Raw genomic sequence first — 140,667 nt, 5'->3', positions numbered from 1 at the left:
GGTCATGTATGGATGTGAGCGTTGGACCGTGAAGAAGGCTGAGCGCTGAAAGAATGGATGCTTTTGAACTTGGTGGTGTTGGAGAAGACTTCTGAGGGTCCCTTGGACCGCAAGGAGATCCAACCAGTCCATTCTGAAGGCGACCAACCCAGGGATTTCTTCGGAAGGACCGATGCTAAAGCTGAAACTCCAGTCCTTTGGCCACCTCATGCGAAGAGTTGACTCATTGGAAAAGACTCTGATGCTGGGAGGGATTGGGGGCAGGAGGAGAAGGGGACGACAGAGGAGGAGATGGCTGGATGGCATCACTGACTCCATGGATGTTGAGTCTCAGTGAACTCCGGGAGTTGGTGATGGACAGGGAGGCCTGGCGTGCCGCGCTTCATGGGGTCGCCAAGAGTCGGACATGACTGAGCGACTGATCTGATCTGATCTGATCTGATGTGCTGTCCGTGATCTCACGTGCCTTTCGGGCATGGGTGATGGAGACGGACACCAAGCGGCAGGGCGGCCATCTGGCATCTCGGCCTAGAGCGGTTTCACAAGTTCAGTCTAATTGGGAAGTCTGAAATACAGATGGTATATTTCATGTTCTCTAATAACCTCAGATTTACATCCATGAAATGATGAAAATACAGAACCTTCCAAAAATAATGGATAGTATTTTATTTAGCTAATACTACATATGAAAATGATTCACATATCTTTAAAAATAGCACTTTCGTGTTTTTCCATTATGGTCTCTTCCAGATGTTGCAGATGACCTTGATTAAAAATGCAAAGTCATGTGCCTGAAGCATGGTGAACATACCAAAATGTCAGTTTAAATAAAAATTTATTGCAGGGCTAGACAGAGATGATGGGTGGCACATGCCCAAAATACACGGAACTTCTTGCAGCATTTCATCAAAGCATTTTTCTAGGCAATGTGCGAGAGTGGCCTGGTTAGCTGTTGCAAACCTCTTGGTTTGGGAATAATTTATTCTTGAAGTTTCCACATATGTCAGGTCATGGTATTCCTGTAAACCTCCAACAAGATAAATATTGTTCTCTATTCTGCAAATTTCTATTAGCATATGAATGGAAATATATTAGACTCAAAAGTCTGAGCCTTGACAACGGGCGTATCCTGTATATCTCAGGCTATAGGCAATATACATAAATTGAAGAAATCAGGGATAAAGTATAAAGGTTAAACTTAAAGAAACAGACCTAATGCGGGGTCAGATTTATTATTCCTTGCTGCAGCCTCAAGGTAAATGCTGGGGTGCCCAGCCCATTCTTGGGAAGATTCAGTGTTTATTTGAACTGTGTCCAGCAATGCAGCTTCTCCTCTACTGGAGTTGGAACTGAGATTTAGTGTTTGCAGCTACTTAGTTCTATTTCAGAACATCTATCAGGAAGGATCTTAATAGTGTTTTTGTCATGTCCCTGAAAATATACTAGAGAACATTCAGTGCAGTTCTCATAGCCAGAGACTTGGAAAATTAAGGAGGCACTAGAAATTATACCTTTAGTTATATAGTATCTTTCCTGGAAAATAAGATGCTCTTAAACCCGAATTGTGTCAAACAGTAGCATGGATAAGAATTGCATTATCCACAAGTTTCAGTAAAGCTGGCTTTCCCTCTCCTTTATTATATACATTGTTAACAAAATTTTAGAACTGGACACTTGATTGCAACAAAGAGGCATTCTATTTGGAGTTTATTGGACTGCAGCCAGGAGAGGAGCAGAGCTGACTGGTTCAGGCTGCTCCTATGCCTTTCGTCACACTTGATCTTGGATGTAGGGGTAGGTTGTGTCTGCAACAACCACTAGATTTGTCTGGAAACACTGAATCCTCTGGTCATTGACTTTGTTCCCAGGACTGTCTCAGGAGGTGACAATGATTTCCCATGGGGGAATCTGTGTCAGAGGCTTACCAACCATACTTTCTACGTGGTTCATGGAAAGCTCACCTGTCAAGTGTCAACTCACCATCCATATGAGAGTCAGCACCAACATGCCCAGCAGAGCTGAGAGTCAGGAGGGGCTTGCATGGAAAGATATTTGTGTGCTTGGTCCTGGTCCTGGTTATAGACAGAAAGTATCAAGGAGGAATAACTCCCAGAATAAGTAGGCTTGCCCTGAGTGCAAAATAGTGAGAAGAGGTCTCACACTTGGTGGGTGGGTCAGAGCTTTAGCCACAGGAGAGTGAAAAGGAAATGCCTGGGAAAGAGCCGTGGGGCAGGGGACAGTCTGACCCCAGCACCAGCGGTGAAGGACAAGACGCACCTTGAAAGAAAGTGCTGTTTGTGGTAAAAGCACAGTGTGCTGCTAAAGGTGAGGCTTGTGGAACCCAAATAGTAAAGAGGAGCCAGAAACAGTCCAGGAGGGATGAGAATGCTGTGTGCTGAGGACCTGCACTTCACCAAGCCCACAGCAAAGGGTGCTCTAGAGATTAAAACCAAGTCACTTGTGTACTCAGCCACCTGCTCATGTACAAGGCCAACAGGTACATGGTGGGTGAGGTGCATTTACAGCACTAACATTTCCAGCCACCACACAGCTGATACATGCTTTGAAAGAGCCAACAATGAGCTGATCACTTTCCTTCCAAGGAGTAAGCGTCTTTTAAGTTCATGGCTGCAGTCACCATCTGCAGTGATTTTGGAGCCCAGAAAAATAAAGTCTGACACCGTGTCCACTGGTTCCCCATCTATTTCCCATGAAGTGATGGGACCGGATGCCGTGATCTTCGTTTTCTGAATGTTGAGCTTTAAGCCAACTTTTTCACTCTCCACCTTCACCTTCATCAAGAGGCTTTTTAGTTTCTCTTCACTTTCTGCCAAAAGGGTGGTGTCATCTGCGTATTTGAGGTGATTGATATTTCTCCCAGCAATCTTGGTTCCAGCTTGTGCTTCCTCAGCTCTGCCTTTCTCATGATGTACTCTGCATATAAGTTAAATAAGCAGAGTGACAATATACAGCCTTGACGTACTCCTTTTCCTATTTGGAAGCAGTCCATTGTTTCATGTCTGGTTGTAACTGTTGCTTCTTGAGCTGCATACAGATTTCTGGCCATGTCCAGCACAGCAGATGAGAAAGACCTGAAATGGGGGCGGGGGGGTGGGGGGTGGGTAATGAAAAGATAAACACATATAATTTGGTAAGCGGGGAGTCAGGGGGCCCTCCTGCTCTCCATGGCAGGAAGACAAAATGGCTCCTTTTAGCCGCACTTTTATTGGTAGAAGTCACATGAGACAATTAGGGAATAGCTACACTGGTGGGTTTGATTAGCGCAGGCTCTGCTGTTAACCAGGAATATCTTGCTTTGTCTCCCTGGAGATGGACGCAGGGCAGGCAGTGAAGCAGAGCAGGGAGTACACCCCGCCCTAAGGATGTCCATCTGCATGCCTGCTAGGACGGCCCTGGGGCAGGTTCTGGCCTCTGCTCCTCCAGGCCGCAACAGTTTCTCAGCGGGCATGTCAGGGGGTCTGGTTTTCCCATCTCTTGAGGAACGTTGCACAGTTTGCTGTGATCCACACAAAGGCTCTGGTGTAGTCTATAAAGCAGAAGTGGATGTTTTTCTGGAACTCTTGCTTTTTGAGAGAGATACTGGCAATTGGATCTCTGGTTCCTCTGCCTTTTCTAAATCCAGCTTGAACATCTGGTAATTCTAGGTTCATGTACTGCTGAAGCCTGGCTTGGAGAATTTTGAGCATTACTTTGCTATGGTGTGAGATGAGTGCAACTGTGCGGTAGTTTGAACATTCTTGGGTATTACCTTTCTTTAAAGATAACTGTCAACTCAGAATGCTATTTATAATATATGTGGAAGAAATATAATATTCCTAATAAATAGCATCTAAAAATCTGTAATAGAGTGAACATCCTTGCAGAAAAATTGGCAAGATAAACTGGAAAGTTGAAATAAAAAATACAGTAAGTAAAAAGTTAAAAAGATAAAACTATCTATACAAATTAAGACTGGGACATAATTTCCTATTCATATTTAGACACAAAAAATTTTTAATATAATATCACACCAATTAGCAAAGACTGCAGCTTTCATCCATGCAGAGCTATGCACTACGCCTTTTCCATGCTTGCCCCTCCTCCTTACCCAGCTGACACCCCGAGATCTGAAGTTGCACTTCCTGTGGGTGCAGGGTCACTTCCCTGGAGGGTTGCAAGGATGGTGTGGATTCCTCTGAGGACTCGAGCCCTGATTAGCTCTGGGATGGATCTCGGCACCCTGAACAAGCTACCACATGGTGGACAGGAGCTGGAATAACAGCTCTGCACAGGGCTGAGGATTCAAAGGTGGCTTCTCTCCCTCCAGGAGACACGGTAGGTAGTGGTGACTTGGTGATGAACTGTGCTCAACTAGTAATGCTGCTCACAACTAATGGGTGCCCTGCATGTGGCAGGACAGGGGGCATGTGGACAGAGCAGCCTCATGCACTGCTGGCTGCTCAGGACACCAACATGAAGGCACTGTGCATGCATGGAGGCTGGGCATCCTGGGCGGGACCTGATTCCTTCACACCTTGGGCAGCTCTTCATAGTTTGTGTTCTGTGTTGCTTTTGTTTTGAGTTTTCCGATATCTGTCATGTGTCTAGTACAGTTGGTTTTTTAATGTTGGTTTCTAAGAAGGGTCAGTTCCATTATTGCTCTCTAGAACATGTCATGGTTTCCTGCATCCCAAGGGTCAAATTCTGACCACAGCCTGTGTTAAGGGCCTGCAAGCTAGTAAGGGTTTTCATAATTTTAAATTAAAAAAAAATTATTTCATGAGGCGTAAGAATTATATGACAGTCAGATCTCAGTGTCTATAAATAAAATATCTTTGGCTCACAGCCATGCTCCTTGATTTATCTTTTATCTGTGGCTGTTTTTCTCCTACAATAACAAAAATAAGTATATGCAACACAGGTCCTGTGGTAAAATCTTAAATATTTACTATTTGCCTTTTAGAAAATGTTGTCAGCTCTGACTAAAGAACTAGTAGTATTTTCTTAACACTATATGATTAGAGATTTATTAAATAAGCAGCTAATTTTTTAGTGAATTTTACCACTTAATTTATTTGAAATAAACCTTTTTGGGTAAATATAAAGCTGGTTACATTACTCTCAGTAATCTTCGTTAAAATCAAAGCTAAGACACCAGAATTACAATTATTCTTGTGCTGGGGATGGAATCTACCTGTTGCCTTCTTTCATCTAAGAAAACATTGTTACCAAAAGAGTATGTGGGGTCTGGCTGCTCACCACTCAAAAGCCAACAAACAGGCCAGTTTGGTGAAAAGGAAAGTTTGCTCTATTTCAAGATCTGGCAATTGGGGGCGGGGGGCAGACATTTGTCTAAAGGCTGACACACAAGTCCCCCACCCCCAACACACACACACCCCAGCAGGCAGGGGACAACAGCTTTTATAGACAGAGCACAGTCATCTCTGACAGTCATCTTCAAATTGGCCAACAGTGGTCTGAGCAGGAACATCTTAGTTGTTTTAGGGTTAACCTTCAGTCCCTCTATTTCTTTGCATTGATCGCTGAGGAAGGCTTTCTTATGTCTCCTTGCTATTCTTTGGAACTCTGCATTCAAATGGGTATATCTTTCCTTTTCTCCTTTGCTTTTCATTTCTCTTCTTTTCGCAGCTATTTGTAAGGCCTCCTCAGACAGCCATTTTGCTTTTCTGCATTTCTTTTTCTTGGAGACGGTCTTGATTCCTGTCTCCTGTACAATGTCATTAACCTTCATCCATAGTTCATCAGGCACTTTGTCTATCAGATCTCGTCCCTTAAATCTATTTCTCACTTCCACTATATAGTAATAAGGGATTTGATTTAGGTCATACCTGAATGGTCTAGTGGTTTTCCCCACTTCCTTCAATTTAAGTCTGAATTTGGCAATAAGGAGTTCATATTCTGAGCCACGGTCCACTCCCAGTCTTGTTTTTGCTGACGGAGCTTTTCCATCTTTGGCTGCAAAGAATATAATCAATCTGATTTCGGTGTTGACCATCTGGTGATGTCGATGTGTAGAGTCTTCTCTTGTGTTGTTGGAAGAGGGTGTTTGCTATGACCAGTGCATTCTCTTGGCAGAACTCTATGAGTCTTTGCCCTGCTTCAGTCTGTACTCCAAGGCCAAATTTGCCTGTCATTCCAAGTGTTTCCTGAATTCCTACTTTTGCATTCCAGTCCCCTATAATGAAAGGGACATCTTTTGGGGGTGTTAGTTCTAAAAGGTCTTGTAGGTCTTCATAGAACTGTTCAACTTCAGCTTCTTCAGCATTACTGGTCAGGGCATAGACTTGGATTACTGTGATATTTAATGGTTTGCCTTGGAAATGAACAGAGATCATTCTGTCATTTTTGAGATTGCATCCAAGTACTGCATTTCAGACTTTTTTGTTGACCATGATGGCTACTCCATTTCTTCTAAGGGGTTCCTGCCCACAGGAGTAGATATAGTGGTCATCTGAGTTAAATTCACCCAATCCAGTCCATCTTAGTTCGCTGATTCCTAGAATGTTGACGTTCACTCTTGCCATCTCCTGTTTGACCACTTCCAATTTCCTTGATTCATGGACCTACCGTTCCAGGTTCCTATGCGATACTGCTCTTTACAGCATCGGACCTTGCTTCTATCACTAGTCCCATCCACAACTGAGTGTTGTTTTTGCTTTGGCTCCATCCCTTCATTCTTTCTGGAGTTATTTCCCCACTGATCTCCAGTAGCATATTGGGCACCTACCGACCTGGGGAGTTCATCTTTCAGTGTCCTATCTTTTTGCCTTTTCATATGGTTCATGGGGTTCTCAAGGCAAGAATACTGAAGTGATTAATGCAAAGAAATAGAGGAAAACAATAGAATGGGAAAGACTAGAGATCACAAGAAAATTAAAGATACCAAGGGAACATTCATGCAATGATGGGCTCAATAATTGACAGAAATGGTATGGACATAACAGAAGCAGAAGATATTAAGAGGTGGCAAGAATACACAGGGGAACTGTACCAAAAAAAGGTCTTCATGACCCAGATAATCACAATGGTGTGATCACTCACACTCATCTAGAGCCAGACATCCTGAAATGTGAAGTCAAGTGGGCCTTAGAAAGCATCACTATGAACAAAGCTAGTGGAGGTGATGGAATTCCAGTTAAGCTATTTCAAATCCTGAAAGATGATGCTGTGAAAGTGCTGCACTCAATATGCCAGCAAATTTGAAAAATTCAGCAGTGGCCACAGGACTGGAAAAGGTCTGTTTTCATTCCCATCCCAAAGAAAGGCAATGCCAAAGAATCCTCAAACTACTGAACAATTGCACTCATGTCACACACTAGGTAAAGTAATGCTCAACATTCTCCAAGTCAGGCTTCAGCAATACATGAACCATGAACTTCCAGATGTTCAAGCTGGTTTTAGAAAAGGCAGAGGAACCAGAGATCAAATTGCCAAGACCTGCTGGATCATTGAAAAAGCAAGAGAGTTTCAGGAAAACATCTATTTCTGCTTTATTGACTATGCAAAAGCCTTTGACTTTGTGGATCACAATACACCGTGGAAAATTCTGAAGGAGATGGGAATACCAGACCACCTGACCTGCCTCTTGAGAAACCAGTATGCAGGTCAGGAAGCAACAGTTAGAACTGGGCATGGAACAACAGACTGGTTCCAAATAGGAAAAGGAGTACGTCAAGGCTGTATACTGTCACTCTGCTTATTTAACTTATACGCAGAGTACATCATGAGAAATGCTGGGCTCGAGGAAGCACAAGCTGGAACCAAGATTGCCAGGGGGAAACATCAATAACCTCAGATATGCAGATGACACCAGCCTTATGTCAAAAAGTGAAGAGGAACTAAAGAGCCTCTTGATGACAGTGAATGGAGAAGGCAATGGCACCCCACTCCAGTACTGTTGCCTAGAAAATCCCATGGACGGATGAGCCTGGTGGGCTGCAGTCCATGGGGTCGCTAAGAGCCGGACACGACTGAGAAACTTCACTTTCACTTTTCACTTTCATGCATTGGAGAAGGAAATGGCAACCCACTCCAGTGTTCTTGCCTGGAGAATCCCATGGATGGGGGAGCCTGGTGGGCTGCCATCTATGGGGTCGCACAGAGTCGGACACGACTGAAGTGACTTAGCAGTAGCAGCAGCAGATGACAGTGAAGGAGGAGAGTGGAAAAGCTGGCTTAAAGCTCAACATTCACAAATCTGAAATCATGGCATCTTTTCCAATCACTTCATGGCAAATAGATGGGGAAACACAGTGGAAACAGTGGCTGACTTTATTTTGGGGGGGGCTCCAAAATCATTGCAGATGATGATTGCAGCCATGAAATTAAAAGACACACCTTGGAAGGAAAATTATTACCAACGTAGACAGCATATTAAAAAGCAGAGACAGTACTCTGTCAACAAAGATCCATCTAGTCAAGGCTATGATTTTTCCAGTAGTCATGTATGGATGTGAGAGTTAGAACATAAAGAAAGCTGAGCACTGAAGAATTGGTGCTTTTGAAGTGTGGTGTTGGAGAAGACTCTTGAGAGTCCCTTGGACTGCAAGGAGATCCAACCAGTCCATCCTAAAGGAGATCAGTCCTGGGTTTTCATTGGAAGGACTGATGTTGAAGCTGAAACTCCGATACTTTGGCCACCTGATGTGAAGAGCTGACTCATTTGAAAAGACCCTGGTGCTAGGAAAGATTGAGAGCAGGAGGAGAAGGGGACGACAGAGGATGAGATGGTTGGCTGGCATCACTGAGTCAATGGACATGGGTTTGGGTAGACTCTGGCAGTTGGTGATGGATAGTGAGGCCTGGCATGCTGTGGTGCATGGGGTCACAAAGAGTTGGACACGACAGAGTGACAGAACTGAACCTTCAGTTCCAGGGTCCATCTGTTCCCATTTCTTTGCAGCTGATTCTCGGAATTGTGGAATCTCATATCTTGGATATAGTCTGGTCATCATGCAGTTAATTTCTCCACCTGATGGTCTAGTATCTGTAAGACAGCTCACAGGACGTGGCTCAGAATATTTATCTATAGCCCTTGAGAAAGAATTAAAGATCCTTGACTGTGCTTAATGACTACATTATTACTATTTAGTCTCCTTTGGCTGTTTTCCTTTGCTTCAGCGTTTCTCACTTCTCTGGTTAAACTTATTTTTTGATTAAACTTTTTCCATAGACAAAAGGCAGGCAAAGGGCATGGTGGGTGGCAGCAGGGTGGGGCGGGGGTGGGGGGAGAGGCGAGCTGAGGGGCAAGGACCATAGGGCCTGCTCCGTTTGAATCTTCCCTTTGCTTTGATGGCTCAGACGGTAAAGCATCTGTTTGCAATGCAGGAGACCCGGGTTCGATCCCTGGGTTGGGAAGATCCCCTGGAGAAGGAAATGGCAGCCCACTCCAGCATTCTTGCCTTGAAAATCCCATGGACCGCGGAGCCTGGTAGGCTACCGTCCATGGGGTCGAAAAGAGTCGGACATGACTGAGCGACTTCGCTTTCACTTTGCTTTGATACTCCTCAATCTTGAGGAGGGACCAGTACAGAGCAAGAAAGATAATACACTTTCATAGTACCCAAATATTTAAAAATTACTAGATTTATTACAATGAGGATAATAATCAAAATGCCTCTTTGTATTATTGTCTTAGTGATTAAAGCAGATGTCCAGTGAATGTTAAATAGGCCACAAACAGACTGTTTTGGTGAACCTAAAGTTTGTATTAAATGATGTATAGGCCAAAATGACTTCCCCATGCCTCAATATATGAAAATCTCTTCCATCATTTCCCCCTTTTAGTTGTAATTCCTTCCATAGGGAGCACTGATAATCAATGTATTTCCCCAACGTTGCCAGAGCGGCTCTCTGGCCTGCTCTAGTCGATCCATGTCCCTCGGCGCTAGGCCTCTTCTTTGTTTATATATTTGCCCAGTTGTCCAGTGGGAAGAAACTAATCAGACATCACGAACAGGCTCAGAGTTGTTACTGGGGGAATGTTTTATAGGCCATATGTTTTATCGTCTATCCCCAGTCGTCACACAAACCATACACACGTGCTTTAAGCAGCAAACTTAGAGCCAGCAGTGCTGCACACCATGAGTAGCTATACTTTGCGACAACTTCACTGGACAACTTTTCCATCCTGTACATTAGGGTCAAAACTAGAAACCAAACAAGTACTTTCCATTAGAAGTCTCTGTTACCAAAGTCAGATCAATATTCCAGGAGAACTTTGTCTTCTTAACAGAGAAAAAGAACAAATTCAGTCTTGCATCAGTTTACTGTTAATAACAAAATTTATATATCTAATTAAATTCAGTCTAACATTAATCCTGACAACATACAAAAATCTTTTCTCTAAGTTTCTTTTTCACAAACCTTTTATTTTTTAGATCCAAACAAATTTGTCCTGTATTTCTTCGTCAAAAAACAAAGAACTGTAGGAAAAAACTATCATTTTTCTTCAACAAAAATATCTTCTCTTCCACAACAACACATATCCTACTTGTTTTACACACAGAAATCTTCCCCTTATTATTTTTACATATCACAATTTTTACTCCTTGAAGCCTTAATGAAACTAAGTGAGTCAAATATTATACCAGCATTTTTTGATTGGCAAACTCAAGAACATACTCTATAACCCCTAAAAACATACATGCTTTTCATAGCATAATTTTTCTTCAGTAGTACAACATACAGGTTTAATAAACCAAAGCATCTTTAATTTCCCTCTAGTCTTACAAGACAAAAGGAAGTAAATTTAGATTTCTTTGACTTGTAAGTGACCATATTTTTAAGGACAATTAAATAGAGCTTCTTTACAAATTAACCTCAGCAATATAATACAAAGACAAACACACGTGCTGAGACACACAAACATTCAGACAGAGATCTCATTCTTTCATCTTTTTACATTTTATGAATCAGCCATTGCAATTAAACTAATCAGTTTATGGATAATAGAATAGCCGAATTTACATACTTATTCTTGAAAGGCTTCTTTCCTTTTTCTTTTTCTTTTTTTTTTTAGCTTGAAGTTTTACCCAATTAACCAAAGACCAAAGTCACAGGCAAAGTGGACTGTGTTTGTATTTCAAGGACTTGATAAGAGTTAACTTCAAGCTTTCTCCTAGGCATATTTTTGTTTTCTCAGGAGCCAGGAAAACTGTTTTATCAAGCTAGCTTTCCCTAACTGCATATACAAAAAGAACCAGTTTTTGTGACTTTCAAGAGTTTCATCTTAACCAATTTTCCCTGAAGCTTAAAAAATAATGTTGCCATTTTTTTGTTGCTCAGTCATCCAGTTGTGTCCAACTCTTTGTGACCCCACAGACTGCAGCACGCCCGGATTCCCTGTCCTTCACTATCTGCTGCTGCCATACGTTATTCAAAATAATAATAATAATAATAGTCATCTTTCTTTGTCTTAGTTATAATTTTGTAGCTAAAATTTTGCTTAATTGCGCCCTAATGAGTTGTCATTTTGCATAAGGCAGCAAGAATACCAATCACGCAAATGGAATACAGTCTCACACACTGAGTGACAGATGAGTCACAAACCCTCTCCGAGGGTGACCAGTACAGAGTCCCAAAGGAACATTTCCCTGACACAAACAGTCCTCACGGGTAGTTATGTTACTGAATTCACAAGCCCATGTGCCAGGCACACAGTGAGGCCTATCAATTCTAAACATTATAATGAGCTTGGAACAGAGAAAGTCTTACTACACATCCATACAAGGAGATGGGTCGCTCATGCCCTAAGATGAGTCGCTCATGCCCTAAGAACTCCAACATTAATGAAACCTTTCAGCAAGCCCCCTTAAAAGCAAAAATTGAGGGATGGGTGTGGTTAGTTGTTGCAGACTTCTTGGGGTCAGAACGTTTGTTTCTGAGGTCTGGTAATGATGTTCCTGTAAGTCTCTACAGATGAATGTTACTCTCTGTCCTGACAAGAAAGGGCAAGGTCCCAAGGCACGCCTTTCACCGTCCAAGGTCCCAGTCCTGGTTGAGAGGAAGCAGATCTCAGTTGGCAGCTCCTTCAGGTCCAGGTTTCCAAGGCCTGCTCTGCTATCATCCCTGAAGGAGCCAGGCACCCAACTCAACTGACCCTCAGTCTCCTCAGCTGCCCAAATGGGGAGGCCCGGTCCCACAAACTGTGACTCATACGGACGGCCACTGCTATTAGGTCACAGAGACAGGGGTGAGGGAGAGGTTCACCGCTGCCTCAAGGGCTGGACCAAGGCCAGTGGAGGCCTTATGAGGCCTCTGGAGCCCTGCGGGATGGAGCCCCAGTCTGTTCCCTGGGCCCTCCACTCACCCACGGACCGAAGGCTGGGGAATCTGGAGGGCCTCCCGGAGAAGGCCTGAGTCTGCCTCTTACCTCACTCTCCACTGGGTGACCAGGACCCCACTGACCCCTGGCTGAATCGCTTCCCCAGTGGTCCCTCACTGACAGTTACCAGTAGGCAGGGCCCGCTGTGGTGCTGATCAATAGTTGAGCAGGACAACTAACACTCGTCAACAGTTGGTTGCTTCTGGGTGGGGCCGACTGAGACGCCGACCAATGGCTGCGCAACACCTGTTGCCTAGTAACAGGGAGCAGCTTAATGAGACAGCGCAATGGCCACCTGCTGAGGGCTGCAGCCATCCTGCTCTGTTAGCCAGGAGTCAGAACCAACTGGTAAAAATGCCTAAATAGCAGTCCGTGCTCACAAATGATCCTCAACATCAGACACACATCAGAACCAACTGGCAGGAATGCCCACATAGCACTAACACTCACACATGGGAAGGTCGCTGTGTGCACACCAGTGCGCAGTGAACTTACCCACTCGTGGAGCTTGTCATCTCCTCCTAGATGCAAGTTTCCATTCCGCCAATGAAAAGCACAAGTTGGCAGCCAGTGCCAAGAAGGGGAGAAACAGAGAGGATTCTCAAAACAAATGGTTTTGATAGCTGCTAGGAACACGTCCCATATCCCCTACTAGGGGCTAGCTAACCACAAGCAGGCTCATACACTGTCATGGCTATAGATCTCCCCTAGAAAACCCAGGTAAGCCAGGTGCCGTGAAAGCACAGGAGCCAGCAGTAGGCAGCCCCGTCCTGGGGGCCAAAATCTGTTACAAAAGACCGAGTGTGGGGTCTGGTTGCTCGCCCGTCAAAAGCCAATAAACAGGCCAGGTGATTCCGCTCCTGCACTTCCTGCTGCTGTTACATGGGCCACACATGAGCCCCATATCTGGTCATTCACCCTGTCATTCAACCTGTGATTCCACTCCTGCACTTCCTGCTGCTGTGATGTGGGCCGCACATGAGCCCCGTATCTGGTCATTCACCCTGTGATTCCACTCCTGCACTTCCTGCTGCTGTGATGTGGGCCGCACATGAGCCTCGTATCTGGTCATTCACCCTGTGATTCCTCTCCTGCACTTCCTGCTGCTGTTACATGGGCCACACATGAGCCCCGTATCTGGTCATTCACGCTGTGATTCCACTCCTGCACTTCCTGCTGCTGTTATGTGGGCCGCACATGAGCCTCGTATCTGGTCATTCACCCTGTGATTCCACTCCTGCACTTCCTGCTGCTGTGACGTGGGCCACACATGAGCCAGTTCACCTGCTTTAATGTGCACACATGGGAAGGAGGTCACTCTCAGTTCACAGAAACTAGACATTTAATGGTAATTATACCAGAGGTTCCAAATGTCATCTCGGGCACTGAAATAATTGATTTTTTTTTTCTTCAGAAAGTGGCTCTGGGGCCAAGAGTACCTACTCCACTTTCCCTGACTTTCCTTGATTCTTCATATTTTTTTTTAACAGAAAATAAATCTAAGAAGGAGCAGCTACAGTGCAGAACAGTGAAGCAACACCAAAGGACAATGTAACCCCCCAGCGTCGCAGGATTTTGGCATCTCCCCTTGGATGACCGTCACCACTGTCCTCTCTCAGTCAGACAGGCACTGGGGGCTCTTCTTTCAATAACCCAATTCCTCCTGAGTATCAAAGGTCCCCTCACCTGTTTGCACGAACGTTACAAGTGCTCTGCCAGGTTAATAAGGAATTGTTCACAGAGGGCTGTCTACCTATGGCTCAGCAGCATCTCTAGCAGAAATATGGACCCTGCATGACTCATATCTGGATCTCCATCTCAGGCCCATCAACTCAGACTCTTCCATCTAAAATAAATTCTAAAAATAAAAATTGTTCCCATGACATCATCTCCTCAGTAAACTTCTGTGCTTGTCCAAAGGCCTTCTCTCATATTTAGTTGTTAAGACACCCTCTTCATTTTTTTCTGAAAGATAATGATAAAGGAAATGTTGACATGTTAAGATATGGAAAAGTCATTTTGACTTATACATGGAGTGAACTTGACTTTAATGCAACTACTATGTGTGCCTTATAGGCCTATGAGCAAACCATGCTTTCACCCAGCAGTCTTAATTTTACCTCAGTGCTAAAATGGATGTTTTGCTCAACAAAGAACATGCAATTGATCTAAACAGGGAGCCCAACTCTTTCCCTAAGTAAGTGTTTTGCAGGTTTAACTTATAAAATGGATGCGCTCTCTCTGCTCATCTTTCTCTTGGCATCTAAGAAAAGTATCTGGGTAAAGAGTGGATCTTTGGAGGGTAGACTTACAAATGGATCTCTAAGGGCAGTGCTTTTCCATGAATCAATACATTTACCCCTGCTGTTCTAACAGAACCTAGAAATGGGATTTTCCAAGTCTGCAATGATCTTCTAACTTTTTGGTTCCAAGATATCTATCTGTTCTTCTGGGGAAAATCCTTTGGCTACAAAATTCTAACATAGGAGATGAAGTACTGCCTGACTCAGGTCTTGGAATTTTCCTGTCCAGGTACACACAATTCTCCTTGTTTAAAGATGAAATTAATTTATACTTTTTAAAATTTATGAAGGAGATAATAAATGAAAAATTTAAACTAACAAAAGTAACTGAATTAATGTCCACTCTGAGTTCTCTGTGTGTGCTAAGGCTGAAGCTCCCACTGAAGGTTATCCCACCATGATAACAGGGCCAGGGTGTATTTTCACATGACTTTCCTGGTGGTTTAAGAAAAAAAACTTCTGGCTGGAGGATCTACCTCATTGATTGCAGACATAGGGTGTCTCTTCCTGCATTCTCTGTGCATATAAATGTGAGAGGGGCATCTAAAGGCTCTTCTTCATTCATGACTTTTCACATGATGACTAAGGTCATGTCTTCATCTAATGCTTTTGCACAAAGATGACACTCATGTGGTTTCTCTCCAGTGTGAATGAGTCCATGACTTTGAAGGAATGAAGATTCACTGAAAGCTCTTCCATGGTCATTCCAGATAAAGGTCTTCTCTCCTGTGTGGGGGCTTATAGGTGGGAATAAAAGTTGGCCTCTGATGAAGGATCTCACACATTCATTACATTTTCAGGATTTCTCTACAGTGTGATTTTTGGTGTACACACAGCCAAGTCTCCAGCTGAGTTATTTCCCTCCTTCACAACATTTGTAGGGGTCTCTCTAGGGCAAGTTCTCTCATATTGTCTAAGTTTAGAGCATCGACTGAAGCTTTCCCATGTTAACAGTTGAACTCTGTAGTAGAATTCACCTTCTGTTAGTTAAAATATGAATAAAGAATGGCCAAAGGCTCTTCCAACTTGGCAACAAGTATAGGGTTTTTCTCTTATCTGAATTTTTGGTGCACATAAAAGCAAGTGCTCTCCTTGAATTCTTTCCCACATTCATAACATTTATTGGGGTTCTCTTCTGCATGAGTTAATACATGTGGAGTTGACATTGTTATATGTGAAAGCATCCTCATATGCGTTCCATTCATGCCTCTTTTCCAATATGAAGCCTCTGCTAACCTGCACGGAGAGGAGAGGCCGTGAGAGACTGCCCGCGCACATCCAGGTACTGTTTCTCTGCACACTGACAGCGGTCCACTCTCTCTGTGATGGTCTCCTTTGGAAACTCTCCATGTTTGTTTTGTTTTCATGTGGTGTTACTTTGCTGAATGCATAAGCATTTTCTCTTTTGTGGTCTCTCACATGCTTAATGTTCTAAATGAGTTTTAAGTCTTCTTTAGTTTTCAAGCATTATGTATACAAGCTATGCTGAGGCAATTACCCTTCTCTTAAAGCTGAAGTTACAGTTTGACTTCAGGACAATATTATCCCCAACCTTACACTGTTCAAAACTTTCTAATGGATGGCATTTATGCTCAGGCCTATTTTTTCTTCTGAAGATTGTGCTGAATTCCTAACTCATCCCATTACCAGGTCACTAATGTGATGAGCAGATTTCATCCTCAAGAAACTTACCATTGACCTGTAGATAAATGGGCCCTTCCTGAAGGTATCCTGTGTGGGTATCCTTCCATGCTTTCTAGGTCTACCTTCCATGCCTGAAAAAAGAGGGAAGAGAAATAAGTAGAGTGACTTAGGGGAAGGAAAATTTTGGAAATGTTTGCAAAGCTAAGGTACATATGTGTCAAGTATTGGCTTTTAACACAGAAATGGGAGAATGTAATAGTTATTAGATATACAATATGGAACATTGATGGAACATACAATATGGAAATATTGATGTAGAATATTTTTAAGGGTAAAATGAACAAAAAATAAAATGAGGGTTTAATGTCAAGGAAAGTCAATAAAGGTGAGAGCCTGAAATAAACATGGCTACTTGAATGTTTAGCTCCAATAATAATAGAAACAACTCTCTCTGAAGCCAAAGAATATACACTAAGAAAAATCAAAATCAGTGTGTTCAGAGAATTAGGACACTATCCAAGGGCTATTTCTGCACTGGCCTGCCAAGATGTCAGAGCTTTCAGACCTTTTCCTGAAGAGACTCTGTAGCTGATGTGACTGGTCCTGTTTGCTCCCTGAGCAGTCTCCTCTCCACACAGAACCCAGGAGCCTGGATCCACCTGGACCTGGGACTCTGAGAGTCCTTTCTGCCCTCCACCTCTCTTCTCCTGGTCCAGCCAGGAAATCACATCTATGTAGAGTCAAAAACCCTCTGTGGAAAAATGTACATGGATGTGCAGTTCTGTGTTATCTGTGTGTGGTCTTCAAGTTCCCATCAGGAGGAGAGGCAAGGTGAACAGTAAAGAGCAGCTCAGGAAAAGACGTCTTGAGCCCTGGACACACTGCCAGCCCCTTCCCAGAGCAGGGAGGACACTGACGCTGGGCTCAGAAGTCCAGGAACTGTCTACTAATGCTCAAACCCAGGCCCAAGGTGGCTGACAGAATCTCCTTTTCCCCTTTCCTGTGACCACTGTGAATCACCTGTTCTATAGTGGACTGAGCTTTATTTTAAAAAAATATCCAGTAACATAACTCAGTCCCAACTCCAAGAATTGTATTTTAAAGGGATAATGTCTGCTCTATTTAACTTTGTAAGGTTGAATTCCACCATGGTTTGCACAGCAGAAAGTTTCTGTCCATTTAATGCCCCCATGAAATGAGTGCCCAGCACTGCTCTGAGTGTTCTATATGGAGCAATAAGAAAGACATACGATTGTTTTCAGAAAGCCTACAATCGCTTGACATGCTCAAGATGAAATAACCAAATGAACAGAATCTCTTCCTCCATGCCCTAAGTGCTGTAGGAGAGTGTGTGTGTCTGGGTAGAGGGGAGTGAGCTCTGGGGAAGCTCTTCTAGGTGATTCTCTAGTAAGTAAATAAATGCTGACAGTCTCACCCACAATGAACAGGTGAGCAGATGACCGCTGTTCTCTAGCATCGCATCCTTAGGCAGCTTCCTCTGGGAGGGGCCTGGCAGGGCCATCCTTGTCGGATAAAGTTCACAGTCACACTTTAAAGGTCACTGATTCCTAAAAGCATGCTGGGCATTCTGGTCCAGGTCACTCCATGCCCCAAATGTCCAGAGCTGATGGTTGAGGATGACAGTGCTAGGAAAGGGCAGCCGTGTGTGTCAAAATCGCAAGCCTGCTGAATTGAAGTCTGATATTCCTTTGGGCTGACTTGGCATTTGCCTTTCAGATTTATCAGAGATGTGCACACTCTGAATACACAATGACTTTCATGAATGAAGGAACATCACATGAGGGGTGGGGTGAAATAACATGGACATTCTCCAACAACAGATCATAAATTCCCACTTACTGACTGATGATTATAAAATTTTTTACTTGTGAGTTTATAAATATATTCTGCTCCACATCAACATTAATTAAATCTACAGACTAAATACAAGGTAAGCAAGAGCCACGTTCTGCCCTTTACCAGCTTTGACGATGGACAAATTATGTCCCCTTTTGAACCTCACAATTTTCATGTGTGAGTAAGGTTCATTACTTCCTGAGAGAGAAGAGTGATTGAAAGATCTAATAGGTAAGTGCTTAGAACAGAAAAAAAACTCAAATAAAAGCTACATATTATATGTTACTTACTAGTTATCCAGGAATGTTGTCATTAAAAAGTGAGGTCTTGATGCAATATCCACAACTCTGCACTACTGAAGGTTTGTACTAAACGTGGGGTCAGGAGGTGGTGCCTGTATCATCTCCACTGTGACCAGGCATCCTCATCAGATGTGAGGAGAAAGTGCGCACCATGTGTCCAGGAGCCAGAGTTCTGTTGTCCCCTTGGTTGGCACCTGCTGTGGGAGAGAACGTCCTTCCATTGGGAAAACTGCTCAAGGCTCATGGAGAGAAGGCTGCACCCATTGGGGTGGGGCCGGCAGCCCCTGTGGGGAACGATCTGTGGCGGGGAGTGGGGGGGGGTACTGAGTGAATGGCTGGGGTGGGGACACCCAGGACGAGGAAGGAGGCCCTGGGGGGAATGATCGGGGGGACTGAGTGAATGGCTTGGGGTGGGTTGGGGGGGGGTTGTGGCGGGCACCCAGGACGAGGAAGGAGGCCCTGCGGGGAATGATCGGGGGGACTGAGTGAATGGCTTGGGGGGGGGGGGGGTTGTGGCGGGCACCCAGGACAAGGAAGGAGGCCTGAGCCCAGGTCTGTAGGGTCCAGGTTGCCTCCCACCCCACTTGGTGCTGGGTGCAGGAGGAGCACAGACATTGAGGGGCTGGGATGCCAGTTGCCAGTCTGGAGGCTGTAGTTGGAGAGGGCAGAAAAGTAGGAGGTGTGGCCCATCTTTATTTCTAGAGACGTTCACTTTTCTGACTCCAGAGACTAGGTTACAAGGAAGACTTGATTTTTGTGTTTTTTTTTTAAATTGGTTAAGCAATTTTAATTCCTTTGTCTTTCCATCCAAATTTATTTAAATGATAAATGTTCTATTTTTTGAAAAATAACACCATTGGGAGTTCTACAACTTGTTATTTTCGTTGAATAGTTCATTCCCAACTCCCTTCCAAGTACCTGCAGATTTATCTCATTTAAAAAACATTAATAACCAAAATGCAAATTGCCGATTGTCTTGCGTGGTTGTACTAGAATTTACTACCTACTTCCTCTTAATGGCTATAATTTCAAATGCTCTCCTTCTATATTAAGTAACGCTGATCTCAATATTTTTTATTATACATGAATTTGCACACGTGTTCCCCAGATACCCGTTTGTTATCATGGGTCTTTGCGAAATATGTAAAGATCAGTTTGTAGTCAATTTCATGGTTCATTTCTTTGATGAGTTCTAGACTTAAAAAGTACTTTACAAGGCCTCCATTCTGAAATCACAGTATGAATGATACATAAAGATTTCTCCGATTACTTTCATGGTTGCAGTTTTACAGTCCATGCAGTTCAAGTCCGCCTTGTTGCCCCCTCCGCGTCGGGAGTCGCGCGAGGGAGCCCGTCTCCGCGGAAGCGCCCCAGGGAGCTCTTTTCCGCTCCTCGTCCTCCCCTCCCGCTCCAGGGTCCCGGCGCGTCCCCGCGGCGAGTTGTGCGGAGCCGGGAGCCGCTCCAGGGCAGACGGCCCAGGAAAAGCTAGGGCGTTTGCCGGCGCGGCTGTGTCCTCCGCGGCAGGCCGGTGACAGGGATCCGCCCTGGGGCTGTTCCAGCCGGCTGTCCGGAGCCGCCAGACTACCGCTTTGAGATTGTTAGTTCCCTCTGGTGGCGCTCGTGGTTAAGACCCTGCCTGCCAGTGCAGGAGATGGAAGAGACGTGAGTTCGATCCCTGGGTTGGGCAGATCCCCGGGAGGAGGGCATAGCAACCCGCTCCAGGATTCTTGACTGGGAAATCCCACGGACAGAGGAGCCTGGTGGGCTACATAGTCCGTGTGGTCGCAGTCTGACACGTCTGAGCACTCAAGCATCACACTTCCCTTTGGAGCGTCTGCGACCTCTGTAAGGGCTGTGACTTGGCAGCCAGGCGCGAGGAAGCGTTCCAGGAGCCGGCAACACTGGCGGCGAAAGTCCCGGCATTGCTGAGCCCTGGGTGTTTCCTGCTATCGCTGAAGATTGCGCTTGCAGGGCTATTTAGGATGGTGACCGTTGAGGTGCCCTGAAGTTCCCGGTTGCTTGACTGGGTCGATCAGCACTCCTGGGTGCTCTTCTGCTCGCAGACCTGCCTGTGGTTGTACGATGTGATGTCGGCACCTGAGACTGTCCAGTGTGTTCCGTTTACAAGTGGCCTGGAGATGGAACAACCGCGCCGGGTGTCCGCGTCTCTGACCCGTGGATCCAGTTAACCCTAATCCCCAATCTCTGACATCTTTCCCGTGGGAGGGACGGGCCTGAATGCGCAACTAGGACTCGGAAATCGAGCCCGAACCTCCGCGTTCTCCATCCTGTGGGACCGCGATGACCCTGCCCACGGGCGGCCCAGGGTGCGTTCTTCGTCCTTGGGGCCTAGGGCCGCCCCGGCGCGGCTGTTCAAAGGCGGCCACGTTCGCTTCTCAGGTCCGGCGGGAACAGGGCTCCGGACGGTGCCGCCGCGGACCCCTCCGCAGGTCGTGTTGACCCTGACTTGGGAAACACCGCAGGTCTCCTCCCTGCGGTGGCCACGGGGACCCCGCAGGTTGGCGGGGGGCACGCACGTCCCGTCCGCCAATCCCGCTGGGGGGTCGGAAGCGCCTAACGGATGTTTGGAGACAGGGACCTGCCTCCGCCACACAGTGACGGTCAAGAGAACCCCAACTGAACTCCTGGCGGGGCCGATCGTCAGAGGCTTCTCCAGAATCTGGCCTCCGTGCGCGGGGACACTGAGTGCTCTGGGACGGGCAACGCGATGCCTAATGGCCGTGCTTGAAGCTGGGTGCTCGCGCGGACCTTTGCCCGTGTGAGACCCAGGTCCCCCAGGTGAGGTGCGCAAACAGTGGTGCGTCGTGTGGTGGCTGTTGAGCGAGGTCGATCAGAAGGCCGCACGGTGGTGTTTAGCATAATGAAAATGAGTGAATAGTTTTCATTAAGTCACTAGAACAATATAACCAAATTCTAAAATTCACAATAGTGAAAATCGCCTTTGTTCCCACTGTGATCACTTTGCAGTTAATTTTTAAAACGTTGAATACAGTTTCTTTGTCCACACTATTTGAAGATCATGAAAGACGTGTTCCACGATTCAGAATTCTCTAAATCCTTCCTGGGAGCCGCTGATCCTCTCCCTCCAAACAGGCCCACGCCTTATAGCAACCAACCCAGGAAGCCAAATCCCACCCTCTACAGCAATACGCCCCAAGATCAGTGCCTCACACCTTCCTCCTTTCCAGCCTTTCCCTTTACAGTGGAAATGTAATGCCAAATCTGTTCCCCCAAGCAATCACGTGGGAACACGTCTCTGTCAACCTGCCTCCAGCTCATCACAATTTCACGCCTGGAAAGCCTGCCTGTTGTTTCACCAGAAATCGTCCCCACTACCACATGTGCCCAGTGTTTCAGCCTCAGGTGAGTAGTGGTGGCTGACTCCTCTGCTATACGGACAAGTTCTGGATAAACTTGCTTGTTCCTATTCGGAAGCTTTGTGGGTGCCTCAGTGGCAAAGAATTCACCTGTCAATGTGGATGTGAGGTCAATCCCTGGGTTGGGAAGAGTGCCGGGGGAAGAAAACGGCAACGGAATCCAGTATGCTTGCCTGGAGAATTCTGTGGACAGAGGAGCCTGGAGGTTTACAGTCCATAGATTGCAGAATCTAACATGACTGAACATGCACGCACATTCTCCTTTGAGGAGGAGGTCTTTGCTCGTGTCTGCAGAAATTATTAGCGTGAGAACCAAATTTAGGATGTCATGCTTTCATGTTCTTTCTAAAAAATTGCATGCTGATGTTTAAAGAGAAAATGTACATCATAAAATTCACCCTTTCAGAAGCTTACAATGGAATGATTCAGTTTACACAGAAATTTGCTCAACTGTCATCACAATAAATTCAGAACATTTCATTACCTCAGAAAGAAATCAAAAACTCACTGAACAGCCACTTCCCCTTTCCCTAGCCCTCAACAATCACCTGGGTGCTGTTTACCGGTGGGCTTGCCTGTTCTGTGTATTTCAGATAATTGGAGTTGCACAAGTGGACATTTCTGGCTGGCTTCTCACACTTAGTGTCAGGCTTTTGAGGCTCACCCATGTTTTAGCCAAGGGTTGGTTCCTCTCTTTTGCTTAAGAATTGCCCATTCTAAGTGCATTAAGAAGCTTAGAGACACAATCTTTTTTACTGTGAACAATACACAGAATATAACAATTGCCATCATTTTATACATTCCAGTCCAGGGCATTGCATCTTGCTATCCTGCAGATCCTCAACTCGCCCCACCACCCTGGAGCTACCATCAAGCTCAATGGACAGAAGCTCAGCCCTGCTGCCTCTCAAAACCCCACACGCCTGCCACCCTGAGCAGGACTCCACCAATGGATGTCTCCTGATGGCGGCTAAAGAAAAGGGGTCCTGTGCAGGAGGAGTTGAGGTTAGTGTGACAAACGAGAGGGCAGAAGAGAAAGGTGGCAAAATCCTGACCCTCCAGAATTTGAAGTCTCCCAACCAAGTACTGACCAGGCTCCTCAGGGAGGTGTGGCCACTGATGCCCCCAGGCTGGGCACCCCGCCAGCCAGGCTCCAGTCCCCAGTGTGCTCTGAGCCCTGGGCTTCACAGGTTCCTGTGTGTGGGCTGCTCCTGACATGCCCTTCAGCCCTCTTCGGGCCGTGCCCCTCAAGCTGGGACTTTAGCACATGGGAGCTTGTGTTGCTGACTTAAAATTCATAATGTTGAGAGTGGTGAGTTGTCTTATTTGGGGCAGAATGATGGCCTGGGGGACAGAGTCTCAGATCGCATTGAGAAACTGCTGCAGAGGTAGGGGAAGTTCTGTAAATGTGACTTTGGTGGAGATGTAATCAAGCCCGTAGATTTTCCCAGAAAGTTTGTCTCATGAAGATGACTGTTTCGTCAAAGAGCAGAAGTTACCATGAAGGATTTTAGTGCTTTTCTAAATATAAGGAGATACAAGGCTGGGCTCATAAAATCATCTTCTGAAAATGTCTATCTGAAGCCTTGTCGTGCCAGTTTTTCCCACAGCACACGTGACTCCTTTAAGCTCTCCACCCTGAGCTCCTCTAGGGGTGCTGAAAGGCAGCAACTGCAGCAGCTCTTTAATCCTGCAGAGGTAGAGGGCAACTGCTCATGTAGTGGCACGCTCAGGGAATGTGGCCCGTGGCGTTACACCGGGGCCCACTGGAGGTGCCCGAGGTCCAGTTCTCTGTATTTTGGTGCCACCCTGACAGTGTCCACCTTCCCTACTCGCTCCCATGTTCCTCCATAAGACATTCACCTCTATGTTGCAGGCTGGGGGTTTAGGGACAGCAAGAGCTCTAGCCTCTCACAGTCATCAGAAACTCAGCCAAGCCTGACCTATGGAAGGTTGTCTGGCAGAGAAAAGCAGATTTACTTGGCATTAGGAACAGAAAATCCAAGGGGAAGAGTGACTTGTCCTAGGTCACACAGAGAGCTTAGAATTGAGGTCTGCTGCTGCTAGGTCGCTTCAGTCGTGTCCGACCCCATAGACATCAGCCCACCAGGCTTCCGCATCCCTGGGATTCTCCAGGCAAGAACACTGGAGTGGGTTGCCATTTCCTTCAATGCATGAAAGTGAAAAGTGAAAGAAGTTGCTCAGTCATGTCTGACTCCTAGCGACCCCATGGACTGCAGCCTACCAGGCTCCTCCATCCATGGGATTTTCCAGGCAAGAGTACTGGAATGGGATGCCATTGACTTCTCCGAGAATTGAGGTCTGGTGGCCTCTAAATCTGTCTCCAAAAGACATACCATCCAAGGAGAGACCTTGAATTACAGCTGTAGTCAGCTAATTATGAGGCATGTTGGTTAAGTCCAAAGAGGGAGCAAGTGTGTCCTGGTTAAGTCCAAAGAGGGAGCAAGTGTGTCCTGGTGGCAGAGGATGAAGACTGCACCCATCTGTTTGTTTTCCTACTTCCTGCTGCCCAGGGGCCCAGACATCTTATGTCCCAGAATGTCTTATTTTGGCTCGGGTATCTGGAAGGAGTCCTGCCATTTGTTTCTCAAGGAGATACAGTCATGAAATTTCTTTATTCAATTGAAAATAAAAATTCTGCTAACTACTAAAGTGTCAGATGAGGTGAGGGTGAGACACAGCCCCTCAGCTCCTGGTCCCAGAAAGAGGGAAGAGAAGAAAGAGACCTTTGATGAACTCACACGTGGTGTGTTTCTTTTACTATTCATTCAGGCATCATCACAGTTTGAGTTCCTTCATAGTCTGGTCCAGTGTCCTCACAGATCTCACAGGCTGGAGAGGTAATCAAGCATGATCAGAGCCCTGGGGAGTTTCAGATGAGCCCAGATGCACCAAGAAGAAGGGGTGGCCATCAGCAAGTCTTCATGGAGTGGGCACCTTCTGAACTGGGCCTCTAAGGGTGAGTTAGTTATCTAGCCGAAGACTGGCACTGGGTGCAAAGACAAAACACAAGGTGAGTGAATGAACAGGGCATCCCTCAACACAGGAGGCAGCCCACCAAGACGGTAGCCTGAGATCACAGGCCCCCCTGGGGAACTGGGGGAAGGGGCTGCAGTGTGCTGCCTGCCTCAACCCCCGTGTGAACTTTGCTGCCACACTGACCTGTCTCTACCTGCTCAGGGAGACCTTTCTGCTCTCTGCTCTGGCATATCTCCTCTTCATGGGCAATGACCACACATGGTGTTCTGTGTGCGATTGCCCTCCACTTGAGGGGAGTGGCTTGGTGCAGAGGTGAAGGACAGTGTGCAGTCTGAGGCTGGAGACAACGGTGGGGAGTTCTGCAGTGGTGGGATCACGGTGGGAGGTGCTTGGGTGCGACGAGGCAGACGCCACTCCTGGGACTTGAGGGCAGGGCGATTAGTGGCTACCCTTAAAGGATGGACTCGTTTGGGGCCACATTGCCTTTGAGCAGTTTGGTGGATCTTTGGTTAGAAACATTTGGAAGGAATTACAGAGGATGAAGATATGAGAGTATTTGGACCAGAATTCATGACCCAGGTGAGGGCAGGAGAAAGTGGCCTCAGGACATGGTGGAAATTCATGACCAAGGTCATCAAGGGGGAGATTTTCATGTCCATTCCACAGCCTCCTGGTTACTCCCACAGTGCCAGGCCCAGAGAGACCACTCAATAAACAGGTGCTCACTTGATCCAAAATCACTGAAGCTTTCACTTTGATTCATCACAATATAATATGCTGAATTCAAGAGATTGGTGCCCAGGTTTATATTAATGAGCTAGAAAAGAGAAAGGAAAATAGACTCAAGAAAAATCAAAGAATCCACACTATTAAAACTCTGAACATGCTTTCCACTGTGGCCTCAGGGTCTTGGCACTTGCTGCAGTCCCAGCTCAGAACACTCTGCCATCCCCATTGATTACTCTCTAAACACACTCTGAAATTTACCTAAACTTCCTGATTTTATTTTTCTCCAAGATACATATTACCATTGGACTTTGTGTACATTTTATTTTTTCTGTCTCTGAGCCTGTCAGTTTCATGTAAGAATTGGGGTCTGCAGCATCCTGCTTGACATACAGCTGAGCCCATGTCTGGAATGGGCCAGAAGCAAAGTGGGGCCCATGCTCTGGGAAGGGAACCCTGAGCGTGTAGTGGACAGCAGGTGTCATGAAGCACTGTTCCAGGCTGTGAATGAAGAGGTCGGAGGACAACCTGATGAAGGTCTTAACTCTTTTGTTTTGCATCTGTCTTATGTAATCAGGATTGAACATCAGGCCCAGAGAAGGCAGCTGCTCTGACCTGGGGACAGCTGTACACACAGTAACCCGCAGCTCCGGTGCTGAGATCAAGAAGGATGGATGCCAGGTCCAGGCTCTCACCGGGAGCTCTCCTCCTCCACCATCGCCTCATTTCTCTCTGAGAAACCTACACTCAGGACTGGTGAGTCCTGCCCAAGGCCACAGAAGCCGAGCCCAGGACCAACGACACTTCTGAAGGTAACTCAGCCCTTTGTAACCATTGCCAAAACCCCCAATCATCACTAGTAAGCTTCCTGACTCCCAATTAGGCAAAGATGCCCACGCCAGTAAACACCCCCATAGCACCCTAATCAATCACCTGATGCCAGCCCTACAGCAGGAATTTTTTTTCTTGAGCTATAAAAATTGGTTATTAAACCCACAAAAACTGCCAAATCTCCCTGGTCTACAGGAGGTCAGCCCACTGTGCTGGCAATGCCCACATTTATCTCTTTGTTTGTAATCAACCCACTGCCTTCTGAAATGCTGTGCCTGGAGATTCCTTTCCAGCCCACACTCAGACTGCCTCAACAAGGATGCCAACCAATCCCTCCATTTGGTGGGGCAGGTTCTGAGTGGTCCGTAATTCCAGCTCAGAAAAGACTTGGCCTGTGCTTTGCAACTTAGAAAACCCTGCCCTCCACACTGGACCCACTTGAGTCTCACCTGCCCTGCAGCCACCCCACTTCCAGAGGCATTTGCAGTCTTTGTTCAGCGGGTGAGAACCCAGAGGGCAGGCACTGAGGCTCTTCAAGCTGCCAAGATGCCCCTACACCTCTGTGAGGAGTCCCGAGCCTCTGAGGGGATGGGGCCCCCTCCGTGGGTCTCCCTGGGGCTGTGACAGAACCTCCTTCCTCCTGGACCGGCACAAGGATGACTTGTCCATATCCATAAAGGGTCAGGTAGGAGTGCAGAGCGGCCCTGAGGGCCCAACGCCCTGGGATCCTGGGGGTGGAAGCGGCAAGGGAAGGGGCCAGCAGGGTGGCTCACCCGGTGTGGGGGCCGGGACGCCAGGCTGCTTCCAAGTGTTGGCCGCACCAGCCACAGACGCTGATGGGGACAAAGTGCTCCGTGTCTATGTGAGCCAGTCACTCAGTGAGTGCTCTCAGAACCAGCGTTTATGGTAAAACACCTGTGCTGATTGGCAACTGGAGAAGGGATGACTGTGACCTGGGAAACTCTCCCCTAACCTTCAGGAAACACTCTGACAGGGTCTCTGAAGATGCAAAAAAAAAAAAAAAGTCTGCTTTGGTTAAGAAGACATGGGAGGAATTGAACATTGGCTGCAAAAGTACATTTTTGAAGAAGTAGAAAACAGCATTATTTTTAAATTAAAAGCCTATGTTTAGAACAAGATTACTTAGATGACTAATTGTATAATGCAGGCATTGGTGAAAATAAAAGCTATATTATAAGCTGTTTTAACATCAATTTGTATTTTCCTAAATTCCACGTAAGTCTAAAGTTGGGTGTCACTGTTTGGGAGGTGCTAGTTCTGCGCCAGTGTGCTTCAGTCTTTAGGAGAAGTGATAACATCTGTTTACACCTGTGTGCGGCGTGGGGCACAGGTGTCTGGGGCCCCTGGGCTGTGAAGACAGAAGGAAGAGGGTTGGCCAGGGAGGGTGGGTCCTGCCCTCGGGCTTCTGCTTTGCCCACTCAGGGTCCCCTGGTTCACTTTTGACCTACTAATGGGGGAGACAGACAAGAGGAGCCATAGGGGGAGCTGTAGTCCGCGCCTTCCATGTACTCTCCATTTACATCTTGGGCATGGAGCGCTCTCGAAGCTCTTCAAAGGTCTAGGTTCTTCTGATGTCTCTGGTCTTCACTAGTCTTCTTGCCAATGTGTCAGTGTGTGCATACATGCTGTCCCTTCAGTCAGGTCTGACTGCGATGCTATGTACTACAGTCTGCCATGCTCCTCTGTCCACGGGGTTCTCCGGGCAAGAATACTGCAGTGGGAGCCACTCCCCTCTCCAGGACATCTCCACCTGGGGATCGAGCCTGGGTCTCCTGCACTGCAGGCAGACTCAGACTCTTTACCATCTGAACCATCAGGGAAGTAATTACTTAATTGTAGTTATTTTCCTACAACACTATGTGGGGGTTGACCCTAAGTGTATCCCCGTGTTTTCCTTTCCCCTGTGATCTTAAGCCTCTGCTGACACCTTGGTGCTCCCACTGGGTACCTTATTATTGTTCGCCCACACTGCCTGCCCCAGTGCTGCCCCGGGCCAGAGACACTCTGTGAATCAGCAATGGAGTTCAATCAATGACCTACCACCAAATCTAATGAAAACGACCCATGAACTTATGATTTTCAGCCCATTCCTTAAATGTGAATGGATGCAATTTGAAGGACAAACTCTCATACAGCAAGAGCTCTGGGAAGGGTGTGGGTAGAGGGAACATGGCAGAGACGCCCATTTGGCTCCTAGGAGTCTGGTCACTTCTCTCCTGGGGTGATTGCACACTCAGTTTTGAACTGAGCACATGGATGCCCGAGACTACAGACATTCCCAACATCCTCTGAAGCTGGGATGCTTGTGAGACAAGCTGTCCTTCCTGGATTTAGGAAAAACAATTTGTGCAACTTGTTGACTATTTTCTAGGTGAGAGAACCTGGCTCTTCCTTCTCCTGCTGTCTTGCTGCTGGGAACGTCAGCCTAGAAGGGGAAGCTCCATTCTGCTCCATGTCCACCCTGGAGGGGGCAAATGCCCCTGGGATGACAGGACAGTATTCCTAGGACAGGAGTGGAGCTTTCTGGAACAGCCCTGCCAGACCAACCCTGGGCTGCCTCCCTCTGCATCTAAATGGGAGATAGATGCACACTTCTCCTGGCTGTCATTTTGTGGGGACTTTTTTTTTTCCACAACCTTGACTGGCACGTTGGGCTTCGAGGGGGGTTTCTGTGCAGTGGCCTTGTCAGGCTGCTCCAACATGCAGTAGTCTGGTATTTTCAGCTCTCCTTTCTGTGGAAGGACAGCCAAGCTCAGCTCCAATCTGCTGTCCTCACCAGCTGCGTCTCTGAAAACCTATGTGGAAAACAGATGCTCCCGACTCAGTGAATCAGGAGCTGATCCCTCTACCTTCCAGGGAGATGGACTTGTTCCTTCCCCTGCATCATCCCCTGCCCCCACTCTCCCCTAAACACATAGTTTGCTTTGAAATGTGTGCTCTTTCCCTGATAATATGGGCAGTTTCTAACTGCACAGCCTCAAGGCACAGGCATCTTGTGTGTGGAGTAACTGGATTATCACAAGAAAGATGAATTTCACTCTGGTAGGTCCCCTGCTAAACTGATGCATTGAAAACTTTAATTGGAAATAACACTAAAATCCATTTTCAGTATTAAGCTAAAATTTGGGAAGTTGCTAAGTTTTGCCCTAACCTCTCAGTTCAAGGAGACAGATATCTAGGACTTCCCAGGGGTCTGATCTTGTCTATGTAATTTCTTAGATGTCCTTCACCCTTATGGAACCTACTAGTTTATAGAGAAAAAAACCCATATAGTGAAATATTAAACTGCTTGAGAACATGGTAATAAGTTTTATAATTTATTTATTCATTTGTGCTTGTCTTAAAAGTGTCTTCTCTTTCAGGGCTAGTTTAAAATAGAATTTATTAATAGAAAATGTCCTTCAGGTAAATGTGAGCCTTAGAAGAGGCAGGGGGGATGAGAGTTGACTCTGGCCAAGCTGTTCTGGGTGATTCTCTATTAAATAGTGACAGTCTCACCCACAGATGACTGATGTCTCCAGCATCACAAGACAGGGCTGGTCTTTTTGGATGAAGCTCACAACCACATCCTTACAGGTCACTGATTCCTGAAAACAAAGTGAGTGTTCCACATCAGGTGGTACTGTTGCAGGAAGGAAGACCCCTTCCAGGGCCCGAAACTGGGCTCCTGTTGAACACTCAGAAGTGAATTGTCTGAGGAGACACACGTCTGACAAAGCCAGAGATTTTATTGGGAAAGGGCACCTGCATGGAGAGCAGTAGGGTAAGGGAACCCAGAACAGCTCTGCCACACTGCTCACAGTGGTTTTATGGTGATGGGATTAGTTTTCGGGTTGTCTTTAGCCAGTCATTCTGACTCAGAGTCTTTCCTGCTGGTGCACACCTTGTTCAGCCAAGATGGATGTCAGAGAGAAGGATTCTGGGAGGTGGTCGGATATGTGGTGTGTCCTTTTGACCTTTCCTGAACTCTTTTGGTTGGTGGTGGCTTATTAGTTCCGTGTTCCTTACCAGGACCTCCTGTCATAAAACAACTCATGCAAATGGTTACTGTGGTTCCTGGCCAGGGTGGGCAGTTTCAGTCAGCATGCTTCCTCTCACAGTTCCACTGTGGTTTTATAGATCAGGCCATAGCATCCTGCATCCCCTGGGTCAAATTCTACCACAACCTGTGCTGGTTGGACCTACAAGCTGAGAATGGTTTTTATTATTTAAAATGTTATAAAGTTTTTTGAGACCTATGAATTATATGACTGCCAAATTTCAGTGTCTATAAAGATATCTAAGACTGCTTTCCTGCTGCAATAACAGAATTGAGTAGATGCAGCAGAGGTCATATGACAGTCTAAAATATTTACTATCTGCTCTTTAGAAAAACTTGCCAGCTCTCGCTCTGGAAAGTAGTATTTTTTTGAATACTGTATGATGGAGTTTTGCTTGAAGAAAGGTAAAGTTTTATTAAATTTTGCCCCATGAAATAAATATTTTTAAAGTAAATGTAAAACTGGTCACGTTACTCTCAGTAATCTCAGAATAAACACAAGGACAACAAATATTTATTGATAATTGAAAATGTATTAAAGAATCAAGTCATTTAGATGATCTTACTTCTGCAAGACACATTGACATGGTTGATTCCAGAGTTGCATTTTCCCTTAGGATCAGGTGGATTCTATAGCCTCTCCTGTGTGTGTGTCTGTGTGTGTGGCTTGAATGATTGCATGCTGCTTCTTTATTCTTACCACCCTGGTGTTGCTTAGAGACCCTGGATATTTCATGAAATCAATGGCCACACCACACTAAGAGGCCTAACCCTGTCTCTGTCTTGTGTCTTCGGGAGCCGAGTGCATACCAGATGTGCATGAAAGGTCCAGATGTGAAAGCTCGGGCGTCCCATGGACTCACACCTCCTATGTAAAGGGAACGGCCTTCTTCTACCCTCATGGGGATAATTGGGGCCAGATGTGAGGACAAAGTGTGCGATGGGTCCAGGTGCAAAAAGTCAGTTATCCCCTTGCTTCATACCTGCGGTGCAAAGGGAAAATCCTTCCTTTGGGAAAAGAGCTCAGAGCTCATAGAGACAAGGGCTGCCCCCTGCAGAGTGGGGCCAGTAGCCTCTGGTGGGGAAGTCTGGGGTGATGACTGACTGGCTGGGGGCTCCCAGGGTGAGGCAAGAGGCTGAGGAGCCCCAGTCTGCACAGCCAAGGTCATACCAACCCCTCCTTGGATCTGCGTCTGTCTGAGTGGAGCAGTGACTTTAAGGGGCTAGGATGCCAGCTGCCTGCCTGGAGGTTACAGGAGGAGGAGGGGGCAGAAAAGCAGGCGGTGTGGTTCCTTTTGATTTCTGAAGACACTTCTTTCTGGCACCATGTGCCAAGCTATGGGAAAGCTTGTATTCTTTTTATAAAACTGCTTTAGCTGTTCTAATTCATATGCCTTTCCATCTTAGTTCATGGATAAAAGATAAATGTACAAATGTATATATTTTTCTTTTAGCACCAGTGGAAATCCTATAACTTGGCTACTTTTATCCAACAATTCATTATACAGATCTTTCCAGGTCAGTACCGATACAAATTTCCTTCCCAGATCCCTCATAATGGCTGTTTCCTGAATGTTCTGTTTTTATACTGAGTGAAACTAATATCAATAATCTTAGTACACAAGTATTTGCACAAATATTCCTCCCACGCTGAGTTGTTATCATTGGACCTTCCGTGTAGAATATGAAATGTGGGTTTATGACTGTTTATCATTCATTTATTTGATGGCTTCTGAAGAGACTGTTGTTTTTTTTTTTTTAATGTTGTATCATGATTCCAATCTTTCTACTCCACAGAATAAAAATCATTCATATATGTTTTTACCCCGTCCTTTCATGGTTTCAGTTTTACAGTCCACACAATCTAAGTTTCACTAAATTCCTAAGTCCGCCCGGGAGCAGGGACCTGCCCTCTGGGCCGCCTGGGTCCGAGCCTCGGGAATCGCTGAGGAGCGCACCTTCTCCCTCAGCTGCCCGGGGAGGTCTTCCCAGCTCCCGCCCTCCCGTCTGGTGTCCGGGTCTCCGCGCCCTACCGGGCCGGGAGCCGGCTCCCAGGCGGACGCCCGGGACAAGCGGGGCGTCAGGGCGGCCCGGCGGTCGGGGTCCGCCGGGGGCCGTGTGCGCCGCCCGTCGGGAGCCACCCAAAGGACGCCGTGAGCCGGTCCCTTCCCGGGGGACGTTGGCGACTCCCGCGAAGGTTCGGCCGCCGAGCCCGGGGCAGAGCTCCAGAGGCCGGGGGTGACAGCGGCAACGCTCCCGGTGCCATGAGACCCGGGAAGAGCCTGCTGTCGCCGGAGATTCGAGCTGCAGGTCCGCGGCCTGGGCGGGCGGCGGCGGTCGGTGTCGCTGCCCGGCCGGGTGGACCAGAGCGCCGCGAGGCCCCTTCTGCCCGCGGGCACCGCCGGGGCAGCTGAGCGCGAGCAGGAAAGGTCACGGCGCCGGCGTCCGCGGGGTTACACCTTCTCCATGTTTCCCACGCGCCCGGAGGTGCGGACCACACGGACGCACGCAGACATGTCCAGTCTTCCCAGCCTCCCCCATGGACCCCGATAGTCCCGATTCACAAACGTGTGTCCTCTCCCCGGAGACGGCCGGCCCTGGTGTCCAGAACAGGAGGCACCGGAAGGGACCACGGGCCGCCCGTCCTCCTCCCCAAAGGGCGCCTGGAAGCGCTTCCTTGCCACCTTGGGGGAACGGTCGTCCCGCTGCCTTCGCGGCGCTGAGACTGCTCCCAGGCGGCCTCGGTTCCCAGTGAAGTGCTCAGGACTCCGCAGATGGGTTTCCTGCGGGTCCGGCTGCATCTATTCCAGGGGCGCCAGGAGTCCCTTCTGTTCTCCTCGGGCTCGGAAGTAGAAAGGATGGTGTGCGTGTGGAGGCGCTGTGTTTCGTGGGTGTGAGACGCGGATACGTCTGTGTGAGGATCACAAAGCCGACAGATTGGTGGCCGCTGTGACGAGGTCGACCAGATGGCCCGACAGGTTGTTGGGGATTTTTGTTACTATTTGTATTGTAATGTAGGTATTCAATGAGAAATCTTGAAATTAATTATAATGAAAATCACCGTTATCATTGTTACTCAACAATAACGTAATTATTACCTTTGTTTGCAGTTAATTTAAGAAACACTGTTTCAAGTTTATCCACAGAGTATCCAATTGAAGACGACCAGAGAAGGATGTTGAAGTGAAGAACTTTCTTAACACACTGGGAAGTTGGGGAACCTCTCCTTCTAGCCACGAGGCCCTGCCCTGCAGCAACCGACCTGGAAAACCAGACCCCAGCCCCTGCAGCAATGGGCTCCAGGATTCAGTGCGTGGTCAGTGACTGTCACCTTCCTTATTTTTCTTCCTTTCAATTTAGTACCAAATGGGGGAAGCCAAATCTCATCTAAGCAGTCACCTGGGACGGCCCTCTTCCTGCCAGCCTGCCTCCGGCTTCCCCACATTACACGCTCTGAGCAGGACACACTTTCCCTCTTTCCCACCAGAGTGCGTCCCCACTCCTATGTGTGCCCTGAGTCTCAGCCTAGGCGAGTGGTGCTGGCTGACTCCTTGCTCTGGAGACAAATTCTGAAGAAACAGTGAAGGATCGGGAAAATATCCTGGAGTAGGAAATGGCCACCCACTCCAGTATTCTTGCCTGGAAAATTCCATGAACAGAGGAGCATGGCCTTCTGCAGGCCATGGGGTCACAACAAGTCAAACATGACTGAGCACGCACACACAGACACAGGCACCTTTGTTTATGTCTACAGAGCTTAGAGTGAGAACCACATAAAGCACTGAGGATAATGTGTGGGTTTTGTTATTTTTGAAAAAAAAATCAAATTAATCATTTTAAGTTGAGATATATATTGTATACCCAAAAATTCTCCTTTGAGCACTATATTTTAGTGATTGCCTATTTATATAGTTGTGTAGCCATCATCACTATCTGATCCAGAATATTTTATATTTTATCTCCCTACAAAGACACCTAGTGTTCCTTAATCAGTCACTTTAAATTCCACTTTCCTCACTCTTTCATCCTTATGGAATTGCCTATTCTGTGTATTTCAAGCACATGGGTTTGTACAACTGTGGCCATTTAGGTCCGGTTTCTTACACAGTGTCATGTTTTTGAAGCTTATTCATATTTTATCATGTGATCCAATTTTTTGTTTGACTTCAGAATTTTCCTAAGTCTTTAACACACGCACACACACACACAGAGAGACATGCTACAGTTTTTTTAATGTGGAAAATACACAGAGGTCCAATGTCACCATTAGAACCATTTTATGCAGACAGTTCCATGGCATAAAGTACTGCCTTCCTGTAGGCACTCAACCTGCCCACCAACCCAGAGCAGCCAGCAAGCACAGAGGACGCCAGCACAACTGTGCTGCCCATTGTCAGAACCCCGCACAGCACCCACCCAGGCCAAGACTCAACAATAGGTGCACCTCCCAATGGCCAAAGGAGAGCCCATCTGTGCCAGCAGAGGGGGCGGTGGACAAAGGTGAGAGAGATGAAAGAAGAGACAAGCGGGAAAGTCCACAGCACCTGGTCTTTCCAGCTGGTCTTGCAACCAAGTACTAATCAGGCTCAACCTTGCTTTAGCTTCTGAGCTCAGAAATTACCAGGGGCCTTCATGGTGCTATGGCCTTAGATGATGGCAGCTCCAACCAGGCACCCCAATACTCTGTGCTGTGGGGTCCTGCCATGCCAGCCTCACCAGCCCCTGTCAGAGCCCTGGAGTGCCCAGCATCTGTGGGCAACCCGCTCCTGACACATCCTTCAGCCCTGTGGAGGCCCAGCCATCAGGCTGTGACTTGGAGTTCCCAGGAGATGGATATCACTCAGGGTATGTGGCCAGTGGCAATAGGGCCTGACCCTCTGGAAGTGAGTGGAGAAAAGCCCAGTGCTCTAATTCAATGCTGTCCTGGCACCAACTGCGTGTCTCTCGCTGACATCTTGACTGCTTCATCCAGATATTGCACGAACCACTCGTGTTCCAGCTGGGGTTCTAGGGGCAGCCTTCACGGGGCTGCAGCCTTTCCGTGACCAATCCCAAGTGCCGATGCCTCCGCCTCTGGGCCTCACACAGGGAGTGCCGCTGTCAATGCTCAGGGATAAAACAGCGGATCTAAGACGCTGAAGACTTGTCCTAGGTCTGGCAAACAGCTCAGAACTGAGGTCTGGTGGCCTGCAATGCTGTGACCTAAGACCACACCATCTGCCAGCAGACATGTCAATCTCCAGATAATCAGAATCAGATTGATTAAGTACAAAGAGGGACAAATGTGTCATGTTGGGAGGAGGGAGGTGGAAACAGCACCCCTCTGCCTTTGTCTCCCTCCTTCCAGCTGCCCAGGGGACCAAGTCATCCCAATATTCTGTGTTCACATATTGTTCTCTTTTGACTTAGACAACATGGAGGGTCCCTGCCCCTCAAGTAGTAATTTTCTCAGTTTTGAGGGGTACAGTCATGAAATGTCTTCCAGTGTACAAATAGAGAAAAGATAAAACTCACCCAGACCACTGGAGTTCCATATGAGGTGAGGGTGATATAAGGTCCCTTGAACTTCTGTTCTGGAAAGAGGGAGGGAGGAGGAAGAAAAAGCTAATCTTCAGTGAATGTAACCTTCACATGGACTCTGTTTAGTCATTTTATCTGTACAGCTCTTCAGTCATCATAACATTTACTCAAGGTCTTTTATCTTTCTGGCCTGATGTTCTCATGGAGCTCACAGGCTGAAGAGGTGCTCAAAGTGAGAGAGTCAATTCCTAGGCAGGTTGATAAGAAGCCCAGGGGAAGCTGAGGAGAGAGGGTCTGGAGTTCTCAAGGAGGAAAGGACAAACATCTTTTTTTTTTTCTTCTCTACATTCCTTAGTCTTAGTCACTTAAAACATTTGTTTTTGTTTTTGTTTCTTTCTTTCTTTAGGCCCAGAACTGACGATTACACAACTCAGTTTAAACTCTGTGAAAGAAAGTAAAGTTGCTCGGTCATGCCTGACTCTGCAACCCCATGGACTGTAGCCTACCAGGCTCCTCTATCCATGGGATTTTCCAGGCAAGAGTACTGGAGTGGGTTGCTGTTTCCTTCTCCAGGGGATCTTCCCAAGCCAGGGATCCAGCCCGGGTCTCCCACATTGTAGGCAGATGCTTTCCCATCTGAGCCACTTAAACTCTGTACTAGGCATCATATAACAACAATGTATCCTGCTTGAGGACAGTTTCTCCTTCCTGAAAACCTTCTGATTAATCCTGATATCTTAGAATGTATATTATGGGAATGGGTCTGGTAGGATCTTTCTGTTAAATTCTAATCCTGTTATCCTAAAATGCTAATTGTGGGAGTGGGTCTGGTAAACCTTTCACAAACTTGAGACATTCTTTTGATTTAATGTAGAAACTAATTTAAAAAGTATATACATCCCTTGCTAACACTAGCAAGGGGGGCACTCTCCACCCCCTTCTGCTGTCCATGTCAGAAGCTTTCTCTGACCTTTTCCCACTGTCATAAAACTCTGCTACACAAACGCTCTTGAGTGATCAATCCTGGTCCCTGGTCCTGAAGCTAAATCTTCTTTGGAGATCCTGAATCCGACATCGTTCATAGTAAGCTCAATTGAATCTATAACAATCTCTTAAAAGCCAAATATAATCTTAAAATAAGCTATGCTGCTGCTAAGTCACTTCAGTCGGGTCCAACTCTGTGTGACCCCATAGACGGCAGCCCACCAGGCTCCCCCATCCCTGGGACATGCCCTCTTGTGATGCATGTCCCAGGGATATGCGTCACATATGACACTTCCTGCATGTCCCAGGGATATGTGTCTTATGACACTTCCTGCAGTGTTCTCCAGGCAAGAACACTGGGGTGGGTTGCCATTTGAAAAATCAAAGTGAAGTCGCTCAGTCGTGTCCGACTCTTAGCGACCACATGGACTGCAGCCCACCAGGCTCCTCCATCCATGGGATTGTCCAGGCAAGAGTACTGGAGTGGGATGCCATTGCCTTCTCCAAAATAAGCTATAAGCCCTATTAAAATAAAATTCAACTGAGTAAAATTTTAAAATCTTAGTGCCTTTATTTAAATGAATGAGGCAGCATCCAATTTAGCAGTTAGAAACTCTGAGGAGTTGCACAAAATAAAAGACTTTTATAGGCATAAGGGATCAGGAACAAGGAAGTTGTACTGGGCAAAGAATCCAAGTGGTTACTGCGAGGTTACTTTCCAATAGAGGCTGGAAAGCTTTCTCAGGCAGATGACTTAACTAGTGATAATCAGAAGATTCCTGGCTGACTGGTTCAAGATTTCATTTCTGGAAGAGCCAAAACTGCATTTACGTCGTCTATTTTGCTAGCATGGTTCCTAACTAAGCAACTCCTTTGGGGCTGTTGTCTTGTTTTTAACAGTCCCCTGGGGAGCAGCAACAAGGCTTACCACTGCTGGTTCTTCCCAAATGCTGAGAGCACATGTGCTCTGTACCAGGCCTGTGCTGGGGGCAGGGACCCAGCCACGACACCTCACAGTCCTTGACATTCAAGAGGAGAGTAAAACAGAAGACCACCACACTTTAAAAAGAAAGGATTCTGCTGCTCCCACAAAGCTGATGCTGTGGAACCAGACAAGGAATAAACAGAACAGCTTGTAGAAGAATCAGCTCCATGAAGTGAAGGGCGGGAAACGGCACAGCGGGATGGGGGGGCTGGGGCAGAGAGGGGCAGGGAGGAGAAGAGTCCTGGGGCCCGAGGATGGATGGGTGATGAGCCCCAGTGGGTGCAGACAGGGCCGGCCCTGGTGCTGTGAAGGACCGAGGTGGTAAGGGTAGGAGACATGGGGGAGCTGTCACCGCAGATGCACACGGGGACGTGTCTTTGAGGAGGTGACATTTAAGCTGCGCTCTGGGCCACTGTCCCCTTCCCTTGTCACCCAGAGCCAGACACCGAGGATGGCCGCTAACATCACGCGCACCAGCTAGTCCTGAGCCTGCGCACCCAGCCCACTGTTCCCTCCTGAGGAGTCACAGTCAAGGCCCCTGTGCTGAGTTACCCTCCCTCCCTCTCTGGACAAGTCCATTCCTTTCCCATGTGGCCCAATGGCGTGGCCTGTCCCTCCTCTTGGGAACTTTAAGTCATCAACTCTCTTCTTGATGACAGTCATCTCCTGATCTGTTTGCCTTATTATGCCTCCAATTTCCTATTAATACACTATATTTTAAATTAGCCAAGAATGACAGCGCACTCTAGACACAGAGTGTCTTAACTGAGCACACTCAATTAAGTGTGGACAAATGGAGAATGAACTAGGACACTTCCCGCAATGTCCTCAATCAGTTTAATGTTTATTGTGTGTTAAGCGTGTGTTTTGTGTTTTCCCGCCTGGTTAGTTTCCTCTGGGTCAGCTGTGCTTTCTTTCAACAACTCTTTCTCCTGACAAAATTACTTGCAAGCACAACTGAAGTTCAGAATATGTTCAAATTGTTCCCTACAGGGCAGGCATCTTAGAGAAAACTTTACTGCAGTGCTGATAAGGTGTCATGTCTTTCTCCAAGTTGGCTGAGAACGAGCAGAGTAGGACTTGTGTGGTTAGTCCCTCTGTTGTGTCCAGCTCCTTGTGACCCATCCTTTGAGAGGAGCCTGGAAGGCTACAGGCCCTGGAGTCCCAAAGAGCTGGACACGACTGAGCGACTATATATTCTTCTGGATTCTTTCCCGTTACAGGTCGTCACAAGATACTGAGTATAGCTCCCTCACTACACAGCAGCTCCTTATGTCACCTGGTGTACATACAGCAGTGTGTGCGTACTGACCCCAAACTCCTGACTCACCTCTCCCACACGCCCGTGTCCTCTTTGGTAACCATAAGCGTGTTTTCTATGTCTGTGACTCTACCTCTGCTTTGTAAATAAGTTCATCTGTATCATTCTTCAATATTCCACATATGTGATATCATACGATGCTTGTCTCTTTCTGTCTGACTTACTTCACTTAAAGTAAAATCACCATGTTCATCCATGTTGCTACAAACGGCATTATTTCATTTGATTTTATGACTGAGTAATTTTCCATTGTATATATATTCCACATCTTCTGGAGCAAGCACTTCTTAGACTGTACAGCTTGACTTCCTTTAAAGGAACAAAAATTGTGAGGAAACCTAAGTTTTTTTAGAGATGGAGAATTTCTCTGCAATGATTCATATATCATTAATTAGCATTTAATGGATTAGGAGACCAAGAATAGTAGGTAAAATTGGTGTGTCGTTTTGTTTTATGTCACTTATGTCAAGTTCTCATGCTGCTGCTGCTAAGTTGCTTCGACTCTGTGTGACCCCATAGATGGCAGCCCACCAGGCTCCCCCGCCCCTGGGATTCTCCAGGCAGGAACACTGGAGGCGGTTGCCATTTCCTTCTCCAATGCACGCAAGTGAAAAGTGAAAGTGAAGTCACTCAGTTGTGTCCGACTCCTATCAGGGTTAAATTATGTTCACAAAATACAGATTTCTTCTGTTCGTCTATTCTTGATTCTCTAAAATTATGTGGTGCTTTTGTAGTCAGTTGTTCTTTGCTTGCATAGCGTTCACATGATTTTCAGAAGTAATTCTTGAAAAAATTTTATTTTATAGCCTTCCTTGCTTATTTTTCTTTTGTTACAGCTGCTTTAAATATTGGTCTTGAGAATTCATATTTTTCCAGAAAGTAGTCAATTTCTTGAATATTCTCGTATATTTGCAGTGTATATAAAGGGGTTTATATTCATTTTTGTGGGTGGGTATGAGATAATATGAAATATACATTGGACTTGTTATCTGACACAGGACCCCTAAATGTCTTGAAGTTTCCTGGGCGATAGAAATGTCTTTTGGTTTGTTTTCTTTGTATGTTTCCTGAAAGTGTTAATTTTGCTTTTTCCTGATAGGAAATGATTACCTTCATAGCAGACACGTTTGAGGATTATTGCTAAGGTTTGTTAGTACAATTCTATGTGCCCTTTATTTTAAGGCTTGTGATTAGTTTCATCTCTTTCTCTCTCTCTCTCTCTTTTTTTTTTTTTTTTTTTTAGTTTCAGCTCTAATATACATTTTCTGTCTCAGTTGAATGCCCCACATATTCAAGGAGGTTTCTTCACTCTGGCTGGTGAGGATTCTCAGCCCCACGTGAATGTTGCACATTATTCAATGCATTCAGTTCAGTTCAGTTCAGTTCAGTCATTCAGTCATGTCCAACTCTTTGCAACCCCATGAACCACAGCACGCCAGGCTTCCCTGTCCATCACCAACTCCCTGAGTTCACCCAAACTCATGTTCATTGAATCGGTGATGCCATCCAACCATCTCATCCTCTGTTGTCCCCTTCTCCTCCTGCCCCCAATCCCTCCCAGCATCAGAGTCTTTTCCAATGAATCAGCTCTTCACATCAGGTGGCCAAAGTATTGGAGTTTCAGCTTCAGCATCAGTCCTTCCAGTGAACACCCAGGACTGATCTCCTTTAGGATGGACTTGTTGGATCTCCTTGCTGTCCAAGGGACTCTCAAGAGTCTTCTCCAAAAGCATTAATTCTTCTCTGCTAGGTTTTCTTTATAGTCCAACTCTCACATCCATACACGACTACTGGAAAAACTATAGCTTTGACTAGATGGACTTTTGTTGGCAAAGTACTGTCTCTGCTTTTTAATATGCTGTCTAGTTTTGTCATAACTTTCCTTCCAAGGAGTAAGCATCTTTTAATTTCATGGATGCAATCACCATCTGTGGTGATTTGGGAGCCCACCAAAATAAAGTCAGCCACTGTTTCCACTATTACCCCATCTATTTGTTGAGCTATTTCAAATCCTAAAAGATGATTCTGTGAAAGTCCTGCACTCAATATGTCAGCAAATTTGGAAAACTCAGCAGTGGCCACAGGACTGGAAAAGGTCAGTGTTCATTCCAATCCCAAAGAAAGGCAATGCCAAAGAATGCTCAAACTACCACACAATTGCACTCATCTCACACGCTAGTAAAGTAATGTTCAAAATTCTCCAAGCCAGGCTTCAGCAATATGTGAACCGTGAACTTCCTGATGTTCAAGGTGATTTTAGAAAAGGCAGAGGAATCAGAGATCAAATTGCCAACATCCACTGGATCATCAAAAAAAGAAAAGAGTTCCAGAAAAATATCTATTTCTGCTTTATTGACTATGCCAAAGCCTTTGACTGTGTGGATCACAACAAACTGTGGAAAATTCTGAAAGAGATGGGAATACCAGACCACCTGACCTGCCTCTTGAGAAACCTGTAGGAAGAAACAGTTAGAACTGGACATGGAACAACAGACTGGTTCCAAATAGGAAAAGGAGTACATCAAGGCTGTATATTGTTATCCTGCTTATTTAACTTATATGCAGAGTGCAATGGCACCCCACTCCAGTACTCTTGCCTGGAAAATCCCATTGATGGAGGAGCCTGGTGGGCTGCAGTCCCTGGGGTCGCTAAGAGTCAGGCACGACTGAACGACTTCACTTTCACTTTTCACTTTCATGCATTGGAGAAGGAACTGGCCACCCACTCCAGTGTTCTTGCCTGGAGAACCCCAGGGACTGGGGAGCCTGGTGGGCTGCCATCTATGGAGTCACACAGAGTTGGACATGACTGAAGTGACTTAGCAGTAGCAGTAGTAGAGAAGTACATCATGAGAAACGCTGGGCTGGAGGAAGCACAAGCTGGAATCAAGATTGCTGGGAGAAATATCAACAACCTCAGAGATTCAGATGACACCACCCTTATGGCAGAAAGTGAAGAGGAACTAAAGAACCTCTTGATGAAAGTGAAAGAGAGAGTGAAAAAGTTGGCTTAAAGCTCAACATTCAGAAAACTAAGATCATGGCATCCAGTCCCACTCAATGCATAGATCTCCAGTAATAATTCTTTCCTCAAAAGTTGTTCCTGCCCAGCCTTGTGGAATGTCACCTGTGTGTGATCAGATGACAGAGACTCAGCAGGCTCATTAGGCACTTGTAATCATTCTTTCTGTCTGAGTAGCTCTCTCCTTTGGATCCCCTGCCCAACACATATCACCTTCTGAGCCTCCCTGGCTCACCTGTGTTCTAAGATCAGGGCTTTGCTAGGCTGCATGTGGGTTCCCCTCCCTGTACCTGCAACATGGAAATTGCCTGAAGGCAGACAGCCAGGAGTCATCAGATGGATTTGTGTATCCATCTTCACTCTAGGAACTTAGTCCTGTGTGGCCTGCTGTCCAGGATCTGAAAACAGTTGTTCCCAGTATTTTGTTCAGGTTTCTAATTACCAGTGCCAGGTGAGGAAGTTCAGATACTGTTCCTCTTAAAGCTGGAAGTGGAAGTCACATTTTATTTTTACAGACACTCTTTCAATCAGTAATTCTAAGTCAGGTAACCATATATGTTCAAAAGTACCTTTTGCTTCATTTTATGTGTTTTGCTCTTGCAAATGTAAAACAAAACCAAATATCAAGAGACACACTAAAACAGGTTTTGTTTTCTGTTTTTCCTGGTTGAACTTTATGCCAACAAGTCCTAGGTAAGGACTTAGGAAGCTGCAGTAAGTCAAGGCACCAGCAAGATCACAGGATCTGCAATCAACAGGGATCTTAATGGTACCAGAGAGCCTTTTTTTTTTTGCCATGCCATAGGAGGTGGATGCAGTGGTTGAGGGGCTAGAGAGATCCCAGGACCTTAATGACACCAGTGAGCCAACTACAATACAGGAGGCTGAGGCCAGGTACAGCATGTTTGGCCAATGTGAGCTGAAACATATTTCATTCTGAATTTCCAGAACCATAACCTCAAATAAAATGTTCACCTTCTTCTGATATTCACATAGAAAGATTGCACAGAATCTTTTGCCCAGAAATTCTACTTCCATGAAAGAAAGCCACCAGGAAGATTGCTTGGAGAATTTAAGAGATGTGTGGTTTTTAGGTGGAGAAAGAGGAAGTGAGTAAATGGCAAATGTGGTTCAGAAATGGAAAGGGGTCTGTGCAAACCCAGCAGGCTCTCTTTGGTGGAAGGCAGGCCGTGCACTCACTGCTCCTTCCCCCTTTTGCTGAGGTCACTTTTATCATGTTTTAGGTAGCTCCAATGAAAACTTCAAGTACAGGGGCTTCCCTGGTGGTCCAGTGGTTAAGAATCTACCTTGCGGTGCAGGGGACACCGGTTCAATCTCTGGTCCCCAGAAGATCCCACATGCCACAGAGAAATTAAATCTGTACACCGCCAATACTGAGCCCAGGCATCCTAGAGCCCAGCGCTCCACAGCAAGAGGAGCCACCAAAGCAGGAAGCCCAACCACCCAACTAGAGCACAGGCTCTGCTTGCTACAAGTGGAGAGAGCCTGCAGGCAGCAAAGAAGACCCAGGGCAGCCAAAAGGAAATAAAATTATATTTAAACAAAAACCCCTTCAAGTACAGTGACTCTCAATGGCTCAGGTAACTCCTGCTCGATGTTCTCAGCACACCGGCATATGGGGTCTACAGGACCCTCCTCGTCCCGTGAAGGCCCAGCGTCTCCATCGACCATGTGTCTCCACCACTGTGCTGTGCCATCTCCCCGTTCTCCTCTGCACAGAACTGCTTCTGATGGTGTCACTCTTTAGGCAGGGGAGTCATTTTTGTGAATCACCATCTAAGAATTAATATCATCTCACCTGCAATTTTATTTCTATATTCCTTAAAAGGAGTTCCTTAAAATCCCAATTGTATTACTTAAAAGGGCGTTTTAACAAAATCTTGATTTGAACATCTATGTTTTTATTTATCAACTTTTGTGTCTCCTTCATTGTGTCCTGTACTCTGGCTCAGCCTCTCTCTTGGCCTCTGCTCTTGGCCTCTCAGGAAACAGCGTACAGGATGTATTAGTTGCATCCACCCTCCCCTCTCACTGGCTCTTTTCCATCCTCCCTCATCTCCGTGACATGGGTAACTCTGTGCACATCACTATCACCATGACACCCTCCCTCCCTTGGGAAGCCTGTTATCACCTTCCTGCTCCTTTCTCTGCTGCCCCGTGTATGTCCCTGCCCAACACTCACAGCAGCCTCACAGCAGGCGCTCTCCCTCACTCTTCTCTCCAGAGCTCCTGCTGGAATTTCTGGACACCACCTCCCAAGTATTTACCTCTGACTCTGACTTCTCCTTCCCTGGTGGGCCCTGTAGCATCTTCCCCTGAATGAAGACCACAGATAAAACCTAAATTCTCCTTCTTCCCCAGTTACCTTATACTCCCCTGTGGATGTCTCCTTCTTATCCAGGCTCAGTGATTCAATATTATCCATGAACCATTTTTCTATACTCAACCATCTATCTGGCCGTATTGATACCGTCTCTAGGGGAGTGGGTGGAGCAATGATGGGCAATGTTGAGATGGCAGGTAGAGACCAGACCAGGCAATGAGGGCGTGAGAATGAAGGACAGTGCTAAGAAAAGGAGCAGATTATAGAGAAGTCACAAGGGTAGAAGAGGTTGGAGAATTTTTAAAAACAGATCAGGGAGAAATCTGGGAGAGGAGAGGTTGAGTCTTAAGGAAAGAGAAATGATCATTGCATAGCTCCTCGGTGGAGTGGGGGAGGGGGGGAATCCAGCAACGTGCTAGTTTACCAGCAACATCCTATCAGATGCTACATTTCAGTTGGAAATACTTCAGGCTACAAATCCGTTACATTTGTAGAAATTCCTAATGCACTAGAAATTGATACATTTTCCTGCAATGGAATAAATTAGGCTAAGATTATGCATTACATTGCTTATTGTGATGTCAAGATGTCATTTTATATTAGTGTTTATTCCAATGTGGACCAGTAAAGCGTATTATAGTACATCATCTATTCAGTGGACTGATTTGTGGAAAATAGTGTCCCAAGAGAGAATATTCCCCAAGATATTGTCAGCTGAATATAAGCAAGATACCATAGAACACTGTGCACAGTGTGCGACCATGTATGGTTTTAAATGTGGTTGTGCTCAGTCACTCAGTCATGTCCCACACTTTGTGACACTATGGACTGTAGCCCACCGGGCTCCTCTGCCCATGGCGATGCTCCAGGCAGGGATACTAGAGTGGGTTGCCATTTCCTGCTCCAGAGGATCTTCCAGACCCAGGGATTGAATCTGAGTCCCTTATGTCTCCTGCATAGGGAGGTGGGTTCTTTACCACTAGCACCACATGTGGAGTGAAGAAGAAATAGATATTCATAGTTGCTTGTGTATCCATAAAATGACATTCTGGGCCGTCTCTCCTGATCCAGGGGCTAAGACTCTGCACTCTCATTGTAAGGGCCTGAGTTTAATCCCTTGTCAGGAAAGTAGAACCCACAGGCCACAGCTAAGACTTCCCATGGAAAAGGTCCTGCAGGCACAGCCAAATAAATACTTAGAAAAAAACAAACAAACAAACAAACAAAAAAAGTCTGGAAACTATTCCTGAGAAACAAAACACGTGGCTGACTGTGGAAGCAGCAGGGCCTTGACAAGAAGAAAGGGGGTAGGAAGAACGATGTAATATAAAGTATTTTATATTTCTAGGTTCTTGAACCTTGTACATGTATTACAAGTTTCTCAGAAAGGCCAAGACATTACAAAAAAAATTTTAAACCTCTAAAGAATAAAACTCACAGCGTTATTTCTACAAACTGAAAGAAAGTCAAGTTTGTTTTATCAGAAAGATTATCTGGCTTCTCTAACATATCTTCTCAGGCTTTTCCCACGCTACCCAGACAGTGGTCCATACGGCACTGTCTGGATTCTTGTCATAACGTGAAGTGAATCTTTTGCACTATCCTGGGTCCTTGATGTCCGGCAAATGAAGGACGACACCATCACATTCCTTGCAGCAGGGGCCCTCTTAGGTAGCACCGATTTTTACTTCCCAATGGAGCAGTACATCTACAGAAGGAAAAGTGGTGGCGTCTACATTAGGAATCTGAAGAGAACCTGGGAGAAGCTTCTGTAGGCAGCTCATGCCATCGTTGCCACTGAAAACCCAGCTGCTGTCACTGCTGCGTCCTCCAGGAACCTTTGCCAGCGAGCTGAGCTGCAGTTTGCTGCCACCGCTTCTCTGGTCGGGTACTTTGCTCCTGGAGCCTCCACTAACCAGACCCAGGCAGCTTCCAGGAGCCAAGACTCCTAGTGGTTACGATCCCAGGGCTGACCGCCAGCCTCTCCCAGAGGCATGTATGTGAACTTCTTACCATCGGTCTGTGTGACACGGACTCTCCTCTGCACTCTGGAGACCACCCATCCCCGGCAACTAGGGAGTTCAGTTGGTGGGTCTGACTTGGCAGATGCTTACCCAGGAAGTTCTGCCCATTTCCTGTGAACATTCTTGGGAGATCGTGCCTGATCTCTACGTCTGAAGATTCTGAAATGTTGGGAAGTGCAGTACAAAACAGCCGGTTGGAAGAAGTCCTTGGAAAAATGGCGAAGGGCCAGAGATACCCTGGCTTGATGTGCTGCGGGCAAAAAAACATCTCCTGCCTTTGGTTATGCCCGGCAGCAAGATTTAATAATAAATATTAAAGATGTTACTTGAAAAAATGGGTTACAGGATAAACACACAGGTCACTTAGAGAGTGCTGTCCTTAAAATATTTTTACTGATTAGATGTTAACCCCGTACACACTCTGCTGGCTGTATACTCTAAGCTCTTTGTTCCTGCTTCTATAAAAAGACTTGACTACAAAAATAAACTTGTCAGTCCTTACAAGAGACTGTCTGACTATCTTCTTTCAAGTTCGTTGCTTCCAAGTCCTGGAAAAAAAATCCCCAACACTGAAGAGATTAAAAGGGAAGAGCAGGCGGCAGCTGAGCAAGCTCTGACTAAGGAGGACTTCACCGTGAATGGGTCACTTCAGCAGTTCAGTGCAACGCTACTGGATCTGAGGTGCTGGCCTAGTCCACAGGCGGGCAGGCGAGCTCGCTGCCTACTCCGCAGTTTCCCCTGACGGCTGGCCTGCAGCGCCCACTGCTCAGGCCACTGGGTGGGTAGGCACAGCACTGGGTGGGCTTCAGCTGTTCCTTCACAGGCTCTTTTCTTGGGTGGGGGCTGTGCTGGGTCCTTGCTGCTGCACAGGTTTGCTCTGGTTGCGGTGAGTGGGGCGCACTCTCTGGTTGTGGTACCTGGCCTTCTCGTTGCAGCAGCTTCTCTTGTTATGGAGTGTGGGCCCCAGGGCCCCCAGGCTTCAGTGGTGGCAGAGCGTGGGCTCAGTGGCTGTGGCCCCCAGGCTGTGGAGCACAGGCTCAGTGGTTGTGGTTCACAACCTTAGTTCCTCTGAGGCACGTGGGATCTTCTTGGACCAGGGATTGAACTCATGTCTCCTGCATTGTCAGGATTCTTTACCATGAGCCATTATGGAAACCCCACAAACTCTTAAAATGGAAATTGGTTGACAGAAAATAAGCAGTTTCTAAATAAATAAAAATAAATAAATATGTCTACTCATGAGGATGTTCTGTGACTTTTGCTGTTTTCCTTTCACATAAGAGGAAAATTTCCTAATTCATAATTCATTATGTTCTTCCCTTAAACAACATTTGCAACTGCTAATTTTATTAGCTAAGCTTGATCCAATTTTTAAAACACTTTTCTCCCACTTTCCCCTATGCACTGTACATTCATTATCAATTGAAATAATATTTTATCATTGTTCAGTCACTCAGTCATGTCCAACTCTTTGCGACCCCATGGACTGCAGCACACCAGGCTTCCCTGTCCTTCACCATCTCCCAGAGATTATATTTATATACTTCATATGGATAGGAGGATAATCAGTTGACTTCATCCTTGAATTATTTCTCTGAATCCGACATATTAATATTCTAGTAAGATATAAAACACTTGACTGACTTCAGCATAATAAAAAATAATAGAATCAGGTGACCATATCTTAAGACTGATTATAAAAGCAGCAGTCATGTTGATGAGGAGCAGTGACACACAGGGGGACATTTTATGTGGTGAGAGAGAGGGGTGCTGGCCTCAGGGATTTAAAGGGCTGCTTGAAAACAGAATGGAACTCGGCTCAGTGGCTGGACCTCCTGGGAGTCACTTCCCAGGGACACACAGGACAGAGTCCTGAGCATCCTGTGTGCCCACAAGGCAGTCTGAAGCGGTGGCCAGGGCACCCCTCTGGGTATCAGTGGAGATGGTAGCTGTATTGTGTGTCTGTATGAGTCTGTATAAGGTGACCCTGCATGAAGAAAAGTAAATTTGACTAAATGGCAGATGGCCTCAGCTCTAATAGTAAGATCTTTTCTTAAATCAATTTCTTTCTCCTCTCAGCTTTTCCATCTGAACGGATTTACTCTTCATGAGACCCATTCTTTTTTAATTCCCTTCTTCAAAGCCTCAAATTTTGTAGCTTTTTTTCAGTTAGTATCTTTCCATGTTTATTCCTCAGACAAGATAAGCAAGAGTAAAATTTTCTTATTGGACTTAAAAGATACACAAATACTTTTAAAATCAGAAGTTCCAAAAGTTCTAAATTCAGTCATGTTCTCACTTTAGTATCTTCAATCCTAAGCCTATAATTAGCATTTTTACTTGACTCACCGGGAGAAATATCAATAACCTCAGATATGCAGATGACACCACCCTTATGGCAGAAAGTGAAGAGGAACTAAAAAGCCTCTTGATGAAAGTGAAAGTGGAGAGTGGAAAAGTTGGCTAAAAGCTCAACATTCAGAAAATGAAGATCATGGCATCTGGTCCCATCACTTCATGGGAAACAGATGGGGAAACAGTGTCAGACTTTATTTTTGGGGGCTCCAAAATCACTGCAGATGGTGACTGCAGCCATGAAATTAAAAGACGCTTACTCCTTGGAAGGAAAGTTATGACCAATCTAGATAGCATATTGAAAAGCAGAGACATTACTTTGCCAACAAAGGTCCAGCTAGTCAAGGCTATGGTTTTTCCTGTGGTCACGTATGGATGTTAGAGTTGGACTGTGAAGAAAGCTGAGCACCGAAGAACTGATGCTTTTGAAGTGTGGTGTTGGAGAAGACTCTTGAGAGTCCCTTGGACTGCAAGGAGATCCAACCAGTCCCTTCTGAAGGAGATCAGCCCTGGGATTTCTTTGGAAGGAATGATGCTAAAGCTGAAACTCCAGTCCTTTGGCCACCTCATGCGAAGAGTTGACTCACTGGAAAAGACTCTGATGCTGGGAGGGATTGGGGGCAGGAGGAGAAGGGGACAACAGAGGATGAGATGGCTGGATGGCATCAACGACTTGATGGAAGTGAGTTTGAGTGAACTCCTGGAGTTGGTGATGGACAGGGAGGCCTGGCCTGCTGTGATTCATGGGGTCGTGAAGAGTCAGACACGACTGAGCGACTGGACTGAACTGAACTGAACTGAAGTAAATTACTTTGATTTTTTTGTTGCTGCTGTTATTGTTGACTCTGTATCTCTGTAGAGGTTATAGACCTACAACAATCTTAATTTCATTGCTTTGAGTGAACCTTATAACTGGCCTCTCATATTCCATCAGATGATTATACTTAAAGTCTAGATTTTAAGGTGAACTGTTGGCCTCAACATATATAAAACACAAGTCTACACGATTGGAAGAGGTGGTGCTGAATTTAACTATCTCTCATCACTATGAGATTTGAATTGCAGTATCTTTGCCTCTAAACAGGTAAAATAATTTCAGTTCCCTGGGATTTCCATTAAAAATAAGTATTTTTTACTCTTAATATTCTGTAAAATAAAGTGAGATAAGGTAAAGGACTGTGTGCTTTGCAAATTGGTATTCAAATGTGAAGTATTATTATATGATATATAATAAATTCTGTTATTATATGATATTATTATAACTGTTTTATGCAATATGGGTTGATCTAATAGTTTTAGACATGTGTATTATCAAGAAAGCTGAGCACCAAAGAATTGATGCTTTTGAACTGTGATGTTGGAGAAGACTCTTGAGAGTCCCTTCAACTGCAAGGAGATCCAACCAGTCCATCCTAAAAGAAATCAGTCCTGAAAAGTCATTGGAAGGACTGATGCTGAAGCTGAAACTCCAATACTTTGGCCACCTGATGCGAAGAACTGATTCATTTGAAAAGACCCCGATGCTGGGAAAGATTGAACATGGGAGTAGAAGAGGCAACAGAGGATGAGATGGTTGGGTGGCATCACCGACTTGATGGACATGAGTTTGAATAAGCTCCGGGAGTTGGTGATGGACAACGAAGCCTGGCGTGCTGCAGTCCATGGGGTCACAAAGACTCAGACATGACTGAGAGACTGAACTGAACTAATTATCAAGTCACGTTTTATCTCTTTGTGTGTGTGTGTGTTAGTTGCTCAGCCATGTCCGACTTCTTTGTGATCCCATGGACTGTACCTCACCAGGATCCTCTGTCCGTGAAATTCCCCAGGCAAAAACATTGGATTGGATTGCCATTTCCTTATCCAGAGTTCCTGTAGGAGAAATTAGAATTGGACACCTCAAGTCCAAGGGAGCTATGCATATCTATGTATATTTCTTTACATAAACTTTTAGGTAACACTCAACCAATTAATCTTGTTCCCCTCCCAAAAAAAAAAGTCCCAAGGAGGGGAAAAAAAAAAAAGCCAGAGATAAATCACAGGAGAAAAGTGTGATTTGCTGAGGACCATGTCTCTTGTGCTTCAGGCTAAAGAGAGTGTGACATGAATCAGTCATGGGTGTACATGTATCCCCCCCATCCTGAAACCCCCTCCCACCACCCTCCATCTCCCATCCCTCTGGGTTGTCCTAGAGCACTGGCTTTGAGTGCCCTGCTTCATATATTGAACTCACACTGGTCATCAGTTTCACTGATGGTAATGTACAGGTTTCAATGCTATTCTTTCAAACCATCCCACTTTCGCCTTCTCCCACAGAGTGCAAAAGTCTGTTCTTTACATCTGTGTCTTTTGCTATATTGTATATAGGGCTGTTACCATCTTTCTAAACTCCATAAAAATGTGTCAATATACTGTATTGGTGTTTTCCTTTCTGACTTACTTCACTCTGTATAATATACTCAGTTTCATCCACATCATTAGAACTGACTCAAATGTGTTCCTTTTTTATAGCTGAGTAATATTCCATTGTGTATATGTACCACTTTTCTTATCCATTCGTAGGCGGATGGACAGCTAGGCTGCTTCTACTTCTTAGCTATAGGAAATAGTGCTACAGTGAACACTGGGATACACATGTCTGTTTTGGTTCTGGTTTCCCTCCATGTGTGTGTCCAACACTGGGATTGCTCAGGTGCATGAAAGTTCTATTTCCAGATTTTTAAGGAATCTCCACACTGTTCTCCATAGTGGCTTACTAGTTTGCATTTCCCCCAGTCTAAGAGGGTTTACTTTTCTTCACACCGTCTCCAGCATTTCTTCTTTGCAGACTTGTTGATGGCAGCCATTCTGACTGGCAGAGGTGGTACTCGTTGTGGCTTTAATTTGCATTTCTCTGATAATGAGCGATGTTGAGCATTTTTTCTTGTGTTTGTTAGCCATCTGTATGTCTTCTTTGAAGAAATGTCTGTTTAGTTCTTCGGCCCATTTTTTTTTTGATGGGATCATTTATTTTTCAGTTATTGAGCTGCTTGTATGTTTTGGAGATTAATTCTTCATCAGCTGTTTTGTAAGCTCTTATGTTCTCCCATTCTGAAGGCCGCTTATCACCTTGCTTATAGTTTTCTTCATTGTGCAAAAGCGTTTGAGTTTAATCAGGTCCTATTTCTATTTTTTCTTGTATTTCTATTATTTGAGACCTGGGTCATAGAGGATCTTGCTGTGACATACGCCAGAGGGTGTTCTGACTATGTTTTCTGCTAAGAGTTTTATAATTTCTGGTCTTATGTTTAGATCTTTAATCCATTTTGAATTTATGTTTGTATATGGTTAGAAAGTGTCCTAGTTCCATTCTTTTACAGGTGGCTGACCAGTTTTCCGAGCACCACTTGTTAAAGAGATTGCTATTTTCCATTGTATATTTTGCCTCCTTGTCAAAGATAAGGTGTCCATAGGTACATGGGTTTATCTCTGGGCTTTTTATTTTGTTCCATTGATCTATATTTCTGTCTTTGTGCAATTACCATACTGTCTTGATGACTGTAGCTTTGTGGTATAGTCTGAAGTCAGGCAGGTTGATTCCTCCAGTTCCATTTTTCTTTCTTAAGATTACTTGGCTATTGGAGGCTTTTTGGTGTGTTTCCATACAAAGTGTGAAATTATTTGTTCTAGTTCTGTGAAAAATACCATTGGTAGCTTGATTGTGATTGCATTTAATCTATAGGTTGTTTTGTGTATTATACCGATTTTCGCTATATTGATCATTCCGATCAATGAACATGGTATGTTTCTCCATCTATTTGTGTCAATTTTTATTTGTTTTATCAGTGCTTTATAGTTTTCTGTAGGTCTTTTGTTTCTACAGGTAAATTTATTCCTAAGTATTTCATTCTTCTTGTTGCAATGGTGAATGGGATTGTTTCATTAATTTCTCTTTGCTTTCTCATTGTCAGTGTATAGGAATACAAAGGATTTCTGTGTGTTAACTTCATATCTGGCAACTTTACTACATTCATTGATTAGCTCTAGTAATTTTATGGAAGTCTCTTGTGGGTTTTCTACATAGAGGATCTCATCATCTCTAAACAGGGAGAGTTTTACTTCTTCTTTTCCAAACTGGATTCATTTTATTTCTTTTTCTACTCTGATTCCTGTGGCTAAGACTTCCAAAACTATGTTGAATAGTAGTGTTGAGGGTGGGCACCTTTGTCTTACTCCTGACTTTAGAGGAAATGCTTTAAGTTTTTTGCCATTGAGGATAATGTTTGCTGTGGGTTTGTTATAGATGGCTTTTATGTTGAAGTATGTTCCTTTCATGCCTGTTTGCATCTACTGAGATAATCATATTGTTTTTATCTTTCAATTTAATCTAGTGTATTAAGTTAATATGGTGTATCACATTGATTGGGGAATATTGAAGAATCCTTGCATCCTTGGAATAAAACCCACTTGGTCATGATGTATGATCTTTTTAATATGTAGTTGGATACTGTTTTCTAGAATTTTGTTGAGGATAATTGCATCTATGTTCATCACTGATATTGGCCTGTCGTTTTCTTTCTTGTGGCATCTTCATCTGGTTTTGGCTAAGGTGATAGTAACCTCATAGAATTAGTTTGGGAGTTTACCTTTCTCTGCAATTTTCTTGAAGAGTTTGAGTAGGATAGGTGTTGGCTCTTTTCTAAATTTTTCACAGAATTTACCTATTAAGGTATCTGGTCCGGGGCTTTTGTTTGCTGAAAGATTTTTTTTATTACATTTTTGATTTCCATGCTTGTGCTGGGTCTGTTAAGCTTTTCTATTTTTTCCTGGTTCAGTTTTGGAACATTATGCTTTTCTAAGAATTTGTCCATTTTTTCCAAGTTGTTTATTGGTATACATTTGCTGATAGTAGTGTCTAATGATCCTTTGTATTTCTGTGTTATTTGTTGTGATTGCTCCATTTTCATTTCTAGTTTTATTGATTTGGTTCTTCCCTAACCACCTGATGCGAAGAACTGACTCATTAGAAAAGACCCTGATGCTGGGAAAGATTGATGGCAGGAGGAGAAGGGGATGACAGAGGATGAATTGGTTGGATGGCATCACCAACTCTATGGACATGAGTTTGAGCAAGCTCTGGGAGTTGGTGATGGACAGAGAAGCCTGGTGTGCCTGCAGTCCATGGGATGGCAAAGGGTCGGATATGACTGAGTCACTGAACTGAGCCCCAGTGTTCATTGCAGCACTATTTACAATAGCTAGAACATGGAAGCACCTAGATGTCCATCGACAGATGAACAGAAGCTGTGGTACATATACAGAATGCAATATTACTCAGCCATAAAAAGGAATGCATTTTAGTCAGTTCTAATGAGGTGAACGAACCTAGAGCCTATTACACAAAGTAAAGTAAGTCAGAAAGATAAAGATAAATTATCATATACTAATGCATATATACAGAATCTAGAAAGATGGTACCAAAGAATTTATTTTCAGGGCAGCATTGGAGAAACAGATAGAGAACAGACTTATGGACATGGGGAGAGGGGAGGAGAGGGTGAGAGTAAGTAAGTATGGAGAGAGTAGGATGGAAACTTACATTACCATGTGTAAAATAGATGGCCAATGGGAATTTGCTGTATGTCTCAGGAAACTCAAACAGGGGCCTGGTATCAACCTAAAGGGGTGGGATAAGGAGGGAGATAGGAGGGAGGTTCAAGAGGGAGGGGATATATGTATACCTATGGCTGATTAATATTGAGGTTTGACATAAAACAACAGAAGTGTGTAAAGCAATTATCCTTCAATTATAAATAATTGAATTTTTTAAATATTAGAGAAATGGAAACCAAAATGTCAGAAGAGCCATTGTTTAAAACTCCACAGACAGTATGTTGTAAAGAGGGTGTGAGCAAAAGGGAACTCTCCCCCACTGCAGCTGAGGATGTAAATTGGTAACAATCACAATAGATGACATTGTGGAGGTTCCTTAAACAATGAAAATGAGAGTGAGATGGGAAGAGTTCCTAATGCCATACACCAAAAGGAACTACAAGCAATGTAAGCCCCCAGAACCCCTGATACAGGCAGGCCCTCCTTGAGGAAATCCAAGTCCACCGCACAGAAACGAAGTGGAGCCTCTAGGCTGCAAGAGCTTTCAAAAGACCCTGGGCTCCATGTGTCTCTTGGGCTGGGGTTTTCGCCACTGGCCACTGGTCATCTTACTATGACCACTATATGGATGATCACATCCTTCTCAGTGTGGTTTTGCAGAAGCTAGGATGTGTCCCTGGAATCAAAGGTAAAGGGAAAAAGTGAAGAGACACAAGCCTTGGATGTTTCTCCTAGCCCATTCCACTCCAATTGACAATTATCGCACACAGAATTTTCCCTGAGGCTCTGCTTGCCCAAGGAACAAGTCAGGCATGAAGAAACGCTTCCATCTTGTGACCACATCCTGTAACAACAAATGTGAAACCAGCTCCTATGTGCTCTTAGCGTTCAAAGGGCCTTTGCTGTGTTCAGTCGCTCGTCCTGTCTTGAGATCCCATGAACTGCAGCACTCCAGGCTGCCCTTTCCTTCATCATCTCAGTAATGTTTCCAGAAAAGAAAATGGGATCGGAATGGGAAAATGCATTTCCATACAGTTGGGATGGCTGGTGACGTTTGAAGTGGGCCTGTGGATAGGATTATAAGGTGGAACCATAAAATTCCCTTGTTTGAGGGTTATGTGCTGGTTCCCGGGAACAGTGTCCCTGTTTGGGGTAAAACACACTGGAGTATTTTGAGTCAAGTATCAAATGCATGTTGGAAATTACTGAAAAGTGGATTATTTCTCAAAACAATCATGGCAATACCACATCAGAGAAGCAGGGAAGACATCAAGCCTCATTATAGAGGCCAGGCCTTACTGAGGTCCAATTCAACCAAAGTTGCTAAAGACCCTGTTAGGAGTCCACTGCTTATTAAGGAACATTGCGAAGATTATATTAGAAGCCATCATATCTTGGGTGCTGTGGATGATCTGGGATATGGTAGAAACAGTGGGATTTTATAATTAAATTTTTTCACATCACTTCACAAAAAAATTGAGAGAAAAAATTCACTAAATTTACAGAGTACAAAAACAAAGTACAAAAATCAGTTGCCTTTCCAAACACTAATAAACCATTGAGAAGAGAAATTAAGAAAACAATCCCATTTACAATTACATCAAAAAGAACAAAAATCCTAGGAATAAATTTAACCAAGGGCATGAAAAACCTGCACACTGAAATCTATAAGACATTGATAAACAAATTGAAGAAGACAAAAATAAATAATCTCCTGTGTTCATGGAATGGAAGAACTAATATTGCTAAAATGTCCATTCTACCAGTGTATATACATACCCTACCAAAATTCCAATGGCATTTTTCATGGAATTAAAATAAACCATCCTCACATCTGTGGAGAACAACAAAGGACCCTGAATAGCCAAAGGGATTTTGAGGAGGCGGGGCCGGGGGCGGGACAGGCTGGAGGCATCTCGTTCCCTAACTTCATGCTACATCACAACACTGTGATCACCAAAACAGTGTTGAATAGGCACAAAAACAGACATGCAGACCAGAGAGCTCAGAAATAAACCTACGGGCGTGTGGTCAGTTAATTCACAAGACAGGAACCAAGAACACACATCGAGGAAAGCACAGCCCCTCAATAAACGGAGCGGGAAACCGGACACTGCACGTCAAAGAGCAACGCGCCCTGCCGGTACCACGGACACAAGCTGGCTGAGACCCCAGAGTTGTCCGCATCAATTCCTTCCCCTCCTGGATCCTCTAAGGATAGACTCCCAGCAGTCAGGCAGGCACAGAAAGCCTCTCCCCACCTTTTCCTCCAACAGCACCACCTCCTGGCAGGTCCTGGGGAGACCCGGCTCCCATCAGCTACCACTCAGTCACTGCGGGCCTCAGGGAAGCACAGGCCACGCAAGCGCACAGTCCAGTCAGGCCCCACACCGTTAGCAGATCTGCTTCATACAGTACCCTTTGGAAAATCAAGCTGAAATGCAGTCAAGCATCCTGCTGTGTCTTTTGGTTGAAAGACGGTGTTATAATTTAGAACCATTGTTTTCCAGATCCCAAGGAGTAATGAGTAGGGTTGCAATAAAATACCATTTCTTTTATTCATAGCAGTATAGCTGAAGATCTTCCCAGCTTTGCAAAGTATACCCTAGGGGACTACAGGATGGAGCAGAGCTCTGATCACCCACACTCTATTTTTCACTACCAGTGTTGTCAAATATCAAATAAACATCAAACCAGGGCAGAACAGTCTCTTAAGGCAGCAGTTCCTATGGCTTCCCTGATGGCCCAGTGGTAAAGAATCTGCCTGCCAACGCAGGAGACACAGCTTCGATCCCTGATATGGGAAGATCCCATGTGCTGCAGAGCAGCTAAACCTGTGTTAACTATCGAGCCTGTGCTCTAGGCCCGGGAGCAGCAACTCCTGAGCCCGGGCGCTGCAGTGGAGATCATGCTCCATGGCAAGAGAAGCCATGGCAGTGAGAGGTCTGCATGCTGCAACCAGAGAGTAGCCCCTGCTTGCCACAACTAGAGAAAAGCCCGCGCAGTGAAGACCCAACACAACCAAAACTGAATCAATAATTAATAATAATGATAAAAAGGTCACAGTTCCCAGCACCCAGAAAGGGAGATTCCCAACCAACACCCCATCAGTCAGAGATGAATCCAAAAGACCAAGCTTGAGTCCGAAAGCAAGAACACCAACCAACGCCCCATCTGAGACGGGGTCACATGGCCAACCAACGCCCCATCTGAGACGGGGTCACATGACCAACCAACGCCCCATCTGAGACGGGGTCACATGACCAACCAACGCCCCATCTGAGACAGGGTCAGATGAACAAGCCTTAGTCCCAACCAGTGCTCTGCTGTGAGCAAAGCCAATGTGGTGGGAAGAACATCTTGGTGTCATCACCCTCGAGCTCCATTACCAGGGACATGACAGCCAGCCAGAGCAGGCACTGATACACACACGCTACAGACAACAAACACCATGGTTCAGATAAGAGATCAGATGAGGTGTCGTCCGAATATTCCACTCCCACTCCCAGATGGAGGTGGCCAAACAGGTAGGCCCAGCTCCTGAAAGGGAACCCAGAGTGGCTCCTTTCTCATGGAATGAACTCAGATGGAGCAGGTAGAACTCCTAGCGGGCACAAACTAGAGTGACTCGCCCCCAAACAACTCTGAGTATGGACTGTGGCTCAGGATATTTATTGGCCTCAAACAGTCTCATGTCTGGAAGGCCAGTGCCTGTCAGGAAGAATCCCTTCAAGTTCCCTGGAATGAAATGAGTTCCAGTAGCTACTGCGGACTCAGGGAAGGGGCTTCCCTGTCTGGGGTCACCCACCATGGATACGGACTCCTAGTTGACTTGAAAAATTGCTGTTGTATGTCCAACACATAGTGAGGACAAAAAAGTTGAAACATCAGAGTTTGGAGCAGAGAAAAGTTATTGCAAGAGCAGAGCAGAAGAACAGGTGGCTCATGCTCAAAAAACTGGAACTCCCAGATGGTTTGGGGGGAGGCATTTTTAAAGGCAAATTAAAGGGTGAGAGCTGCAGAGTACGTCACTTTCTTCTGGGGTAACACAGTGGTGCTCCAGGAATCTTGCATTCAGCAAGAATTTACCATCCTCCACCTGGGTGGGGGCCTTAGCTCCTGCAGAAGAACTCAAAGATATGTTAAGTCCATCTCTCAAGGAGGAATCAGGACCTGGCTTTATTGCTGCTCTATTGTTACTTGACTGCTCCTCTTTTACTTCTGTATTCCCTCCCTTCCCTAATCAGTAACTGCATCTGTCCTTTGGAATTCAGAGAAGGTCTAGGAGGTTGAAGCCTTTTTCCTACAGAAAAGAAACAGGGGACATGGAAAGGCTTTTGTAGCCAAGAGGGCCCCACAAGGTCCTGCTTGGTTTCATTATTTTTCATTATAACTTGGTGAATACAGTTATTGATAAGATGGCAATTGTTCCAAGATATATGTAGTTTGAATGCTGCTGCTGCTGCTAAGTCGCTTCAGTCGTGTCCGACTCTGTGGGACCCCATAGATGGCAGCCCACTAGGCTCCTCTGTCCCTGGGACTCTCCAGGCAAGAATACTGGAGTGGGCTGCCATTTCCTTCTCCAATGCATGAAAGTGAAAAGTGAAAGTGAAGTCGCTCAGTCGTACCCAGCTCCCAGCGACCCCATGGACTGCAGCCCACCAGGCCTCTCCGTCCACGGGATTTTCCAGGCAAGAGGACTGGAGTGGGGTGCCATCGCCCTTATGATGATGTAAAAAAACATATATTAAGTTTTAGCCTTATTACCAACAAAACTCTTAGCTCTAAGCCATATGAGATCGAAACTATTTTCAGATGTGATGGTTATCCAGGGGAGGATTCCTACTAAGAGAATTTGACTACAGAAAGAACTCTCAGTATTTCTACAAGAAAAACAGCCACTTTCCACCTCTGGCTCATTAACAACATGAATCAGACAGTCTGACTTACCCATGTGATATCTTCAATGCCAGAACTGAATGTCACATACTTTCATGAGGGCACTAAAGTCATAGGGCACAAATAAATGTTCAAAAACTAGAAGAACAGAGACTTTAAAGTTTGAGGAGATGAGTTTCATAACTTAACAAATATGATCTTGTATTTGCACATCTCTGAAAATTCCAACTGAGCAAATTATGGATTGATAGAATCCGGTGGGGTCTTTTTAAAGAACATTTTGACTGTAATTTTCCATCAAAAGAAGATCCATGCCTAAAGTGTTGATGAATGCAGAGTCTACTTTTTGCTCCCCATTAGCCAAACCCAACCTGAAAACAGAAGACTGGGAGCCTCCTGGGGCTCCAAGTGAGATTAAGTTGAGTGGAGAGTGGTCTGAGGAGCCAAGAGGAAGCCCCCCAGCGCCGGTGCTACGGGGCAGCTTTTGTTGTGCTGTATTTGGCTTACAGATGAGTCGTGTTATAGCAGGAGTAAATGTCGATGAGGATGATGCAGTAGAGATAAAGACATGATACTGCAGAAAGAGATGACAAAGCCTTTATTTGGGGAGAAGTGATGGAGGAGGATTGTCTTTGGTGTGTGTGAAGACAGGTCCTCTCTCACAAGGCAAGGTCTTAGCATGAGGTCAGCACATCCTGCTGAGTGGGCAGGAGGAGAGAAAGAGGTGGCACCAGCCAGTGCTGGGGAAGAGGGTGCGAGGGGAAGGGTTTTGGTGTGACTGAAGAAAGGTTCCTAGCCATGGCCCAGAGATCCAGGCCAGGTGGACTGTGAAGGTTCACCAGAGCAGTTTCTAAGTAACTGCTGGGCACCAGACGCAGCAAGCTGAGGGATGGGACATAGCCAGAGGCAGGGGCACTTAAAATGGAAATTGAGAAGGGAGTGCAGTTATCTTATCGGTATTACAGAGACCAGGGAATAACCTTGACAGTGACTGACTGAAGTGTGTGGAGGGCAAGACCACAGGAGGTGAGGCCTGGGGGATGAGGGTCCGGTGAGATGGGTTAGCTATGTGTGTAGCAAAGTCACCAAGAATGGTACCTGGAGGAGTAAGCGGAGCAAGACAGAATCGAGATGCTTGAATCCTCTGCAACTGTGAGAGATTGCTGGGGATCTGTAACTGACAGTGCCTGTGAAGGGCTTCAGGAGCACCACTGAATAGCATGTCACCCCAGAGGGCTGGGTTTGCTGAAAAAGAAAATCAGCAGTCCTAAGGTAGTACAGGGGGCACCTCGTCCTCCACCAGTCTGGGGAGTTATTTTGTTGGGAATGGACAGCAAATTATGCTTGGAGACTGAGATTGTCTTTGCCCATAGTTTATTTAACACAAAATTATAACAATTGCATAAGCCAGTAACATGCAGGATAATGTTTCCTTGTAATAAACCAATAAAGAAATAACATAATCCAAACAAATGATTAATTACACTGCTGTTCCGCAGAAGGGGAGATGACAGGAATAAAGTCCAAATTCAGTTGAAATTATTTATTGCTTGAGGTGTGGCTTCTCTAAGAGGTTCTCCAGAGTCAGGAGCCAGCCAGGAGCCGACATTCCATGGCCTGTTGCTAGGGAATGATCCTGACACTGCTCGCTTCATTCTTAAATCAACTTTACTTCCAAAACAACCTCTTTTGGCCTTTGTCATAAAGAAGTATATTAAAACAACTTCACTTACATCATAAAAAGTGCATTTGAAATCATATCAAACCAACACACAGCACTCTGGAGACTGGGAGGAAGTGGAGGAAGGGGAATGATGCTGGCCCCTCTCTGCTGGGGCCGGAGGGATTCAGAAGGACAGGGATCCAGGCCCCACCCCAGGGACCCTGCTTCCATGGGTCTGCACCGTGTCGAAGCCGTAGGGACAGCACTTTTAAACGTCTCTCCAGGTGACCTGGCAAGCAGCCCGAGGACCACAAAGTTAAAGAAGGTGATGGGTCCATCGGAGCGCAATCAGAGCAAGGGCTGTCCCACTGACTAGATCCTTCGGGCTGTGGGGACAGGACGGGGCTCACATTTGCTGACTGCAGTCTCACCCATACAACCACGTTGTTTTGTTACAGATGACTTCACTACAGGTTGCTTCTCCTCAACTCTTGGAACTATGCGTACAAGTAGGTTATATCATCTATGGGTTTCATTTCACGTTAGCAAGGGGATTACAGACTGCTTGTGATAAACAGATGGCCAAATGGATGAGAAGCTCTAAGTGCTCAGAGGATGCAGGACAAGGGTCTGGGGTCTGTGACAGACTCAGGACCAGTTAGAGGCACGTGAGAGGCAGGGAGAGAAACAGGGCAGGTGGCCAACCCGGACGGAGCCGCCCTGGAGGCCTGGTGACGGCACGAGTCGATTCTGAGCAGGGTCCCCGGGTTCAGGTAGGGCGGAAACCGTGGGTCCTTGCAGAGACCGTGCGGGAGAGTGGGCTGTCCTGCTGGATGCCATGGGCCGCCAGGTGGCAGCATGGGACAGGAGAAGAGGGGCCGGGCCCCGGGCAGGAGGGTCAGGATGGCAGCGCTGCTCCTGGGAGATCAGGTCAGGGGCCCAGGCGGCCCAGCCCATGTCTCCATTACAGCACTGGACTGTCTCCCCCAGACCCTGGACTTCCCCAGGCTGGAGGACCACCGAAGGAAGCTAAGTCAGAGCAGCCCCTCCCTGCTCCCCGCAGTGATATTGGTCATCACACCAGGCCTCAGAGACAGTCCAGCCCCTCGCCGCTTGGTCACTCTCAGGCCCACCCTCTGTTCCCTGGAGGCTGCTGCCCACTTCAGGCCTCCTGTGGCCCTGGGCCCATCTCCCAGCACTCAATCTGTAAGACCCAGGAAGCCCTCAGGAGTGCCCCACCCCTCTGCACCCACCCCCTCCCCAGTGGAGATCTTCAGGCTATCTCAGGGCTCAGAGCTCAGTACTGGTCCACGAAGCACATTGAGTGGAGGGGGTTTTCCACTCCAAAAGAAAGGCCTGGGCCTGGGCCCAGCCCAAGAGCCTGCCACTCTCAGCCACAAGCCAAGCAAGGCTAGAGGCGCTCAGCGTCCCTTCCTTCCTCGCTGACCAGGCTCACCTTGCCCCCCTACGTATGTCCAGGCACCCCAAACGGTTTGCCAACCAGCCCTCACAGAGCACCCTGGGCCCCTTGCTGCTTGGCACCCACTAAGGGCAGGGGGTGAGGACACACCCCCAGCTGCCCTTCTTGTGCTCTCACTGGCCAGGCCTTGACAAGCAGGTTGGACCCACCCCCCAGACTGGCCTGTGAGGCATAAAGCCAGCAAGGCAGCTCATGAGTCACTGCCGCTCTGCGCCATGAAGAGAAGCAGCGCCCTCCTGCTAGCAGCTCTCACCGTGCTCTGCACCTGCGGTGAGTCTGCACTGACAGGGGCTTCCAGCACATTCGGGAGGCTGGGGCCAGAGGAGCAGGTGGGAACCTCGGAAACTAGATCTCCAGGCACTGGCCCTGCAGTGATTGATGCCCTCCTTCTCAGGCACCCCGACCCACTTCCATCACAGAACGTGGACATGGGCAATGACCCTGGTGCCCTTGCTGACCCCAGTCCCCAGGCAACCCTACCCCAACCGTAGACTGATCCCAACTGGCCCCAACCCCAGCCCAGCTTCAACCTCTGTCTCAGCCCCTGTGTCACCACCAAGCCCAATGTCACCAACTCAGCCCAACTCAGGCTGACCCTGACCCCAATCCAAGCTCCAGGTAAGCCAACCTCACAGGAAGGGGAAATTCCCACCGCATCAGAGGCTTGGCTTTCCTTCCTCAGTGATTCCAGGGAGCCCAGAGTGAAAAGAGGCAGCTGAGGTTAGGGTAATGGGAGGGATCTGAGGGCAGGTGGAATTGGGGGATGTTGTGGAGGAAAATCTGGGGCAGGTGGGGTGGGTGTTGATGGGGAGGGTCTGGAGAACCACTGAGGCTGGAGGTGGGAAGTCTGGGGCTGGGGTTGGGAAGAGTCCTGTCCTGGCATCATCTCACCCCCGCAATACAGGGCTGGCCACAGGGGAAGACACCGAAGAGCTTTTCATGGACTTCCTGCAAACGCTGCTGGTGGGGTCCACGGAGGAGCTCTATGAGGGGCCCCTGAGCAGGTACAACATCAATGCAGATGCCAAGGCAGCAATGGAAGAGCTCAAGTCCTGCATAGACGGCCTACAGCCCATGCACAAGGCGGAGCTGGTCAAGCTGCTGGTATTGTGGCCGGGGTGGGGGGCACCCATTCCCTAAAGGCCTGCAACCCTGGCAGGACCCACAGCCCTATTCCTTAGGCCCTTGACTAAATGCCATAGCCCCTCATCGCGCACCCAGTATAGCAACCCCACGCCCCACCATCCCACAGACACCTTCCCCACCTCCGCCAGCAGAGGAGGACATCCCAGACCTCACCGCCCACATCAGCCTTCAGCCTCCCCCTACGTGCACATACGTGCATACGCACATGCTCACCTCTGCACACACATGCAAGCACATGAACACACCCTGCTTCCCCAGTGGCTGGGAGGGGACTGGCTGCAGTGTGCAGAGGCAGGCCTGGGCCTGTTTGCCTGATGGGGCTGTGCTCTCCAGTTACTGATCACTGGGCGTGGAGCCACCAGGCCCTTGGCCCACACGCATCTGCCTTGCAGGTGCAAGTGCTGGGCGGTCAGGACGATGCCTAGTGGACCCCAGATGTGGCTCCAAGCAGCCATGGGACCAGCTACACAAGCAGCCATGATGACAGCACCCCTACCACTTCCATATGCATGAATTTATCCTCAAGTCGTCCAATCAATAAAGCCTCCTGTAGCTCAGGCTCTGGCTCCTCTCTCTCCCCACCCTCAGGGACACTACAGACTCCCATACACAGGGTCATGTGAGTGGAGCACACATGTGTAAGTAACCCCACATAGAGGGCAGACCCACCAACCAAAGTCCAGGCAGACTCCCTTGTAAGGAAGTAGACAAAGCAAGCCAGCGTGTAGGCAGACATGTAGATGCAGGGAGGCATTGGACACAAGAAGCTCTGCAGAGGCAGACGCAGGGGCAGGGACAGGGGCAGGGGCTCAGAGCAAGGAGCGGCAGAGAGCCCCAGAGAGAGGCAGTGGCCAGGGCTGAGGGTACAGGCTGGGTGGGGGCGCTCTACGTCTGAAGGTTACCATTTTGAGACAATAAATGTGCACAATGCATACATGACATGGGTCCGGGGTTGAGAAGTTACTCAAGGAAAGAGACAAAGTCCCAGCTGGAGCCACAGGAGGATTCTGCTGGTGAGGACGCTCAGGGTCCGCGTGGTCGGGGCGAGCAGTGTCAGAGGTAGGCCCCTCAGCAGCTCCCCATGCCAACACCTGCCCCCAAACCAGGGCAGGCCTGCCCTCTCCTGGATCCCTGGACCCTCAACAGCCTTCTTGTGCCTCAGTTTCCCCAGGTCAGTAGTCTCAACTGGGGGCAGGATTGAGCAGCTTCAGCTCTGCCCCTAACAACCTTACTCCTTGCCTCACTGTGCCGGTCCTCTGCACTCTACCCTGAACCCTGCAAAGAAGAGCAAAGAAAAGTCTTGGTCCTGAGCCAGCCATGGTGTGGGTGGAGGTCTCGCGGGCTGAGGCCATTGTCTCCATCACATAGACAGTGATCTAGAATCCACCATCCCACAGAGCCACATTCTAGAGCTCAGAGGCAGGGACACTTCCCCAATTCTTGACGCCCCCAGGGGGAGAGGGGAGGCCTTCCTCTCCATGCTCCTTTTCTGGAACACCCTGGCACCAAGGCTGGTGCGACGGGACCACCTCTGAGAAGGCTCAGTCCATAGGTCGCTCTGAGTGCTGCTCCCAGACCAAAGAGGTGAGGGCCCCTCCAGAGCGGCCCCCTCCCCACTCCAGGGCAAGTCTCATGCAAGAAGTTCCCCATCTTTGTCCACTGCTCCTTACCCAGTCACACTCAGAGTCCTCTGAGCAGGAGGAACCTGCCCAGACCCCCTCAGAGCCGCTGTGGGCAGATCCACAAGCGCTAAGAGAGCTTCATGGGCTTGTCTGTGAGGCTCTGATGCTCCTCCTCTTGGGGGGGTGCAGCAGAGCCAACCCACTGCTCTAAGCAGAGGCTCCCAGTGACCCTCCGTCTGGGCCCCAGGTCGAGACCCCACTGCAGAGGCACAGTGCCTGCAGCTCTGCCCATCAGGCGGGCAAAGGCAGTGACGGGGGTGGAGGTCCCAGGCCTTCCAGCACTCGGTCACCCTCCCATCCACGGACAGAACCAGTCATGGCGGAGGAGGTATGGGTGGGCACCTGGAGGCCCCATCGTCCCCGGGGGCCCATCATGGCCCTCTACAGCAGCCCTGGACCCAAGTACCTGATTCCACCCACCACGGGTAAGCCCTTGGGACTCTGGGAGGGCGGGGCAGGGGAAACAGATGCCAGGTCTGGGGTGGGCCTGGGGTGGGCCTGGGCTCCTCTCTCACTCCCAGCCCATCAACTCCTCTAGGGTCGATGGGGGGTTGGGGGGAAGCGCACGGTCTGGTTCCAGGCCGCTCAGAATCCCTGCCCCACAGGCTTTGTGAAGCACACACCCACCAAGCTGCGTGCACCAGCCTACAGCTTCCGTGGGGCTCCCATGCTCCTGGCAGAGAACTGCTCCCCAGGGCCCCGCTACAGCGTGAACCCCAAGATACTGAGGACTGGCAAGGATCTTGGCCCCGCCTACTCCATCCTGGGGCGCTACCACACAAAGACCACACTGACCCCTGGCCCTGGTGAGGGCCCCTGGCTCAGCCCCAGCCCTGCCCAAGCCTGCTGGTGGCCTCTGCAAACCTAGGGGCATGAGTGCGTGAGGGGTGCAGCTGTCCTCACCCTCCCAACCCACCTTCTCCTCACAACAGGGCAACGTCGGGCCTGGTGGGGAGCTGGGACCCAGTGCAGCCTCTGAAACTCTGGTGCCCAACTCTGATTGAGGGCCTTCCTTGTCTGATTGAGTCACCACACCAGGCCCACATCAGACTCGCTCTCCAGGCCCCTGTCTCTCTAACTCCTGCAACCAGAGTTTTCATACCGGACACCCCTTGCAAAACCACGGTTGTCTCTCACTGGGGCCCAAGGCCCCACACCTGCCACGTTGGGGGTCCTCCTTGAGCTGACCAGCGCCAGGCTGTTTTGATCACCTGTTTTGATCTGTAGGATCGTCCTTACCCTCCAGCACCCACATTTTTCCCCCACCCCATCCCAGGCGACTACTTTCCAGAGAAATCTACCAAGCATGTGTTCGACTCGGCGCCCAGCCACTCTATTTCTGCCCGAACCAAGACCTTCCGAGTGGACAGCACCCCAGGTCCGCAGCAGCCTCGGTGGCCCATGGCTGACTGGGTTGGGGACCCTGGGTAGGGTGGGTGAGGGGGGCCACCCTGATGGCTGGTCTCCTGGAGGTGGAAAGCCCAGGGAAGAAGCCAGTGGAGAATCGGGCACAGGGTTCTGTCCAGCCTGAGACTCGACGCTGGTGCATCTGCAGGCCCTGCAGCCTACATGCTACCCATGGTGATGGGTCCCCACACCGTCGGCAAGGTCTCCCAGCCCTCCTTCTCCATCAAGGGCCGCAGCAAGCTGGGCAGCTTCAGCGACGACCTGCACAAGGCAAGGGTCACCAGGCTGGGGCACAGCACTGCTTACCCCCTAGAGAGATGGCCCATCTGGTCCCTTCCCCTAGACCCCAGGGCCTACCAGCCTGGCCCCCATCCTCCTGAAACTCTGAAGCTCTTCCTCCTCTGGGAGCCTGCCACCTATCTGGCCCCACCCTCACTGGGCTACATTCCAGAGGTGAGGAGGGGCAGACGGGGGACAGGGTGAAAGGTTAAGACTCGGGCAGGAGGCTGACAGTGTTGAGGAGTGACGAAAGCAACGTGGGCGCTGCCTGAAAGGTGAGGAGAGTCTGAGACTGCGCAGCGCGCAGGGAGAAGCTGAGCAGGAGGAGGAAAACGAGCTGTGACGTGTTTGGGGGAGGAGGGCTTGGCTCCAGAAATAACCAGCGCCAAGCCCTGAGGTGCTTGTGTGCCTGGGAGCCTGGCGAGGCTGGCATCACAGCACTGCCAACCTCACCAGCCCAGCCCATGGCCCTTGCGTCCCCAATTGGGAAGAGGCCTCTTTCACACACACTCATGGAAAGGAAAGTCTGGGGCTGGCGCAGACTGGGGTGTCGTTGCCATGGTGAGGCTGAAGAGAGTGACGTCCACACAGAGCAGGGCCCACAGCACTGGAGCGCTGTCCCACAGTATGGCCATTGTTTGGAGACAGAAGAGGCCCCGGACACAGACACACAGTGACCTGGGGCCTGAAACCCAGTGTCTGGTGCCAGCCCCTGCCCTTGGAGGCCCCACGCTCTGGCAGGCCAAGCCTGTCTGAGCCTCTTTCACTTTGCAGACCCCAGGTCCCGCAGCCTACCGCCAGACTGATGTCCAGGTGACTAAGTTCAAGGCTCCACAGTATACCATGGCTGCCCGGGTGGAGCCTCCAGGGGACAAGACCCTAAAGCCAGGACCAGGAGCCCACAGCCCTGAGAAGGTGTGGCAAGAGCACGGCCTAGACGGGTGGGGTGGGAGCAGGTGGGGGTGACGTGGCCCAGAGGGGTGGTGCGGGGAAGGGCCTGCAAGCCTGCAAGGGTCATGGTGGCCGGGTACCCTCAGGACACGCGCGTTCCAGCAGCAGCCTTCTCCCCCGCTGGCGGGCTTTGTGTTCCCAGACCCCCAGACACAGGATGGTGAGCACTGCCGAGCGCTCACCACACCCAGGCTCTGCAGTCAAGCCTGGCAGAGTGGACTTCCTGCTGGCCACCTTGGCCCAGGGTTCCAGGGCTACAGCAAAACCACCGTCGACAGCCCGGCCCGTGAGGGCAGAGCCTGCGGGGTGGGGCGGCGGTGCCAGCTCCTCACAGCCGCTCCTCTCCCAGGTGACGATGACCAGGCCCTGCGCCCCTGTCGTCTCCTTTGGCATCAAACACTCTGACTACATGACGCCCCTGGTCGTGGACGTGGACTAGCCCCGGCCCCGCCCCCACCGCCGGAAGCCTCTGCACGTCGCCCCACCAACGGATTCCCCAAGCTGAGGGCTGTGGGCGCCTCCTCCTCCAGCTGGGCTGCAGCTGGCCTGGCCCTGGAGGGCAGAGCATGCTTCTTTGGACAATTGCAATCAGTTATTTTTTCTACGTGTTCCCATTTGCTAACCTTGTTTCTTGCTGTGCCCAGATATATAATAAAATCATGGATTCTACTAGCAATGGTCTCTCTTGGGGGAGGATCCAGCTTTTCCAGAAAGAGGCCCCCATAGGCGATCACACCATCCCATGTTAGGTTCCAGGGCCTGGGATCTGAGCTGAGAGAAGGGCTCATTCTGCCTCCATCCCTGCCCTCCACGTTGTTGTATCCTCCAGACGGTCCCTCCAGATGGTTTCTCCCTGTGAGACTGACTCTTCGCTGCTGAGATATGGAGTCTGTGCCCCTCCTCTGGATTCTAGAATAGAGCCTGTGACCATCCTGAATAATCATGCTGTTACTTGACTTCTGAAGCCAGGCCACTCAACATACAAAGGGTTTCTGCCTGGACACCCCCCTTCTCTTTGCTCATCCTCCCATCAGCCACCACGTTGTGCGTGAGCTCAGCACACAGCAAGGCAGTGAAGCCAGGTGGGCCCTCAGCTCCCATTCTGCAACCACCTGCAGATGTGTGTTGAGCTTTCAGGGGTGGTAGTGCCAGCCTTGTCTCCAAAAGGCTGTAACTAACATCCTAAAGCAGAGAGAACCGTCTGTCTCAAACACAAGCAGTCCCCATGAGACATAACCCCACTGCGACACCTGCAGGTGGTCTGTTACACAGCACACAGGAAGCACAGGAGGTGTGGACAGGGTGTGGACAGGGAAGGGCTGTCCGAGCGGGGATGAAGAGGGGTGTTTCAGGGGGGTACCCTGGAGTCCAAGGCCAGCGCACCCCAGCCCTGCTGCACCTGTGCCTGCAGCTGCACAAAGCACATGACAACTGCTGACCTCACCGAGCTGTGACCATGGCAGGCTACTCGTTCTAAGTACTCACATACATTCCCTTAATCCTGAAGCAGCAATGCTATCATCTTTCCATCTGAGTCACAGAAACCTGGGCAAAGAAAGGTCCAGGAGCAGGAATTCTCAAGCCCACATCTGCCTGCCCAGGGGAATGAGTGAGGAGCAGAGCAGGGCCCAGAAAAGAGCAGCAGAGTAAAGACCACCAGTGCCTGTGGCCAATTTGTAGACCAGGGTGATTTCCAGACAAAACTTTCTGAAGCTCCCACAGAAATGAAAACACCAAAGGCCATGTTTACTTTGATACTGTTTATTTCAAGTTTTTATTGCTAAATGCCTTGTCTTTGACTTAAAGGACAGAGCCTGGCTGTTTGTCCACACCTGACACCGAAGGTCCTCAAGTCCTTCTGTTTTATGGTCTCAGCAATCAGTGTCAGCAACCCCCACTTATCCACAGTATTAGGTGCTCAGTGTAAAGGGCTGAGGAGGAGGAGGGTGAAGGCCCCACAGGAAACCCTGCTGACACAGCACAGCAGAGCTCCATGCCCGCTTCAGGAATGCATCTAACACAGAGAAACAAATACCCAGACCCCAAATAGCTGGAAAGGCTACCAAGAGTCATAGAGATGGAGAAGCAGGGAGGCACAGATGGCAGCCTGAGCGGAAACACACAGCAGAGACGGCCAAGTCCTCCTCATAGAAGGGACTTCACTGACAGTTCAGTTGGTAAAGAATCCGCCTGCAGTGCAGAAGACCTGGGTTCGTTCCCTGGGATGGGAAGATTCCCTGGAGAAGGGAAAAGCTACCCACTCCAGTATTCTTATTTGGATAATTCCATGAACTACAGTCCATGGGGTGACCAACAGTCAGACACGACTGAGCAACTTTCACTTTCCTCAGAAAAGACCACCCTGAAACACGAACTCCAAATTCCTGGTCTGCTTTGGAGCAGGGCAGCGGGGCAGGGCTGCCCTGGCTGAGCCACTTTCTCAGGAAACAAGGCTAGCAGGCCGAGAAAAGGCAGGGGCCACGGAGTTCAGGTCTGTGGGTATCTGCTGTGCCTGCAGTGATCAGATGGAGACACTATATGGGTACAGCTCTGAGCCTGGTGACCAGTGGACAAGTCCCTATGACTAGGTTCACTGTGAGATGGGCAGAGGATGAAGTCAAAGCCGTGGCACACAGAAGAATGGGGAACAAGGCATGACCACAGGGGCCTGTGGAGGAATGTCAAGGAGGGCAGAGAAACACCCAAGCCCCAGGGACACTGAGGCAAGTGAGCCAACCTTACTGTGTGAGAAGCACACACTGGAGGGATGGTGACAGAAGGCCAAGGGCCCAGCCAAGTGCAGTGGAGAGAAAAGGGCTCCGTGGCAAGGGTCTGAGGAGAGGCCAGGCCTGCTGGGCACGGAGCAAAGGAGAGGAGGAGGAGCAGCAGGAGTGGCAGGGCCAGAAGGCGAGGTCCGCCTGGCCAGAGAAGAGCGCGAGGTGGCGAGAGGAGCCGATACACCACCCGTGGCACGAGCATGCGGGCAGCTGGACAGTGCGCCACCAGTCCTCCGAGTAAGGAGCGTAACCAAGAGATGGGAACGGGAACCGGGAAAGACAGAGCCAGTGACTTGTTTCTTACGAGGGTTTTTAGGGGAAGACAAGGAGACTGGGGACTCACAGTCAGGTACAAAGCAGCCACTGGTTTGGCTGGGCCTGTTAGTTCAGTTCATAGGAGCAGGGGACTGACCAAGTGGACACTGAGGGCCCAGGGCGGGGTGGGCAGACATTGCAGGGCTAGGGTTAGCTTAGTGTAAACCGCCCACAAACCCTCAAAAAGTGACCTATAGGGCCTAAGAAAAGGCATTATCCAGAAACCTCCTGCCTACACCAATAAAAGCCCCGCCTCACACCTTGCCTGACTCTTAAATGTCAGATGGACCTGTCTCTAGAGATCTAGTCTCCTGGCAACAGATCTCTGATGCTGGGTAGATCCTGAATCCCATGAAAACATTAGTTTCTGCTCCTGGATACATAGCTGGGAAATTGCCAGGATCTGGACCCCAAGTCTTCAGCCAAGGCTGCAGTTCCTTCCTCCATCCACATCCCCCTGCCCATCCCTGAGGGTCTGGTTTCAGTCGTGGGATTGGAGGGCAGGAAGAGGCCACTCAGCAGCACCTTTGAATCTCTCTGGCTCATGGATGACCAGCAGCCCTGGCCAGAGAAACTGCAATATCCGGGCTGAGGACACTCAGTTGGAGGTGACAACAATGATTTGAGCTTCACAGCCACACCCCCTTCCTGTGTCAGCTCCAGGCAACTCAAACATCAGACACAGCCTCATCCAGACCAAGACAGCGTAGAGAAGCCTTGAGACGTTCAGAACCTTGAGGGCCGAGGGAAGGACTGCTGCTCACAGGTGGCCGTGTCCAGGATTCCCAGATGCTCTGCTTGGACCCAACACTGCTGGGGCTTCTAGAGCCCAAGGTGGCGAGGGAGCCGGGCCTTGGCTACCCCATAGGGATAGGGCCCTTGCACACACAGAACCAGTTAACATGAGCTCACTGGGTTAGAGGCTCCCAACCACGCAGGAAGAAGATTCCTAAGCCATGATCATCATTTCAAAGGAGTATTTTGCAAACAAGTTCTCTGGAGCCCAAAACACCAGATAGAGGAAGATCCTGGTTGCCCCAGGCACCCACAGAAGCCAGCTCCCACTGGCTCACGTCCTTGCCCTCGACAGGAGGTAGGAGAGGATGAAGAAGGCCACAATCAGGCCCACAGCCACACCACAAAGCAGCTTCCGGTTGTCTCGCCCAGATCGTGCCATTGTGGAAAACCGCTTCACACTCCCCGTGAGTAGGCCCGTCATACTTGTGAAATCTGAGTCCTGGGGGAGAAATTCCAACACTGTCACAAAGGCCAGCGACTCCGCAACAAACACACACAGATGGGGGCTGCAAAGCAGGTGGTGGGGCGCTGAGCTGACCGCGACACTTGCAAACCGCAGGCCCTTACCATGCCATCCAGGTACCGGTTCTGGTCCTCCGCATCCCTATCAATGTCCAGAGCCAGCTGGTCAGGACACAGAGGGGACAGGGTCAGCCCAGGACAAACACAGTGACCAGCACCTGACCCCCAACAAGACCAGCAGGGATCAGGAGATCCAAATGCCACCTGGGCCGCACACAGATAAGTGTGCCACGATGGGACAAGGAGAACGGAACTACCTGAAAGCCATCCAGGTCTTTACCGCCCTCCGACCCCCCTCCAGGGTGCCAGGTGGAGGCAAAAGGAGAGGACCACCACTGACCGATTTGAGCCTGGTGACCTTGGAGGCCAAGCTGTCAGCCATCCGCTTGTTTTCTCGGTCTAGAATCTCCTCCACAGCACCAGGGCTCTGAGCTGCGAGGAGAGAGAGAAGCTGAAAGCATGACTCCGCCCGTGAACATCCCCGTGACCCCGTACCTCAGCCTTTGTGGCCTCGGACTCCAACCCCACCTGGCCCAGTCAGGTGTCTAAGGGAACCGGGCCTTTGTGCGACTGTTGAGCAGGTCCTACACTGGCCCAGGATCCAACACTTCACACGTGAGACAGACTGTACAAACAGCAGTGTGTGCCAGCACAGGCCCTGGGCACGTGGCCAGGCCGGGATGGTGGGCGCGCACCTCCCAAGGGCTCCGTTCAACCAGTGCTCTCAGACATTCTGTGACAGAACCTGTACCATCCCGCCGCAGATGTCACTAGCAAGGTACACAGAACCTGTTCTCAAAATAAGCCCCAACGAGCTCCGGTAAAGACTTTGGAAAGACTAACAGGGCTTGAGACTGATCCCACACAGGGTCTTGTGTGTCACCCAGAGCCTGGTACCTGCTGAGACCTGGCCCGTGACAGGCGCTGGGCCTGGTGATTCAGAATTACCATCCTATAAGGCTGGTGAGAACTATTTATCACAAAGTTCGGAATGCATATCTGCCTCGGGCCAGATGCTTCAAGGAGACTCATCAAAAACGGGCACAGTCTAGGAACCATGGATATTTGCAAACCCCAAAATAAGAGGTGTAAAAGTCCTACCAACCGATTGTACCATTAATTCCTTAAAAGTCACAACAGCCCAGCGAAACAAGAATCAGCATCCCACTTCGCAGGTGAAAAGAGAGACTCCCAGAGGGCAAGTGGGGTACTAGGCATGCTTGGGCCCTCCTATCACGCGCAGCTCTCCGAGGGGACCTAGCCTCCGGGACCCGTCGACCAGGAGACCCGGCCGAGGTCCTGTGCAGAGTCATCTCCCAGGGACGGAACGGGTGGGGACTGCGGGCATCCGGACCCCGCACTTTCACGCAGCAGTTGGGCAGGAGCGCCCACAAGGACCCAGCGACTCATCCACAGCGCGGCGGGCTGCACCCTGGCCGCCCTTCCCAAACTACGCCCGCCCGCAGGGTCTTCCCAACAACGCCACCTAGTGGCGCGGAGAAAGGCGAAGGCAGTTCCTAAGGGCGGCGGAGTCGGCCCCGGCGAGCCCTGTAGCCATCCGCCTCCGCCGTTCCGCGCTCACCCCGAGCCCAGTCCGCCATCGCGTCCAGCTCCGACCCCGGGGTCTGTCACCGCTCGATTACAGCCTCCTCGGACGTGGCGCAGTCGCCGGAAGGGGCTCCCGGCCCCACCCCTTCCGCCTCAGGCCCCCCACTTCCGGCCGAGATCTGGCCGACGGACTCGGCGGTGGGAACCAGAAGGGTCTGACGTTTCTTCCGTCGTTTGACTTGTGGATGGGGCTGGCGTTTACTCTCGGGACTTCCGGATGATTTGTGTTTTTAGAGGCAACTATGGTGCCGACAGACACTCCAGCAGCCATTCCCGCCTAAGGCGGTATCCGGGTCCTAACCGGGAAGAGCACACGGGCCTTTCCCTGGCCAAAGAGGCTCCTCGCCGCGACCCAGCGGGGGTTGAGGCCTGGAGCGAACTCGGTGGGAAGCCCGGTTCCAGTTACTGCCGGCAGGACAAACTGGAGATCAGTGCCTAGAAAGTGCCTGGAACGAGCGAGCGGTGCAGAAGTCGCAGGAGTGAAGCCCTCCGAAGAAAACAAGAAACCAAGAAGAGGGGTGGGAGCGTGAGGGAAGTGGGTAAGGTAGGAGCCAGTGCTTTTTGGCCTTGCACGCGGTGCTGACAAGGGGCCTGACAAAGTAGATGCTTAACAAAGCCTTCTTGCCCGGTGGATGGATTATATTTATAAGTTACCCACCCATCGTAATGGAGCAATTGCTGTGTCATTTACTCGACAATCCACTGAAATGGGAACTTTTATCATCTCCGCTTTTCAAAAGGAACAGTCCAAGCAGACCAGCAGGTGTGCCGGCTCACACAGCAGTGAAGTCACCGCACACAATCAGACGGTCTTCATCCTGACCTCCCTCCCCAGTCTCTCTTTTCTCTCAGCCCCAACAATGATGTTTCTCTCTCCCACCACGGCCATTCCCACCCTTGCACTGGCCACTCCTGCCTTGCATAACCTTCTTTCAGAGCCTTTCCTGGCTCACTCCTTGGGCTCCGGTCTCAGCAAAAACTGGCACTTCTTCAGATCTCCTTGCAGCCCATCAAGCCCCTTTTCTTATTCAATCACAGCACTATAGCTGCCTAACGTTGTCCTGTTTGCCCGTTTTGGTCTTCACGTCTGGCACATAAGCGCCAAGAAGGCAGGGACCTGTGGGTTCTATTCACCCCCATCCCGGCTCCTCGCATGCAGTAGGCACTCAAACATCTGTTTAGAAACCAAGTGGTCCGGAGGTTGTAAAGTCCTTCCCCCCTCGACTTTTCCCTGGACATTTCACTCGTTCTGTGCATCAAGAGGGGTGTTGGTGTGCATGTGATGGAGAGGTGCGCGGCTGAGGCCCTCTCCTGTCAGGAATCCTAGCCCAAGGAGTGAGGCTCACCGCTCGGTTCAGGGCGATTCCGGCCCATAGGTCGGACGATCACCGACCCGGAGCTTAAGGCCAAAGCTGACTCGGCAGCAGAGCCCTCAAGTTCTATCCAGCTGTTCCAGGCCTCGCCCCTTTAAGGCGCCACACACCCCATAGAGCACGGCGCCCGCAGGTTCCGGGTTTCCCCCACGCACACCCAGGCCACACCCTGTGGCGCCGCGCACGCCCCGTCCCGGCCTCCCACGCGCGCAGCCCAGGCCCCGCCCCTTTAAGGCGCCGCGCAGCCCAGAGAGCTCGGTGCCCGCCCCGTCCCGGCTTCCCCTGCGCGCAGTCCAGGCCCCGCCCCGCGGCGCCGCGCACGCCCCGTCCAGACCTCCCCCGCGCGCCGAGCCTGGGCGGGGCGGGCAGGCGCTGGCCCGGAATCGCGAAACCGGGAGCCTCTGGCTTCCCTGGCATCGGGTCCTGGCGGTGCCATGGAGCCCCGGGCAGTTGCAGATGCCTTGGAGACGGGGGAGGAGGACGTAGTTATGGAAGCTTTGCGCGCGTACAGCCGGGAGGTGAGCGGGAGTTGTAGATTTGGGACGTGCAGAGAGGAGGTGGGGCCGGGTGGGGCCCGCGCGCGAGGCCGGCAGGAGGGGCGGCAAGAGTGGTGAGCGTGGCAAGGGGCTGAGGGTGGAAGGGAGAGCGATGGGGAGGAGCACCGACTCTCTGAGGAGTTGCTAGGGTGCTGATGTGTGGGGCTGGGGCGCCATTTGTTCATAGAGGTGCCTTTGGCCTCAGGCCCTCATCCGCGGAACCCGGGTTCTGCCGCGGTAGGCCTGTGCCTTCTGAGCCTCTGGGTTTCTTTGCAGAACTCCCAGAGTTTCACGTTTGATGATGCGCAACAGGAGGATAGGAAGGTGGGTGCTCACCGGAGGTAGAGGGGCATGATTGGGTGGCCCAGGTAGAAGGACCTGGTGGAACGGCTCTTCTCCCTGCCCACAGAGACTGGCGAAGCTGCTTGTCTCGGTCCTGGAGCGGGGCCTGCCACCCTCCCGCCGCGTCATCTGGCTGCAGAGCATCCGCATCTTGTCCAGGGACCGCAGCTGCCTGGACTCCTTCACCAGTCGCCGGAGCCTGCAGGCTCTTGCCTGCTATGCTGGCATCTCCGCCTCCCAGGGGTCGGTCCCTGAGCCGCTGAACATGGATGCTGTACTTGAGTCCCTTAAGTGCCTGTGCAACCTCGTGCTAAGCAGCCCCGTGGCACAGGCGCTGGCGGCAGAGGCGGGGCTAGTGGTGAGGCTTGCAGAGCGTGTAGGACTGTGCCGCCAGAGCAGCTTCCCACACGACGTCCAGTTCTTTGACTTGCGTCTTCTCTTCTTGCTAACTGCACTCCGCACCGACGTGCGCCAGCAGCTGTTTCAGGAGCTGCAGGGAGTGCGCCTGCTGACCAGGGCGCTGGAGCTGACGTTGGGAATGACTGAGGGCGAGAGGCACCCTGAGCTCCTGCCTCCCCAGGAGACTGAGCGAGCCATGGAGATCCTCAAAGTGCTCTTCAACATCACCTTCGACTCCATCAAGAGGGAGGTGGATGAGGTGAGGGCTGACCTCAACCTGTGGGTGGAGTTTAACAACTTGGACATTTCTTGCACATGCTTCTTTGCTGGGTTCCTTCAAATTTCTGGATTAGGTGTGCTTAGCCAGTCGAGAGAAGCAGGGCACACCTATCTTGGACGGGTCTCACGGAAGTTTTCTGAGGGAGTTGGAGAGCATAACTGGCTCTTGCAGCCTGGCTGGACGGCTGTGTGGTGTCCGGGGGAGGCTCTGAGATTCTTCACCGTGAGACTGAGTGTGGGGCTAAAGCACAGAGCAGCTGTGTCCCAAGGGGATCCATTGATATTCTTAACCAAGAGAGTTCTCTTGAGGTCTCCTGGGAGAGGACAAGCAGCAGGGTGTACAGTAGAGATGCAGAGGTAATGCATGTGGTCTTCAGGGGCATCCAGAAGGCAGACTTTAGTTGGCAGCAGTGGGGGCCAGTGGGGCTCTCTCTCACAGGAACTCCTGTCTGTCTGGTCAGGAAGACGCTGCCCTGTACCGGCACCTGGGCACCCTGCTGCGGCACTGCGTGATGCTTGCTGCTGCTGGAGACCACACAGAGGAGCTCCACGGGTGAGGGGTGCCTGCCATGCGGGGTGGCGGGAGGAGTGGCGGTGGTCTGCTCACAGGTCTCTGTGCTGGTTCCCAGCCTTAGAGAGTCTTCATCCTTCTGGGTGGGACCAGACAAAAGTGTGTTTCTGGGGCGCTCCAGCACTTAACGGTCTAGGATCAGAGGTGTGAGTCCAAGGCAGGAAGGTGCCAGGGGGCCTTGGGTAGGGGCAGCGGGCACTGTGGTATCGATAGGGTAGTATGTTTCTTCACTTTCGTTCCTGGTGGCCTGTGCCTAGGCTGGTTCTCAGTTTGAGCTGTGTTGCCTCAACCTAGGTATGTGGTAGGCTGGGCATCTGCAGGAAGTAGTACCCTTGCTCTGGTGCCTGGTTCTGCTGCTTGGGCCCCCAGACACTGGTTCATGGCATTTATGTCCCTGGCAGCTGGCAGCAGGGAGTTGTATTTACCAAGTGCCCCTTTCATCTGCCCCCAGCCACGCAGTGAACCTCCTGGGGAACTTGCCTGTCAAGTGTCTGGATGTTCTTCTCACGCTGGAGCCACACGAAGGTTCCTTGGAGTTCCTAGGAGTGAACATGGATGTGATTCGTGTCCTCCTCAGCTTCATGGAGAAGCGTCTCCATCAGGTGGGCAGGGAGACTACTGTGGCTTTGGCCCAGGCTTTCCTGGCTGCTGTGGTCACTGAGTTTTTGCCGTCCACACTGGTGAGGGGAGATCAGCTCCCCAGTGTGATTCAGGCAGTGCCTCCAACTTCATGGTCAAGCCAACCCTTCCTTCCTGAGAAGCATGTGGAAACAACTTTTCAGAATCTGGCAAAGTACTCATTTTTCAGATCTCTTTGTGCATCCTCTTGAGGGGTCCTGAGAAGCTCCCCACCCCTTCCCCCTTGAAGCGCCACCACGCTCCCCGTCCTTCTCTGCGACCCTAGACACAGAATGTCACTGTGCATGAGCAGCCCTCGAGATGAGCGTCAGCTGTGCCTTGGCTTCCCTCAGAGGACCCACGGGACCTTAAGAGCCAGCGGCTCCCTGATCCCTGCAGCTGCACCGCGGGACGCTGGCTGGCCGGCGCTCTGACCAGCCTCTCTGGGAGTCTGCAGGCGTCGTGCGGGCTCGAGTGTGGCAGACTCAAGACTCAGTGCTCTGTGGGCTGTCCTGTGTGCTGGTGGTTAACGACTTTAAACACGCTGTTTCCACCCCCTCTCATTTAAAGGTGGGGAAAGTAGTTAAATGATTTGCCCCGACGTACGAATGCCTTCTGAGTTAGGATCTGTGCCTGTTCTTTTTGAAGCTCATACAGACACCCACGGCTCGCTCCTGGTCCCTCAGCTGGGCCACTTCCCGAGTGCCTCCCACCAGGATCATCTGGGGCAGGTGCCTGGCCCCCTGGTCTTGAGTAAGGGGGGCCCAGTCCAGTGACCGAGGCCCCTCTGCAGACACACAGGCTGAAGGAGAGCGTGGCCCCCGTGCTGAGCGTGCTGACGGAGTGTGCCCGCATGCACCGCCCCGCCAGGAAGTTCCTGAAGGCCCAGGTATGGGGCAGACGGGCTGTGGCCGGGCCCTGGTTGGAGACCCTGGTCCTTCCAGGCCCAGGCTCAGGGACAGCTGCCTCCTCAGGTGCTGCCCCCGCTGCGGGACGTGAGGACCCGGCCTGAGGTGGGGGAGCTGTTGCGGAACAAACTAGTTCGCCTCATGACTCACCTGGACACTGACGTGAAGAGGGTGGCAGCCGAGTTCCTGTTTGTCCTGTGCTCTGAGAGCGGTGAGTTGGGGGCCTGCCCCCGCCTGCCCCTCCCCAGTCACACTTTCACACTGACTTCTGCCCTGCCCTTCAGTGCCCCGGTTCATCAAGTACACGGGCTATGGAAATGCCGCTGGCCTCCTGGCTGCTAGGGGCCTCATGGCAGGGGGCCGGCCTGAGGGCCAGTACTCGGAGGACGAGGACACAGACACGGACGAGTACAAGGAAGCCAAGGCCAGGTATATGTTGAGACTCTTACTCAACGCCCCCATCCCTGTTCCCGCACCCATTTGAACCTGCAGGGTAGATGGGATAAGGGTGACCGATGGGTAAACCCTTGCAGAATCAGGCCTCTGTTTTTAAGGGCATATTCTAACACCAGGGTGTTCCACTGAGAACACGGTGAAGGGGTCTGACCAATGTGGGGGACCAGGTAGCAGGAGCTGGTGACCTGCTGTTCCTGGAGGAAGGTCCTTCTGCAGTTGCCTTGCCTTCCTGGCACCATTCCAGGCCCAGGCAGGAAGGTGGGAACTCCACCCACCCCACACAGCCCTCCCGCCCTGGAATCACTAATGCGTTCCCCACACCTCTCTCTCGGGAAACAGCATAAACCCAGTGACTGGAAGGGTAGAGGAAAAGCCTCCCAACCCCATGGAGGGCATGACAGAGGAACAGAAGGAGCACGAGGCCATGAAGCTGGTGAACATGTTCGACAAGCTTTCCAGGTGCGTGGCATGGCAAGGAGGGCTGGGGCTGGGGCAGAGGAGGGCGCCCCGTGCCCCGTCGTGCGAGCCGAGGAGGTGGGCTTGGAGTGGGGTTTAGGTTCTGGCAAGACTGCGTTACTAATGTTGGAAATCCTCTGTCTTGGAGAAAGTTCTCTAAAAAAAGGCTAGGGCTGAGGTAAGTATTATGTCCATTTTTCAACTGATGAAAACTGAGGCCCAGAGACAGTAAGAGACTGCCCAAGTCTCAGAGTTGAGGTAGCCGTGAGGATTTGGGCCTGACCGAGACAGCTCCCCTCCAGGTTTCCCCAGGCCACAGGAGCAGCTTGGGGAAGCAGCAGGTCACAGTGGGGGGACCTCTGCTCCACCTCCAGGCCCCCTTTCCCATCCCCACCACGCCTTCTTCCCACAGGCACAGGGTCATCCAGCCCATGGGGATGAGTCCCCGGGGTCAGCTCACATCCCTGCAGGACGCCATGTGTGAGACCATGGAGGGGCAGCTCTCCTCAGACCCTGACTCGGACCCTGACTGAGAATGGCCGCGCTTCTGCTCCCCTTCAGAACCGGTGCTGCTTCCAGAGGTGTCCTTGGGGCCAGGACGTGGGGAAGCTACGCCCCTCCCTCCAGCTTGGAGGTCCCTTTCTCTTTACTTCCAAAGCTCGATTCGTGATTTGCCTTTGGTCCGTTCTCTTCTCTGTAGGACTGTGAGGCTCTTGTCCTGCTGGAACTCTGGGAACCCGGTCTTTGTTTCTGTAAATGAAGTGGTTTCTTTTGTGTGTGCCTGAGGGCAGGGCTTAACTGAAGGCCAAAGTGTACATGCGTTTGGGAGGGTGGGACTGAGCGTGGGAACAGGCATGAGCACAGCCGGCATGCTGGCCCAGAGCTGGTGTTGAGCAGGTACCGCATTTCACAGGGCAAAGAACCTGCTGGAACTTTATATGCTAATGCCAGAAACACACTTCTGATCTGCTGTTTTTGTCCCCACTGAGAGCAGAGCTGTTAGCCTCTTGTATTTTTGTTCCTGGCTCAGTGCCCAAGTATCAGTGGCTCTGAGAATCTCAATCCTTCCTGCTGGCTTGGATCATTAAATATATGAAGGAAAATGTCTCTCCCGAAACCATAAGTCTAGATTTCTGTTGTGCACCACAGAGCTTCATGAAAACATCTTTTTGAAATAGTTCCAGGCAAGAGTGTGTGCGCGCGCATGCGTGTGTGTGAATCTATGTGCAGAATATCAAGTAAAGGCACGTTAAGTAGAAGTAGAATTATGTCTTTCTTAAAATCCAGCACTTTTCCTGGATGACCACTCATGTATTAGGCCACCAGGTCTCCTGAGCAGTTTGTCAGTGAAATCTGCTCCAGGGGGCTCTAGCCCAGGGATCCAATGGGGAGATAAGACTCCAAGAAGGACGGAACACTGAGGGGCAGGAGCTGGGCCTGGGGACAGCCCCAGACAGGGCCTGTGCCAAAGCAGGAAGATCCCAGTAGGTTCTGCCCAGACAGCAGTGTGGCTGTTAACAAGTGAGCGATGCCTTCTGTCTTAGAGGTTAATTCAAGCAGCATTAATGGAAAAAGGCCTGGTTGGGCGGGAAGGCTGCTAGAATGGTCTGAAACAGATGAGTTTCTGGGGTTGACGTGAAAGGCATCAGGGACAAGGGTGTGTGGGGTGCTCTGAAGGGCCTGTGGATGAATTCAGGGACAGATGTTCTCAGTCCTCAGGCAGTAGAGGAGAAACACCCACACCTCGAAGTTTCCACATTCCTGTCCCGTTTAGGTGACAAAAATGAAGGGATGCCCAGTTTCTACATTAAAATTTATTTCATGCCGGAAAAGAAGGACAGACTAAAAATAAGCCTACTAAAGAGGCCAGAAGACTAGCGCGTTACCTGGGACCCAGACCCACTCCCAGAAGGCGGCTGCAGCTGCTCACCCCAGTGGACAGATGTTGATCCTGCCCTTCACATGGATCCCAACTTGGGGTTCTAGGCAGTCTGATTCAAGAGATTCGCCATCAGGAGAAAGCTTCTGACATTGAGAGCTTCAGCAGCATGAAGAGTTAAACAGCAACGTCAGCCCAGGCAGCGCCGTCAATCTGTGGCGAGTGGCCCTGAGTGCACGGGGTTACAACCCGGGAAGACACTCCAGGGGCAGCCTCAGGTGGCGTGTCCTGGTTCAGCCACAATTTGTAAACGTGCCCGAGCTCTTCTTCATCAGCAGAAGTCTTCATCAGAAATGGGCGGTGACTCCCAAGTAACCTCTGGTGTGAGAGGCGTTCCTCACAGTCTGTCCCAGCCATCAAACTGGAACACAAAGAGGAGGTCGGTTACTGAAAACACTGGGCACGTGCGAGGGCCTGGAATCAAAGTTCCGTGAAACGGAAGCTTTTCTGTCTGCAAATGCTATGCAGCCAAGTTAAGATGATGCCAAGCAGGGCTGGGCAAAACTGGGCGGCTAGTAGGGCTTTGCTTAAGTAACCAGTACAGACATACTGAGGCGCACGTGCTCAAGAACATTCACTATTTGGAAGAGATCCACCTTTCACTTCCATTCACCCCTTAGTGTTTACTCTTGGGCAGCAACTCTTTTAAAATAAACCCCTAAAATCATAACAGTACACAAATTTCTCTGGAACTAGAAAATGGCTCAGGTCAAATCCTTTAGGACTAATTCCAAAAGCCCATAGCGACTACTTGACTTGTGACTATATGAAAGGAGGAAGTCAGTCCCTAGGTAAGGAAAGGCTCCTGTGTAAGCTGCCAAGTGGATATGACCGAGGCCTCTACTCCCCTGTGAGTGAGGCATCTGCTACTGTTCCTCTGGAGACAAAGTGAAAGCGTCGTGTTAGCTGGACTTTACTAGGTGATACAGCAGTGTGACAGACACGATGGTCTTTATTTCCTCCAGTGAACTGAGAAGTGACACCACCCTTTAGCTAATCCTTAAGAGCCAGACTCTGGATTGAGGGGCAATGATGTCTAACTCCATGAAAACATATACTGCAAGTTCTCATAGCCTTAGAAAGCCTCATATGCTCACTTTGGTCCAAACTGGTAAGAAAATAGCCTATTATAGCCAGAGGCTGGGGGCTTTTGCCAGTGGAGATGAAAGGGCCGACCCGTGGCGCTGAAGCCCTGAGGCAGGGCACAGCCAAAGGCAGGGAGGTTTCCCGAGACGAAGCCGTGAGCGCTCCGGTGAGGTCCACCTGGGGCAGTGCTACACCCGGCTGTAATCGTGAACAATCCTCTTGAGAGACGGGCTGCAACGTGTAATGCTGCCCCTGTAGAAAATAACCCCTCACGTGAAGGCTATGCGTGCCAACTGATTCTCATGGGAAACTTCACTTGTAGGAGGTTTGATATCTAGAGCAATGAAGGCTCTGGCTTACTACCGCCAGTAGATAAGTCAATGGCTCTCACACTGTCCTAAAAGCATCATCCCATACTGGTTCAGAGAACTTGAGAACCACATCTTAGCCTGAAGCTGTGTGGTGCTCCTTCAGCTTAGGGTACAAAGAGCTGAAGTGTGATGATTGTAGAACGACAGCCCCGTGAGCCTGGACCCTCATCGGCCCTCAGAGCAGGCACGAGGTGGCAGTTTCTGCATGTCTAAATGGCGGGAATAAGAATCAGAGCACCCCAGTAATAAGCACACAGACGGCCCGGAGGTGCCTGGTGTGGAGTTAACAGCAACATTACCTGTTACTGCGACAGTGTTAGCCAAACAGGGCTCTGCTCGAGGTCAACCAGACCCCGGAGCAGAAGAGACCCCTCCTGTGACCGTGCAGCAGGCCATACCTTTCCAGTTTCCCTCTGGATGAGGTCCTGGATGTCGTCTGTCCAGCCGAGAAGCTCCACCAGCCTTTTCACACCATGGACCACATCCCCCAGCTGGGCCACGTCCCTGCCCCGAGGATTCCTAGCCAAGGACCCCACCAAGTCCCGGTTGATGAGCAGTCGGGGCACCGAGCTCCGCACAGCATCGGACAAGCTGGCAAAAGGTTCCACCTGAAAAATTGCCCAAACATGAGGAGCGGGTGCCCACTTTCCCAGGCCCTCAGGACCTTTGTGCCACAGTCCCTGAGGCCCTGGAGGTACTGCCTGACCAAGGTGAGACCGTGGATACGGAGAAAACCCGGCACCGCTTCACTTCTGCGCTAGCGCTCCTGCTGCTTGGTCTCAGCAGCCTTGCGTCTCCCCCTCCCCGGAGCCTGCCTCTCATCCACGCCCCTTGCTCTCCTGGCTCCTGCAGTCTCCCTGCTGAAGTTCACCCACACCATCTCACCTGCCCTCCCCGTCCACGCAGTGTCTTCTCCCGGCTCACCAGGGACATGACAGCCCATCTATCTGTTCCTGCTCCCTGAGGGCAAGTGCCCGACCCTCAGAGGGACCGCCACTGAGGGGCTCCCGAGGCACCCGCTACAACAGGGCCTGGCAAACTCAGGGAAAACACACACAGCTCTGGGTCTCTAGCTGGTTGGAGGCCTGGGCACAGGTCTTTCTGGCCCCTCTGCCCCCGTAGTGCCTGAATCCAGTCAGGCACAGTGCCTTCAGGGTCTCATCACAGCCTTTAGAAGTTTCCTGAACGTCCAGTCCAGATGCATCTCCCAAGCACCTCAAACGCATGTGCAGAACTGAATTCAGCAACCCCAATCCAGACTCCTCAGCAAAGGCCCTGACCTCCCACAGGAGAGACAGACACCTCCCTCTTAAAGTCCTCGAGACGCCAGGCTCGAAGTCCAGCCCTCCTCCCCCTGCCATCTCGCACAGTCCCCAAGTGTGACTATGCTCAGCCTCCTGGACATGTGCTCAATTCATCCTGTTCCCAGATCTCTCTGATCTCAAGGATGACCAGATACACCCCTGGTTTCACTGCTTCTACAGAAAATCGGTCTCTGTGATAGATGTCACCTTGGAAGCCTGCTCCTGCCTGACATCTTTGCCCTCACGCGTCGTGCCCACCCACACTCTGGACACCTTCCTTTCCCCCGTCCTCCCACGCAGACTGCTGCTCTCTCGGCCTGGAACACCACTGCTTCCTCACATGATGAATCCACTCATATTCCAAAGGTAGGGCCCCAGAGTGTCCCACCAGCCCTCACTTCCTCTGCCTTGTCTCGCTAGCCTCCTCCCCACACATCTGTGCACCATTAGGCATGCTGACAAACCTCCAGGGAGGTCCCAAGGATGAGCAGCAGGTCTGCCATGGGGAAGTCAGCCAGATGCAGCAGGAACCTAGCAGGCAGCGGCTCCCCGAAGAACACGATGTCAGGCTTCGTGACGCCAGAGCAGACGGGGCAGCGGGGGACCCTGTCCACCATCACGTCGGCCTGGTGACACGGAGAGAGTGGGCCAAGGGAACCACACGGCACACTTGAAAAGGGAAAACCAACTTCTCACTGAGGACGCGTCAGACAGTCCCAACAGCGAGACGGTAGCACAGTGAGGCCCTGTGTATGGAGAACCCGGCTTCAGCAGCTATTAACACTGCCAGCTTTATCTCATACAGCCCCCAGAGTCTGGGGAGATGGCAGTAAGTTTTTTGTTTTGAGGTCGCAGTATTTGAAAGCAGATCTTGGATACTACGTGACATCTGACACACTGAACACTATGCTCTGCACTCTGCAGGAGCGCTTGTCAGAGACACTCAGCTGGTGAGAAAACCCAGCTGACCCTCAAACAATGCAGGGGCCAGGGCAACAACCCTTTGCACAACTGAAATCTGCACAAAATGTAGGTTAAGCCCTCTGTACACATGGTTCCTCCATATCTGTGGTTCTGTATCGTGATTCAATCAGCTGTGGATCATATAGTCCCAGAGTTCACAGTTATTTTCTTAAAAATCCACGTATGAGTGGACCCACACAGTTCAAACCCATGTTCAAAGTCAACTGTACTACTTAGATAGTCCTCAGCAGCACTCTGTAGGTATCTGGCTTACAACAGGTGTTAGTCAGTGAAAACGACTGTATAAATTTGTCCCTGATTTCAGCTGAAGCGATCCTGACGTGACCTTAGCCCTGAAGACATTCAGGTCAGCTTGAACTCACTGGCTGGAGTCACGACTCTCAACACCATCCACAGACCTCCTACTTGCAGGCCACGGTGGAGCAGTGTGAGTCGTCATATCCTGCTACACTTGTTCATGCTTGGGCTAGACATCAGAAGAGGAAACTAAGGGAAAAGACACTTGCCTTATAAGGTAAACCTTTACTGCTAATGCAAATTTGTTTTTGCAGGCTGAACCCAGTAAGGAGCAGCAGAAACAACAGACAAAAGAAACAGACTGTTCAAAGACTTTAGATATTAGCAGATCCACATAAAAACTGTATTATGCTTAAATTTTTTAAAGGACAGGTTTGAAATACTTGTTGGAGATAAAAAGCTATACAAAGTATTGCAGTGGATTTGGAAAGGAACCAGATAGGACTTGAAGTAATAAAATGTACAGTACTGAAAATTAAAGCTCAGTGGAGGGGCTTTATCCTCTATGGAAGAACAGTGTATCAATCAACTGGAAAGTAGATCAGGAGGAAGACTCAGAATGCAGCACCCAGGGGAACAAGACAGGACGCAGAAAAGAGTGGCCAAGGCTTCTGGGCAGAGCGTGAGCCCATCTCAGAGGTTTTAACCCAGGGTCTAAAGAGGGAATACAAGGTCCACATGCGTGGGGCAGCCACTGTCCAGAGGAATTACCATGACTGAGGGCTTGGGTTTTTTTAAGCAAAAATGAAGACGATATCAAACTACAGATTCAGAAAGCTCTACAGAAGCCCAGAGGGTCACAAAGAGTCAGACACAACTGAGGGCCGAACAACAACATGGAGACAAAGTGAAGCGTGAAACCCCCCAGACAGGAGCTCTCAGATAGTCAGAGAAGAACGAAAGTGCTTCCCAAGTTTATACAGAAAGCAGGAGACTCAGACTAGCCAATACAATACGGAAAAAGATGATCACGGAAAGGAAAACATGGTAAATCAGACTTCATTAAAATGAAAAACTTCTCCTCTGTGAAAGACAACGTCAAGAGGATGAGAGAAGTCACAGACTAGGAGAGAATACTTGCAGAAGACAAATCTGATAATGCAAAGAATTCTTAAAGCTCAGCAATAAGAAAATAGGCAACTCAATTTAAAAATGGGCCCAAGACCTCACCAAAAAAGATACAGATGGCAAATGAGTATAAGAAACAACTTCCACATTATATGTCACTGCTGCTACTGCTGCTGCTAAGTCACTCAGTCATGTCCGACTCTGTGACCCCATACGACTCTGCGACCCCATAGACGGCAGCCCACCAGGCTCCCCCGTCCCTGGGGTTCTCCAGGCAAGAACACTGGAGTGGGTGCCATTTCCATCTCCAATGCATGAAAGTGAAGTCGCTCAGTCATGTCCGACTCTCAGCGACCCCATGGAACGCAGCCTACCAGGCTCCTCCATCCATGGGATTTTCCAGGCAAGAGTACTGGAGTGGGGTGCCATTGCCTTCTCTGTTATGTGTCACTAGGAAACTGCAAATTAAAACAATGAGATACCACTATCCCCCTACAAGAACGGCCAAAATCAACACCAAGTGTTGTTGATGCAGAGCAACAGGAACTCACATTCACTGTGGCTAGAAATGCAAAATGGGGCGGCCACTTTGGAAGACACAGACTAAACACAGTCTTAGCACAGGGTCAGCAGTCACAGTGCCTGGTATTTACCCAAAGAGCTGAAAACACATCCACAGAAAACCTGCATGTGGATGTTTGTAACAACTTTACTCATAATTACCAAACCTGGAATTAACCAAGGTGTCCTTTAGTAGGCCAATGGATAAACAAACTGTGTTACATCCAGACAATGGAATATTCAGTTCAGTTCAGTCGCTCAGTCGTGTCCGACTCTTTGTGACCCCATGAATCACAGCACGCCAGGCCTCCCTGTCCATCACCAACTCCCGGAGTCCATCCCCAACCCATGTCCATCAAGTCAGTGATGCCCATCCAGCCATCTCATCCTCTGTCATCCCCTTCTCCTTCTGCCTCCAATCCTTCCCAGCATTAGGGTCTTTTCCAATGAGTCAACTCTTTGCATGAGGTGGTCAAAGTATTGGGAGTTTCAGCTTCGGCATCAGTCCTTCCAATGAACACCCAGGACTGATCTCCTTTAGGATGGACTGGTTGGATCTCCTCGCAGTCCAAGGGACTCTCAAGAGTCTTCTCCAACACCACAGTTCAAAAGCATCAATTCTTGGGCACTCAGCTTCCTTCACCGTCCAACTCTTACATCCATACGTGACTACTGGAAAAACTATAGCCTTGACTAGACGGACCTCTGTTGGCAAAGTAATGTCTCTGCTTTTAAATATGCTATCTAGGTTGGTCATAACTTTCCTTCCAAAGACTAAGCATCTTTTAATTTCATGGCTGCAATCACCATCTGCAGTGATTTTGGAGCCTCCCCAAAATAAAGTCTGATACTGTTTCCACTGTTTCCCCATCTATTTGCCATGAAGTGATGGGACCAGATGCCATGATCTTAGTTTTCTGAATGTTGAGCTTTAAGCCAACTTTTTCAACTCAGCCTCAAAAAAAAAAAAACAGCGATCAGGCCATGAAAAGACATGGCAGAACCTTAAATACATAACGCTAAGTGAAAGAAGTCAACAAGAAGGCCGCACACTGTGTTATTCCAACTCTACGACGTTCTGGAAAAGGCAAAATTATGATCGCCAACCTAAATGAAACACTGACACAATGACAGAGCAATGGATAAAGAAGATGTGGCACACACACACAAACGGAATATAACTCAACCATTAAAAAAGAATAATAATGATATCTGCAGCACCATAGATGAACCTAGAGATTATCATACTGAGTCAGACGCAGACACGTATCAGGTAGTGTCCCTCGTATATGGAATCCAATTTTTTATATGATACAAATGAACTTATTTACAAAACAAAAAAAGACACAGATTTCAAAAACAAATTTATGGTTACCAATGAGGAACTGTGGTAGGGAGAATTAATCAGGAGTTTAAAATATACACACTACTAAATGTAAAACATAAAACAGATAACCAACAAGGACCTACTATATAGCACAGGGAACTCATAATCTGTGATAACCTACATGGGAAAAGAGTCTGAAAGAGATCCACACATATAAACTGAATCCCTGTGCTGTACACTTGAAACTAACAACACTGCCAACCAGCTACTGCTATTCGTCGTTCAGTCACTCAGTCGTGGCCACTCTCTGCAACCCCATGGACTGCAGCACGCCAGGCTTCCCTGACCCTCACCATCTCCTGGAGTTTGCACAAACTCCTGTTCATTGAGTCTATGATGCCATCCAACCATCTCAGCCCGTTGCCCCCTTCTCCTCCTGCCCCCAGTCTTTGCCAGCATCAGGGTCTTTTCCGATGAGTTGGCTCTTCATGTATCAGATGGCCAAAATATTGGAGTTGCAGCATCAGCATCCGTCCTTCCAATGAATATTTAGGGTTGATTTCCTTTAGGATTGACTAGTTTGACTATACTTCAATAAAATAATAAGAATAATCATAAAGATCTGTGGTTGCTAAGGGCTTGGGTTCAGGGAGGGAATTAAGGTTGACTGATTACTGGATACAGGGTTTTCCTGGGGGGTGATGAAAATACTCCAGAAGTAGACAGAGGTGGTGTTTGCACAATACAGTGAAAATACTAAATACCAATAAAGTGTAGACTTTAAAATGGTTAATTTTATGTTATGTGAATTCATCTCAATTAAAAAAAGACAGGATTCTGTGCCATGTCATTATTTCAGTTTCACCTTTATTTAAGATTTTCCACTCTACCTTACTCTACTTAAAAAAAAAAAAGCCATTCTAAGATTAAAAAGATATGGTATATATATACACGATGGTATATTACTCAGCCATTAAAAAGAATTAAATAATGCCATTTGCAGCAACATGGATGGAGCTAGAGATCATAATACTAAGCGAAGTCAGACAGAGGAAACTGAATACCATATGATATCACCTGTATGTGGAATCTAAAGCACAGCACAGGGACACCAACACGTGCTCACAGGAGCCCAAGGCTGCAGGTCTGGCGATCACACTTGGATGAACCACTGTCTAGAGGACAGGAGACACGGTGCTTGCCTGCCTTTAGCCCAGGCCGCTGTGTGAGGTCCTCCAGCGTCCACGTGGGAACTCTCCCAGACTGTGTGTTACAGGCCCCCGGCTTTGGCCTGCCGGTCCTCCTCCATCCAGGCCCTCTCTGAGACGGCACTGAAGATCAAGCCCTGAGCCTTTGGTGTGGAACACTGACTCCAAGACGCTAGACTAACAGAGAACTAACCCTAGGGCGTTTCAAATAGCGAGAACTCACACAAAGGAAACCACCTGAACATAAGACCCGGCATCACCCAACCACCAGGAGCGCCCTGTGCGGGGCGCCGCATCTAAGCAACAAACAAAGCAAAAGTACAAACCCAGCCGTCAGCAGACAGGACTCCACCTCACTCAGCCTTGCCCAGCAGAGGAAAAACAAACAGACAACAAAAAGAAAAGACTCAGCGCATATCTCACCCTATGGGAAGCTTACACAAACCCCTGGACCAACCTTAGGAGGGCAGAAACCAAAAGGAAGAAAGAATTCAACACTGAAGCCTGGGAAAAAGAGACTTTAAACACAATAAGTTAAAAGAAAATAATGAAAAGTCAGAGAAATACTACACAGATGAAGGAACAAATTAGAAACACAGAAGTCCAAATAAATGAAGAGGGAATAGGCAAACTACCTGAAAAAGAATTCAGAATAATTATAGCAAAGATGATCAAAAACCTTGAAAACAAAATGGAGAAAATGCAAGAGTCAATTAACAAAGACCTAGAAGAATTAAAGAATAAACATACAGGAACAAACAACGCAATTACTGAAATTAAACATACCCTGGAAGGAACCAATAGCAGAAAATCTGAAGCAGAAGAATGAATCAGTGAGCCGGAAGATAAAATGGTGGAAATAACTTCTGAAGAGCAGAATAAAGTAAAAAGAATGAAAAGAACTGAGGATAGTCTTAGAGACCTCTGGGACGATCTCAAATGCACCAACATTCAAATTATAGGGGTCCCAGAAGAAGAAGAGAAAAAGAAAGGATATGAGAAAATTGTCAATCAAGTCCAAGAGGCACAAAGAGTCCCATACAGGATAAACAAAAGGAGAAACACACCAAGACACACACTAATCAAACTAACAAAGACTAAACTCAAAGAAAGAACATTAAAAGCAACAAGGGAAAAGCAACAAGTAACATACAAGGGAAACCCCATATGTTTAATAGCTGATCTTTCAGCAGAAACTCTGCAGGCCAGAAGGGATGGCAGGATATGTTTAAAGTACCGAAAGGGAAACATCAACAACCAAGACCACTGTGCCCAGCGAGGATCTCATTCAAAATTGATGGAGAAATAAAAGGCTTTTCACACAAGCAAAAGTTAAGTGAATTCAGTACCACCAAACCAGCTTTACAACAAATGTTAAAAGGATTTATATAGTCAAGAAATAGAAGAAAAAAGATAAAAATCAACCCCAAACAATTAAGAAAATGGCAATAGGAACATACGTATCAATAATTACTTTAAAGGAAAATGGATTAAATGCTCCAACCAAAAGACAAGACTGGCTGAATGGGTACAAAAACAAGACCCATACATATGCTGTCTCCAAGAAACCCACTTCAGACCTGAAGACACACAGAGACTGAAAGGGAGAGGATGGAAAAATATATTCCACACAAATGGGAAGCAAAAGAAAGCTGGAGGAGCAATCCTCATATTAGATAAAACAGACCTTAAAATAAAGTGTATTACAAGAGATAAGGAAGGACACTGCATAATGATCAAGGGATCGACCCAAGAGGAAGACATAACAACTGTAAATACCTCTGCACCCAACACAGGAGCACCGCAGTACGTAAGACAAACACCAACAGACGTAAAGGCAGAAACCGAAAGCAGGAGACTTTACCACCCTGCTCACACCAGTGGACACATCATCAAAACAGAAAACTAATAAGGAACCATGAGTCTTAAAGGATACATTAGATGAGATGGATCTCACTGATCTCCTCAAGACACTCCATCCAAATGCAGAAGAATACACCTTCTTCTCATGTGGACATGGAACATTCTCCAGGACAGACCATATCTTGGGTCACAAATCAAATCTCAGTAAATTTAAGAAAATTGAAATCGTATCAAGCATCTTCTCCGACCACAATGCCATGAGACTAGATATCAACTACAAGAAAAAAACTGTAAGAAACACTTGGAGATTAAACAACACATCTCTAAATAAGCAACAGGTTACTGAAGAAATCAAAAGGGAAATCAAAAAATTTCTGAAAACAAATGACAATGAAAACACAACAACTCAAAGCCTATGGGATGCAGCAAAAGCAGTTCTAAGAGAGAAGTCTGTAGCAATACAATCCTACCTCTAAAAAACAAGAAAAACATCGAATAGATAGCCTAACATTACACCTAAAACAACTCAAAAAAGAAGAACAAAAAAAATTAGTATGGAAATAAATCATATAAATGAAAAAAAATGAAAGAAAAAATAGTAAAGATTAATAAAACTAAAAGCCGGTTCTTTGAGAAGATAAACAAAATTGACAAAACATTAGCCAGACTCAATATGCCAGAAGATCTAGAAAACTCAGCAGTGGCAACAGGACTGGAAAAGATTAAGTTTTCATTCCAATCCCAAAGAAATGCTTTGCCAAAGAATGCTCAAATTAACATACAATTGCGCTCATTTCACATGCCAGCAAAGTAATGCTCAAAATCCTTCAAGTTAGGCTGCAATAATACGTGAACAGAGAAATTCCAGATGTATAAGCTGGATTTAGAAAAGGCAAAGGAACCAGAGATCAAATTGCTAATATCCGTTGTATCACAGAGAAATCAAGGTAATTCCAGAAAAACATCTACTTCTGTTTAACTGACCACACTAAAGCCTTTGACTGTATGGATCACAACAAACTGTGGAAAATTCTTAAAGAGATGGGGATATCAGACCACCTTACTTGCCTCCTGAGAAACCTGTTTGCAGGTCAAGAAGCAACAGTTTGAACCATACATGAAACAATGGACTGGTTCAAAATTGGGAAAGGAGTACATCAAGGCTCTGTGTTGTGAAAAAGCTGGCTTAAAACTCAACATTCAGAAAACTAAGATCATGGCATCTAGTCCCATCACTTCACGGCAAATAGATGGGGAAAAAAATGGAACAGTGACAGACTTTTTTTTCTTGAGCTCAAAAATCACTGTGGATGGTGACTGCAGCCATGAAATTAAAAGACACTTGCTCCTTGGAAGAAAAGCTATGAAAAACCTAAACAGCGTATTAGAAAGCAGAGACATCACTTTGCCAACAAAAGTCCATATAGTCAAAGCTATGGTTTTTCCAGTAGTCATGTACAGATGTGAGAGTTGGACCATAAAGAAGGCTGAGCTCTGAGGAATTGATGCTTTCAAACTGTGGTGCTAGACAAGACTCTCGTGCGTCCCTTGGACAGCAAGGAGATCAAACCAGTCAATCCTAAAGGAGATCAACCCTGAATACTCATTGGAAGGTCTGATGCTAAGCTGAAGCTCTAAAGTTTGGCCACCTGATGCAAAGAACTGACTCATTGGAAAAGACCCTGAGGCAAGGAAAGATTGAGGGCAGGAAGCGAAGGGGCAACAGAGGATGAGATGGTTGGATGGCATCAGTGACTCAAGGGACATGAGTTTGAGCCAACTCTGGGAGATAGTGAAGGACAGGGAATCCTGGCGTGCTGCAGTCCATGGTATCACAAAGAGTCAGACACGACATAGCAAATGAACAATAGCAACGCTCTATAGTTAACCAAAAACAGTAAGCGGAGCTGTAGTTACTGACACAAGGTATCTATGAAATTTTGCTCAGGGACAAAGCAATGTGAATATTAGTTATCCCATTAATGGAAAAAACTAATTGTGTGTGGGTGTAGGTACACAGAAATGTGCATGTATGTTTATATATACACACACGTATCCAATGGGCTACAGGAACTGTCAGAAGGCAGATTCACTTTTCCCTACATATTTTGTATTTGCTTAATTTTTTTTAATCTACAAATATCCTATGGCCCAATAAGTTTATATTTATAGATACTGGGAGTTAGGACTTGCACATTAAAAAATAACTGAAGTACAGCTGATAGCAAAGTGATTCAACTATACACACATATGTGTGTATATTCTTTTTATTCTTTTCCCTTATAGGTTATCAAAGATACTGAATATAGTTCCCTGTGCTGTACAGTAAATCCTTGTTGTCTGTACTGCCTTAATTTTGACAAGTAAATATTGATTTTTTATTTTAAAATTTAAGAAAATCATTTTCATAGTATTACTGTTCTGTTGTCCTTCCAACACAATGCTTATAAAATACCACTTCTCAAGGTTACTCCCAGTGAGAAGTGCAGAGGAAAAGAAGTCTCTGTGACAACTTACCCAGAAGTCCTCCCCTGGGTAGGGTCTTCGGCAGACGGTGCAGGTGGCAGAGGCAAGGGATCCATGAGCTTCAACGAGCTTTGAGTCAGGGATGCCAGATGCTGAAATTCAAACTGAAGGTAAGTGCTGCTGCCTCTGGGGCGGGGACGCAAGCCCCTCAGTGTCACCTCTGGGCGTGGCAGGCCCCCAGGAGAAGCCTCAGCCCTCCGTGGAAGCCTTACCTCTACAACCCACAGACAAAAGCCCGCTGGTCAGAATAAGCTCCGTGACGAGGTTCTGACAAGGAGCCAAATCACAGTTAAAACAAAGTCTGTCTAACAGCACGTGGAAAAAATTATCAACATAGCTCGTAAGTGTGTGTGTGTGTGTGTGTGTGTGTGTGAGTTGCTCAGTTGTGTCTGGTACTTTTTGCAACCCTATGGACTATAGCCCACCAGAAGCCTCTGTCCATTGGATTTCCCAGGCAAGAATACTGGAATGGGCTGCTATTCCCTTCTCCAGGGGACTGTCCCAACTCAAGGATCAAACCCAGTCTCCTGCATGGCAGGCAGATTCTTCACCATCTGAGCCACCAGGGAAGCCCATAAAAAGATACTCAGCATCACTCATAACTAAAAAACTGCAAACCAAAACTACAATGAGATACCACCTCACACCAGTCAGAATGGCCATCATCAAAAAAATCTACAAACAATAAATGCTGGAGAGGATGTAGGGGAAAGGGAACCCTCTTACACAGTTGGTGGGAATGTACATTGATACAGCCACTATGGAAAACAATATGGAGATTCCTAAAAAACTGAATAAAACTACCGTATGACCCAACAGTCCCACTGCTGGGCATAAACTCTGAGAAACTATAACTGAAAAGACACAAGTACCTCAATGTTCACTGCACCACCATCTACAAATAGCTAGGACACAGAAGCAACCCAGATGCCCATCGACAGACGAGTGGATAAAGCAGCTGTGGTACATGCAGACAGTGGAGTACTAGCTATAACAAGGGATGTGTTGGAGTCAGTGCTAACGAGGTGGATGGACCTAGAGCCTATTATACAGTGAAGTAAATCAGAAAAACAAATATCATATATTAATGCATGTATATGGAATCCAGAACGATGGTCCTGATGAACCTATTTACAGGGCAGCAGTGGAGATGCAGACATAAAGAACAGACTTAGGGACACAGGGTGAGGAGGAGAGGATGGGACAGATGGAGAGAGCGGCATGGAAACACACACGCCACTACTGTACACTGGGCCGCCGGTGAGAACCCGCTCTCAGACGCATTCCTTCTTATAGCTCCCTGTATGACTCGGGGAGCTCAGCCGGGCGTCCGTGGCAACCTACAGGGGCAGGAGGCGGGAGGGAGGCTCAAGAGGGAGCAGACGCATATATACCTATGGCTGATTCATGTTAATGTATGGACTTTTTTTTAATTAATGAATAGCAAAAAAAAGCCTGTGAAAACGCAGTAGAAAAACATTTGACGTAAGTCTAGATCAAATTACACCCAACCAAGAAAAACATTTTCTATGCTACAGACACCAAGAGTAAGAAAATACTGCTAATATAAATACATTTCCAAAAACCTGTGGAAAAACAAACAAAAGGTGACTTATCGTGCAAGTTCTGTTACCACCATGAGCTTTGGAAGGCCACTGGTGTGAAGACCTGGTTCTTGCTGCCATGTCCCCACCGTCCCCACTCTACACATGTGAAGGTCACAGCCGCACACTCCCACTTCCCACAAGCCTGCGCTGCTGCATTTCCAGGAAAGAGATCATCCCCACTGCCTATGCGGTTCCAAGTTGTAGAGTCCTTCTAGCAAGTAAACATTTTTCTGGAGTTGAGACAGCTCCTTTTTTCAATTCACAACGCATCTGTAGCCTGGCTGAGCTGCCACTGGCTTGCTGAGAGCTGCCTGTCAGCAACTGCAGAAAAGAAAAGGCCCAGCAACTGCTTCTGCAGGGCGCACGGCCAGAGGTCAGCAGGACCCACGAGTCACTGCGCGTGGCCACCATCTAGGTACAGTCAAGAAACCACCACACTGAATTTGACATTAAGGAACTGTTAGTGACTTCTTTCTGTGATAATGATATCACGGTTGTGTTTTAGAAGTCTTTACCTTCTAAAGATACCCATTGCTGGATTTATAGATTAAATTTATGATAAGAGTATTTGCTTCAAAATACTCAGGGGTGAGAGAAGATGGGGGTAGGACACAGGTTAAACAGGCCTGGCCATGATGAGATAACGAGGCCATGAGCATTCATCACATACATCTCACTGTGTGCTTAAAAAATTCCATAATGAAAACGTGAAAAAAGAAAACCATCAGATCAACAAAACCAGAAGCTCCCAATGTCAACTTTAGCTCCATCCCAAACTCACGACCTAGAAAGTGGGTCCACCAATGAGGTCCTAACAGTGATACTTAAGACACAAAGAGGACATTTTTGCTGGAGATGATGGCAAAACTTCTTGGGTCAAAATCAGCCACAAGGATGGGGAATAAGAACTAGGCCTCAGCCCTACCTAGAAACAGGCACCTGAGCCTTCCCTGCGGGAGTGAAAAGGTGTGGAACAGGAGCAAGGCTCACCTCTCTCGAGCCCGTCGATGTTCTGGGTGTAGAGCCGCAGAAGCAGCCCCTTCTCGTGTAGCAATCGGAGGAAGTAGTGAGTAGCATTGGGCCTATAGTTCCCAGGGTACAGCTTCTTGGCGAAAGTGAAAAATGGCTTGGGGTCATGAAAGAAAAAGGAGAGCTCAAAAATGGCCTCAGGGTAGGGGAGCTTGTACTGCTGGAGGATGCTGTAGTAGCCAACCCCTGGAGACCTGCAGAGAGAAGCGAGAGGCTCTGAGCCATTCAAGAGACAGCAGGGAGTGGAGGGAGCTGTGGGACGAGCTCTGGGAGTGCAAGGCACCTGAAGTCTGGGATGCCGCTGGGTGTGCTGATGCCGGCCCCCACCATGACCACCACCTTCTGGCAGGCTCTGGTCTTAATCAGCTCAGCGATGTCCTGCAGGAGAAACTTCTTCTGACTGTGGCCTCCCCCTCCAGTGTCACTTGAGGCACCAGCAAAACAAGATATGGACCATCCTCCACCTGGAATACTGATAGAAAAGGAGAGCAGCCAGGTAACCGATGATAATCGAGCTGATGCCGGCAAGAATGAGCAATGTCTGCCTTCCACCAACCCCACCACTAAGAATGACTACACTTCCTTCCCACCCCACAAACGACCATCTTTCTTATCGTGGGATAAAACAGAAACTCTGAAATCAAGATCTATTTGGGAGCAAAAATTTCAGGTTAATGGGAACTGTGCAATTCAGAAAAGTATCATTTCACAATTCCTGTTATCAAAAGCTAGTGAAGGCTCAAGCTAGAGCTAAGACATCTGGGGATGCTCTCTGCAGAGCCATACACCCTAACATAGAAAGGATGTGACAAATACTCAGTGACATTTAAAGCAAATTAAACATCTCAGACTTTACGCCAAATATTCAGTTCAGTCACTTAGCCACATCCGATTTTTTGTGACCCCACTGACTTCAGCACGCCAGGCTTCCCTGTCCATCACCAACTCCTGGAGCTTGCTCAAACTCATGTCCATTGAGTCGGTGATGCCATTCAACCATCTCATCCTCTGTCATCCCCTTCCCCTCCCGCCTTCAATCTTTCCCAGCATCAGGGTCTTTTCCAATGAGTCAGTTCTTCGCATCAGGTGGCCATAGTATTGGAGTTTCAGCTACAGCATCAGTCCTTCCAATGAATATTCAGGACTAATTTCCTTTAGGATTGAACTGGCTGGATCTCTTTGCAGTCCAAGGGACTCTCAAGAGTCTTCTCCAACACCACAGTTCAAAAGCATCAATTCTTTGGCACTTAGCTTTCTTTATAGTTCAACTCTCACATCCAAACATGACTACTGGAAAAACCATAGCTTTGACTAAACAGACCTTTGTCGGCAAAGTAACATCTCTGCTTTTTAATATGCTGTCTAGGTTGGTCATAGCTTTTCTTCCAAGGAACAAATGTCTTTTAATTTCATGGCTGCAGTCACAATCTGAAGTGATTTTGGAGCCCCAAAAAAGATAAAGTCTCTCACTGTTTCCATTGTTTCCCCATCTATTTGCTATGAAGTGATGGGACCAGACGCCATGATCTTCGTTTTCTGAATATTGAGCTTTAAGCCAACTTTTTCACTCTCCTCTTTCACTTTCATCAAGAGGCTGTTTATTTCTTCTTCCCTTTCTGTCATAAGGGTGGTATCATCTGCATATCTGAGGTTCTTGATATTCCTCCTGGCAATCTTGATTCCAGCTAGAGTTTCATCCAGCCTGGCATTTCACATGATGTACTCTGCACATAAGTTAAATAAGCAGGGTGACAATATACAGCCTTGTCGTACTCCTTTCCCAATTTGGAACCAGTCTGTTGTTCCATGTCCAGTTCTAACTGTTGCTTCTTGACCTGCATACAGATTTCTCAGGAGGCAGGTAAGGTGGGTCTGGTATTTCCATTTCTTTAAGAATTTTCTACAAGTTTGCTGTGATCCACACAGTCAAAGGCTTTGGCATAGTCAATAAAGTAGAAGTAAATGTTTTCCTGGAACTCTCTTGCTTTTTTGATGATGATCAAACCAGTTTGATCTCTGGTTCCTCTGCCTTCTCTAAATCCAGCTTGAACATATGGAAGTTCACATTTCATGTACTGTTGAAGCCTGGCTTGGAGAATTTTGAGCATCCCTTTGCTAGCATGTGAGATGAGTGCAATTCTGCGGTAGTTTGAACATTCTTTGGCGTTGCTTTTCTTTGGGATTGGAATGAAAACTGACCTTTTCCAGTCCTGTGGCCACTGCTGAGTTTTCCAAATTTGCTGGTATTTTGAGTGAAGCACTTTCACAGCATCATCTTTTAGGATTTGAAATAGTTCCATTGGAATTCCATCGCCTACCACTAGCTTTGTTCGTAGTGATGCTTTCTAAGGCCCACTTGACTTCACCTTCCAGGATGTCTGGCTCTAGGTGAGTGATCACACCATCGTGGTTATCTGGGTCATGAAGCTCTTTTTTGTATAGTTCTTCTGTGTATTCTTGCCACCGCTTCTTAATATCTTCTGCTTCTGTTAGGTCCATACCATTTCTGTCCTTTACTGTACCCATCTTTGCCAAATATTAACAGAATGTTAATTAAGTAGGTTCAAGACACCATTCCAAAAAGAAACACTCATATCCTGACACCGAGGGATTCAAACAGCTGCAGAGCCTCCATCTTCTATGTTCGCAGCCATTCAGAAGGCTGCTCATTTTTTATAGCAGCCAAACATATGAAACAACCCAGGCAAGGCAAGAGCCGACTGGAGCTGGGGGTTACCCTGCAAAACTCCAGGAGTCTCAGGTCATCTGCAGGAGCCAGGAGCTGAGACACTCACAATACTAACTGTTTGGAGTATGAGATAGTCTTCCACAAGAGAAAAAGAGCAAAACACACAATAAAGATGCCACAGGCTTCGGAGAGGCATCAGGACTAAGAGGCTCCACAACCAGGAAGCACCAGAAAGACGACAGAGACAACACAAGCTGCACAACAGGCGCAGCACCTGGACACGTCCACCTGAGGCAAGTCTGCAGCCGCAGGGCGCACAGGCAGAGCCCAGTGCGGGCCTGAAGGCGCCAGACTGCCTGATCTGCTCTCAGGGCCTCATTTGGCATCTACCTGAGCTACACAACTTCATCACCTGCTGGTAGCATGTTGGCAACCTGTCCAGAGTTCAAGACGGCCAGCCCCACTCCACAGAGCATCTGCCTCTCACCCCAAGGCTGGCAGCCACCACGCCCATCTTCCAGAAGGCCCTGATGTCCCACAGCTAGGACTTCGGCCCTCAGTATAGACCCCTCCACCCTGACAGGAAGAGATTAAACAAACTGAAACGAAAACCCACCCCAAATGATTGATAAATCTAAAGTGAATACAGACACAAAAAGAGGAAAGAGAGTATTTATTTTATCATTTGTGATACAGGTAAGAAATAAGCACCCTAAAAGCGTATTTTCAGATACAGGCCAGGACAATCCAGAGCTTATCTTCCAGGAGTGTGGTCCTAGCTCACTTTGTTTGCCCGTTGTCTCTGGTTTTCCTTTCGCTCCTGCACAATCTGCACACTCACCTGCTCACACCCTGCTGCTGAGGTTCTCCCTGATGCCCTCGGACCCCACAGCGCCAGAGCATCTTAGCACCACACACCCCACCCCAGTGACAGTTTCAGGCCCACTACTCCCTCTCATAGACCTCTCTTTTCCTGGTTTGTACTCACTCTAAACCCAGCTCCTTTACCTGAAAAGACCTTTTTACCCCTCAGCATGTCTAGAATCTCCCAGAGCCAAGGCCACTCCTTCATAAAGCCACTGCCCAACCCAGTAAGAAGTCACCTTTGCCCTCCTCTGAAGAGTGACAACTCTGGCTCCCCTTCTTCACTTTAGGGCCTGTCACCCCTGCCCTCCTGAAGTAACACTGCACAGCTGCCTCGCACAGTCCACTCTGAAGTCAATGACAGTGCAACTCAGGAGCTCACTGGCCACTCAGTCCACTTGTGATGCCTCTCCTGGCAAACCATCATCTTGGTTTTCCAAAGAACAGGCCTCAGAAAAGTATGTAATGAGAAAGAGGAACTGGCAAGGGAAGGCAGGGCTGAGGGCACCAAAAGGGGAGTCAGAGCCCTAGTCACTATTGCCTCATTAAGTCACTCAGCACCCTGAGCCTTGGCTGCCAAAGCCAAAAGCAAGGGAGCCAGAGCTTATTCCAACAGTCTTTTGAAAAAACCCACAGCTGTAAATCTCCCAGCAGAAAGTACAGGAAATACAGCAGAGAAACAATGCTTTCCCACTCCTCCCCATGCTCTTCCAGAGATGCCCATGGATTCTGAGGAAAGTTCTCCTCCACCCAAGTCTTCCATAAAAGCACCAGACAAGGCAGCTCTCCTGAGTGTACATCAATGAAATCTCCGAAGGGGGGTTTCCAGTGAAAACCATAGTTAGGAAGGGAAAAGATGGCTCTGGCTACAACCACAGCCATTAAATGTCCACTTCACATGGCGTCAAGAACATCTGTTCACCTAAGGTCCTCAACCAAACATTTCTGTGCTCCTTCCAAATGCAAATTATGGGGAATACAAAAGGAATCAGAGGAAAGTTGTGATACTGTGATTTAGAATTATATATATCTATTCAGCTCAGTTCAGCCGCTCAGTTGTGTCTCTTTGCAACCCCATGGACTGCAGCACGCCAGGCTTCCCGGTCCATCACCGACTCCCAAGGCTTGCTCAAACTCATGTCCATCAAGTCAGTGACCCCATCCAACCATCTCATCCTCTGTCACCCCCTTCTACTCCTGCCTTCAATATTTCCCAGCCTCAGTCTTTTCCAGTGAGTCAGTTCTTCACATCAGGTGGCCAAAGTATTGGAGTTTCAGCTTCAGCATCAGTCCTTCCAATGAATATTCAGGACTGACTTCCTTCAGGATTGACTCTTTGGATCGCTTTGCAGTCCAAGGGATGCTCAAGAATCTTCTCCAAACAGTTCAAAAGCATCAATTCTTCGGCGCTCAGCTTTCGTTATAGTCCAACTCTCACATCCATATATGACTACTGGAAAAACCATAGCTTTGACTATATCTAACAATATATATTTTCAGTCTTAGTCCCAGAACCCTTAGAATTTCCTAAGAGCAATGGGAACACCTTTTGTTACAGTATTTGGTCTTTTGGCCTCAGGCCCTGAAATCCCTTCAGAGCTATGAAGTGAAATAAGTGTCCTGTTATTCATAACAAGCCTCTTACAACTAGGCTGAGTTTATGTTAATGAGGTGATTATTGGAAATCCCCTAAGGATGGGGTATGGTTGCCAGGGAAACCAACCACAATTAGAGAGTTGGAATCTCCATGAAAACCCAAAAACAAGAGGTTCAGAAAGCTTCCACGTGCCAGGCCCCAAACTCCACAGGGACAGAGGCTCCTGCATTTGGAACTCTCCCAAACCTCAGCCTGGGTATCTCTTTATTGGCTTGTTCATTCATACTTTTTAATATCCTTTATAATAAACTAGCAATCTACTAAGTACACCGGTTTCTTGAACTCTGTGAGCGGCTCTAGCAAATTAATCACATCAGAGGAGGGGTCACAGGAAGCTCCGACCTGTAGTCAGTGGGTCAGAAGCACAAGTGGACCTGGGTCAGTGGCTGAAGCGATGTCCGTCCTATGGGACTGAGCCCCTAACCTGCGGAACCTGGTGCTGTCTCCAGGCTGACGGAGTCAGAGTTCAGTTACATTTGACATCCGGTTGGTGTCTGTGGAAAACTCAAAAGTTGCTCGCTGGTATTGAAATAAAACCCATTGTTGAGTGCCTAGTTGAGTGCAAGGTATCACTTAGGGTACTTAATGTGTACTTCTCATTTACACAAGTAAAACGTCCGCCACTGAAAAACACATGGACTGAATTTAACCAAACGTCTAGAAAATACTGAAGGTGTATGACTTAAAGTAAATGCTCCATGGAATGAGATCTACTGAGAGTAGGGATAAGCTGAGGAGCAAGCACAGATGCTGCTTGGGAAATGGAGACAAAGGACACCTTCAAACAGGAGCCCCTAAGATACAAGCTCAAAGGGCAGAAATTTCAAATTGTAGACAGCCTATGCAAGCAAACTGCTCTTCTCAGGTACCTTCATGCCTCCAGTTTGGGCTGCAAGTGGTGGCAAGGATTTACTGATTGATAAGGTCACTATTTAGCCATGCCCCAACCACACAACTGCCTGCAGATTCTGAAACTGAAATAAGCTCCATGGAGGCAACAATTTGACCCCTGCTCCATCACTGCACCTGAAACAGTCTGGTAGATGATAAGTTTCTTGGATGAAAGAAAGACTCCTCCTTGGTATCTCTTTATTAAAACTCTTCAGTATTTTTGGTAGTTGTGTAAGAAGGCATTAAGTGAATGTACCACTATTTACTGAAATACTTGTCCATTATTGGGCATGAAGTTAGTTTCCTAACAACTGTGATTAACAACTATGGTCTTAAGATTTTTCCACTTGTACGTCCGATTTCTAGACAAGGATTCAAAATGTGCAATTCCTGTGTATGAACCTGAGGAAGGGTATGAACATATGCTGGTGGGAGTATTAATTGCACGACGTTTATGTGGGGCAATAAAATGTAGACACAGGAGTTCCACTACTAGAGATTTATCCAAAAGGTGGAGTACGAACAAGGTTATTCAACACAGCACTATTTGTAGTAACTAAAGATTAGAAACATTTTCAACACGAGACTGGTTAAATTAAGTATGAAATGTCCAAAGAATGGAATTCTACAGATTAGCATAAAAGACTGAGAAAGCATTTAGGTTTAGAATGGAAGTAACCCCAAAACACGTTAAGTGGGAAAAAAAAGGTACAGAACAGAATCTAACTAAAACGGGGTCCGGATGTCAAGAATGAACATTAAGTGTTGTTTACACACGTCCAAAATACCCCTGGGAAGAAACGAGAAACCGTTGCCGTCCGGGACTCCAGAACGCCCTTCAGAGCCGCCTGAGCCGTGACTCGCCATTTTCAGGTTCTCCAATCGTCCCGCTGACCACACAGGGGGGCCTGACATCCCTGCTCGCCTGAGGGGGTCGGTCTCCTCCCTGGGCCCCGCCCGGCACCGCAGCCGCCCCCGCCCGGAACGAACCGAGGCCAGCGGGTCCACGCCCGCGCACCTCGCAAGCCCCAGAACCTGAGGGCTGGAACAGCTGAACGAGGAAACGCCATGCTTCTCCGCAGTGCGCAATGTCAGGTGCCCAGGGGTCTCGTGCGCGCCCCGCCCCCCGCGAGCGCGCCCCGCCCCCCGCGAGCGCGCCCCGCCCCCCGCGAGCGCGCCCCGCCCCCCGCGAGCGCGCCCCGCCCCCCGCGAGCGCGCCCCGCCCCCCGCGAGCGCGCCCTTTCCTTAGCCTCCCGCTCTTTCCCCGCCCCTGTGCGTGTTTCCTGCGCGTCCTTCCTGGCCGTCTCGCTCAGCTCGTCCCGCCCCTCCAAGCGCACCTTCGCCAGGTCTTCGCGAGCCCTTACCCTAGCCTCACGTTCTCTTTCCCCGTCCCAGCAGCCCAGGTGGAGGTGGACGTCAGGTGGGGGCGGTTTCCTATTCTATTGCGTTCCAGCCTCTGGTTCCCAAGACCAAACTTGGAACCTGCATTCTCTACCCTCGCTCTCACCTTTTTTCTGTTGAGATGGAGATGAGAACTAACACTTTGGGGAGCGCTTTTTGTGGTCAGGCATCATATTTATACTTAGTCCTCGCAAGCCACTACTAGGAAGGTGGCATTGTTAACCCCACTTGAATCAAGAACATTGGGTCACAAAGCCAGCTCGACCTAGGCGCCCGTACTCTTCAATGCCTCAGTAGCACGGCCAGCCTCGAGGGGAAATTCGTTACAAACCCCGGAGAGAACTGGCTCCAAAGCCAAGAGGCTCGGTTACTATGACAACCAGCCGGCGCCTAAAGCTGAGCATAGAACTCCCAGCTTGCCCCGCGTGACGCAGCGCCGGAAGTGAGTGAGCACTTCCGGCGGCCTCCCCTTCGCCCTGGCGTCTCCGCGGTACTCCTTTCCCCGGTTGTTCCTGCAGTCATGAAGGACGTACCCGGCTTCTTACAACAGAGTCAGAGCTCCGGGCCCGGCCAGGCCGCCGTGTGGCACCGTTTGGAGGAGCTTTACACCAAGAAGTGAGCGCCGAGCCGAAGGGCTGTGGGCCTCCTGGGATAGGAGAGCGACAGAGGGGACGGGGTGGGCCTTGATCTTGGTGGACTGAGGGCGCTCGGACCCGTGTGGATTGAATGGAGACAAGCTAGACAGAGAAGGTGTGCTGAGGGACCCGGAAGGCAGGACCGAGGAGGGAAAAGGGTGACATCCCACAGGACTGAGGAGGAGAGCCAGACTGGGTTTTGGGATCTAGCGTTTACTGCCTTCTGGACCTGTGACTGAACAGATACCGATATCTTACATTTAGCCTTGTCATAACCTACTGTTATTTTTCTCTATTAGCAGATTTTGAGGGGGAAAAAATCTTGGTTTTTGGCAAATAATTGCTTGTGTAGCCCTTTGTACTTGTAGTGCATTTTACTTGCATTCTTAAGACTCTGGTTTCAAATGCGCTATGTCATTGTTTTAGAGATTTTCTGTATTAGCTCCTTCATCCTATTCATAGATGAGGAAACTGAAGCTCAGTTTAAGCTCCTTCCCTGAGGTAGTCAGCTACTAAGTAGAAGAGCCAGAATTTCAAATTCCATACATATGATTCCAAACTTCTTGTTTCCAGTCAAGGCTTGCAGTAACCCTTTGAGGTAATCTAGAAAGATGTTCTCCATTTATAGCTGAGAAAAGAAAGTGATCTCTCAGTGACGTAACCATTGAGTGGCAGAGACAGGGGAAGAACTAAGCTTTAAAAAGCATGTGCTCTAGCTTTCTTGTGGTAAACATTAGAGACGACGAGTGTTGTTATCTGATAGGACCATCGAAGGTGACGGCGTCTGTGACTGGCGTTAGGTTGTAGGTCTCAAGAGCCTTGTGTTTTTCAGGTTGTGGCATCAGCTGACACTTCAAGTGCTTGATTTTGTGCAGGACCCCTGCTTTGCCCAAGGAGATGGTCTCATTAAGGTAAATGATTTGCCATGCCATGTCACAGTATTTAAATATGCTCAGGTACTTTTTAAAAATAAAAGGTGGACTTCTCAATTATATATATATATGTCTACTCAGCAATCACTTTATGTCAGGTACCATTCTGAGTGCTTTACACATTTATTCATCTACTCCTCATAACAACATTGGTAGATTAGTACTACTGCTGTTCTGTTTTTCTTATGTAGAGGCAGACACCAAGAGCTTAAGTGACTCGTCATAGACCACAGCTGATAAGTGACAAAGGAAGATTCAAACATAGCCATTCTAGCTTCTTCTAGAATCCCAGCCTTGTCGACATCGCTGCTTGTCGACAGATGTCACAACCGCCACCGCTCCTCTTCCCTCCCCCACTGACTCTGCTTGTTTCCCCCAGCACGGTCCTGGACGGCGTGGAAGACGCGCTTCACTGGGAGTGGGAGGCTCAGTACCACGGAATGCTGCTTAGTACCATGCTGCCTCTAATAGAGCCTTGTAGAATTTTGTCAACAGAAAAACACACTCTGCCGGAGCCTTTCCCAGATCCCCTGCTTTCCACCCCACAAACCCCTCCCTTTGCCCAGATTTGTATACTGGTAGACTACTGACTCGGAGAAGGCAATGGCACCCCACTCCAGTACTCTTGCCTGGAAAATCCCATGGATGGAGGAGCCTGGAAGGCTGCAGTCCATGGGGTCGCTGAGGGTCAGACACGACTGAGCGACTTCACTTTCACTTTCATGCATTGGAAAAAGAAATGGCAACCCACTCCAGTGTTCTTGCCTGGAGAACCCCAGGGATGGGGGAGCCTGGTAGGCTGCGTTCCATGGGGTCGCTGAGAGTCGGACATGACTGAGCGACTTCACCTTCATGCATTGGAGATGGAAATGGCACCCACTCCAGTGTTCTTGCCTGGAGAACCCCAGGGACGGGGAGCCTGGTGGGCTGCCATCTATGGGGTCGCACAGAGTCGGACACGACTAAAGTGACTTAGCAGCAGCAGACTACTGACTTGATGGACATGAGTTTGAGCAAACTCTGGGAGTTGGTGATGGACAGGAAAGCCTGACCTACTGCAGTCCATGGGGTCACAGAGACTTGGACTTGACTTGAGTGACTGAACTGATCTGGGACTACTCTTTGAAATCTTTCCTGATATCTTTCTCCTTGATGCCTTTCTCTTGGATTCTGAATGAATCAGAGGTGTATAAATGCATTGGAACTGAAAGCTAGTTTGTAATGATTGTTTCAGTTATTTGCTTTAATGGTACTTATAGTGAGGCTTACCACTTTGACATTCCACCATCTGGACTTCTAAGGTTTTCTTGTGGTTTATGTCTATCGGTTTGACATTTTACCACTCAAAGGAACTTGTAACCTTCTGTAAGCCTGGAGATTTTGCTGGCCATGCTATCTTCTGGATTATGTGAAAAAATGATAAATTAGAGCTGTCTCAATAGTTATTCCCTAAGGTTCTATATCTTAGTAGTGGATAACTCATAACTGCTCTTTTTTTTTTTTTTTTTTTTGCTCATTTCTATTGTTTGGTTTCTTATCTTCAAATCACTTTCACCTCATAGCAAAATATTTGCTCAGCCTCTTGGGAATGTGACATCATATTTAGGTCAGTAGATTTGTTTGCTATTTCCTTGGACAAAATAAAATTATTGGGCCCCAGCCCTCATCATTCTCAGATAGATAGTATTGATAAAAATGCAAATTAATCATCAAAAAGGAATAGGGGGGGTTTATTTGAGCCAAATTGAGGGTTATAACCTGGGAGACAGACTCTCAGAATGCTCAGAGAACTATGCAACATGTTAGGGTAGAAACCAAGCCCCGGTCAAAAGCACAGTCATACACATGTGAGACACAGGGCAGTGCGTCAGAATGACGTCCTGATACTTTACATGCAGTCCATCAAGGATGCACGGCCAGGTAGGGTCATAGACAGAGAGCAGCAAGTCCCCTTGACCACTACAGAGCTGGAAAAACACGCCCTTCACTTAAGAAGTTACATTGTGGGAAGAAAGGAAGCATCGGTGTTTGTGGTGGAGCAGGCGCCCTAGTGCAGATGCACAGTGCAGATGAGGGGGCAGGAGGCCCAGAGCAAGAAACGCACGTGTGGTTTTTCTTGTCCTGCTTAAAAATATGAATTGTTTGTATTCTTTATTCAGTTTTAAGTTTATATATTTTAGTGTTTAATATAAATTTATTTCATCAGTAGTAGTCATGAATTTTCAGTCCCCAGAAATAATTTTGACTTTCTAGACTTAGTGAACTTTTTGCCTTAGAGAGCTTTTTTTTTTTTAGGTAATTTCATAAATCATAACATATCAGAGAAGTTGAAACACTCCCTCTTAATGATAAAGGTATCTTTCAAATTGTTGTCTGTAATGAAAAATCCACTTTATTACATTGACTCTTTGCTAGGTGCCTGATATGAATATCTAACTGGCTGCTACAGGTTCGTTTTTCCCCCTAAGTTTTATTGAGAAATAATTGGCATCTATGGACATGAGTTTGGGTGAACTCCGGGAGTTGGTATGGACAGGGAGGCCTGCCGCGCTGCAGTTCATGGGGTCACAGAGTCACACACGACTGCGCGACTGAACTGAACTTTGTTTTAGTTTAAGGTGTCCAGTGTAATGATCTGATGTACATATGTATGCAAAATGACCACCACAGTGAATCTAGTTAGCATATCACCTCACATTGTTCCTGATTTGTTTTTCTTGTGATGAGAACTTGTGAAATCCACTCTCCTAGCAACCTTCAGGTGTACTGTGCGGAGCGGTTAGCTGTCGTCGCCGTGCTGTGCGCTGCACTCCCCAGGACTTAGGTATCTTATAGACAGGAGTTTGCGCACTGACCTGTTCCACCTCCACCCCTGCTTCTGGCAGCCACCATTCTGCTTTCTGTATGAGTTAGCTTCTTAGGTTCCACGTGTAAGTGAGGTTAAATAGTACTTGTCTTTCTCTGACTTATTTCACTTCACATAATGCCCTCAAGGTTCATTTGCGTTGTCATAGATGGCAGGACTTTCATTTTTTAGGCTGAGTGATAGCCCATTGTGTATATGTATTAACCACATTTTGTTTCACAGAGACATTTCCATTTTTCAGTCTTCATACCCAGGGGAACTTTAAATGCTCCTTAGCCAAAGTTGACTTGTCTGAAGGTTCCCTCTCCCAGCTTTGCCCATACGAGGCACTCCCTTTGCCACCCTGTTGCCCAGCTGTGAGCTCAGAGGTTGTCAGCAGCTCCCCTCTGTGTGACCTGCCCACACTGAGCAGGTCTGCAGTTCACTTGCAGATTTCTCAGACACTCTGTCATCCTCACTGCCTTTGCTCCTGTCTCTTCTGTCATGACTACTCATGGCCTCAAGCTGTTCTGTTTCCTCAGTCCTTTTCCTTCCCGTCCTCTTTGCATCCAGCCATGTGTATAAAATACAAATGTGGTTGTACGTGTCCACTGGTATAGCTTTGACTTTAGGATAGAGACCAAGGCCCAGTCTCTGTGTCCTTCTGAAGTACTTCTAAAACATAATGCAGTTATTTCTTTGGTGCTTTTGCATATGTTTGTTCCTGTCTGGAATGGTGTCCCAACTACCCCGTCTACCACATCAAATTTGTCCACCTCTTACTGCTCTTCATTCCTTAAGGCTCAACTATCAGTTTCTGAAATAACCTTGGCAATCTCTTTCATGGGCTAATCCAGCTGTGTGCTTTTTTTCCTTGCTTTGTAACTCACAGTTTGTTTCCAAGTCTGGCTTCTCCACTAGGCCAGAAGCTCCTCAGAAGTTCGGTTTTCGTCTGACACATTCTGTGCTGTAGTACTTAGTAAACAGTCTCAGTAAGTGCTCAAGTGTTTGCTGAGTGACTGTGATACTGGATAATGGGACATAATTAGCCTGCAACTTTCTGACTTCTGTTTAGTTAGTGAGCCTTTCAAACGGATAGTCTGTTTTATTCAGAGTACTTTGGAGGACAAATAGATGAGTTGGTCCTTGGGAGAGTCTCATGGGACAAGGTTCTAATTCTAAACGCTAGGGAAAAAAAAAAAAACTCTAGCTTTTTTCAGTAGTTTACTGGTGATCGTTTTTAAAATCATTTATCTGTTTGGCTGTGTCTGGTCTTAGTTGTGGCACTCAGAGTCTTTCTAGAGTCCTGAAGAATCTTTGTTTAGGAACACAGGCTCTCTAGTTGTGGCACAAGCTCAGTTGTTGCAACACATGGGCTTAATTGCTCTGCTGCATGTGGGATCTTAGTTCCCCAACCAGAGGTTGAACCCATAACCCCTGCGTTGCAAGGTGGATTCTTAATGCCTCGACCACCAGGGAAGTCCCTAGTGGTGATCATTTATGTGAGCTTAATAAGCCCCAATTTGGGTCTTCTGTTACTCAGCACATACTTAGGCAGTGCCTGCTGTGTGATGGGTATCATGCTAGTGTCTGAAGTCTTGATTTTGCAGAATGAAAGACATCCTAACCCTAACCCTAACCCTAACCCTAACCCTAACCCTAACTCTCCATGTTTTGGTTCCACAGCTTTATGAAAACTTCATCAGTGAATTTGAACACAGGTAAAATTCTTTTGTTTGTTTTTGTTTTTGAAAATGAAGACATTGATTTGTTGACGTTCAAAGACTGGGTTTTTATTTCAGGGTGAATCCTTTGTCCCTGGTAGAAATCATTCTACATGTAGTTAGACAGATGACTGGTGAGTCTCACTTTGTTTCATAAAGGAGCAGATCCTAATGATAATTAAAATGATCTCAAAGTATAAGTTAATTGAGCTTTTGGATTTCAATAGACATAAAATTCTGAGTTTTGTATTTTATGGTCTAAGCCTAAAGGTTATCCCACCTGTAAAGATGGATACTTTACAGGTTCAACAAGACACTCTGTTGGCGATGCTTCTGACTTTGGTCTTTCTTTTCTAGATCCTAACGTGGCTCTTAGTTTTCTGGAAAAGACTCGTGAGAAGGTAAACGTGACGTCTGAGCCAGATCTTTTAAAACATGTGAATTACAGCCTGTGTCTGTGCCCACTGTTCACCACTCTGGAGACCAGTGTGTCCGTAGTCATGCACGTTAAGTCAGTGTGCAGACACCTTCCTTGTTACTCCACTGCCCACACTTCTGAGGTCCCTCATTTCTGATGTCTTTAGGTGAAAAGTAGTGACGAGGCGGTGATCCTGTGCAAAACCGCGATTGGAGCTCTGAAGCTGAACATCGGTGACCTGCAGGTTACAAAGGTGAGGTTGCCACAGTACAGATTGATGGTTGTTTAAAACTGTAAGGGGGGAATCCTAATGCTCCTCTTCGTTTATTTTTAAATAATTTTAAGTTACAGGAAAGTTGCAAAATAGCACAGAAGACCCTCCTTTGCCCTCACCTCAGGTTGCTGTTCACATCGCTCCTCTTTGCCCCGCCATTCTGTGCTGTGTGTGCGCGTCTGTGCTGTGTGTGTGTGCGTGTAGGTTCTTTTTTTTTTTTTTTTTTCCAAAGCCACTTAAGAATAAGTTGCTAATATGATGCCTGTTACCCTTAAACAGAGTTCTCTCCCTTGTGAGCACGTACGTCCAGCAGGATACCACACAGGATGAACTGAAGTTTTACATTTTAATGTAGCCAAATTTATCAGTCTTTGTGGCTTATGCTTTTCACCTTGTCATACGTCACTTGATAAACGTTTAAGTTAGAAAGCATTCTTGCTTCCTGTGTATAGGAAACTATCGAAGATGTTGAGGAAATGCTCAGCAACCTCCCTGGGGTGACATCCGTTCACAGTCGTTTCTACGACCTCTCCAGTAAATACTATCAAACGATTGGAAACCACGCGTCCTACTACAAAGACGCTCTGCGGTTTCTGGGCTGTGTGGACATCAAGGATCTGCCAGGTAACATGACCAAAGGGCTGTGTCACATGAGGAGCTCGCTCACATGACCTAGCAGTTGTGACATGCCTGAGGCACCTGATCTCAGAAATTACCCAAATGTGTGCATTTCTTCTAGAAGAAAGCCCATGTGCTCGGAAGCGTTGTTTGAGCCTTAGTTTTCGCATTTGTTTTCAGCCTTTAATTCGTTGACAGGGAGGCCGACCCTCACAGCCCCTTCACTGTCCCTGCTCCGGAACTGCTCCTTTCTGTGGTTTGCGTCACGGAGAGGCAGAGTGATGTGGACGCCTTGACCCCGGCAAGGCGCCGTGATGGCCCTGAACCTGGGACTTTAGTCATGAAGCAGAAGTGCTGCACCCGGGGCAGCAAATCGCAGACGTCTCCCAAGGGTTTGGGGGTGGAAGAAAACTGACCAGCGACTTTGGGGATAGTGCAAGAAACACGTGTTTACAAGAGAACTTCTACCCTATTTTAACATGCATTAGATGCTGCACAGTATACCATTGAAGCTAAGGAGCTCAGCAGCTCCTAAAATTGTTAGTGCAGTTTTAATTGCTACATTTCAAGAAAACTGTATTGGAAAAAGCAACTAATATGGTCAAAAGAATAAGGGGACAAAATGTAGGTTAATTCTAGTCAAAAGAGGCTAAACGTGGTGGCTCTAAGCTGGATAAGAAACCGTGCTGCTTCCACAGCAGGCAAGCGGGGTGAGGAGCACACCCCCCCAGGAAGAAGATATAATGAAAATACAAGTAGATTCACATACAGTTAGGTAAAAATAAGCAACGAATGCCTTTCCTACCAAAGCTGTATATATGGTTCCAGGTACAGTCTGAGTCAGTCCAGTACTTAAAACGAGATAACTGATGTTACGGCTTTGTAATATAACCATTACAGAAAACAGTTTGTTTTTTATGGGAGAATTCTGCGCAAAACAGAACTGAGTCTTAGGCCTGGAGTGTGACTGGAGCTGTGTTGCCGCCGTAGTGTCTGAGCAGCAGGAGAGAGCTTTCACGCTGGGACTGGCGGGACTTCTTGGCGACGGAGTTTTCAACTTTGGCGAGCTGGTACGTGGACCGGGGGCACAGCTTCCTGAGCCCGGGGAGGCTGAGCTGCTGTCGCCGACCATGTCTGTCCTCGCAGCTCATGCACCCCGTGCTGGAGTCGCTGAGGGACACGGACCGGCAGTGGCTGATCGACACCCTCTATGCCTTCAACAGCGGCAACGTGGAGCGATTCCAGACCCTGAAGACCGCCTGGGGCCAGCAGGTCAGTCCCCTGGGATTGGCTGTGCGCCTGGGGTCACTTTGCTGTCTCACCCTCACCCTTCCTGCCTTTGCTTGTGCCGAGAGTCCTCTCGAAACACCAGCATACGCCTTGTGGTCCTGCCCCCTGGTGTTCGTGACAGTGGCACAAATCTTACTTTGTGAATTCTTTGTCTTGGAAAATCCTGGGTCTTCAGCTAAGCACTCTTGTAATAATTTCCTGAGAAAAGTGAAGTTCGAATCACTTGAAGCTAATAATGAGCCTCAGTGATCTAAAGTGGGAAATATTGGGGCTGCCCAGTTTCTTTTTCTCTGTTGACGACTGTAGAAAGAGTTTCAAACCCAGGCTAGGTAACCGATGTTGCGTTGCTTTACAGCCTGATCTAGCAGCCAACGAAGCCCAGCTTCTCAGGAAGATTCAGTTACTGTGCCTCATGGAGGTAAGCAGACCCAGGGCCTACGTGGTGACCTAAGACCCTGCCGGGAGCCGTGGGGCCCTGCAGACGCTGAAGGCCCTCGGGGTGCAGCTTAAGCTGTGGTGGTGGTGGTTCTCCTGCCCCGCCCCCCAGCCACCTCTGCTCTTCCTCTGCCACCACTTGCTTTTTTAGTTTGTATTTGAGCCTTAGCTTGGGTGACCCCTGCTCAGGGTGGGACTCCCCGTCCACCTGTGCTGAGAGAACTGCGGCCTGCCTTTGCTGGTCTGCCCGCCCTCTGTCCTGCCCTGGAACGTAAGCTTCTGGACCACAGGCACTTGGTGTTTCTGGCTCGTTGCAGGGTTGCCCGCTCCACATCCAGCCCTGGCACGTGGCAGCCTCAAGTACTCGTGCAGGAAATGAGCAATGACTGTTCCAGAAAGTGACCATAAAGCCTATTGCACCTTCTTGTCTAAGAATGGGAATCTTAGTCTGAGTTAAGATAAGATATGTGACTAATACTAAGAAAATTTTAGTATCTGGAGTACTGATAAGGTCTATGTTTTCAGAGCAAGTATTGACAAAAATATCTTTATCAGTTCTCTGACGTACGAAAAACTTTTTTCAGATGACTTTTACACGACCTGCCAATCATAGGCAACTCACTTTTGAAGAAATTGCCAGAAGCGCTAAAATCACCGTGAACGAGGTATGTGGCTTAGACTCGGGGCTGCAGCCCAGAGCTTCACTGTGAACGAGGTATGTGGCTTAGACTCGGGGCTGCAGCAGAGCTGCTTCCTGGGCTCCGGACTGCGGTGTGAGCTCGCCGCCCCTAGGCTCAGGTCACAGAGACACTGAGCCGTGCTCCCCTCGTGTTTCACAGCTGGCGGGGTCCACGGGGATGTGCGTGTTGGCGCCAGAGTGTCTTACACAAGCCCCTCTATGCGCAGGTGGAGTTGCTGGTGATGAAGGCCCTCTCGGTGGGGCTGGTGAAAGGCAGTATTGACGAGGTGGATAAGCGGGTTCACATGACCTGGGTGCAGCCCCGCGTGCTGGATTTGCAGCAGGTAATGTGCTTGAAATACAGAGTTCACCTTCCTGGGTGTTTGGGGTTGTGTCTGTGCTGTCTTTAGTTTCATTTGGATGGAAGCCATTTAGGAATAAAGCATGGTTAGATGAGAGATTTCAGAGAATGAATTACTGCTCTATGGACTAAGGGCTTTTCAAAGAACCTAATTGAATGCCAGCTTGAGATCTGAACCCTGCGTTCAAAGCTTACTGTGATAGCGGTGCTAGTTGTGCCTGATGATGGCTTTTAATCTTAAAATTGGTACTCTGATTAAATATTCTTCTGGATCTGTGATTTGAGCTAAAATCTGTCTTATTTATATTTTCTGGAAATTTAATCCTCTGGATTTCCTCCATTCTCGCCTGTTTTCTTTCATGCAAGGTTTTCTTAATGTCTTTCTGGTAAAAATTGACTGAGACAATCCCATCTCACATACCCAGCTCCCCCAGCTCGGATGTCCTTTTTAATAATGCTGCCCTAAAGAATTAGATGGGCATTTAGGACTGCCCCATCAGCTGCTATGATTCCCAAGTGCCTTAACACGCGTGTGTCCTGGCTTGCACACAGATCAAGGGGATGAAGGACCGCCTGGAGTTCTGGTGCACCGACGTGAAGAGCATGGAGATGCTGGTGGAGCACCAGGCCCACGACATCCTCACCTAGGCCCCGGGCCTCAGCCCGTCCGTGGAGAGGTGTTGCGTGGCGGGTGGCCCAGGCAGCAGGAAGACCTGCGTTTAATCGGGGCTGGGGGTGGGAGTCAGTTTGGAGTATGGACTGTTCTTCCTGGGCCAATTGCCACGGAGGACTGTCATTGACGACGGAGCCAGCCATAGGCAAAAGCCTCCTTTGTGGATGCTGCTGTAGCCCTCAGTGGAGAAGGGTCACTGGGGCTCAGGTGAGGCAGCGGGAATGTGTGGGTACCTCCAGGAATGGGGAGGAAAACCCCTCACAGGTGGAGGGCACCCATTCCCGCACTGGCCTCCACTGCACCCACATGTGTGAATGGCTTCTCCAATGCAGCTTGAGGACGTTTCTGTAATAAATGCCTTGCTCTGTCCTTTTTATGGTTCTGTTTCCTTAGGCTTAGCTCCCAGGTCAAGCCTATGCCTGAAGTGGTTAAAAAGCAGGAGATGGAACCTGGTGGAAATTTGGCTTTGGTTCTCACTGTCTACTCTGAGAAGAAGGCATCCCTGACCACACTGGCCATGGGGCAGAGCCAGAACAGAGGGTGGTGGGCACAGCAGCCAAGGAAGCAAGTCCTGCCTGTATTGTTGCTCAGGGAGACGTGGTGTCTGTTTCCTTCTAATATGTGTCTTCCCATTGCCACTGAGCCAGCAGCTTCTGTGGCCCGAGTACCCCGATGCTGATAGGAACCAGCTTTCCGACAGCCCAGTCCTGGGCATCCAGGGGGCGTGGGGGAGGTGCATGATGCACATACAGAGAATCACCAGAGACGTGAGGAAAGAGGAGGGCTTTAATCTGATCTTCCTGTCTGTGCCAGGTGTGGGGCCCGCAGAGCCTTCATGCTGCTGAGCTCTTCTTGTAGTTATCCAGGTGGTACAGGACCCAGCCGGCAGGAAGCAGGAAGCTAAGGAACGTCACAGAGAGCCCAATGGCCTGCTCCTGGGTCGAGAAGACACACATGAGCCCACTTGGCCCAGGCCCACTGCCTCTGCCCCTGGGGCTTAACCAGAGCAGGGTGAAGAGCTAGACACGCGGCCCTGCCCCTTGGCTCCCACTGGACCCTGGGCCCAGCAGTGTTCGCTCCATCTGCCCCAGATAGCCTTATCTGCAAGATGTGAGCAGTGAGCACTGCCATGGTAACGGAGGACAGCCTACTGGCCTCTGTTCTCTGGGTGGGGCCTTCTATCACAGCCCCACCCTCTGCCTGAGAGCCTGGCCTGTCCTTGACCTTGAACTGCTTCCCACCGAGCGTGATGTGCGCCCTCCCTCCTGGTTACCTGCGGACTTGTGCACGTCAGGTGTGCTGTCAGGTTGCCTGGAACAAGTCCAGGGCCCTTTCTCTGAGTGGTGGTCCTGTTCAGAAGCCTGGGTGGGATTCCCTATACGTGTGTGCGCACGCGCATGCATACACATACGTAGAGGCCACGCCACCTGGCACCCTGTGTTCTCAGCGGCTGCACCCTTGGAGCCCAGTTCCAAAGCACCAGCTATATTTCACCTTCATTGTTTCCTCCTGAGACAGCCCAGACTAGTCGCCCCACCCCTCCCCAGAGTGAATCACGACACCAGGTTTGAGACCAATCCTTCCTTACTGACTTTTCACCCCCAGAGATTTAAGCAATGTTGGCCCAGAATAGGGACTGAAGGCTGGGTTCAGATCTAGTCCTATGACCTTGGGCAGTGACCTTGGCTTATTTATGCTTAAAATAGAGATAGGTTGTTGACTGTCCTGGAGCCCCAGGGTCGCAGGTTTGCATTTTCACCTGGGCTCTCACAGACCCTCAAAGCAGCCCACTCTGCTTTTAATAGGTGGTAAAGCGAGGTGCCCTGGGCACCCCCCGACCTCGGCCGGCAGCAGTGTTGTTTACAAGCGGGGCCTGAGAGCAGAGGGCCCCTGCCCACCGACTGACTGCAGCTTTGGGAGCCTGGCCTGCGGGTGATGGCTGCAGGGACCCCATTTGGAAACTTGGGACACTTCCAGCCTGGTGCTCCTGAGACCGAGCACCAGGATCCCCTCTGTAAGCAGGCCTGAAGGAAGCCCCTCTCCCCTCTGCCTCCTGCCCCAAACCCACCTCATCCTGAAAACATCTCAGGACCACCCACTCGCCCTGCCTGGGGTAGGGGTCCCCACCCCTCACCCCCCACTCCCCACTGCCTTGGTGGGACCTACCTTCGGAGAAGTGGGTGTTTTGGCTGGCTTGGCAGTGATGTGTGCCTTAGGGACCGCCCAGCCCCTCAGCGGGGCTTGCAGCAGCCTGACGGTGGGGGCCAACCTCAGCATAGTTGTAGGGCTGAGCTCCTTAGTCTAGTGAAGTTCCGGGTGTGCATGCGGTGTGCCCTCTGCTCACTTGGTTGCTGGAGCTTTTTATAGCTCACGGAAGCAGCTGCAGCTGTCCCCTCCTGTCACAGGGCTTGGCAGAGGGAAGCCTGCTTGGAACTGTGAGAGAAAGGGCCTCAGACCAGCAACTCCAGGCCCAGCCCCTGCTATGGCTTCCGAGGGGGCCTTAGCCCCTCTGGAAAGGACGTTCACTTCTTTGTGGGGAAGGAGCTCAACAAAAGAGCAGGACCAGAGAAGTTGGTTTGAGAAGGCAAGAGGGAAAAGTGACATAATTTAAGAGTTAACCCTAAATATCTGGGAAGTCAGCAGGCAGTGCGCTGTGGAGCTACTATGAAGTTCTCTGACGCTGGAATTCTGGTTGAATGGTCAGGCCTTCTCTACCTGAACATACTGGGCAGCCCTGCTCTACCCTGGGCACAGCCCGGGTCTAGCCCAGAGCCCGCTGTTCCTCAGCGGCTGGGCTGCGGGGGAGCAGAGGGGAAGTTGAGCAGACAAGACACTTCGAGGATCTGCCTCCAGGCCCACGTGCGGGGACAGGTGCTCATGGCTGAATGCCCTGGGTCGGCACCACCTGCTGGCCCCGGGAGGTCGCTGTAGCGCTGCTGGTCACTGCGTGTGAGCTGAAGCCTCTTTCTCTTCTGCAGGCGATGAGCTATTCATCCCCTCCCACACCAAACACTGCTTAGTGAGTTTGTTTTCACGCTGAGAGTCTTCCACATTCCTTCTGTGCAACAACCCCTCACCCGCTGCAGTGAAAACCCTGTGCCAATTTCCCTGAGAGAATGGAAGTGGCCAGAGAAGACCGCTGCCTGGCCCGTCAGTGTCCTCTGGAGAGCAGAGAGCCGTCTGTGGGGCCCAGTTAGCCTGTGCCCTCAGACTGCCTTCTGCCAGAGGCCAAAGGTGTCATCTGTCCTGGCCTGGGGCTCTGAGTGCCTAACCCACTGAACCCACGCCTGCCCTCCCCACCCAGCCTCCACAGGTGCTCCCCAAAGCAGCCAGGACGCGCCTTCCAGAGTACTCAGGTCTCTGCACAGCTCTGCCCAGAACCCTCCAGCAGGGCCCAGAGGCCTGAGTGGTCTGGCCGCTGCCACCTGGCCCTCCCTGCTCCCCTTGCACCCAGCACTGGCCTCCCGTCTTGTCCTGGACGTGCCACAACCTGACCCACGCCTGTGCCTCAGTCTAGGGACCTTCCCCTCAGCCTCTCGTGTGTCTTCAGGGCATGCAGGCCCTTAGCAAGTGATGTCTCCTCGGACGTATCTTGTCAGGCCCACAAGGGCAGGGACTAGTGCGTTCACCACTTTGGGGCCCAGAGAAGGTTTTCGGTCAATGTTAAATGGATGGAGGGTGGGGAAGGAAGGGATGGGTGAACGAGTGGGCAGCTAGGAGGCTGGGCGGAGCCTCAGTTCTGCGCCGCTGAGGGTTAAGCTGGAGGAGTGCAGAGTCTGAGATGATAGGAAACTGCGGGGTCACGACCCACCGTCAGAATGACTAAAAGGTTGTTGGTGACAGTGATCAAGGCCTCATCTGTCTCCAGACCAGGCAGTGTGGGTGTGAGCCCAGGGGCCAAGCAGCAGGACGTCTCACCACGTTGGTCCTAAGCCCCAGACTTAGCGTTGGCCTCCATCCTCATGAACGATTACACCCCGATGGTGACTGATGATGTGACTGCACTCCCCAAGGAACATCAGTCTACCTGTTCTTCCCTGGGGGCTACACCTGTTCTAAATGTGGGACTCGCTTCTGGGCTCCCAGCCCCGCCTTCCCGGGCCCCAGTCTGACCGTCCTGTAACTTGGTTTCCCAGGAAGGAGCCAAGTCCTGGGAGGCCAGAGGAGGAAGTGTGTCCTGACCATTATCTCCAGCCTCAGGCTGTGGGGGGCGCTGCCCCTCCCCTAGAATAATCCCTTCCGCCTGAACCTTTAATTATAGCTTTGGGGTTCAGTTGGAGATAAAGCTGTGGATCAGAGGCTCAGTCATCCTGCCCGTGGCATTTCTTCTCTCACAGATAAGACCTCCTGCCCCCATCGTGCAGGCCTGGCTCTGAGGGAGGCCTCCTTCTCCACCCATCCCGGCTTGAGGAGCTCGAGGTGTAGGTGGGGGGTGGGGGGCAGTAGAGTGCCCGTTGTGCTCTGGGGCATGAGCCCCAGGCTCCCAAGAAAGACCCTGGCCAGCCCAGCGCGAGTGGGTGGAGCCCAATTGAGGAGCAGGACAGGGGAACTGGAGGCCACTCTCCAGGGGAAAGAGATTCCAAGCCTGTGCTCAAGCCTGGGTGGACACTCCAGCCTGCCTATCCACCTTCCCCAGCCCTTTTGACCTTCCCAACCGTTCCAAGCATAAGCCGGCCCACCTCGCCCTCTGTTCACGCAGCTTCTGGGGCTCAGCTTCAGGCTGCACCCGAACCGGGATTTCAGCCCCCAGAACCAGTCATTCAAACCAAACTCTATGCCAATCCCTGCTCCCCCACCCACACTGAAGCTGCCAGAGGTGGGAAGCCCGGCACAGCCTCTCTCTCCATCGCCCGAGGTCAGGCTGCCCCGGCCCCACACACAGTGCAGCCCTAAGTCCTCGACTCCCTTGCTCCACTGGAGTCTGCCTTTTCTGGAAAGAAAACAATGTGCCCTGTGGAGAAAGTGGTGGCCAAGTGGGGGTCACTTTGAACAAGGAAGTAAAGGGCCCTGAGGGGGGCAGGGTGGGGACAAGGACCCCCTGCAACAGCTGGACAAACCGAGCCACAGAGGGAGCACAGCCAAAGGCTGGGGCCGGCCAGACCCGTTCTGGCCTGCCCTGGGGAACATCAGGAAAGCCTCGCAGGGCTCTATGGACAGAGGTACCCCTTCTTCACCCTCAGCACACCTCTGTGGATCCGGGTCTGAGCTGGATCTAGGCCCTAGACCTGTCCCTACTGCCCCCCAGGGCAGGGAGATCAGCCACCGTGCACACCATCCTTCCCAGAGGCCACCCGGAAGTTCTGGGGCAGACTCTGTGGACGCGTGGCACCACCCTGTGTCCACATTCGGAACCACAGAAGCTCTTGAGGAAGAGAAGCACAGACCATAGGGCACAGCCCTACTCTGTAGCAGCATTCTAGACATCAAGGACCCAGACAGAATGCACACGGATGCAAACATTTGCATCTTATTTTTATTGCATTGGAAATCTGTTTTCAACACATAAAATATAGCTTCTCAAAGTATGCTGTCTAGACCAGAGCAACAGCATCACCTGGGACGTTGTTAGAACTACCAGGAGCTCCGGATGGTCCCAGTCATCTGTTACAAGACGTCCCTGGCCCAAGGCTTTCTGATGCGCAGTCAAGTTTGAGAACTATATTCATGTCATATGAAAGCTTTATGCTTCATAACCACTGAAAACTAAATGACCACTTTCAGAGAGGTTAAAAATCTCACCCAGGCTGCAAAACTCACCTCGCACTCCCTTAAGCTACAAATATGCACCTCCACTAAGTATTTTTTAGGTTTAGCAAAATGTACTGAAACCGAGGGTCACCGGCAGAGATTCTGTGAGAGGCCTGCTGCCCGATTTCTGCCCCCAGCCCCCACTTTGCACACCCCTCCTCTGAAACTCAGCTTCTACCCTCTTCACACAGGACGTGCTCACAGACAAGTGCTGGTACCCAGGACCAGGGCATTTTCACAGTTCTGTTGGTTTGGTGGTTAGTTTCATGTTTCAGCTTGGCTGGGCCATGATGTGCAACATTTGGTCCAACATTGTTCTGGGTGCATCTGTAAAGGTGTTTCTGGGGAGATTAACATTCACAGTGGGGGACTAGGTAAAGCAGTTTGCCCTCCAAAATGTGGGTGGGCCTCGCCCAATCAGAGGACTGAATAGAACAAAAAGTTGGCCCTACCGCGAGTGAGAGGACTCCTCCTGCCCGACTGCTTCATCTGGGACATGGTCTCTTCTTGCCTTCAGACTCAGCTGAAACGTTAGCTCTCACCTCTTGCAGGGTTTCAAGCCTGCGTTTCTCAGGACGGAGCTGACTGTCAGGCATCCTGAGTCCAGCTCGCCAGCTACAGGTCTTGGGACTTCTCAGCCTCTCTGGTCACGTGAGCCACTCCTTATAATACATCTACATCTGTATCTATATCCTGTTAGTTCTGTTTCTCTGGAGAATTTCAGCTGATACAGTTGCGTGCCATGTTTTGCTGCAGTCAGTGAACCAACATTGATAAGCACTCAGTTGTCTCAGTCGTGTCTGATTCTCTGCGACCACATGGACTGTAGCCCGCCAGGCTCCTCTGTCCACAGGATTCTCCAGGCAAGAATCCTGGAGTGGGTTGCCACGCCCTCCAGGGGATCTTTCCACCCAAGAATCAAAGCTGGTGTCCTGCCTGCAGGTGGATTCTTCACCCATGAGCCTCCTGGGAACCCCCAGTATTGATACACCATTATTAAATAAATTCCGTAGTTTCTTCATATTTCTCACTTTCTCTCTGATGTCCCAGGGCCCCATCCAGGGCCCACATGACAGTCCTCTCATCTCTGTAGTCTCCTCTGGGCTGTGACCAGTCTGACTTTCCTTGACTTTGATGAAATGGACAGGTTTTGAGAACTGTTTGGGTATGTCTTTGGGAGCCCCTCTGTTAGCATTTGTCTCCCGCTCTTCAGGATTATCGGGGTTATGAGGTTTGGGAGCATGACGACAGAGGTAGAGCGCCCTTCTCGTCACACCATATCGAGGGCACAGTCCAGATCAGTGTGGGCTCATGCATGTTTGTCTTATACTTTGGGTTTTAATCAATACTATTGTACATCACCAGATGGTCAACACCGAAATCAGATTGATTATATTCTTTGCAGCCAAAGATGGAGAAGCTCTATACAGTCAGCAAAAACAAGACCAGGAGCTGACTGTGGCTCAGACCATGAACTCCTTATTGCCAAATTCAGACTTAAATTGAAGAAAGTAGGGAAAACCACTAGACCATTCAGGTATGACCTAAATCAAATCCCTTATGATTATACAGTGGAAGTGAGAAATAGATTTAAGGGCCTAGATCTGATAGATAGAGTGCCTGATGAGCTATGGAATGAGGTTCGTGACATTGTACAGGAGACAGGGATCAAGACCATCCCCATGGAAAAGAAATGCAAAAAAGCAAAATGGCTGTCTGGGGAGGCCTTACAAATAGCTGTGAAAAGAAGTGAAAAGCAAAGGAGAAAAGGAAAGATATAAACATCTGAATGCAGAGTTCCAAAGAATAGCAACAAGAGATAAGAAAGCCTTCTTCAGCAATCAATGCAAAGAAATAGAGGAAAACAACAGAATGGGAAAGACTAGAGATCTCTTCAAGAAAATCAGAGATACCAAGGGAATATTTCATGCAAAGATGGGCTCAATAAAGGACAGAAATGGTATGGACCTAACAGAAGCAGAAGATATTAAGAAGAGATGGCAAGAATACACAGAAGAACTGTACAAAAAAGATCTTCATGACTCAGATAATCACAATGGTGTGATCACTGACCTAGAGCCAGACATCCTGGAATGTGAAGTCAAGTGGGCCTTAGAAAGCATCACTACGAACAAAGCTAGTGGAGGTGATGGAATTCCAGTTGAGCTAGTCCAAATCCTGAAAGATGATGCTGTGAAAGTGCTGCACTCAATATGCCAGCAAATTTGGAAAACTCAGCAGTGGCCACAAGACTGGAAAAGGTCAGTTTTCACTCCAATCCCAAAGAAAGGCAATGCCAAAGAATGCTCAAACTACCACACGATTGCACTCATCTCACACGCTAGTAAAGTAATGCTTAAAATTCTCCAAGCCAGGCTTCAGCAATATGTGAACTGTGAACTTCCTGATGTTCAATCTGGTTTTAGAAAAGGCCAAGGAACCAGAGATCCAATTGCCAACATCCGCTGGATCATGGAAAAAGCAAGAGAGTTCCAGAAAAACATCTATTTCTGCTTTATTGACTATGCCAAAGCCTTTGATGGTGTGGATCACAATCAACTGTGGAAAATTCTGAAAGAGATGGGAATACCAGATCACCTGATCTGCCTCTTGAGAAATTTATATGCAGGTCAGGAAGCAACAGTTAGAACTGGACATGGAACAACAGACTGGTTCCAAATAGGAAAAGGAGTTCGTCAAGGCTGTATATTGTCACCCTGTTTATTTAACTTCTATGCAGAGTACATCATGAGAAACGCTGGACTGGAAGAAACACAAACTGGAATCAAGATTGCCGGGAGAAATATCAATAACCTCAGATATGCACCACCCTTATGGCAGAAAGTGAAGAGGAACTAAAAAGCCTCTTGATGAAGGTGAAAGTTGAGAGTGAAAAAGTTGGCTTAAAGCTCAACATTCAGAAAACAAAGATCATGGCATCCGGTCCCATCATTTCATGGGAAATAGATGGGGAAACAGTGGAAACAGTGTCAGACTTTATTTTTCTGGGCTCCAAAATCACTGCAGATGGTGACTGCAGCCATGAAATTAAAAGACGCTTACTCCTTGGAAGGAAAGTTATGACCAACCTAGATAGCATATTCAAAAGCAGAGACATTACTTTGCCCACGAAGGTTCATCTAGTCAAGGCTATGGTTTTTCCTGTGGTCATGTATGGATGTGAGAGTTGGACTGTGAAGAAGGCTGAGCGCTGAAGAATTGATGCTTTTGAACTGTGGTGTTGGAGAAGACTCTTGAGAGTCCCTTGGACTGCAAGGAGATCCAACTAGTCCATTCTAAAGGAGATCAGCCCTGGGATTTCTTTGGAAGGAATGATGCTAAAGCTGAAACTCCAGTACTTTGGCCACCTCATGCGAAGAGTTGACTCATTGGAAAAGACTCTGATGCTGGGAGGGATTGGGGGCAAGAGGAGAAGGGGACGACAGAGGATGAGATGGCTGGATGGCATCACTGACTCAATGGACATGAGTCTGAGTGAACTCCGGGAGTTGGTGATGGACAGGGAGGCCTGGCGTGCTGTGACTCATGGGGTCGCAAAGAGTCGGACACGACTGAGCGACTGATCTGATCTGATCTGATCTGATTGTATTTCATTTTGTTGCTTGAATGTTTCTGGGTTCAGTGTTGGGAGTTCTTTCTTTTGACTGTTGTGCCCCCTTGGCAAACTGTTTTCATTATGGAGTTTTCTCATCTTTTTTAATTTGTCTTGAACATTTTCTTACTTACTTGCACTATAAAATGCTCCACACTCACCCTGTATATATTCTGACCCAGTCCTAGAATAAACCAAGGAACCTTGATCTTTTTATTGGTGAATGGCATTAGAAACCAGGATCTGGGTAACAGGTGAATGTGACAATATGTATCAGTCAAAATTCACAGAACTTTACAGCACAAAGAGTGAACATTAATGTCTGCAAATTAAAAATATCACTCGAGATGTCAGGGAATCCAGGACTAATACACTAATCCAGTCCTGTACTCCGGGACTAATACAGTGTATGTCACAAAAGATTCTAACCATAACACAGATGTATGCAAGAATCTCAGGGAAAGGAATGGGAAGTGGGAGGAAGGTCCTAAGGAAGGGGACATATGTATACCTTTGGCTGATTCATGTTGATGTATGGCAGAAACCAGCCCAATACTGTAAAGTAATTATTCTCCAATTAAAAATAAATCAATTTTTAAAAGAAGAATCTTAAGGAAGAGAGTGGGGAAAGTTGTGATCTAAGTAAACTCCGGAAATGAGTGGACTCTGTAAGAATAAAGGCAAAAGAAACTGCCAATAAGTAAGCTCTGTCCTCCAGTCATAACGTGGCTCCCCATGGTGTGTGTGTGTGTTTATACACATACGTTTATGTAATTCTGTACAAACGCATCCATAATTTCCACACACAGTGTATACACACGAACGTATACATGTCTGTGTGTGCATGTGTATATGTGTGTAACCCTGTGGGTGGTACTAGAGAGACAGCTCCGCAGAATTCAGGGCTGAGCAGCACAGCTGAGACTGCTAGTCAAGCTCTGTTGAGGTCCTTTAATGGACCGGAACTTGGTGGTCCGGAGTTGAAGATAAGAAAGTAAAGGAGAGAAAGAGGCTGATATTCCTTGGTTTACACAGAAAGCCAATAAAGCCCCTGACACAGGACTTGCTCTGTTCACAGAGGCCTCAGGCACCCTCTCGATGGGGTGAAGACACAGATCGCCTTCTCCAGAGGGTCTTAGAAGCCCAGGCAGGAAAGTGAACTCAGAGGGCCTCTGTGCTCCAGGGGATCAGCCTGAAAAAAGAGAGAGAGAGAGAGAGAAAGACAGAAAGACAGGGGACCAGAGCTCTGATGCAGCAAAGGTGTTTTAATCAACATGGTGGGGGCATATATACCGTCTTACAAAGTAGTTATTCTCAGCAAAGATAAAGATTAAAATTCCAGACTTACAAAACATAGGCAATCCATATTAAAGAGAGAGACTTGTAAACACTTTTACCATATGGTTTACAAGAAGGAAGAGGGTACTTATCACCATATAGAAACGCTAATGAAGGAAATGCCTGGATTCCTCAGTCCTGGGAGAGGCTTGCCTCTCCTCTTAATTCCTGAATATTCAGGAATTAACAAGGAGCAGAGAATTCCTGACAGATCCAAAACAGCACACAGGAAGCCTCCTGTTAAATGCTTCCTGACAATTCCCCTATTTTATTATATTTGTAAAAAAAGTCTTGACCAAATGAGTTTGGTCAGTATTAACCAACTTTATAGAATGGTGACAGTAAACAACAAATATAATTATCAAGACAATCACGAGTTACATTTCCAGACCTGATACTGTGAGTAATACTTTGAAACCATCCTCGAGGGTCTAGCCCAGATAATTTGTTCAGCTAAAGTTTCCAAATTAGGGGAAGAGGGCAGATTTTTAGAAAAAGTTTTAAAGGTTTTCTTTTGCAGTAATTGTACATTCAGAGAGGCATTATCATGTATATTTTGTAAATGAAATTTGATGTAAATGTAAATGAAATTTGTTCCCAGTTGTAGGCACTATGATTGAATTGAGCAGGAGTAACACAAAATTGAGTAGCTTAAAGACATAGAGGAGTTAAGACAAGTGTATAGTTTGCAATTAATACAAGTTACAGACTGTAAAAGTCTTATTAAATTGTAAATTTTCTATGGCTATAACAAAAGGAAGTGGGACACAGGCCTGTATAAAATATGACTGATTATAGCAAAAGGAAGAGTTACCATGACCACGACTGGTCCCTATGAAATGTCCAGTCCAAGTCCCAAGTTTTTCCGTGCTCTGGTGCTCGCAGCAAGTTTCCAGATGTCCCATTGTTCTGGCCCACTCTGTTTATCAAGGACGATCCTAGGGCGAGGTGGGGTTAATCCACCGTCAGGCCACTCAAGAAGTCCTTTGTCACAGCAATGTTCCATCGTGGTGTCAGTGACCTTCCACATCACACACAGTGTTGTGAATATCCTCTGAGCAGTCAGATAACCGCATACCAAGGGGTCCCCAGTCAACAATTGTGTGATTAGCCACAAACACTGATTTTCTTGATTTGGTTTGACATTTGTCCCAACGAACGGGAGTATAAGTAAAGTTTTTATAAGTAAACCCTTTGCTTAATGTTCTTTGTTCTTTCCCTAACTCTTTCTCTAAAGTCTCAGTAGTATAAACATGGTTTACAGACAAAGAAAGGGCAGTAAATAATCCAAGCTATGTCTGAAAGTCTTCTTTTGGAGGCAGGACGAAAGCCCAAGTTTGTGGGCTGACGGTTATGCACAATTCTGCTGCGCCCATGCACAAAGGAACGACTTCATGGCCTAAAGAAATGTTAATTAGTTTTCTTTCCTGCCCAGGGTGTGAGGGCCCTTTCATGTACTAGGGAGAAGGCATATGTATAGAGTCATTAGTTGAAATGATTGGTCCTCTCTCATCCATTCGACCACCTGTAATAGAGGGGGGTTGGGTATTAGTCCAAGCTCAAGCGGGGGTGTGAGGGGGGAGGTACAGGCCAAAAGACTGAGCATTGCCAGGAGAATGTATTCAGGACTCGGAGGCAATCCCTGTTGAGAGACCAAATTTTCAGCTTGATTAGTAGGGTTTTTATTTGTCTCCAAGTGGGGAGATCATCGGGGTGATGCCCCCAAGGGTGGTGCTTTCTGGAGATCTTTGGAGCAGACGTGGCCCGTATTGGAATTTCTTCCTCCTGGGGTTCTTGTTTCATCTCCATTTTGAATGCCGGGGGCCCCCTTGGGTTGAATCTTAAGAAGAGGTTAAAAAATTTAAAACAAATAAAGCTGTATTAACAACAGTTACAGGTTTAGAAAATATGTTGGAATCTAGTAAAGTCTGCTTTAGATAAGGAAGACAGTAGTATTCCTGTGTATCCCCCCTTTTTAATTTCTTTATTTGTAACTTCAGTGTGTGATGTGCTCGTCCGACTATGCCTTGTGCCTGTGGACTCTAAGGAATGCCTGTAATATGTTTAATAGAAAGAGATTGTAAAAATTGTTTAAAGTGTCTAGAAACATAGGAGAGGGGAGTATAAACAATTCTAGAGGTAAATCTAGTTTGATGTGAGTAAGAAATTGTTTTTGTAATTTATTTTGCACAAAACAGATTTCCTCTCATGCCTCTTGAGAAAGTGAATGAGGGCTATTTAAATCAGGATCTCCTTTTAAAGTATTAAATAGGTTATTCAGTTAATAATTAGCAATGCCTAAAGAAGGTCTAATCCAATTAATATCACCTAAGAGCTTTTGAAAACCATTTAAGGTTGATAATTTATCAGTACGGATTTGAGTTAGTTGGGGAGTAATGCGTTGCCTATTAACAACGAACCCCAAGTAATGGTAAGGTGTAGAGGTTTGAATTTTTTCAGGGGCAATGATTAATCCAGAGTTTTTAAAGCATATTTGAGCTATATCAAACATGTGTTGAGTTTCTAAGATAGATGGAGCCGAAAACAATATATCATCCATATAGTTAATAACAAGAAAATTAGGAAATTGCCTTCTCACGGGCTCCAAGACTTTGGCTACGTAGTACTGACACCTGGTGGGAAGATTCATCGTCCCTTGTGGCAGTACAGTCCACTGGCACCGTTTACGAGGCCCAATATGATCAGGATAAGGGAGGGAGAACATGAACCTCTCTCGGTCTAAAGGGTGTGAAGGTATGTTAAAAAAGCAATCTTGTAAATCAATAATAATAATATGCCAATTTTGAGAAATAGTGGTAGGTGATGGGATTTCTGGTTGTAACGCACCCATAGGTTTCATAGATGCATTAACTTTTCTAAGGTCTGTTAGGAGACGCCATTTGTTAGATTTAAATAGGAGAGTTCTAAGGAGAACAAGATTCCTCAATACGCTTTAATTTTAGTTGTGTATCTATAAGTTCTTTAGCCACCTATAATTTCTTTTTCGTGAGGGGCCACTGCTCTGTCCAAATAGGCTTGTCATATTTCCAGGTTATTTTAATAATTTTATTGTTTGTTAAATGAGCAGTGGCCCTTAGGAAAAATGTGGAATGTATATCTGAGTTTGTCATATCTTATATCTTTTTATTAAAATCATATATCTTACTTTTCCTTAGCAACTATGAAGTGTCTTGTATATTAGCATTTTATAGATTGGTGAATATATTTTTATATCATATTATAATATATATTTATTATATATATAAATATATGTTTATATTTATATATGAATATATTATACATTACATATTTATTAATAGTTTAAAATCTCTTTAGTTTTTATGTAAGAAAAACTTTTTGTAAGAGGAAGTTAATGTTTACTAATGAATGCTTTAAAATCTTATTTTATTTGGAAATGACCTAGCTATTTAATAAACTTTTATTATTTAGTTTAGTACAACTCTAGAAATTTAAATTATCCCAGTCTTAAGAGATTATTTTAGATTATAACAGATTATAATAATAGATTATTCTATTGAAAATACAATTATTTTTAATAGAGTTTATCTAAAAGGTTTTATCTCATTTATATATTTATATATATGTATAAAGAGTTACTTTTTTGTTGACAATTTTAGTTTATCTTAAACCTAGGCATAATAAAAATATTATATAATGTTGATGACTTAAGACATGTCTTAATTAGATTAGCAAACAATTATATTTAAATGATATTCATATGTAAATAATTATATATATTTAATCTTTTTCAGTTCACATGAATTTGAATTTAAATAGAGCTCATTAACTTCATAGTATCTAAAAACAAAGCTGGTATGTCGATGGCAGCACTGCCAGACGTTGAGGGTTTCAGGTAAAAGATGGAATTTGTCTCAAGTTTTTGCTGAAGGGGACCTGGGGGGTCCCTGCTTGGAGTTTTCTGGAATAGGTTTTCTTTCAATGTCGGATTTAGACTTACAATCTTTGGCCCAATGCATTCCTTTACGGTAGCGAGGGCAGATTTTTGGAGGTTTTTTATTTTTATATATTTTTTCTTTTCTTTTCTTTCCTTTTTTTAGCTTTCTTAGGGCCGTCCCTTTTTAAATGCTTCTTATTTCCACATGTAAAGCATCCTTTATTTCCCTTTCTTAAGGCAGCAGCTATTATTTCAGCTACCATTTGCATCTTTTGAGTTTCTAATCCTAGATTGCGACAAGCCTTCAAATAATCAATAATAGTCCCTGTCTCACGAATTGGAGCTATAGCTTTTTGACATTCCTGATTTGCATTTTCATAAACAACTAATTTCTCTAGTTGCCTTTTGGCTTCTTCTCCAATTACAGTACGGGAAATAGCAGTTTCTAATCTAGCTAAAAAATCAGCATACGTTTCATTAGATCCCAGAACTTTAAATAAGTGATGAAGTAAAGTAGAAAAGTGATGGGGCTTTCCAGCTGTATTACCCATGTCTTAGTACTTACCGGCCTCAATTGGCCCTGGGGTCACTCCGTCCGAGAATCTGCCTACGTGTACCAAGTCCCTGTTCTGGGCACCACTTGTTCAGATCCTTTAATGGACCAGAACTTGGTGGTCCAGAGTCGATGATAAGAAAGTAAAGGAGAGAAAGAGGGTGATATTCCTTGGTTTACACAGAAAGCCAATAAAGCCCCTGACACGGGACTTGCTCTGTTCAGGAGGCCTCAGGCACCCTCTCAATGGGGTGAAGACGCAGAGCGCCTTCTCAAGAGGGTCTTAGAAGCCCGGGCAGGAAAGTGAACTCAGAGGGCCTCTGCGCTCCAGGGGGTCAGCCTGAAAAAAAAGAGAGAGAGAGAGAGAGAGAGAGGGGACCAGAGCTCTGATGCAGCAAAGGTGTTTTAATCAACACGGTGTGGGCATATATACCATCTTACAAAGTAGTTATTCTCAGCAAAGATAAAGATTAAAATTCCAGACTTACAAAACATAGGCAAACCATATTAAAGAGAGAGATTTGTAAACAATCACTTTTACCGTATGGTTCACAAGAAGGAAGAGGGTACTTATCACCATATAGAAACGCTAATGAAGGAAATGCCTGGATTCCTCAGTCCTGGGAGAGGCTTGCCTCTCCTCTTAATTCCTGAATATTCAGGAATTAACAAGGAGCAGAGAATTCCTGACAGATCCAAAACAGCACACAGGAAGCCTCCTGTTAAATGCTTCCTGACAGTGCTCCTGCCCTCCTGACACGAGGCGAGACAGCATCTCCCACCCTGGCCTGCCATCAGGATTGGCGCCACGATTCTGAGTGGAAGAGACATACACAGCCTCCTGATCTGCACGTCACACGTCAGCACTCTAGAGCAGGGGAAGTGGACTAATCCAGTGTTTATTATCAGGGCCCTGGTCACACACCGCAGGCAAGTATGATGAAGCTACAGAGAATGAGGTATATGCTCAGAGGGTAAAGCGTCTGCCTGCAAGCGGGAAACCTGGGCTTGAATCCCAGAGTCAGGAAGACCCCCTGGAGAAGGAAATGGCACCCCACTCCAGTACTCTTGCCTGGAAAATCCCATGGACAGAGAAGCCTGGTGGGCTACAGTCCATGGGATTGCAGAGTCGGACACGACTGAGTGACTTCACTTTCACCAGCATGAAAAGATGTCCAAAGCATAACGGTTATTAAATGAACAAACTAAGTTAAAAAGTGTCCTATAATATCCACACATGAGCTACCACTCGGCAACGAAAAGGAACCAAGATGCACAACCACATGGAAGCATCCACCTGTGTTACTCCACGTGACAGAACTCGGGCCTGGGCCCAAACAACACACAGTCTCAGGTGCTGACAAACTGCGGCCTGTGTGTCAAATCCAGCCTGTTTCCAATGAGAATAGAAAGCCCACACATAAATGGTCAATTAATTTATGATAAAAGAGCCAAGAATAACAATGAAGAAAGATGACAGTCTCTCCAATGAAAGGTGTTGGGAAAACGGAACAGATGCAAAAAAGTGAAAGTGAACCACCATCTTACACCGTGTGCAAAAATTAACACAGAATGTATTTAAAACATGAACGGAACACTTGAAGCCATAAAACTCCTAGAAGAAAAAACAGACCATGGTAAGCTCCTTGACATCTGGTGATGATTTTTTTGGATTTGGCACCAAAAGCAAAGGCAGCAAAAGCAAAAATAAACAAGTGGGGGCTTTTGCGCAGCAAAGACAGCCATCAACAAAAGGAAAAGGCAACCTGCTGAATGGAAGAAAATATGCGTAAACCATATATCTGATAAGGGGTTAATATCCAAAATACATGAAGAACGCATACAACTCAATAGTGAAAAAACAAATAATCCAATTAAAAATGGGCAGAGGATCTGAAGAAACATTTTCCCAAAGAAGAGATACAGATGATGCATAGCTGATGCATAGCCGTACAGCACTTCCCAGGTGGCACAGTGATAAAGAACCTGCCTGCCAAGGTCGGAGATGCAAGAGACAGGTTCGATTCCTGGGTTGGGAGGATCCCCTGGAGGAGAAAATGGCAACCTGCTCTAGGATTCTTGCTGGAGAATCCCGTGGACAGAGGAGCCTGGCGGGCTACAGTCTGTGTGGTCTCAGAGAATCAGACACGACTGAGTACTGAGCACACACGGCAGAAGGTAACACAGCATTGTAAAGCAACTCCACTCCAGTACAGTTGTTTAAGTGTACGAAGACATACAGATGGCCGACAGGAAAGGAGGCAGGGACAGGGTGGGCCCAGAGCACGGCAGGAGCCCGTGGTGGGGGTGGGGGTGAGGCCCGTGGGTGCAGAGGCAGTGAGTGTCTGGCCACCCCAGCTGGCAGGGGTACAGTGACCTCTCCAGTCTTTCTCCAGCTGCCCTCAGTGCCACAGGTCAGACAGGGTCAGTTAGACTTTATCCAAGTGAGAACCATGGAGAGGGGAGGTCCAGGGCGTTCGTAGTGACCACAGTGGTTGCCGTGGCCTGTGAGCCAGTGGACACTAGGGATAAGGACGCTGGAAGACTGGGATTCGCGACTGGCAGTCCTGGTGGGTGGGGTCCGGGGGCTGAGGGGGCCTCCCCACCTCCGCCCTCCCCTTGCCTCGGTGCTCCCCCTGCGGCTCCGTCAGCTGTGCGGAAAGTGCCCCCCCCACCGCCCGCCCTCCTGGTCCCCAGTCCCAGCAGCAGCCCCTCCCCGGCAGCAGGCCTCAGACCTCCTCTCCCTGCACAGCCGCCTGTGTCCTGAAGAGGCTGGCGCCCGCCAGACCTCAACACAGCTGTCCCCGGGCCAGGGTGCTCCCCACACGGCCCTGTGATGTCCCCCACGCCCACCTGTGCACCCACTTCCCGTCTCCTCTCTCTGCTCCGCTCTGTCCTTGGCACTGTTTAATTCGTGTGTAGTTTACTGATTTATCCTGTTTATTTTCTGTCTCCCCAGCAAGGGCACACGCTCCTTCCAGGCAGGAGATTTTGTTCCCGTCGCTCCACACCACATGTTCAGGGGCTGTGGGGCAGGTCCTTCTGTTTATTGTGTTAAAGTATACCTAATGCAAAATGTTTCATTTTAACCACTGTGAAGTGTAAGATTCAGTGGCATTGATTACATTCATGACATTGTGTTACAGCCACCACTGTTCCAAAACCCGTTCATCACCATCCCCTTTCCCTCCCCCCACCAGCCCCTGTAACTTCTCTAGTCTATTTTCTAGGGAGGCACCTGTTCTGTTTACTTCATGTAAGTGGAATGGTGTAGTATTTGCCCTCCGTGTCTGGCTTATTGCACTGAGCATGTTTTCAAGGTTTACCCTGTCGTAGCCTAGGTCAGAATTCCATTCCACTGTGTGGCTGAATAAGATTCCACTGTATTACACGTCACATTTTATCTATTCATCTATCAATGGACACTTGGTTTCTTTCTATCTTTTGGCAATTGTGAATAATGCCGTTAAGAACATTTGTGTACAAGTATCCATACAAGTCCTTATTTTCAATTCTTTTGAGTCTTTGGAGAAACAACCAAACCATTTCCCACAGTGGCTGTGCCATTTTAAAGTCCCACCAGCAATGCACGAGGATTCGAATTTGTCCACATCCTCGCCAACACTTGGGGTTTTTTCCATTTTCTTTTTTTTAAAACTAGAAGTCATCCTAGTAGATGTGAAGTGATATCTAATTGTGGTTTTCAATTGCATTTTTCCAATGACTAATGATTTGGGGCATCTTTTCATGTGATTATTGATCATTGGTACACCTTCTTTGGAGAAATGTTTATTCAAATCCTTGCCCATTTTTTAATTGGACTTTTTTGGGGTTTTTTAACTTAAAGAGCAATAGGAACTCTTTATATATCCTAAGTATTAATCTCTTATCAGATATATGATTTGCAAATACTTTCTCCCATTCTGTGGGTGTCTTTTCACTTTCTTGATAGTATCCTTTGGTGCACAGAAGTTTTTAATTTTGATGAAGTAAAAAAAAATTTTTTTTATTGCTCATGGTTTTGCTGTCATCATCTAAGAATTCATTGCCAAATTCAAGATCATGAAGATTTTCTCCTATGTTCTATCGTTTTAGCTCTTGAATTTAGCTGTTTGGTTCACTTTGAGTTAGGTACTGTGTGTGATGTGAGCTAGGGGCTTTAAACTTTTTTTACTTGTATTTCCTCCCTTTAAGCTCACAATCCCAAGAAGTTCAGATGAACCAGATGAAGGAAATTGGCCACAGGAATGTCAAGAGCATTTCTAGTGGCCAGTGAGTTGCAGAACTAAGAATTATGCTGTGCACAAGACCCCGCTGGCCCCCAGACTTCACCGCCCGTGGACACCTGGTCAAGGATGAGAGGAGGAGAGTGGAGGGAGGCTGTTTAGGCAGGTGGCTGAGGCCTCTGGGGAGGGACATCTGAGCAGGAGGCGGAGGAAGTGAGTGATACACTGTGCCCACTCTGCGTGCCCACACGAGAGCTGTGCTGTGGGCCTTGCCCAGGGAGAGGAGGTGCTCACAGGTGTGTGTGCCAGGTCGGGGTGAGCCCACAGACCACAGCAGAGCATGAGCCACGGGCAGGGGCGGGGCTTCAGGGACAAAGGCCCCTCCCTGGTCTGCAAGAGGAGCTGGGGCCTGCGAGGGGCTCCCCACTGCAGCAGCAAGGCCCCGGGGGCTTCCCTGTTCCAGCCCTCCGTGGCCTCCGTGGCCAGGAGAGCCCCTAGCCCTGCGAGATGACGGGGACTCTCAGCAACCCCCTCCTAAAGAAGAGCTTCACGTGGAGGGCAGCCCCGTCTCTGTGCCCCCTGGCTCAGGGCACTTGCCAGCCATCCGGTCCTCCCTGAGCCTCCCGAGAATCCAGATGGTGCCCCTCATCCACCTGATGAATCCAGACCACCTTTGGAAGAAGAACCTCATCCATGATCCTCCACCAAGCCCCACCTACAGAGGGGCTGAGGAGCAAGACACCCCTACACACACACAAGCAGAGACCAAGATGAACCTGGGGGTCTGTCAGGGAAGGGCCTGCCCTTCCCTCCTGGCAAGTGGGGCTGTGGCCAAAGACTTGGACTCTGTGATGGTGGGAGGCCCCCACAGCTGCAGCAAGACAACCAGGGGATCTCAGTGTTCTTACAAGCCCAGTTCGCAGACAGAGGAGGTCATGGGGCGGGCACTCAGCAGCCCCCCAAGCCTTATCAGACTTTAGGGCCCCAATTCTCCCCGGGCGGCACTGCTGGTGCCAAGGTCCTGCCGGCAGCCCTTCCGGCTAAACAGAGGCCTGGTTTCCAACCTTGGGAGAACACTTGAGCTAATCATTAATCAGATTATTGACATGAGACTTTGTCTTTTTCTTAACTGTGGTAAAACACACATAACATTTACCGTCTTAGCCATGCCCAAGCGCAGCTCAGGGGCATTAGCATATCCACACTGTGGTGCAGCCACCAGTTCCATCCGCCTCCACGACTTGCCCACCCTCCCAAAGGGACACGCCGTCCCCGGAAACACTCACTCCCCTCCACTGCCCTCCTGCAGCCCCTGCCCCACCGTCTACTTCCTGTGTCAGTGAATCTGACGCCTGCAGGGTCCTTTTGTGAGTGGAGTCAGACAGGGTATGTTGTTTGGTGACTGGCTTATTCCACTGAGCATCATGTCCTCAAGGTCCATCCACAATGTAGCATGAATTCCCTTCCTTCTGAAGGGTGAATAGTACTCATTTGACTTATTTTAAAGGCCCCTGTAAGCCCCTCTCCTTGGCTTCTCTGCATAGGGTGAAGTATTTAGCCAGCAGGATCCTGGGGGAAGGAGCCTCCCGTCTGCTCTGGGGGAAAAGAAGAGGGCATTCCTAGGCACTGTACCAGGGTGCAGGGGGCTGGGTCTGCTCTTTACGAGAGACAAAGCAGCGGAGGGCCTTGCTGGGGACGCAGGCGTCAGAAAGGAGTCTGAGCAGGAACTGCCTCGGAGATGGGTCTCTGAGCGTCAGGGACGCTGCCTGGGGCCACGTGGGACAGAGACCCACAGGGGATGAGTTCCCACCCAGCAAGGGCTCGGGAGGCAGGCTCAGAGCTGGGCCTCCCCCAGCCAGGCTCCTTTTCTCCTCCTGGCCCTCTGCCCTCAGAGAGCTGTTTCCATCCTCACAAGAGCATCACTCCTGACCTCCAGGCTCTGTGCCCACGGCCACACAGGACACAGGGCAGGGAGGGGGCAAGACCAAAGGCTGCGCCCGCTCATCTGCTCTCCCCACCAGCAGCACTTTGCTCCCCGACACTCACCAGGCAGCTTCCTCTCCCCTCTCATTGTCCAAGGCTCTGTCCCACGGTTGTCCTGGGCAATCAGACTTCATAGGGTGACACTGAACTAGTCACAGGGTTGCGGGAGAAGGGCAACATGGGTCTTGGGCCCGCAGCTGGCAGAGCCTGCTGCCTCTGGTCTGTCTGTGACCCCTGGAGTGGCTGTTACAGTGCTTGGTGACCACAGAGGGCGGAGGAGACAGGGAGTGATGTATGCGGACAGCGGGTAGGGGACATGGAGAGGGAGGCGGGACTGTCAGCCACTGCCCTGAGCACCGGACTTCAGGCAGAGGGAGAGGCTCCGAGGGTCTCTTCGAGGAAAATCCTGCTGTGATGGGGCCCTCGGAGGAGCTGAAGCCCAGAGGGCACTATGTTTGGAGGCCCCCAGCACCACCCAGATGATTCTGGATGTGGCTGTGAGCCTGAGCCGTGAGGCTATCCAGCTTCAGGAGGGTTCTGTTGGGATCTGTAGGGACTTCGGACCTAAATCCAATTGTCTGCTGCACCTTGAACTGAAGCCATCCTCTCCTGAGCCGGGAACAGCAGCACCAGCACCACCAGCTGCTGGATTTTGATGCAAATTCGCTAGACTGGAGCCATGCTGGCCCCTGGCATACTGTCAAGGTCAGGGCACTGCTGTGGTCAGACACAGGTCTTGGGAGAGCAATCTTTGGTGATGGACTTTAGGCTGGAAATGTGGCCCATACTTCCTCCAGCTGGGAGTAGCCCCATGAGTAACACCTGGCCTGATGCCATGATCTTAGTTCTTTGAATGTTGAGTTTTAAGCCAGCTTTTTCACTCTCCTCCTTCACTGTCATCAAGAGGTTCTTTAGTTCTTCTTCACCTTCTGCCATTAGAGTGGTATCATCCACATATCTGAGGTTACTGGTATTTCTCCCAGCAAACTTGATTTCAGCTTGTAACTCATCCAGCCCAGCATTTCTCATGATGTGCTCTGCATGTAAGTTAAATAAGCAGGGTGACAATACCCAACTTCCCTCTGTTCAGTTCAGTCACTCAGTCGTGTCTGACTCCTTGCGACCCCATGGACTGCAGCACGCCAGGCCTCCCTGTCCATCACCAACTCCTGGAATTGCTCAAACTCATGTCCATTGAGTCGGTGATGCCATCCAACCATCTCATCCTCTGTCGTCCCCTTCTCCTCTCCTTCTTTTCCTCCTCATACCCCTCCTTCCACATCTCACATCGTGGCAAAGATTCCCCGAAACCTTGGTCCCTGTTATCAAAGGCTTTTCCAGGGCTGTTATCAGCAGGTGCTAAGAGTTTATGGAGGCACAGAGTCCACTGAGGGAGAGTCCATCTCAGGAGATAGGCTGACCTTGGCACCCTCACAGCACAGGGCCCAGGGTCCCCCGCAGGCTGGCTGTGGCAGAACACACCAGACAGACGCTGCCTGGGCCCCACAGCTATCTTTGTGCCTTTGACAAGAGGAAAAGGCCATTTTGAGGAAAAGTTCATGGTCAGGTGTTAAGTGCTGGGGAGGGGTTAAGTGGAATCAGAACTGGAGTTTAGAGATATGGACATTCTTGGTGACCCCAGAAGACATGACTTCATGGTGAGAAGTCATCCACAGAACATAAGTGATGATAATACACACCTAGAATGCGGCAGACACATTCCTTCCAGCTTGGCTCCCCTCAGCCCTCGACACTGAAGTGCCAGCACCATGCCATTCTGCAGAGGAGACGGAGGCCCAGAGGTTAAGTAACTTGTTCAAGGTCATCCAGCTACTGGACTGTGGGGCCAGGATTTGATCTCAGGTAGTCCGTCTAAAACAATGAAAGGGAGATGGTTCATTTGCAGAGAACTCGCTTTCTAGAATTCGTACTGTGAAGACGAACGAGTGAATGTGCAGTTAGAAGAAACAGCCGTGGCTTGTGTGTGACGTCTGTCTGTGCAGCAGCTCCGTGAGGGGTCCCTGGAGGAGGTCAGTCAGTTCAGTTGCTCAGTCGTGTCCAACTCTTTGTGACTCCATTGACTGCAGCACACCAGGCCTCCCTGTCCATCTTCAACTCCCGGAGTTTGCTCAAACTCATGTCCATTGAGTCAGTGATGCCATCCAACCATCTCATCCTCTGTCGTCCCCTTCTCCTGCCTTCAATCTTTCCCAGCATCAGGATCTTTTCCAGTGAGTCAGTTCTTCACATCAGGTGGCCAAAATATTGGAGCTTCAGCCTCAGTATCAGTCCTTCCAATGAATATTCAGGACTGATTTCCTTTAGGATTGATTTCCTAAAGGAAATCAGGGAGGGGGTCAGGAAGGGGCTCAAGGAGGGGATCAGGACTAGGACTGTGGTCAGGGGACCCGAGATGCCCAACAGCTGTGTAGGGCCAGATTCTGTCCACAGCTGAGCTCTAAACCATCTGCTTTTGTGGTCTAGGCTGTTGCTTTCCCTGGCAAAGCCCCCTCTGCAGAATCCCAGCATGCCAGACGGGCTTAGAGAGGGGCCAGTGAGTTGAAGCATCTGGGATCTCACCCAGGGCTCACAGTGGTCCCTTTGGCAGCTGAGGCCAGACTTTGCTCAGGGCTTGTCTCCAGGACTCAACTCCAAGGAGACCCCACCCGCTCCTCTGCTTTGCTGAATACTGCCCACATTGCAGTATGGAAGGAGCGTCTTGTCCCTGCTCTGGGCCTGGCCCGAGGGGGCTGCTTCAGCACAGCAGGCAGGCGCTCTGCTCCACCCTCTCGGGGTTCTGTGGGAACAAGCGGTCCCCTGGCAGCAGGGTGTGTGCCGACAGTGTCTCCTCCAGGCTCTCTCCTCACCCACCCTGCCTGTGCCCAGGAGGCTGCCTGTGTAGGGGGCACACGGCAGGAGCTGGGAGCAGGAGAGAGTGAGGAGGCAACCTGTGTAGGCCTGAGTGTGGATGAACAGAGCCTTACCTTTCTTCTCCCTTAGACTTCTTCGGGGACAGGTGGGGTTTTATTTGTCTCACACAGAAACAAAACTCGTAACTAGAAGGGGCATCGCTGTGGACGCTTTCCTCCCGGGGAAGGGCAGCAGAACAGAGGCTCCAGGACTCTGGGTCCCTCCCCAGGGCAGCTCCCAAAGCCTGAAGGCAGCAGGACTGAACGTGGGGGTGGCTTGTGGAGCCTGAGAGACTGTGACGATGCTACAGCCTCTCTTTCTGCAGAGCCCCTCTCACAGAAATCCACACTCACAGAGGTTCTCTCAGTGAGACCCTGAGCCATTACTACAAACTTGGGTGCCGAAAAAAACACCCATTCATTCTCTTCCAGGTTTGGAGGGCAGAAGTCCAAAGTAAGCTTCACTTGCCTGAGGTCAGGGTTGGCTCAGCCGCAGTCACTCCGGAGGCTGCGGGGGAGAATGTCTTCCTTTCCCAGTAGCATCTCCAGCTTCTAGGGCTGTGTCCCCTGCACACCTTGGCTCGTGGTCCCTTCTGTCAAAGCCAGCAGCCTGGCACCTCGTCACAGCACCACACTGCCTTCTGTGCCAAACCTCCTCTGTCTCCATCCCGTGACACTTGTGACGACCCATCTCAAGATCCTGATCTAACCACACCTGCTAAGTCCCCTTTGACAGATGAACCAGG

The 140,667-nt window shown here is 48.3% G+C and overlaps 6 protein-coding genes and 1 long non-coding RNA gene across 15 annotated transcripts; 5 read left to right on the top strand and 2 right to left on the bottom strand.

Moving 5' to 3' along the window:
* Window positions 1-33,252: 33,252 nt before the first annotated feature.
* On the top strand, window positions 33,253-37,530 carry LOC133241699 (uncharacterized). Of its 2 annotated transcripts, none has more exons than XR_009734675.1 (3): window positions 33,253-33,445; window positions 33,578-33,783; window positions 36,394-37,530. It is a non-coding gene; the product is annotated as an uncharacterized LOC133241699 (long non-coding RNA). The 2 variants fall into 2 exon arrangements; XR_009734674.1 differs by having other exon boundaries at window positions 33,253-33,481.
* Window positions 37,531-62,462: 24,932 nt separating this feature from the next.
* SCGB1C1 (secretoglobin family 1C member 1) lies at window positions 62,463-64,360 on the top strand. Of its 2 annotated transcripts, none has more exons than XM_061407634.1 (3): window positions 62,463-62,926; window positions 63,561-63,660; window positions 64,195-64,360. In XM_061407634.1, the coding sequence occupies exons 1-3, from the start codon at window positions 62,872-62,874 to the stop codon at window positions 64,313-64,315; spliced, it is 276 nt and encodes a 91-aa protein (XP_061263618.1). In that variant the 5' UTR covers window positions 62,463-62,871; the 3' UTR covers window positions 64,316-64,360. The 2 variants fall into 2 exon arrangements, with proteins under 2 accessions (XP_061263618.1, XP_061263617.1); XM_061407633.1 differs by having other exon boundaries at window positions 62,490-62,926; window positions 63,561-63,760.
* Window positions 64,361-64,525: 165 nt separating this feature from the next.
* On the top strand, window positions 64,526-68,790 carry CIMAP1A (ciliary microtubule associated protein 1A). Of its 2 annotated transcripts, XM_061407629.1 has the most exons (7): window positions 64,527-65,386; window positions 65,793-65,909; window positions 66,090-66,290; window positions 66,761-66,862; window positions 67,040-67,161; window positions 67,945-68,085; window positions 68,471-68,790. In XM_061407629.1, the coding sequence occupies exons 2-7, from the start codon at window positions 65,801-65,803 to the stop codon at window positions 68,558-68,560; spliced, it is 765 nt and encodes a 254-aa protein (XP_061263613.1). In that variant the 5' UTR covers window positions 64,527-65,386; window positions 65,793-65,800; the 3' UTR covers window positions 68,561-68,790. The 2 variants fall into 2 exon arrangements, with proteins under 2 accessions (XP_061263614.1, XP_061263613.1); XM_061407630.1 differs by lacking the exon at window positions 66,090-66,290 and having other exon boundaries at window positions 64,526-65,909.
* A 1,076-nt stretch (window positions 68,791-69,866) lies between these two features.
* On the bottom strand, window positions 69,867-75,668 carry BET1L (Bet1 golgi vesicular membrane trafficking protein like). Its single transcript, XM_061407631.1, has 4 exons — window positions 74,116-75,668; window positions 72,874-72,965; window positions 72,579-72,635; window positions 69,867-72,450 (listed from the first exon to the last, which is right to left on the bottom strand). The coding sequence occupies exons 1-4, from the start codon at window positions 74,132-74,134 to the stop codon at window positions 72,283-72,285; spliced, it is 336 nt and encodes a 111-aa protein (XP_061263615.1). The 5' UTR covers window positions 74,135-75,668; the 3' UTR covers window positions 69,867-72,282.
* Window positions 75,669-75,823: 155 nt separating this feature from the next.
* RIC8A (RIC8 guanine nucleotide exchange factor A) lies at window positions 75,824-81,338 on the top strand. The gene is made up of 10 exons (XM_061407621.1): window positions 75,824-76,032; window positions 76,327-76,374; window positions 76,460-77,050; window positions 77,532-77,623; window positions 78,093-78,243; window positions 79,053-79,148; window positions 79,234-79,378; window positions 79,452-79,596; window positions 79,963-80,082; window positions 80,492-81,338. The coding sequence occupies exons 1-10, from the start codon at window positions 75,949-75,951 to the stop codon at window positions 80,610-80,612; spliced, it is 1,593 nt and encodes a 530-aa protein (XP_061263605.1). The 5' UTR covers window positions 75,824-75,948; the 3' UTR covers window positions 80,613-81,338.
* Window positions 81,339-81,878: 540 nt separating this feature from the next.
* Window positions 81,879-105,041, bottom strand: SIRT3 (sirtuin 3). Of its 6 annotated transcripts, none has more exons than XM_061407625.1 (7): window positions 104,858-105,041; window positions 97,533-97,721; window positions 97,211-97,443; window positions 94,605-94,705; window positions 85,244-85,405; window positions 83,874-84,083; window positions 81,879-82,379 (listed from the first exon to the last, which is right to left on the bottom strand). In XM_061407625.1, exons 2-7 carry the CDS (start codon window positions 97,577-97,579, stop codon window positions 82,356-82,358), a joined length of 777 nt encoding a protein of 258 aa, XP_061263609.1. In that variant the 5' UTR covers window positions 97,580-97,721; window positions 104,858-105,041; the 3' UTR covers window positions 81,879-82,355. The 6 variants fall into 6 exon arrangements, with proteins under 6 accessions (XP_061263609.1, XP_061263607.1, XP_061263611.1 ...); XM_061407623.1 differs by lacking the exon at window positions 104,858-105,041 and adding an exon at window positions 104,341-104,471; XM_061407627.1 differs by lacking the exon at window positions 104,858-105,041 and adding an exon at window positions 104,369-104,462.
* Window positions 105,042-105,044: 3 nt separating this feature from the next.
* Window positions 105,045-116,004, top strand: PSMD13 (proteasome 26S subunit, non-ATPase 13). Its single transcript, XM_061407622.1, has 13 exons — window positions 105,045-105,366; window positions 106,219-106,297; window positions 110,850-110,884; window positions 110,966-111,021; window positions 111,245-111,288; window positions 111,472-111,558; window positions 112,032-112,203; window positions 113,188-113,267; window positions 113,344-113,469; window positions 113,843-113,905; window positions 114,507-114,587; window positions 114,829-114,945; window positions 115,515-116,004. The coding sequence occupies exons 1-13, from the start codon at window positions 105,272-105,274 to the stop codon at window positions 115,608-115,610; spliced, it is 1,131 nt and encodes a 376-aa protein (XP_061263606.1). The 5' UTR covers window positions 105,045-105,271; the 3' UTR covers window positions 115,611-116,004.
* Window positions 116,005-140,667: the final 24,663 nt, after the last annotated feature.

The sequence above is a fragment of the Bos javanicus genome, chromosome 29 (genome assembly GCF_032452875.1).
Source record: "Bos javanicus breed banteng chromosome 29, ARS-OSU_banteng_1.0, whole genome shotgun sequence".
Lineage (NCBI taxonomy): Eukaryota > Metazoa > Chordata > Mammalia > Artiodactyla > Bovidae > Bos > Bos javanicus.
This window is presented reverse-complemented; position numbering and strand designations above follow the sequence as displayed.

Bases quoted from the DNA above. Each gene is read 5' to 3' on its own strand.
- CIMAP1A (XM_061407629.1), top strand. From the start codon at position 65,801: ATGGCGGAGGAGGTATGGGTGGGCACCTGGAGGCCCCATCGTCCCCGG. The intron at 66,291-66,760 runs GTGAGGGCCCCT...ACCCCATCCCAG, and splicing joins CACACTGACCCCTGGCCCTG to GCGACTACTTTCCAGAGAAA. The intron at 66,863-67,039 runs GTCCGCAGCAGC...GTGCATCTGCAG, and splicing joins CCGAGTGGACAGCACCCCAG to GCCCTGCAGCCTACATGCTA.
- BET1L (XM_061407631.1), bottom strand. The intron at 72,636-72,873 runs GTCAGTGGTGGT...TGTCCTGACCAG, and splicing joins AGGTCACCAGGCTCAAATCG to CTGGCTCTGGACATTGATAG. The intron at 72,451-72,578 runs GTAAGGGCCTGC...TTTCTCCCCCAG, and splicing joins ACCGGTACCTGGATGGCATG to GACTCAGATTTCACAAGTAT.
- RIC8A (XM_061407621.1), top strand. From the start codon at position 75,949: ATGGAGCCCCGGGCAGTTGCAGATGCCTTGGAGACGGGGGAGGAGGAC. The intron at 78,244-79,052 runs GTGGGCAGGGAG...GCCCCTCTGCAG, and splicing joins TGGAGAAGCGTCTCCATCAG to ACACACAGGCTGAAGGAGAG. The intron at 79,379-79,451 runs GTGAGTTGGGGG...CCTGCCCTTCAG, and splicing joins TGTCCTGTGCTCTGAGAGCG to TGCCCCGGTTCATCAAGTAC.
- SIRT3 (XM_061407623.1), bottom strand. From the start codon at position 104,420: ATGGCGTTTCCTCGTTCAGCTGTTCCAGCCCTCAGGTTCTGGGGCTTG. The intron at 97,444-97,532 runs GTGCCTTGCACT...TTCTCTCTGCAG, and splicing joins AGCGGCATCCCAGACTTCAG to GTCTCCAGGGGTTGGCTACT. The intron at 85,406-94,604 runs GTAAGTTGTCAC...CCGTGTCACCAG, and splicing joins ACCCAGGGGAGGACTTCTGG to GCCGACGTGATGGTGGACAG.
- PSMD13 (XM_061407622.1), top strand. From the start codon at position 105,272: ATGAAGGACGTACCCGGCTTCTTACAACAGAGTCAGAGCTCCGGGCCC. The intron at 111,022-111,244 runs GTGAGTCTCACT...TTTCTTTTCTAG, and splicing joins TGTAGTTAGACAGATGACTG to ATCCTAACGTGGCTCTTAGT. The intron at 114,588-114,828 runs GTATGTGGCTTA...CTCTATGCGCAG, and splicing joins CTAAAATCACCGTGAACGAG to GTGGAGTTGCTGGTGATGAA.
- SCGB1C1 (XM_061407633.1), top strand. From the start codon at position 62,872: ATGAAGAGAAGCAGCGCCCTCCTGCTAGCAGCTCTCACCGTGCTCTGC. The intron at 62,927-63,560 runs GTGAGTCTGCAC...CCCGCAATACAG, and splicing joins CACCGTGCTCTGCACCTGCG to GGCTGGCCACAGGGGAAGAC. The intron at 63,761-64,194 runs GTATTGTGGCCG...TCTGCCTTGCAG, and splicing joins CGGAGCTGGTCAAGCTGCTG to GTGCAAGTGCTGGGCGGTCA.